Raw genomic sequence first — 144,179 nt, 5'->3', positions numbered from 1 at the left:
AGCAATTTAGGTGGTTGTCATAGGAGTTTGAAGCCTGAAGTGAAGGCCATAAGGCTTGTTTTCATCCATTGTTTTGGTTGTTATTTCACTTTTCATTTTTTGTCATGTCATAAGGTTAGTCAGTTTTAAGTCAAAAATCTATTTTCATGCATGTTGATTCCATTGCCCAATGGATAAGGCTACTTGGTCTATGGTGTTCTTGACACCTCCAAGGAGCTGCCATCCCCAGTTGGAGCCAATGTTAGTGTCAGTCTTGTTAGCCTGTCACCTGGATCAAATGTGCTTTTACTATGCTTGTCGAGACTATCAAAATCAAATTTTTTATGTCACTAGGTTTACACAGCAAAATTTGGTCACTGTTTGGTCAGTCTAGAGATGAGGTCAATTTTTTGGAAATCCACTCATGCTAGTCACCTATCACACTTTTATGGAGGTGTCATAATAAAAGCATGACAGTCATCATCATCATTTCATTTAGTCTCAGGTCATTCATTAGGTCGCTAGGGTTTCCAAGGTCTATCATTTTCATGAATAAAACCAGCAGTGAATAGAGCATGAAAAAAAGCTCTTGGGAATTGATTTGTGAATTTTCACACATTCATCATGTTCTCATGTTCAAAAAGTTCCAAAAGAAGGAGTTCCAGCACTCAGGAAAGTAAAAAGCAGCTCAAGTTTTCAGTGGTAAAGGTAACTCTGTTTTCACAAGTGAAAAATCAGTTTTTAAAGGATGGTGGGTCCCATTTCTTTTTTAAAAAGAGAAATAACTTTCCCTATATAAACTCAAAAGCCCCCAAACTCGTTCATTTACCTCCTATTCACTCTTAAATGTCCAGTTATCTTGTCTAAGAGAGCAAAAAAGTCGGTTTCCTAAGCAAAATTGGAAAAAATCTTCAGACGTTGTGCTTAGGAACAAAGTGTTGCACTTAGAGTAGAGGCACTGCGCTAAGGAGAACTGCGCTATGCTCAGGAACAAAGTGCTACGCTCAGGACAAAGTCCCCAGAAATCACTCAAAACTCTCCTAAGTCTCATTTTTTGACTTGCAAGCTTAATTTTATTGACTTCTAAGCTAGGAGATAGGTAAGTACACCATCACTATCCCTCATTTGCTTTTCCAAATTCATCTCATGTCAATGATTCTTCAAATTAGGGTTTGTAGTGAAATTTTGCATGGGAAATGATAGGGTGAAAATGGCCATTTTTATTTTTGGTTTCTAAAACATGTAAAATGTTTTCCTACACCTACATACATGTTTAATAAACCATTTTAACCATTTAACCCACCTCAAAACAAAGTTTTACCACTCAAAAAGCAAAACCCTAGCTCATTCCTAGAGGTTTTTGGGCATGTTTCATTATAAACCCTGTTTTACCTTCTTGCAAATAGATCACTCTTCCATTGTTTCTTCACTCATTTTCATCAGCTTCCAAAGTTCATATCCACATTTTTCAAACCTCCTCCATCATTTTGTCAAAATCCACCTTCACATCACTTCATTTCCATTCACACCTCACACTTTATTTTTCGCTGCCTGCTGCTAGGATTTTTTGTCATCATGGTGGAAGAATCTTCACCAGAGAGAAAAAGACACCATAATGGAAGGAAGATCCTCATATATGAGCCATCACACTGCAATGCAATCAATTCCTATCCTTTCATCAAACAGTGCTTCGAGGATGTACATTGCCTGGAGTTTTTCAAAAGAGTGAGTGAGGTGGGGTTTCATGAACAATTAACAGATTAGGTTGCAACTCAGTTGAAAGGTGAAACTGCTGTCATCACTAGTGTTGAGTTCATTTTTTCAGAAGCCTCCATCTCACTTGCAACAGGGTTACTGGACAATGGCGAATATTTGTTTAAAGGAATGAACATAGATCTTGAACACTACAAGCCTTTCTTAAAGACACCATACAGAGACACACATGCTCACCTTATGCCTTTTAGATACTTATTGGAGAAATATGCCCCTTTGATGAAGAGTGTCATGAGGTTATTTACATGTGAAGGGAGATTATCCAGATTGTATGCTTATCACATTCGCTTCCTGGTGCATTTCACTTCTCAAAAGCCACTCAACATGTGTAACTACTATCTAGTTGCATTTCCAAAATGTCGGAAAAATAAAATTGAAGGACAAAGAGCACTCCCCAAGCTTGTTTCATCACAGTGTAATCAAAACTATTGTCCTTCACCAGCTTGTAGAGAAAGGTATGGCTTGGGAAGCCTTTTTGGAAACAGCCATTAAATGGCATGAAGCCAATATAGCAGTTCAGTCTCCTAGTGTGCCAACACAGCAAATAGAGGTGGTGTTCTCTAGCAAATCAGTGGAGAAAACTTAGATACCTAAGCCTGAGGTAACTAAAGTGTATAAGAGAGGACATAGGCTGGTGTTTTATTCTTATGGAGAGAAAGGGGCCAAGCCTTCTTCATCGACAAAGCAAGGGCCGACAACAAAAGAGAAAGATACAGTTGAGCATTAGTTCGAGCTGGTTGATTCAGAGGTTGAGGATCAGACTTCAAACATGCGACAGAAAATCAGAGAAAAGGATTATCAAATCAAGGAACTTGCAATCAATATGGAAAGAGAAAAATATGTCATATCATTCCTTGAACAGGAGAATAGTCATCTCAAAGCAAAGGAATTGTTTATGAAAAAATAATAAGCTAAGTTATTGCAGCAAATTGGCAAAGGCAAGGAGATCATAGAATCAAGCGAGCCTTAAGGATCAAAGAGTAAAGGAAAGAGGTAAAGGCCAAGATCAAGGGGCCTAAAGAAGGCATTGCAAGAAGAGCAAGAGCACATTTTGTTGAATGAAGACCTTGACTTAGAGGATAGGATTGCCCTTGAGGTCCATCAAGACAAGGAATATTGGCTCAACAAGGTGAATGAACACTTGAAGAAGCTCCTTGAGAAGGAAAACATGGATAATCAATTTCTCAGACATATGGCGCACCACTACCAAGCTCAAAACATGATTGCCAATGTCAAAGTAAAGCAACTTGAAAACAAGCTCAAGGAAGCCAAAAAAGACCAAAAGGATGAGGGAAAATTGGATATGCTTTCTGAAGCATCTATGAAGGTTTAAAAAACATATTTTTACACCTTCCATCCAATTTTGAGCAAATTCTGAGCACTTCAAGTTTTTTGAGAATTTTTTGTCTAAATTCAAAAAATCAGCTACTCCAGGCGCTGCGCTTTTTCCTCGGGCCTCCATTTGAGGAGATGTCTACATTTTTGGAAATCTCTTGCCATCCTCTAAAAAACCTATTTTCTCATATTTTGCAGAGGTGGCTTAGTTTTGGAGAAAAATTCAAAAAAGTGGCAAAAACTAGCACTCTGAACCCTTTTTTGACAAGCGCTGCGCTTCTGGAGCGACCTTGGGAGAATGGATTTTTGTAGTCCTTCCCATGGTCCAAATTTAGAAATTCAAACCGTTCTGGAAACTAGACTTGAAGGGCTAGTTGGCCGTTCTCTCTGTTTTGTATTTTGACACCTGGAAGACCCCAAAAAATTAGCTCAAAGTCAGCGCTGCGCTTATGCACTTTTCTGTGTTTTAACTTGTAAATTTCACTGTGTAAAATTTCTAGTTTCTAGTTTGACTTAGTCAAATTCAAGATTCTCTATGTCATGGCACCACTTTTGAGGCTAGGTGATGTAGGCATGAAAAAATGTACATCATAGGTTGTTTTTTATGATTGTTAGGCCTCATAAAAGAAGCAAAATCCTAAACAAACTCTCCATGAAGTGTTTGAGTTTCACCTTCTCACTCTCACCTGTTGGTTGAGAGAATATTGGAGTCAGTTCCTCCACCAAGGAATTTGACTCTTGAAGATGGGAAAGTGGTCTAGGAGAGTCTATATGTATCATTTCTCTTTAGGAGAATAGGGCTGAACTTTTTGTGAAGGAAGCTTGCATGTCATCTTTTCAGCTAATACAGAGACAGGTTGCAGCTATTTTCAAGGAACTCTAGCCCAGTGAGTTCATGGTGCTTGTACGTAATTCTATTTGTTTTCTCATGGTTTAAACATCTTTATATATATGATATCTCTTCTTTCTATGGATGCCTTACAGTGAAATATACAGAATTCTTGTTTTTCAAGCTCTGTTATCTAGTTTTCATAGTTATGTTTATGTCTTCCTAAGCTAATGAAATCATGTTTACTTATGCTCATTAGTTTCTTCTACACTTTCTCCTCTATACTACACTGACAATGTTCAAATTACACCATGGCTTCTGATATCTAGCTCCTTCTCATATTTTCTCCTGCACTCCTACACCCTAGACCTATTTGTGGCTCCAAACCCTCGGTTCAGCAAACCCTAAAACTCAAATTTTCACAAACAAACAAACAACTACACATATCTAGCCTAAAATTTATTTGCTTTAAAGTCATATCACTGATAAGATACTTAGAGATATCCCTCTCATGCTTAGTAGGGCTAGCTATTGAGTTTAAGTGGTTTGAGGTTACCCTTCTCGATTTCCTTTCCAACCTAGGAAATTGTAAGGACTAACAGCAGCGACCCAAACTAACCATATAGGTAGCTATGACATGCTTATATTAAAAAAAAAAGGAAAAAAACACTAGAGAAATACAAATTGTTCATAATGACTAGGATGAGTCAAAAGGCTTGACCTCAATTGGCTCTTTGTCATGCCACTAGGAAGTTCGTGGGTCTAGTGATAGGCTCGGATGTTCATCAATATTTTGCATGCGATGGTCCAAAATCTTTATTTAGAGGTAGATCCCATTAAGCATAAAAATTATCTACTCCTTAGCCTCATTTTGATCCAAGAAAACCCATTCCAAAAAAGCTTTCATACGCCAACAAAGATCTTCCATGTGCATGCACTAATTGTGACAACCATGGGTATGACATGTGTCCTAAATCCATGTTATTGCCTCCATTATGGTTCCCCTTCTATAGCAAAAATGCTATCAATGCATCCTCGACATTGTTAATTGTAACCACAATTTAGTTCCCTGGGAATTATCAACAAGTAGAGTGGAATTGCCTAAGAGATTGGTAGAGTGGAGAGCAACTACTGTAGTTATCTTCTAAATTGAGAGGGGTGGAATATCAAGGGCGATGAGAATCTAGGGTAGGCTTAAGGAAACTAAGAGAGGAAACCGTTCACAACCTTGACTCGCAGAATGATACTGAGTGTGGAAAAAAGATAAGAAAATAAGTAAGAGAGCTAAATAGGCTTGGTGGACATGCAGAAGCGACTAGCCAAGTGAAATGCATCAAAAATAGTAATTTGAGGTGAATTATAGACATTAATTCAAGGATCATACTGATTGCATGTGTAAATATAGCTCCATTACCTCCCATCGCATGACGATTGCTAGATTAAAATAGTGGCAACAATATGTAATTATACCCAAGCATGGTGAACTAACTATTATTTAAATGGAACTCAAGAGGGATCCTCTCGGTGAGCTCTTGTGGGGCCTCTGGTGGAGTTTGCACATTATGGGATCAATCTTCACTCAAACTGTTTGACAATAATCATTCACTCATTGGTTGACAACAAAGTTCCTACATATCCCTTCAAATCAAGTATGTTCTATTATTAATCTATAATGATTGCATGTGTTAATATAGTTCCATTACCTCCCATCGCATGACGATTGCTAGATTAAAATGGTGGTAACAATACGTAATTATACCCCAAGCATGGTGAACTAACTATTATTTAAATGGAACTCAAGAGGGATCCTCCCGGTGAGCTCTTGTGGCACCTCTGGAGTTTGGACATTATGGGCTCAATATTCACTCAAATTGTTGGACAATAATCATTCACTCATTGGTTGACAACAAAGTTCCTACATGTCCCTTCAAATCATGTGCTATTATTAATCTATACATCGCAATCCATTTTCAAGAAAAACCAAAAAGTTGGGCTTCTTTATTGGATCTTGGAGACTTCCCTTTTGGTTCAAAGTGTATTTTTGGAGGGGATTTTAACACTACTTTGCATCAGTGGAAGAAAAAGGTTGGAACTTTAGTAAGAGATCAATTTCAAGAAACTATGGAAGACTTCATGCAAGGCCTAAACTTGTTGGATGTCAAATCAACCTCCAACAAGTTTACTTGGAATAACAAGAGATCTTTCCTGGGCCATATAGCTACCAAATTATACCGCTTTATAATTTTTTATTCCTTTTTACAAAAAATATCATGGTACCCTCACACACTCTCTCTTGGAATAGTTCCAACCACCACCCTATTGAACTGTAAATTTTAGTAGATGAGGAGTATGGCCCTATTATGTTTCACCATAATCCACTTTGGCATCGAAAAGAAGGTTTTAGTGACCTAGTAAAACAAGTTTGGAGAGTATGGGTCCCGAGCAGCTTGATTTCAATCTAGGAGAAGAAGATAAGGCACCCCAAGGAAACCTTAAAGCAATGGGTTGATGAGTAGAGGATGGATAGGAAATTTGCTATACAAGCACATCAAACAATAATGGAGTCTCTTAAATATGAAATAGAGGAAGGTCTTATTACATATCATATGTTAACTGAGGAAAAGGATGAATTTGGAGCCTTTCATAAGGCTTTCAATGAAAGAAGATAAAGAAAAATGCATATTAAAATCCAAGAGTTTATGGCTCCAAGCAAAAGATATCAATTCAAGGTTTCTTCATAATGATTCAAGGAAGGAACATGTTATGCAAAAATAACATCAAGGAATTAGTGATTAGCGATAATAAAGTTTTAGGGTTTCAACAAATCAAAAAGGAGGCAATCCACCACTATGTTGAGTTGTACAGTGCCACTGGTCTCGCGAGCCTTGAGGTAGAACAATATATGCTAGAACATGTCCCTAAAATTATTTTTCATGCGAACAAATTAATTCTCACAAAGGAAATTTCAGATGAAGAAATCCAAAAGGTGGTGTTCTCATTTAATTTGAATAAATTACATGGATCAAATGGGTTTTCTACTCACTTTTATCATCAATTGGGAGGTAATAAAATGTCATTTTTTGTAGAATGATTGACTACACATTTAGCATAATTTCATGGGTGGAGGAATCAATACTTCTTTCATATCATTGGTCCCAAAATGAAGTAAATCCATCTTATTTTTCTAGGTTTATACAAATCTTGATGTGTAATGTTTCTTGCAAATTCATTTCAAAGATTTTGGCCTCAAGCTTCAAATTTCTTCTCCCAAAATTAATCTCTGAAAAACAGGGTGGATTTGTGCATAAAAGACAAACATTTTATAATATTATCCTAGTCTGAGAAGCAATTCATTCTAGTCAATACAGAGGAGACTAATGCATGATCATAAAGCTTGATACGGCTAATGCCTTTGATAGGGTTAGATATTAATATTTATTCAAGGTTATGTTAAAAAATTTCCTTGATGATAGGCTTATACATTGGGTTTACCTCTACAATAAATCACCCTTGATATTGCCATAGTGAATGGAAGGTCAATGAAATTCTTTCGTTCTTCTCATGGCCTCCATCAAGGTTATCATTTATCCCCATTTTTATATATCATAATGGCTAACCCTATTAGAAGAAGGTTGGAGTTTGAAAGAAGTCGTGAGCATCTACCTAGTCTCAAGTTTGTTCATGGAATAAAGAATATCAATAATTCTCAATTTGTTGATGATGCCCTCCTTTTAGGAGGGAGTTCTACTATAATTGCACGAAGATTTAAATTGTTCCTTGCTAATTTTTAGGATGCCTCTAGAGCTCCAATAAACTCAATCAAATCATAGATTTAATTATGGAATGCCTACTCTAGCAAGCAAAGACAAATAGGAAGTATTATAGGCTTCCACCCTGTGGAATCTTGGAAACAATTTAAATATTTAGTGATTCCTATTTGCTTGAAATCAAATTCCTTACAAACATTGGATGGTGTCATCGCTTAATTTAAAATGAAATTTGATACCCAAGGATCTCACTAGCTCAACTTAGTTAGATACATTATTTTGATCCAAGTAATTCTCTCCGCTTTCCCTTTGTACAAATTCACTTCCCTCCTTGTCCCACAAAATCTTATCTCTATGATGGCTAAGGAAGTCCACAAGTTTCTTTGGGAAGGGGGGCATTATAGCACAAAAAAAACTTCATTTGATAAAATTGGCAACAATTAAGTATCCAAAAAACCATGGGGGACTTGGTATTGGGGACCTTATTCTTATGAGAAAAGTTAGTATGGAGGTTTATCACTCAGGAAGAAGATTGATGGAAGATAGTATTTAAGAAAAAATGTCTTCAGAAAAAATGAGTTTGATACTTAGAGTCAATTCAAGCCCCTTAAGGTGGTTCAACATTTTGGAAACTACGTGACTTCAACAGCCCCTCTGATAAGATCAAATGTTTTTGGAAACCTGGAAATGGAAGAGATATTAATTTATGCAAGGAAAAAATAATGGATAAGCAACCCTTGGAATGAAATTATGAGTTGTAACCTCTAAGGGAATTCTTTTGTGCTCATGGAAAATCAACATTTAGATTGGGACAATGAAGGAAATTGGATATGAGAGAACCTTGCCATACAAATATTTAAAGAGATTATAAAAATAGGAATTGAGCTCGAGGTTCAAAGTGAGAACATGTTATACAGGTATCCAATACAAATATTTAATGAGAAGGGAGTAGTTCTAATCAAGATTAAAAATGAAAATTAGTATTCTAGATAATATTTAAAATTTGAAAGTATTTAATAAAAAGAGAGTAGTTTTATTCAACTTGAAAAATGAAAATTAATATCGTAGATACTATTAAAATTTATAATATATTTCCCAAGTGAGGGTGTGAATTTAGCAAGTGTTAGAATGAATATGAAGTTGGAAGGGTTTAATGTCTGGTGGCAAGTTCCCCCAACTGGTAGCCTATATGGTCACCTCGCCACCAAGAGCCTTGATCCAAGTAGGGTAAGATTCTCATGGTTTTGTCATCAAGCATGTGAAGGGAGAAGGGCATACACTGACTTCATAGATTTCACACCAGTCATATTAGGGACGCAATCATGACCTTGAGAGGACAAGGACGCAGCTATAATTTCATGAAGAGGGAGGAAGTTGGTAGTGCAAGTAGGAGGAGGAAGTTGAAATCCCTTGCAACCCATAAATCATGGTGGCTAGTCCTCATGCCCAACAACACAAAGATAACAAGTCTAGCTTACAGGCAATATGTAGTACCACACATTCACTCTAGCAATCTATCATTGTGGTTATAGGATCTCTGTGATCATTCACACTTCTCCCCTACAAGGATCTCTTATCCTCAAGTTTGGTCTTTTGCTTCTTATTCATAACAATACATATCAATATTAGCAACATTTTATGCTCTCGTTGTTTTCTCTAGTATGGAACTTCAAGTTTTGTTTTTATGTTCCTCTTCTTGGCCCTATCTTTGTTGCAAGGTATTTCATGCCTACCTCTTTGAAACTCTGACCCACCTTCCTTGTTTTCAATTTGTGTAACCCATTAATCCCCTGTTACGCTTTGTTGAACTCCCGTCCCTCTCACTAGCATGATATCCCTCACTAAGCACTTTCTACCTGAGACAAACCTCCCCTACTTCCCTTTTTGCCATGGTTTGTTACAGACTCATTAATCCAACAACAAGAGGATATCAATCCAAGCTTGTTCCACCTCCTTCTCCTACCTCCACCTCCCCCTCTTTGCATGCCACTTGTGCCCGTACTTCAGCCAAGGATTCCATGGAACATTGTCAGCATATAATCCTAGAAGTTGTGCAAAGGGTTATTGTTGAGTTCGAAGGACAAGTCAAACATGCACATAGATTTGTTCTAGATCACCACGTGGAGAGAGAATTTAGAGAATAGATTCCTGATATTGATAATTCCACCAAAGCAAGGACTTATTCCTGCATGCAGATAATCAACCTAACTGGTGTGTAAAAACTCTCATGGGTAGAGTCTTTATGGATAGAGAAGACAACCGGCAGGAGGTCCTCATTTGCATGTTTGAACCCATTGAGGAGATGGACACTATTGATGGTAAACTCAATCAGTTGTTCAAGCATATTTTGGGCACTACTCTACCACCGTTGGACACTAATAGGGATCCTCCCTCTCCATATTAATCACAAAATCTTGTAGTATGACAACACTCTGTTGTAGCGGCTACAAAGACGCTCCAAAATTTTGCCTATGCTTTGATTTTGGAGACTTCCTTTTTGTTGACAGGAGCTTACCTTTGACCTTTGTCAAGTATTAATGTTTTGATTGAGACTTATCCCTTACATTTGTGCTTTCATTTGCTTGTTTTTTATACTTATCTAATCTTTCTAAGTCACAAGCTAACCTCCTGACTTGGCCTTAAAGCAGTTCTGGGCTTGCCTCCAGAAATTGCGCAATCCATGAGGGCAATCCAACCTTGATGATTAGAGTTATGCAACCCATATTGGCAATTTTTCCTTGAGCTCAGAAACTGCACAGTCACTAAAGGTAGCCCATCACTAAGCCCAGAAACTGCACAATCCATCACTGAGCTCAGATAATGTGCAGTGCATTGAGCCAGAAATTTTCCCAGTTCCCCAGAATTACACAATATTTCCCTACAATGTGCATGGAAAATTTCCCGAAAAACAAAAAAGAAGAAAAGAAAAAAAGTGAAAAAATAAATCCCTAGAAATTAGGGATTCATCATTAGTTTCCTGAAGGTGGCACTGTCCCTATTTTTAGAAATTTCTACCAAGTGTCACTTTTTTGTTGATTTTAGGCATGCACATCATAAACCCTAATTCGCTCAAATATATTAAATAGACGCCTCTAGAGCTCATTTATACATTTAATCTTGGAGCTCTAACATTCCTGAGGAGTTGTGATGCAGGTAAGTTCCCTCTACGGATAGAGACAACCCCTCTAGACCTAGAGTGGGTCTAGTCATAGCAAGACAAAGACAATAGCTAATCCCTTAAATAGTTATTGTTGAAGAGGCCTACCTTATACCAGTGTTCGATGAAGTCTTCATCACGTCGCTTCAGCTGTCGTTTTTTCTCCTTAATGAATGATTCACTTGAAACAACATATGAAAACGACCAAACACATAATAGAGCACAACAACAAACTATCTACTTATAGAGTCAAAGAACCATAGGCTATCAACATACATTTCATACATAATATAGGAAATAACCATTGATTGTATTAATATAAACAACAGTAAAGCTTACAACCACGCCTTGACGTCGAAAGCTTCCTTGAAGGGTCCGATTAGTATGTCTCCATAAGCATTCACTCTCAAAGGTCTCCTAGAAAGGCTGATGGCTCTCTCTCACCAAAAAGACCAAGTATGGAACTAAGGCAATCGCAACAAGGCTTCCTTCTTACAAAACCATTTTACACTATCGATCCACAACATGAAAGGCTATTCTCATACCTCACAAGCTATTGTTATGCTATCAACAATCGAAACTGTAAGCTATCAATCCAACAAGCCAAGAACTAGCTAACTAAGAACCAGCACTCCAAAAACTAGCTGATCATAGTCATGGAGGATGCTTTTATAAGAGGAGAAGCCTCCATAAATGAGGGGATAGGAAGCTTATCATCATGGGATGTTACTCAAAAGGTGGAACCACCATCTCAAATGAGGAAAGGCGAACTTCTTTGACCCAACGACTAGCTCAAGAACCACCCAAAAGCATTTTGTTTGAACTAATTCGCCATATTTGGGTCGTCGCAGGTCAAACACTGAGACTCAGAGACCGTCGTGGGTAAAACACTGAGACCCAAAGACGACGTCGTGATGCGTTAGTCCATTCTAGGCTATCGTTGTAGGCAAGACACTGATGACCTAAGATGATTTTGAAACATGGGTAAAAAGGGGTCAACTTCAGGATTAATGAGCTTAGGCAATCTTCTTGAGTAATATAGAAGATTTGGACACATATTTTGGTATATGACAAAGAGCAGATGTCACTCAGAGACCGACTTTATCCAGTATCAGGGGATGTGGGGTCGGTGACAAAATACTGTGTAACAGGAGCTGAAAGAACCTTAAGTACAGTTGTCATCACTTTTCCAGGTTAGTTTTGTTTTTGTTGTCTTTTGCCGCTTTTTCTGTCGCTTTTTGTCGTTTCGCTTCTATGAGTGTTTTTCGCTTTTTTCTCTTCATTATTTTTGGTGATTTAGCTTGTATTAGCTTGTAGAAGTGTTGTTTCAATTTTCCTTTGCCTTTCATAAGTGTCACATTCATTTTCTTGTTTTTGCACCAACGATTGTTGTTTTGGCGACTCTCCCCACACATTTGCTTTTCCTTATGTTTGTTAAATTTTTGCACTTGATCTACATTAATTCATTTGTATTTAGTCAGATATGCACTCAAACTCGCATCATCACTTAGATCTTCTTGTTTCCCACACTTTCACTAGGCATATCCACATTTTTCCTTGGCCAGTTTTCACAATACCCAGCTGGGCATTGTGTAATTCATAAGCACAAGTTGAGGCTTGGCCTATGGGACTGTGCAGTAAAGGTTGGCCCAATTACACATTGTGCAGTTCTAGGGCTCAGTCTACCTCTTGGCCACTGTGATGGTGCAGTCTCTCCCAGTCACTGCCCAGGCTGAACTATGCATTGTGCGGTCTCAAGCCTCAAGTTGTTGGGACTATGTAATTCACAGTTCCCACTACCAGTCTCCCTCACTTACCCAAGAAAATTGCACAGTTTTTCTCACTAGTGCACCAGTTTTCTTCCTGGTCTTGCTGTGAATATAGATTTATGAAAGGCTAATTGTTTACTTGCCATGAGTGTCTTTTATGTCCAACAGGTACTATAGTTATTGATCCCTTCTCCTCATCAGTCATTGTTACCATGGAACCTAAGGGAACTACTTCAAAGGATACCACTGAGAGAAGTATCAGGGAAGAAGTTGAGAAAACACCACTAAAATTGCCATTATACTCAGACACTCCATTGTATGTAGAAAGGACTCATATATTACATAGCAGAAAGTTAATGAATTTTTTTTAGTAAAGGACTTCGCAGGAGATCTAAAGGGTCTGTAGGTATACATTAATGTCCAGAGATCATGGCTACACAAGGCTGCATGAAGATATGTAGCCTTCCCATGTGCAGATGTCATCAGATGGATTATCTCACATATTGATGTGAATACCATGACTTTGATCAGTACCAATGGACAAAGACTTGCCACTTTTTTAGAAGAAAATTACCAATGTATGTATCATTTGCTTGATCCAGAAGCACACATGGATTCACTCTTCTATGCCACCAATATCTATGTGATTAAGAGAGATGTTTTTACGATCTGGGTGAAGGAGCCATCAAATTTTCAACAGACACCCACCAACACATACAAGACAAGGTCCCTCAAGAGGGCCTATCAGTTTTTGATCATCTTAGCTTGCAAAATCCACGATCAGTAGAACACAAAGACCTTTCTGGAAGGGTGGGAATTCCTTCTGAACCAGATTGTGAACAATGGGAAGCCACTCGATTGGTCATATGTTTGCTCAACAGTTAAGGATCCATGTAGGTAATGCCCTAAATCCTTGCAAGGGCGGGCAAGTGAGATTCTATATGTCTACATATTTTCTGGATGTAATCTATGCACACAACACATTCCCTGGTATGAATTGGGCTTGGCCAATTCGAGAACTTTTCATGCACATCTATTGCAAGCTACTCTTGAATTTCAACCATCGAAGGGTTATGGAGAAGCTAATTTTCCCCTTCCTCATTCCGCTATATAGGATGATCTTTGAGGAAGAACCACCATGCATGTGGCCTGCAACAATGGAGGCAATATCAGAGATCACATATTGGTTTGCCTCGTCGGATGGAACATTCCTTAGAATGTTCGACGAAGAGAAGTCATTGCATGTTTTCCCAAGTTATACCACCAACAAGCTCGTCATGCAAGAAGTGTCGTATCATCTTTCCACAGGGTTATCAGTTTCTTTGCACAAGAAGAAGAAAGAACATTGGCCAAATCTTCCTATGAAAATTGGACTGTACAAGATAAAGATCCTGAAAGTCATGAATACCGAAGGAAAGGTGATAGAGAAGTTTACATACGGTACTCGAGACTTTAATCCATACAATCACTGTGGTATTTACAAGAACCACTATGCAAGAATTCACTTTCAACGGCTTAGCGAGATATTTCATTAGCACGAGGAGGATCCATGGAAGAAATTCTATAATGCCTCAAAGACCCCTAATCCAGTCAGTTTTGTAGGAACTCCATAGATCACTCCACAGAAGGAAGCAACTTCAGAAGCAGTTCCAGTAGAAGGGAGCAACCTCGTGTAGGATAAAGGAAAGAGAAAGGTTGCTCATAGTCTAGGGGGAGAAAGAAGCTACAATATGAGATTGTATCCAATTGTTATGAAAGTGGATTTAGAAATTGAGGCAGTGAGGAAAAAAAGGATGCAGAGAGAAGAACAAAGGAAGAGGGAAGAGTAGTAGAGGAGATTGGATGAAGAAAAGTAGAAGCAAGAACAAGAAGAGAAGCAAAATCAGGAAGAAGAAGAAAGGTAATTCACAATAGCAGAAGAAGAATCATGGAAACAAGATGAAGAGAAAGAAAAGAACTGATGACAAGCAGAGGAGGAGGGTGGACGGATGCAGGATCAGGATCTTGCTCAGCAAATTAAACAAAAGATAGAGATCGATGATACAGAGGCAGAACTGGAGCCGCAGAATAAGGATGTTGACCTGATTCCTAGAACACAACAGGTCACTATTTAGTCTCTGCCATTTCTGGCAGCAAAGTCAGCTCCAAGTGAGGAAGAGGAATTCATTCCTCTTGACAATGATCCGGTTATGGACGTGTACAATATGTCATTCGATGAACTCGAGAAGAATATTGTACAAGCACATAAGAAGCATTTTCCAGATGATATCGCATCTCCTTCTTTAATGAGAGAATGGGTAATTGTGGTCGAGACCAAAAGAGATCTTGAAGCCATTGCCTCGGCCAACTTGGCCTTCATAGGTGCAGCAAAGTCGAACACTCGGTGTGTCATGGATGAGAATAAGAAATTGGCAAGGAACTTGTAGGCTGTTAGGGAATAGGTTGAACATCTCTGTGCAGCAGCTCAAATTGCAGCTTTCACATAGGTCTTTTTAGAGGAAATGAAGGCAGTGATACTTTATGAAGTATCGTCACTGAGAGATACCATGTAGGATCTCTATGGGGAGCTCTTTACCATGCATAAGGTAGTTGTCTGCATGCTTGGCTTGTAGCAGCAGTGTAAAGACTTCGTCAAAACTCTTAGAAATTTGTAAGTTGCAATTGTTGCGGTGTATGAATGGAAAATGTGATATAAAAGGGCACCGCTTGACTTGGGTAAGAAGATGAAGCCACAGGAAGATCTAGAGAAGGCAAGAGTGGGATGTTGATCCAGAACAACAAACAACTCTCCTCATTCATTGGAAACATTCAAGCCTCGTATGCACGGATATACAACAGTCTGGATTCCTTGGTGAAGACCCACAAGATCCCAATAGTTGGCGCACTCACTAAAGCCAAACGAAGGAACTAGGTGATGCAAGTAGATATTGGTGGCCACCTTCCATTTCCACTTGGACCCCCACCATTGTTTTCTTCAGTTTTTCAGCTTCCTTAATTGTAGCACACTTTACTACTTTTAGCAGTTTTTCGTGTCCTGAACTTCCAAAGCCGTTTTGAGGCCCTAAATGACGTTTTTTGGGAAACCTAGGAGCAACGTGGGTCTATGGACCAATTTTTCTCTTCCCAAAGTTATAGTCCTCAGATAGATCTTTCTAACGATCTATTGTGCGCATCAAACGGAGATCATATGCCAAAGTTACGACCCCGATAAGTTGATGTACCAATTTACCCAAACGAGGCCCACAGTTTGGCGTTTTGTATCCTAGGGTTAGGTTTTTGGATGTTTAGGGTTTTCCATTGTTTCTCAACAATAAATGGACCTTCAAGCCTCATTGTAACATAGTTCAGAGGCATGTAGCCGCCACATCTCTTCTCAGAGATAAGCTACCATCGCCCTAGCTAGTTCATTTCCATTTCTGTTTGTAAGCATATTTCAGTATTTTACAATAATTAAATGAAGTATTATTTCCACTACATCTCTGTATTTATGGTTATTTATGTACTTTATTGCATTCATTTTTAAATCTAGATTAGTGGTATCAGAGCGGTCTTCTCTTTCTCTGTCATTGTTTGCATGTCCCCAACGAGGTTAGGATATAAGGAGTTAGGGCTTGAACTAATTGAACCTTTGCAAGACCAGCCTCGTAAATCCCGACGGCCTCCCATGGCAGATGAAAATAAGGGCGAGGGGGCAAGAGATCCTATCAAAATCTTGCTCAAAGAGGCCCTCAAGCGACAAAGGAACGTGATGATGGACAACTTTTCCGATATCCTTCAGCAGCTACCCAAGGGCGATGCATCGGCTTCCAATAGCTACTCTGGAAATGCCACACCCTTTAAGGTACAAGTTAACTTTGAAATCCCCATATTCGAGGGTCAAATAAACACAGATACCATAGATAAATGGTTAAATCTGCTGGAAGGGTATTTTTCTATTCATGATTTTTCCAGTCTGGAAAAGATTATTTTCTCTCTTCTCAAAGCAGCATCCCACATCAAGGACTAGTAGGAAACCTACTGCGAGCAAAAGAATGAAAGTATAGGCCCACTATTTTCAGTCGCACCCACTTGGAATTCCTTCCGGGATGCCATCAAGGAGAAGTACTACCCTGTCAAAAGCTATGACGACAAATACATAAAGTGGACGACGTTGCGGTATGGAAGGGACCAAGATGTGCCGGAGTTCACAAACATTTTTCATACCCTTGGCACACAGTCGGGTATCAAGGATTCTGAGTTGCATTTGGTACTCAAATACCGTGGCTGCCTACATAGGTACATCCAGGACGAGATGGAGTTCCTGAACATCTCCTCGCTCAGTGCGGCATACCGATATGATATCAAGATCGAGTAGAAGTTTAAACAGAATAAGAGAAACTTTGGATCTGGGAATCTGAAGACCAAAGGACAAAGCCCAAGCGGGGTGACCCAAGACAACTCGTCAAAGCTGCAAGAAATGAACAACACAACGAAGTCAAAGAAGGACAGAGGAAAGTGGTGTGAGTTCCACAAGAGCCCCACTCACAACACATGTAAGTATCAAACCAAGCAGTCGCTGGTGGCCAAGTTGAATGCTTCAGAATCAGATGCATGTTCCAACCCTGAGTTAGAACCCCACAAGGGGAATGGCAAAGGGAAGCAAATCATTGACGTGAAACCCAGTCCCACTGTGCCACTGCCAAGAACTAGAAGAATGAGCCCAAAGATCTAGAGGAGGGGGAGCATCTTTTCCACTCACGAATGTGGGCGAAGGGTTCGTTGCTACAATTTATTGTCGATAGTGGCAGCCAAAAGAACCTCATTTCAGCAGAGGTCGTGAAACGGTTGGGCCTACCGACTACACCACACCTGCAACTGTACAGTATCAAGTGGCTTCACCAAGGACGAGATCTCCGAGTCCGCCAGCAGTGTTGCCTTCCCTATAGCATCAAACCCTTTACAAATGAGGTATTGTGTGATGTTTCACCTCTTGATGTTTGTGATGTGCTATTAGGCCAACCATACTTATGGAGGTGACATGTTGTGTATGAGTCAAGGCCTCGCGCTGTTATTATTACTTTGGTTAATTCATTATACAGGATACCGGAGATAGCCCCACCTACCACCACCTCTTTGATCATTGCAAAGAAATGCAGCAAGCTCATCTCCTAGACCTGGAAATTCATTTTCTGTCTAGTTCACTCCCAAAGAAAGGGGAATATCATCACCACATCCATGACCCCTGCTAAGGGCTCCTCCACGCAGTAGTAGCAGCAGAGGGATACGGTCATATTCTCCTCACCCACAAGGGTACTATTGCGTTGTCAGGTCAAGCATTTGGTCGATCTGACTTCCAGAGCACCTCTACCCAATGAGCTGATCTATCTCCACTCCATTCTAGAAAATTCCAAGTACAAGCAGTGACATGATCAACATTGGGTGTTGCACAAGTTTCAAGTGGGCGACAAAGTCTGGTTGCATCTACAGAAAGAACGCCTTACAAGAGCCCATCAGAAGCTCAGACCACTCCGATATGGTCCTTACACTAGTACCAAGGCTGTGGGAAACAATTCTTTGGAGCATAGCATTCCCCCATTCCTTGGCCTGCACCTAGTGTTCAATGTGGACCACCTTCGGCCATACTTTCCACCATTACTAGACACATCCGACATTGCAGAACAGCTGACACCCACAGAGTTATATTCAGATTGCATGGAACAAGCTGCAACTGATCAGATCATGGACACACAGATCAATCACACTTACCAGCAAAAGATCCAAATGTATCAAGTTGTCAAAGCAGGCCAACTCCTTCACCAGGGCAAGTGGTTCACCAGGGACAAAGTTCAACAGAAGTTTCCTCATCTCATGGGGAACTCAACGGAATGGGTACCATTGCTTCCTAAGGGGGAAGGAATGATCCAGGTGGATACTAGTGGCCACCCTCCAATTCCACTTTGACCCCCACCATTGTTTCTTTCAGTTTTTCAGCTTCCTTAATTGTAGCACAGTTTACTACTTTTAGCAGTTTTTCAGGTCCTGAACTTCTGGAGCCATTGTGAGGACCTAAATGATGTTTTTGGGGAAAACTGGGAGCAACATGGGTCCATGGACTGATGTTTCTCTTCCCAAATTTATAGCCCTCGGATAGATCTTTTTAACGAGCTATTGTGCACATCAAAAGAAGATCGTATGCCAAAGTTACGACCTTGGGAAGTTGATGTACCAATTTACCCAAACAGAGCCCACAGTTTCGCGTTTCATCTCCTGGGGTTAGGTTTTTGGATGTTTAGGGTTTTCCATTGTTTCTCAACAATAAATAGGCCTTCTAGCCTCATTGTAACACAGTTCAAAGGCATGTAGATGCCACATCTCTTCTCAGATATAAGCTACCATCGCCCTAGCTAGTTTATTTCCATTTTTGTTTGTAAGCATATTTTAGTATTTTACAGTAATGAAATGAAGTATTATTTCCGTTGCATCTCTATATTTATGGTTATTTTTGTACTTTATTGCGTTCCTATTTAAATCCAGATCACCAGGTCAGAAAGGAGGTAGAGGAATACTTGGAGCAACTGAGACATATTTCCACCAAGGAGGACTTGGAGGTGAATAGACAGAACATGCACAACTACATTGGTGGTCTTGTCCAAGTGCAGACAATGTTGATCATGCTTCGAAGGGAAGTAGAAACTGGTTCGAAAACATTATACCCAGATGCCATGGAGACTAGATTCTCCTTCCAGCCAGACACCACCACGTAGTTTAGGGATATATTCGCATAGTACCGAACTTGGCACGAATACGTGACCGAGAAGCATCAAGTGGAAGTTACTGAGCTATAGTTTCCCGAAAATCAAGCATCACAATGTTTTGTCTTGTTAGGTTGCCAAGTTGTCTCTACCTTATTTTTTCTTATATGGGTATGAGTGTCAAATGTAATATTATTTCTAATTAATTGTAAAGTGGAATTCCAAGTGTCAGTATTGGAATGTGAAGACTCATGATGTAGTGTAATGAGTTGTTTTGTAAAGAAGTTAAAGAGTCGTGAGGGTAGTCCAAAGGTCACAAAGGGGAGTTGAGGACTCACCCCCCTCTTTTTATAAATAGAACATCATAACTCATGTAAAGGCCTTTTGGGAGCCAAACTTTTGGCTAGGCTTAGGCTTAGAAAGAGCTTGGGAGTTTTGTGAGAGCCTTGGCGTCTCCGTAATACACAGGGAGTATACATCTTTGGAGGATCAGGTGTTGTTGACTTCACGTTCCACTATTGGGGCTAGTGGTTTGTCAATGGTGTATGTATGATTGGAACTTTCACTTTTAATAAAAGCTTAGAGTCGGCATGCTTTCATGTATATGTTCTGAATATAGTAGCATTGTTCTTGTTGTATTTACAATGTATGTTATTTAACTACGCTTATTCTTATGAGCTATTTCGTTTACATTTGTATGAATCTTATTGAATGTGTTTTCTTGTATTAATTTGTCATTGTTAACTTGTGGACTATTCCGCATATTATATTGTATGTCATTATGCTTGTGGGTTCCTTTCAAGTTGCGTACTATTATAGGCTTATATGGGGCTCACTTCCTTTTTCCCTTCATGTGTTTGAACCACCATGCATCTCACTTGACTTTCCGTAGGGTCACACACTTATTCTCACCAAAGATACCGTGCATCACTCTATGCATTTTTGCAACCAAGGCATATCATTAACACCCCACTATTGGGACTCCTACTCCAAATGGTGTGAGGTCTAGTTGGGACTTCATATCGAGGAGATCCCCTGAATGTTGATGGGTCTACCACTGTCAACACACTTGAAACTCAGTTTTTGTACTACATTTTGTCCAAATGTGTGTTCTTTCCTACTAGTCTATGTAATTATGTCCATGTAAATCTATTTCTATGTTTTTGGTTTAAGCTTTGAGACCAACATATTAGAAACAATGAGGGTAATCTAAAAATTCTTTGTTTATGTTACTGTATAGTTTCCCCATCAACAAGCCAGTAAATACCATCTATGATGTAATTTTGTGTTTTTTGAAGTAATATAACTCCTTTGATCTTACCAAACAAAAATTAAAAAAATTTAAATTTTAGTTAAAGGTGAAATTCATTTGTAATTAGAATGGCCATGCATGTAAGTTGGGAAGTAAGGATTGTTTTGTTGTGAGTTTTTAATCTTTTCAATAAATTAATTAAAATTTCCATTTTAATGATTATTAAAAAAATTGTGGATAAAGGAAATATTGACTTTATTTTAGTCAATAATAATAAAGGTGTGATTTTGGTTTCTACATATTAGTTTTCTTGATTATTTTTCTAATTAATTTTAAGTTTTCTTAAACTTTCTTATTATATTAGGTTTATTTTGTGGAAATGGTAGGTTTGGGTATGAATTCACATTGATAGTTTGCTTAGGGTTCATTAACAAATGAAGTGGGATGTTTTGATTGCAAATTTTGACATTCTCTAGCACAATCTAAAACACTAGCTTGAATAGGAGCTACAATAATTCTAAGCTCTCTTCGTTCCTTTAAGTCCTTTGTAGGTGCTTGTTGGAGGGAGCATTTTTAGTCTATACATATGAATACATGCATGACCAAGGAAAGGCAGAGATGTTGACCACAAATATTCTAAGATTACCAGATGAGGCATATCATGAGCATGTAAGAACCCTAACAAAGTTAATCCCTCTGTTAAGCTTATCAACTCTGAAGTAGAGGATAGAAAGGTAGTAATGAAGTACGATTGTAGCTTTTCATATAACAACAAGTTGTAATTGGGAAAATAAAACAAAAAGTTCAAGAGAGATGAACCACCATTCCTTCACAAAACATTGATGTGAAGCTCAAGATTTGGATACCTATTATTGGCTTCTCCCATAGCTAAGATACCAAGCACTTCAGGTAAATTGATATTTATTGGCAAACAAAATTTTTTAACATAGTGGGAAAACCTATCATAACTCAGTTGTCAAACCAACAATGGGGACAACCATCACTGGCTGCAATCTGCAAATGTAGGTTGACTCATCATTGTTATTTAAGGAAAACCATGCCACTTGTAATTACCCATCGATGGTCCATGAGGGAGTGGGATTTGAATCCTACCAGATGCCTCTGGGTCTTATGTCATTAACCTATTTTGTTATGTTCGAGGAAGATGAGCTCTTAGCCAATCAGAAGCAGTTTTAGGGCATACTCTAGGCTCAACAAAATCTACAATACTTAGGTCATTGTAAAAATATATATCTTTAAAATTTCTAAACAAAAAAATATGAAACTTTTATCAATATGCTCTAAAATATGAAAATAATTACACCATAAGGCATTCCTTTGGGAAGAACTCCCCTCCCATGCCATTGTGTGTCATTTTTCATTGTCGATTTTTTGTGTCAAATGATTGGAATATCTTCCATTGTTGGATATCATAGGTGGTGGAGAATGTTGCGCTCAACCTCCCGCAACTGCCTCCGGCGAAATGACTACCCATGCAGACCTCATTTAACTTTGCTTTTTCTTGGCTACCCATAATTTCCACCGCATTAACATAGGCTTGGCTACCTGTAATTTCCACTACATTAACCTAGGGCATATATTGTTTTGCATTCAGGTAGATGAAAAATATTGTTTCTTTTTTTTGTTACAGAGCATGGCTTATGTTCCTTTTTGTTTTTATGTTTCAAGTTTTCGATAATTTTACCTCTACCTTATTGTTCACTCTGTTAATTGTATTATTGAGGGACATATTAGGTTTAAACTTGAATATTCGACATTTATTAAAAAGTGTACAAGTATTTTCATAATTTTATCAAAATTAATTCCACTAACTACAGTGTTCTTGGGGTTTTTACAAGTTGTCCAAAAATCTTTACAATACACCCTTCTATTCACGATTTTTATAGGTTAACTTACCTCCAACTCAAATTTGACGGATAATTTAACTATATATTTAGATGTCATTATCAATAGGCCTTGCTTGCCTGACAAATTCTGATATGAGGGTTTTTCTAACTAGATTCATTTAAGAGTTTCGAATATGAGGGTTTATCAAATAACAAGGTTTGAGTTGATTCAACATCAAAACTTGTCACAACCCAAGAAAGTATGGTCAAGTATCAAGTGTTGTTTTTGTTTCATTATAACGCTCCTTTGTTATTATTTTTAGTGTTCAAACCCTTTAGATTGTTCCTTTCTCCTTCCAATAAATGTCTTCATCTAAGAGTTTTAAAGGGTATAAACCCCTTCTCTTGTCCATTGTTGTTATGGTGTTAATTTGTTTCAAAATCCATACATATCAGCTACGAAGGATTTACATTTGTAAAACTCATTTTCCCTAATATATGTGTGGGATTCTAAATGATGTTTTGAATCCCTTTAATTTTTAATAAGGATTTTTTCCTTATATAGATTTAAGGTTTCTCTAAAAGAAAACATCACAAGCTATAAATACATCAGGGTGAACTTATTATCTACTATTATCGTGAACATGAAAAGACTCCAAAAGTGTTAGACTATAATCTATATATGATTCCTCTATTTCAAACTTCATATTTGAGTGATTTCTCAAATCCCTAACTTCCTTATGGTTTCTGTAGCTCAATTTGGGCTATAGCGACTTGAGACCTTAAAGGTAAAATATCACAGTGGATTCTCTTGAATTTGAGGAGATATTATTAAATTCTAGATATGTTTTTCTCAGGGTAAAGAGTCTAGTCATATTCTCTTTATTTATTTTATTTTATTTTTTTAGAATTTACAATTTAGAACGAATATTTTGTTTTCTAATTTATCTTACCTTCAATGGATCTTGATAACCATGACTAGGGAAATTCTTCATTGTAAGTCACAGTTGAGACTCAAGACTAAAATTTCTTGGTTTTCTATTTAAGTATTAAAATGAATGTGTTAACAGGAATTACTCCTTGCTTTCTTACAGATTGAGTTCTCAAACCTCACCACAAGTTTATTCGAAATTACCTCATTACAATATATATTAATTACCTTTACAAGTATAAATTCCATTTTAACTCCTCTCATTCACAGGAGAAATTTTGCTTGTTGGTTGATAACCTTGTTGCAAGAACTTAGGTCACAATGAGCTTATATCACCACACACTATGAAATATTGGTATTGTAACATACCTCGTAATTTAGATAGGAAACTATCCGATAGATTGAGGTTCACTATGACTCTGTTCCGGCATATCCATTGCTTAAGCTCTATTGATATTTATTAATTATAGTGGTGTTCCTTAATTCATTATAGTGACTTATGCCTTCACTTACCATTGTGCAATTTTTGAAAAGAAAGAAGTTTATATTGAATAATATGACTGCATGTAGCTCCTGTAGCATTTAATGATAATGTATGCAACATTGACATAGTGTATAATCCATGTGGGTGCTATAAACAAACAAAGTGTCATTTCACCAAGACATTGGGTATTGGCACATACTATTTCACTTTTATGTCTTTTATCTTGGAAACTCTTATATCACTAATAGATAGTGGATAAGGTTACAATGATGTACGAATTAAAAATACGTAGTCACATGTGGCTATTGATCTTACATATAAGCATTTATTTTATGAGAAATTGTATTTCCTTCCTTGTAGGATTCCCATTGATCTGGAACACTTGTTTTACACTTGTTTTTGCAATGAAATGGTATGAACATACATTATAATTATTGATTGTCTGCTATAATTAACTAGACTGATTCATTAGATATGTTAGCTCACTAATTTTTGTTGCTATACCAAGCCTTTATAAGTGAATTAATATTATGATATTACTAACGATGTGTGGAAAACATGATAAAGACTAAAACCCGCCCACGAAGATTTGATGTCTGAAAATATATTTTGTTTCTTCAAACTCAATGAAGATAGATTGTTGGTGTAGATTGCATAATGAAATTTTGCTTTTATTTGGAGTAGATATTGTCTCAGATAACATAATATTGTTCATATGTTATGCCACTAGTGTTCATCCCAATGACTTTCACGATTTTTGTTCAAAAGAGGATTATCCAGATGACTTTAAAAGGTCATTAAGTATAGTTGTAAGAAGAGTTTTTCCAATCTATCTAGAAAGTGGTGGTTATATTGGTTTTATTATCTCATGCATACTTCTCATAAGAAGTATGACACTTACTTAAGGTAGTTACACTACTCGTACTTAATATATCCATCTGGAATAATGACTTAAATGTAATAAATTTATGCGAGAACCATTTTCACCATCACAATTGTACAAGGCTTTGCCACATGCAAACATAACTCATTTTAGCTTGAGACTAAACACTTCTTAGACTACTACAGTGAGCCATGATTCCATGAGAAGGGGGACCCTCAAACTGATAAAACTACCAATAGACTGAGGAGTGAGTTGGGAATGTCCATTGTTTTACATAGATTATAGAGTGACCTACATTTTTAATGTTGTTCATGCATTGTGAGGCACAAAACTTTGGTAACATTCTCTACTTTTTGTATTTATCATAGAAAGAAATCATGAAAATGTATATATGTTTATTGTTTACGCATATAATTATCTCTTGATACATCTAGATTTCATGCTTTTGAGTTTATCATCAAAAATAAACTCCTTTAATATATATTTGGACATTTGAGCCAGCGAAGAGAAGATTAACTAACCCTTAACTTGATAGCATTCCTTACTTCAATAAAAGCTATGCTAAATCAGATATATAAATCTCCTAGTTAATCTACATCACAACATCATCTAAGAGAAAATTTATTAACTCTTGATTTTGTACTTTGTGTTGGAATTTGTTAAATCTGTCTTAAGGGTTATGTTACAATTTGGTTGGCTACTTTGTCTAGACAAAGTATTAGTGACCATATATGTTCAATCTTGTAAGGCAACCATCAAGTAAGTAGTCCCTCTTATCCCCTAAGAGGAGTAAGGATGTAAACAATCTTTCAGGAATAAGTCTTGAGGTTATGTATTTAATTCTGACTATATATGGTGTGTGATGGTATGACAACGAGTGGGGTTATATGTGAGAATTAAATCACCTGCATATTTCAGGTATGTTAAATGGATTTTTCATAATTTTCAACAATATTATTGCAATGCTTATGATAGTAATTTAGTCTCATTAATTCTTTGTTTTGCAGTTCACTAGTGGTAGATCTGATTGTACATATGTTCACTACTCAATACGTTATAATAGCTTTTCCTAGTCCATGTCTTCAAATATGAAAAGGAACCCATTAAAGTTGTGCTTTTGAAGGGGATACAAAATTTTCACACACTGAAAAAGGTGCATAAAGAAAGCATTCACGCTCATCAAAATGAAATTCACAAGGTAAGCCATCCTGGATTAGAAATGAAATTTCTAAAAGAAAAGTTGTAGCATTTGAATTTTGTTATTACAAAAGTGGCATGTAAAGAAATTATCCCTTCACATCCAATTTTTGTTCACAAGAAAATTCAGTAGCATGTGGACATAATTTTTCCTAAAGTGACGCATGAGGAAATCATTCCTACATGCTCCACTAAGGTTTAGAAGGAAAATTACTAGCTCCTGGACATAAGGTTTCCTCCTAAACATGATAAATGTAAGGAGAAGATAACTCTTTAATAGTTGAAGATGCATATGTCAAACATTCATGCAGAACTTGATAATATAGAGGGAAAGAAACAAGTTGAAGATTATACATCAAGTATGCCAAATGGCTAGAGTGCAACTCAATATGAATTTAAAGAAGCTAGTGTTTTTTATGAACATGAGAGAAGAGGGGAGGTATCTCATAATTTTGTAGCATTAAAGGATCCATTGTCGAGCATTCATATGCTTAGCGATTTGGATGAAAAGAAACATATGAAACATAACCCATCAAATATGGAAGAGGTGTGGTGGAGACCTAGAACTAAATATGCATAATCTAATTTTTCTAGTCAACATGAGCCAAATAGGGGAAAATTCATCAGTTATGCACAGTTGAAGGAGCCATTTCCAATTGTTTGTATCAAATCCAAGCATACAGAAGAAAGGAGACATGGTCAAGAAAATTCACCAACCTTATAATATGCCTTGAAAAGGCATAATGTTGAATGTGTAGAATCTAGTTTCCCTGACAAACATGAGAAGTGCAATGAAAAATCATGGAATTTGGTAAATGACAAGAATCTTATCTCAAGATCCATTCATTTAGATATGAACCATATGCAAGAAGAAAATAGGGCCAACAAGGACTGATCAGGAAGAGTTGATTCTTTAGAAGCAGATGATACTCAGAAGGCTAAAGAATACCAAGTAGCAGAATTATAAATAGAAAAGGACTCTTCAGACAATAGGTCAGTGGAGGATTTTGGAATCCAGATGAGCCACATTAGCTCATTGATTCAAGAAAGCACTCAAAAAGAGACAGACAATATTGATATAGAAACAATATATTCGACATAAACAAGAGAAAGCTGGAATTATAGCCCAAGAGAGATCTATGGGAAGAAAAAATTTCTAGCTGTAAGGTGGACTCAGAGTTCCATGAGTAGTATCATAGTAATTCAACATTGGGAATGTAATAGAAGGAATTCATTTCCTAGAAGGGTGAAATCTGCCAAAACTAGTCATAAAAACCAAGTGCATCCTTCATATAGCAAAAAAATAAGCTTGTAGATTTCCTCATATAAAGTTCATGTCTACATTTGAGGCCTTTACTTGGATGAATCGATGAACAATAATCTACATGTAAATGAATGTTTTGTTTAAAAAAAACACCACAGTTAGCAAAGTAGATAACTACAAGTTGAAAATTGATGTCATGTTTCTTTACCACTTGGATCTCCTTATTTTTTATTTGTAAAGGTCACCATTCCCTTGTTTGTTGTCTTTAAATTATCTCTTAGCAATAGGTAAAAGTGTTCCTCATTACAAAAGCATCCATCATTCATAATAAAGCAAATGAAGCATTGTAATAAATCTATCACAATGTAAATGAATACACTTGATGTGTAAGAGGGTTTCGACATCATCACACTAGTAAGGCATAACATAGTCAATGGAGGTTAAGGATCATCACACTCAGAGTTTAAGTTACAAATAAATATAAGGGCATTAATGTTATGATATCGCCAATGACATGTGGCAGACATGATAAAGACTAAAGCCTGCCCACAAAGATTTGATGTCTGAAAATATATTTTGTTTCTTCAGACCCAGTGAAGATAGATTGTTGGTATAGATTGCATAATGAAATTTTGCTTATATTTGGAGTAGATAATGTCTCAAATAAAACATTCTTGTTCATATGCTATGCCACTAGTGTTCATCCCAATTGTTATAGCCTATTTTGTCTCATCTGATCAATCAACATCCGAACTAGATCAATCAACATCTTATTCCCCCTTTACATCATCATTGCACAAAGCCCTATGCATGAGTCTCTCATTCCACAGAGTTTCTGCACTAAACTGCATCATTTGAGCCAATTTTAGGACCAACGCTCCCTAACCTATTGTTGGACTGCATTCACCTACAGGTTTCTCCACTATGGCCTGCGTTGATCACCTACAGGTTGCTCCCCTTTTCACCTACGTTGGTTCTAGAATTTCATGAAAAAGCGACAGAAACCTAATGCCTCCATTTCCAGAAGTTCTCAGGATCTGTTGTAACCATTTACCTCAGATAAAACTTTTGAATACTATCATATCCTACCTTGGAGTTTCCATCCCTTATCCTTAGAACTCATCCTCCCATCAAGAGTGGATCTCAATCCCAAAATTGGTAAAATAATAAGAACTCCCAACTTACCTCACTCTTCTATATATTTACAGCCTTCCATATGCAAGGGGTTGGATTTTGGAGAGTGATTCTACCCTTACGTTTTTCTTGTGAGAGTTATCTTTTCATGCATTTAGGGTGATTGGAGGTGCACTTTGTGACAAAGGAAGGACAAGTCAACAACTTGTAGGAGTTATTCTACAAGATCAACACCTATTTATGGTTGTAACTCACTCCATTTATATCAATACAAAGAGTTATTTGTTTTCCTATATGTGATGTCGTTATTTCATATATTTCAATACCATGTTGATCTGTTGAATAAAGTAGATAGATGATGCTACATAGATCTCGTAGTTTCTTGTCTTGTGTTGTCTGGTTGTGCAAGTTCTAATTTTAGCAGTTGGAGTTAGGATTGGAGCATTCAATCCAAAGAAGGAGTGAAACATATGACAAATTCCAAGTAGGTTTCATCCCTTCATCTACTTACTTTAAGGAAAACATTGGGTCCTTTTTCTTTCTGTTGTTCTAGGTCAGTCCACCAAACCTAGGGGAGATATTTATGTATGTAGTCATAAATCTTGCATAACAAATTGGCAACCATACTAGGGAATGGTGTATTCCCTTGGTGGTTTCTTTTTCCATTGTGTTTTCTTTACCTCTTTCATATACCTTTGCTTCTTTAACCAACCAAGAACAGTCCTAGGAAGTGATTTCATTGAGTCTTGTTTGCAATTTTTGTGTCAGAATCCTCTGATCCTAGACCAACGCACCCTCTGGTCTACTAATATAATGTTGCAACCCACATGGGCCCTCTCTGTACCTATATTGCAAATAACTAGTGCCTCTTCTGCACCTGCATTGTTCCCTATTTTTGCACAAAATTTGCCTTGTTTTCTCAGTGTTACTTTGATCAGCCTACTTCCAACTGACCTTCCCTGAGTATTTAGTGTCTTATGGTCTCTCTAAAGGCTCCATTTGGTTTGCATTGGTGTGTGGTTTCCTTTGGTAAGCATTGGTTTTGATTTTTATTTGTTCTTATCATTAGGTCGCTTACAAACTTGTTTCGTTTGATCATTGATCACTTGGATGAATTGTTGTTTTAGTCCTCATTTTGAAAAGTGCATTTGAATCAGTGATTAGACTTTACATCTTAGTTTTCCTCATTTTCGAAAATTAAGTGTGGTGAAAAGAAAAAATCTTGCATTGACATTTCGGCCTTTTTACATCTACATTGATTTAGGAACAGTTGCATGAAAAGGGAATTGCATTGTGCATCTTGTTTGTTGCATTTTCTATGTTGCATATTGTTTGTCTCTTCCCTTCCTTAGCTAGATTTTCATTGAAGAGAACGATTCCATTTCCTCATGCTAGATTTGTATTTTAGGGAATTCAGGTGAATTTGTGATGAGTCATAAAACTAAAACTTAATTCAAGATTAACTTAAAATTTACTAAATCAATGTATGGATAATTTTTAACATTAACGCAAACACATAGAGGTCTAGGCTATAGACGTGCTTCGGTGTCGTTAAACTTAGGAGCTATCCTTGATTTCCAACTTTGCATCCCAGGGGTGAAATCTCGTCCCACGTACATGAGTGTATAGGATCATTCTCCATGTACCTTTGGGTATATTGGTGGCGCTCCACGCACGTAAAGTATATGGGAACGTTCTCATCGAATGGCTACACATTAGACAACACTACTATGGACTACACTCCCATGTACGATCGAGTATATTTTGGGAGTCCCCACTAGGTTACTATCCATCCATAGGTAACTGAGTTTGTCGCCTTGTATACCATGATACACCGAACATAGCATTCAAGGAGATTGGTTTCCATATGTTAAGTCCTTGGCTCGCTAAGGTGTATATTGCAGTTCACGGTTACTTGGTAATCCTTTATTCCTATATTACCCTCCTTTTGACTTATTTCTTTTTGTGTTAATAAAATTTACTATCCAACGTGGAACAACAAGATCCCTCACTTTTTCGTTCACATAGAATGCAAAATAAGCCTACTCTTCCACCAAAGTCTACTCCTGACCATCATTATAAGCATAAAAGAATGCAAAATACTGAATCAGGAAACTCGGGAACTACTTCTGGTCCTCCTCCTGAATCTAATCAACCAAAATCATTTGTCTCCTTGAGTACCAAACCCAAGGTTACAACTACTCTTGTCGGTGAAATTGACACAATCGATATTGAATTATCTAAAACTTTGTTTCCTCAGGTTATATAACCTGACCTTCCTGAGTTGAAAACTTTGCTTCCTGAGGTCATCGAACTTGAGGAGCCTCAATCATATTTACCTGTTACTTTAGGTATTCCATCTTCTCTTCCTTTGTCTTAGATAGATCTACCTACCATAGATCTCGACCCTGACGGTGAACTTCTTCCACATGGAATTGTGAGTATCAAGGTGTTGAAGGCCCGAAAATCGAGTCTACAACAAGGGGGATAACCACCTGGTCCGGACCTTGAAAGCAGCTCCTTTTCCGTTTCGAATAGTGGCTCCGATTGGGAGTGATGGGACCAGTTTCCCAATTTATTTATGATGGTACACTAAGGGGATGATGTTTTCTTTTTTAAAGGTTTATGGAGAGAATGCTTTATTCTAAATCTAATCTAACATATGCAATTTTTTTCTAAGGAAAACATCTAATTTTAAACTATCCCGGGAGTAACACTTTGTTTATGTGATCTAAAATAATTTCTAACAGCGATTGGTAATAAAAATCATTTAATCACTACGATAAAAGAGTACATTAAAGATGATTGTTTCATATAATAAATTAGCCGAAACAATTATGATAAACACATCGCATAATAAGTCATTCATACACTTAGCATAAAAAGAATAGTTATCATTGTACAAAAGTGCAAAAATGATAACTGAACATTCAGGCTTTCATATATAAACAACTGGAAATAATATATCACTTGGCACATAAGCAAAAAGTATTAAGAGATAAAAGTACCATTTATAATGGGTCCTTCTCATGAGCTTCAGCAATATAGATTTATCTTCAAATAATTCAATATCCACTAAGAGTACAAAAGTGCATTTCAGTAGTAGACATTAAACTCAGATATAAATAAATCTCGTTCCATTCATTTATCAAAACCTCCTCAGTGGGGGAAAAAGTGCACGTTCTGAAGAATTATTTTTGATAAATTTCTAGACCCCTCTCTAAATGCATGAGAGGGGTTTAAATACTACTCTAATGAAAACTAAAAATAGTTATTACAAAAATAGATGAGGAGGTTCAAAACGACCATCCTCATTTTAGGCAAAATTGAACTAAAATTTAAACTAAAATTGTATCTATGCTGAATCATGTATCTATTCTTTTAAGTTGCAAATGTCCAACATGGGCTTCAGGAGCATCAATTGGACGACTTCAGCCTTCAATTGACCTATGAATATGGAATCGGCAAGTGTTGGCGCTATCTTCTGGGCAGACGTTATGAGGCATTTCAGAGTCATCCACTGGCTATGTGGTTTTACCAGGAACTGCCAATAAGTATCCTAATTTAACTTGCTTATCTGTTTAATTGACTCTGCGATTTGCTTCCACCTAGTTTGAAGTTGTTGTGCCTTTGGGAGGAATCCTGGAGTGGTCTCTAATATTAGATTTACTTTATGCATATTTTCGTTGATGCATTCGATGACGTTGCTTGATACTATTGTTGCCTCCTCCATCGCTTTCTCTGCTTCCTTGAGCTGTGCATCCCATTTTGCAAATAGCATTTCTTTGTGGGATTCATCAATCCTAGGAAATTCTTCTCTTTTTCCCTCCTCTGATTTCTGCCAATTCACAAAGTCAGAAACTTTCTTAAAAACTAAATCATAATCAAGTCGTAAGTCTACGACTTGATTTGTAATGTAGTCGCTTTTTTCACAATGGGAATTCCATTGCGAGATCCTTTGGCAAAGCATTTCTTCCTGTTGTAAGAGCTGGTCATTGAGGGCAAGGGCTTCTGTGACGAATTCTTTAATTTTAGGGTCATCCTTATGCAGTTCTATTGTGGCCTGTAACTATTGTTCTTTATCGGCCAGATTGTTTTGGTAACCTAACTGCATTTGTTGGAAATCCTGTTGTAGCTTTGCCAATTGTATTTCTGATTCTTAGCTGACGTTGGCCTACTGTAGTTGTTGTTCCAAAAATAGGATATTATCCTCATTTTCTTTTAATAACATTTGAACTTCTGACGCTTTATCAATGGTTGCAGAAGCATATGCCCCTGCAATCTGAGAGAGCCTAGTGAGGTTTTCTGTTGGATCAGTGGTCAGGTCTTACGAAAGAACATCTAAAGGTTCAGCCTCTGGAGAAAGTACATTATCTATTTTTCATTTCTTTCTTTGTCTCTTGACAATAGCCTTATCTTGCGGGCTATAAAATACATCTAGAGGAGGGATCTCCTCTATTTTCAGCATAATTTCATATGATGGAGCAACAGGAATATGCTATGTCTCTTGAGTATTAATAACCTCTTCTATTATCATCTTTGTGGTTGTCTCCCCTAGGTTTATTAATGGCTCTGCACTCTGTTCCTCGGTGTTGATTAGCTCATTAAAATTCTCCCACTCCTTCTCTAGGTCTACTACAATTGGACTTGTTGGCTTTGCAAGGGGAGTGGGAGTCTCAACCTGTTTTGAGGAAAAACTTGCTGGTCAAGATTTTCTATAGACTGAACTATATCTTTGATTGACGCTTCAATTTTGTTGTGATCACTTTTTGACTGGTCATCAGATTTTTCAGATGATTCCCTCTCGGACTCTAATTTAGACTTCTCTTCTCCTGAACTTCCACTTATGCTAATACTAGGAGTGGGCTCCCTTATTGGTTCAATGCGCAATTTGTCCAACGGGACATTTGCCAATCTTTGTTCTCTGTAATGGTTAAAATCTTGAAGCTTTGCTTGGTCAAACTGAATTTTTTCCATATGTAGAATCTCTTTGAGAAATCTCTTCTGCCGAAAGACATCGTCGAAGATATCATCTTCTTTAGTAAACACTTTTATTTTGACCATCGTTGTAAATTTCTTGATAGTATCCAAGGGATCATACTGCCTCCCTTGGAACTTTGGTAGCTTCAGACTTAGCATATTATCAGCTCTTTAAAAGCATGTCCCAAAACAAATAATGCAAAGGCCCCGCAGACCACAAGGAATTGAGGCCAGATGGCCTTCTTCTTATCCTTGAGTACTCTACTCATTCCCCCAACACCATAGGTCTGGTAAGCTATCTCTCGGGCCATAAGTTTGTCGGGAACATACAAAGGAAGAACATGAGGCGAGGCAATGCTCCCAAATACCCTAATGTAGGTGAATAACTCCTCCCCAAACCACCTTCCCACAGGGAGAATGTCAATTTCAGCTTCTAGGGAGAATCTTGGGGCATCTGTGTTATATAACATTTTATGAATGGGAAGCATTACTCCATGAAAAATGTTATAGAAATGTGGGACGAAGTTAGATTCCCATAGTTCTTTATGGTAGACCTGAATAGGTAGAGGGTTCTGTACTATCAATTTCCACCCCATGGTGGGAAAATTAGAGACAAAACAAATAGCATCCATGACGTAGGCAGCTAAAAATAAAAGAGGATAAAACCTCTGAGCAAAACTTCTTTTAGTTCGATAATTCAAAATAGTAGAAGCTAAATTATCCGATAAAATTTGGGCCCAATCCATGATGGTGGCATTGGTGGCCGCATCTAATAAGGGCAACCATTCTAATGAAAACTTATTTATATCTAGCTTCCCAAATCGTCTACATAACATTGCAGCAGCAAAACAATAGGGAGAAGCGAGGGAGCCAGTGGCGTACATACCCATTTTGTCCTTCTTTAATGGTTCTTCCTTCACGGACTAGCTCTTTGTGCAATCTACCAAATCCTCGTTCTCTTTGGAAAAATTTTCCACAAACTGTTTGTTAAAATTGGCTTGGGGTTCTGGCAGGTGATACATACGCCTCAAATTACCTGGGATAAATGACCCCATAACCTCGTAGTTCCGTGTCTTGAATTCCCTGTCAGATATATCAGCGTGTAAGGGAGTATCTTCGGCCTCACTATAATACGGTGCAAAAACGAGCATGCAAGCTCTGTTAGTGATGCTTCAGATGACCCACGTCCATCTGCCGTAACTGTAACCTCCATAACTCTCAGGTTTTATTCTTCTAACAGTTGATACATTCCTTCCCAAGTAGATATCCCTGCTTCCCTGGTACAAGTGGTGTCTGTAAATAACATAGTCATCTCTGATTTTTCAAATGCAGGTGCTTTGCCTTTCTTTCCCATTACGTTCTGTGTGTTGTTCTACATTCTGCTCTACATACTACTCCAGAAAATAGTAAGCAGAGAATCAAAGATACAATAAGGATGATGGGGAATAATGAACAACCATAAGGTGATGGGAAAGCTTTTAATTTTTTAAAATCATATCAAAGATATCACCTTACGTGAAATAATCCTTTAAACCAGATCTGATTCGTTTTTAACAAATACCATCAATGGACCGTTAAGTTAACATTAATGCTCATAACTCTTGCATAGAATGACAGAAAGTATTATCATTGAACTTTGAGCCCCTAGATTTGCGATTTGCTTCGCAATATCGCAGATCGCAATATCACAAAACCTATTATCTTTAACAATCATTTGTTTCAACGTGCGGTTGCGAGATGCAATTTGCGAGATTTTTATCGCATTTCACAATATCTGGGCATTTTGTATTAAGTGGTGTTGCGGTCAATGGAATCCACGATATGTGATAAGTTTGTAAGGCTTGTGATCTCGCATTCTCACTTTTTCACATTTCGAAGAGTTTCTTAGTAGAGGATGCCCGTCATTACCCTTTCTGCGATGCGATGCTTATCATTAAAGATTGGGTTTATTAAAGTTTTTCTTAGCACTTCAATACTTTCCGCTTACAAGGGTTTTCCTAGCTTTGTGGTTGTATAGCACTTTTCATAAGGAGGCTTAACAATTATAACATTTTTCATGCGCATGAAGCGTGAAAAGGTAGGAATTCATATTGTTGGGAGTTTTGCTCTGATATCATGTTTTATTGAAAACAAAAAGACAATTTAAGTGCTAAGTTTTGGTTTTTTAGAAGGGTCCCCATTTATTAATGTTATTGCTAACACTAATAAAAGGGGGTTTGTTGACGGTCATAACACAAGGAGATCCCACAAGAAGAGCCTTGTCCTTCTACTCATTTGGAGGGATTTTTCCTTTATCCAACCCATCCTCTTCTTCCTCCTCCACCTCTTGTACAAACTCCTTTGCCTAGTTCTTTTGAGTCACCCATGAATTTCATGCAGTAATATACATTGGGATTATTGACCATGACTGGAACTGATATGGCTTCACAGCTTTTGTCTACCACTATGGTTGAAACCCCGAATTTCGCTTCCACATCTATGTTTTTGACATCACCAAAGGCACATATGTATGGTGGTCTGTCTATCCCACCAGATTTTTAGTTCTTATTGGATACCTTCTCTGGTGCATCTTCCATTTTATGGACATCCCCCATGTCTTCCACTTTGGGAAATCCATCTGGCACTGCTCGTATGGGTGTTGCTAAGCCTTCTCCTTCTCCTTCTCCTACACCGATGATTGAATAGCAAGATGGACCTTATGTTCGTGAGAAAGTTCCTCTTCAATATCCTAACTATCCTCATGTTGGGTACCCTCCACATGGGGGGAATTTTCCTCCATCATCCCCTCCCCCTTGGGCAGGGGGGCAACCTGTTATTGGTATCCCTCAAATTGGTAATCAGCCTTATTTTAGTCCTCCTTGTCCTAGGATGGCTACTAGTGTTTGGTAACCTACTTTTCCCATTCAACCTAGTTCTATGTTCAGTTCATTGTTTGTTTCCCAACCTATGTCATCTTCATCTCAAGTTCCTATTCCTCAATGTGTACCTCAACAAACTTAAATTCATCTAACTCAACCTATACAGGTTTCGATTGCATCTCAACCCATTCCTTCAATATATGGTACCTCTCAGGTCCCACTTACTCAGCGTTTACAAATTCCTTTTCAATCTCAATCACTTGCACAAGATATTCCTCAAATTCCAGTAGGACAGATTTTGCATGGCATGGCACAGCCTCAATTGAACCTTATTTATCATGGGACAATGCAAACTCCCATTAGGCAACAATATAGACCTTATCAGAGTATTCCTTAGGTGTCTTTTCAAGGCTAGAAAATTCATGGTTACCCTAGGGTTGGTCAACAAGGTCACTTGTTTTATGGTTATCAAAATCCTCCTTATTTTGGTACCCAGGTTCCTTATTACCAAAACCCTCCTTATCCAGGAATGCAAGTGCCTATTTCCCAGGTTATTCCTTCATATCCAGGTCATCCTCCATCGAACTTTAATCGGCAGTTGCCTTTTGTGGCCACTCTCAAGTTTCTAGATTTGACTTGTCTCACCAACGACCCCATCACTCATTCGTCTTGGTGTTTGATTATTCCTACCAAATTTCCTTCTAATATCCCTAAATTCAATGGGAATCTAGGAGAATATGCGTCGATGCATGTCATGACGTATCATCTATGGTGTTCATCAAACTCCCTTAACGATGATTCTATTCAACTTCGTCTTTTCCAAAGAGCTCTTACAGGTATCACTGTTAAATGGTATATTGAGTTACCTAGAGCTTCATTCCATGATTTTAGATTCTTATCCACCACCTTCCTCATGCACTTCCATTAACCCATCAGATACGAAACTGGAACAGAATTGTTAACCAACTTCAAACAATCTAATTCCACTCACATTTCAAATCACATTCATGAGTGGATATGTCACCACCGATTGGTCAAAAATTATGTTCCCAATCAATTTTTGGTAGAATGGTTTACCAAATATCTATTTGCACCCATAACATAAGATGTGGCCAAATGTGGATTTGTGACTAAAGAGCAAGTGATTTCTTGTGTGCAATATTTGGATTTGGTTTATACCCAATCCGACATGCTCTATGATAAGATACCAAATGCTCTGAGACCTTCGAATATTGTTCCTCCTCCGCTTGGTAAAGAATCTCATGTTGTTGATGGAATTATTGGTTCTACCAACTTGCAGATGTGCGAGTAAACTATCTAGTATTGCTCCACCTGCATCTTCTCAAAACCCTCAATCATATCCTCTTACTACTTTTGCTTACGAAATAAATGTCATTTCATCTAATAAAGGCAAGTCTCAACAACAACCTAGAAGCAAGAAGAAAGGAAAAGGTAATACAAAGAAAGATCCATTTCTATAGGATAAACAAACAAATCAGTCTCCTAACAAGAAACAAAATCCTCGATATCCTTGCTTGATTTGCAATGAGGAGCACTTTGCACATGATTGTCCTCACTGCATCGAAGTGAATGAATTTCTTAAGTCCTCCACTTCTCCTATAGCGTTGAACGACCAGTTTCCTAATCAAGAGAATCATATGGTTTCCCTGGACCCATCTTCCTCTAACACGGTTTTGATGCTTTTCTCCTCAAAGCCTAGATATGATGTTTTGGTAGCTACTCGGAAAAAGGATTATGGTAATGTGAATCCACTAAATGGTCAAAATACTGATCAACCTACCAATTTGGCACCATCCTTGTTAAATCCCACTCTGGCATCAATTCCTACTAAATTGAATATTAAACCTCCGAAGGGCATTATTCATAAGTCTAATTTCAACCCTCGTGCAAGAGTTGCTTAGAATTATAACGTAGTTGAAGACTTGGCTTAGTCTCCATCGACTATGTCCACTCTTCATGTGTTACAAAATTGGCCTACCCAAAAGAAGGCTTTGCTTTCAATTATCGGATGTGTGGATCCATCAGATTCCAACCTCGTTGTTTTCTCTTATGAAAACTATACCCCTTGGCTTCCAACTTAATTAGCTTTTATAATGCAAGTCATTGTCTTTGGTAAGAATATTCATCATTCTATTGTGGATGAGGGAGCCTTGACTTGCATTATGTCCATGTCTTTCTGGAAGGTGATTGGTTCTCTTCAACTGAGTCAGCCACCTACCACATTGAAAGCCTTTGACGGGAGAACATACAAACCTTGTGGGATTTTGAACTCCCTGCAAGTTTAATTGGGGGGGGGAATTGTGTCCATAGAAGTCGAAGTTATTGACGAACTTCTCAATTATAATCTTCTATTGGGATGTACATGGTTTTATGCCATGGTTGTTTTCGTCTTGACTTACTTTCGTATGATTTCATTTCCTCATAAAGTTGGGATTGTAGCCATAGACCAACTCACCTTTTTCACCTTCGATTCACATGTTACTGGAAGTGTCCCTCTTGTAGGGGAAAATCTACAGTCATATCAGCATGTCGGAGTTGGATTGTTGAAGGATTATTCACTTATGGGAACCTTTTCACTCCCTCCTCCCCTCCTTCCTGACAGCACCTCTTCAGTATCCTATAGCAACATGATATCATCTTCTACTATCCTGTCTCATCCATGGATTGTACTAGATGAAACTGACATCCAATTTTTTGGCGATCGAATGTTGCTAAGTAACATTGAGCTAGGTTACGAAGTCATTTATTCATCTTGTGCATTTTCTTCCTTTGATTCGCTTAATTGGGTAGACATATCATTGGATTATGGTACGTCTTCCAATACTTTCTCACGTGTATTCCCTACTGATGAAAGCATCATGGAGATCATGATGTTGGATGATGTGTCGTGCGATGAATATCACCATCGTTCCTCCTTACTTGATTCCATTGAGGATAGTCTCAGTTATGTGTACTTACCTAAAAAACTTTAGCCTTGTATGCATCTCATTGTTGTTGTTGGTCCCTTTGCGAAATGGGGTATCGACTTTATGACATGTAACCCTCACTTGGCCGGGGGCATGGTTATATTATGGTCATAGTTTATTACTTTACTAAATGGGTTGAGGCGATGCCTACATTTAACAACATTGATGAAACGGTTGCATACTTATTTTTCAAACACATCATCGCACGATTTGGTGTTCCACAAGCAATAGTTACGAATCATGGAAAGCATTTTTGGAATCATATGATCACCGAACTAACTGTTAAGTTGGGACTTTCCTGTGAAATTTCCACTCCCTACTATGCTCAGGCTAATGGATAGGTTGAGGCCATCAACAAAGTTCTTAAGACAATGCTTCAACGCATGATAGGGGTCCACAAATCATGTTGGAACTTGCTCCGTTACATTGATTTGTTGGCATATCGAACCTTAGTCAAGACTGCTACTAGATTTACACCTTTTCAGTTGGTATATGGTCTGGAATCTATCCTCTTAATTGAATGCAAAATTCCATCATTGAAACTAGCTATCGAACTTCTTCATGCCACTTCCATAAAGAAGGAGCATCTTTTACATCTGACTTGTTTAGATGAAACCCAGCACGATGTTGCTATAGCTAATGAAGCTCATAAAAGATGCATCAAGGTGCAGTATGACAAAAGTGTCAAGCCTCATGTCTTCTTGAAAGGATACCTTGTTCTTTTATATGACCAGGAGTCTGATAAGTTAGGTTTAGGAAAGTTTCAACCCATGTGGTTAGGTCCATACATTGTCAAGTGAGTCCTTGCAAAATGGGCCTACGAGTTAGTAGATTTTGATGGAATTCCCTTATGCGGCCTAGAAATGGGTTGTACCTCAAAAAATACTATGCTTGATCTCAAGTGTAGTTTCACTATGTACATATTGTCTATAGGTGTGTTGAGTGTGTTTGCAGTGTGTCTTTTCAGATTTTCATATGGTTTTGGTTGATTACCTTTTACATTTGGTTTGCATATGTTGGTATCTCTTGAAACTTTTATCGATTACGCTGATGGTGCTAGCTCGGAACTTATCTTCCGCAACATGGTATATATTTGCTCCAAATGGCGAGTTAGTGAGTTTGCAAGGGGTTTTTACTGGTCGTTCCACCAATAATATCATTGAGTATAGTGCAATGTTCGGGCTATTGTATGATGCTATTTCACATCGTATCCATCGTTTGGCCATCAGAATTAACTCACAACTCATAAATACAACTTGCTAGTGTTTATTCAATTAGAAGTTCCACCATCTTACGCATGGTTTTAAGAGTTCGCCTTATAGAAAGACATTTCGATTTCTGTTAGGCCCCTATACTACTAGTGTAACCCCTTATTGTTATTAGTACAACCCACTTATTATATTGATGTACCCATGTAGTGCCCATATTGTTACTATTGTGCCACATAGAAGCCAACTATTGTTATTATTGTGCCCTTACATTATTATTGTTATGTCGGCTCTGATTATGTTATGACCCCTTAGACTCCTATATATAGAAAGGAGGTCTTTTCATTTGTATCATCCAAGAATTTTTCATCTATGTAATGTAAAGGAGGTTGCCCCCTCGAAGAGGCTGAATTCTAAGGCGTTGATCTATCTTTTTCTTGAGCTGGTTTCATAACAATTTCATACAATATGAACACATTTATACAAATCTAAACACATTGACAAATGCCCTAGATAATCATGTTTTAGATAGACATTTGCAACGAATGTAATTAATTTTCAATTCACATCACATCATATTGAAAGTACAATAGAAACCCAAAAACACTGAATATATATATATATATATATATATATATATATATATATATCTATATCTATATATATATTGGTTTTACAAAACTTGTGCCTGAGACACATATGGCATACATCGCCCATATAAAAAACTACATGCAAATATCTAAGTAAACAAATCAAAGGTGCTCATGATAGAATGACACTGCACGAGCCATCTTGCGTAGTAGTCAACCAATACAACTAGGCACTCCTATAGTGTATCATTGAAGTCACAGCAGAATCTGGTCAACCACGGTCTCATCAATCACATGTGTCAACCCCTCCATGTGGCGCTCTACCTCTGATAGGACCTCTGCTACATCAGGATCTCATAGTATATCTCATCCTACCACAATGACCTGTGTTGGTTCTACTGCCTCCTCCTGTTGTCGTTCCTCTGCACGACAGAGATATGAAGCACAATAGGTTGAACTAGTCCCATATCTGCATGAAACATCAATAGTTTAGTCTCAGAAACATCAAAAAATAAAATAAAAAATAAAAAATTTATAAAACTTTCAAAACTTAAAAGGTCCAAATTTCTTACCTGAAGCACCCCATTCCTCACCCTCTGGAAGCAAGAGCTCGGGGTCATCATGGAAATCCACGCCTATGTAAGGATAGTCATTGATCATAATAAATTGTATGCACAGCCATCCAAAGAAGGCTGGTGAGAAGTTGATTGTTGACAGCCCTACATGTCGAGGCATATGATCTATCTACCTCCTCATCTATGGCACCCTCGGATCAATAGCCTCGAGTGTAATTTTTTGAGGCTGAAGTAATGGAACCCGCTCTAGTGCAAAGGAAACTAAGATTGCACTGTATCCAAAGTTCTTTAGTTTTCCCTCTTTTTCTTTAAACATTTGTTCTTTCATATTGACCAGAACTCCCTCACTCTAGTCCACTGGATTGGCCATAATCTGTTGTAGAAGATCGAGGGATCATAACTCTCATTATCGAAGGTAAATGTAAAGATGAACAGTCATTTTTGAGAATATATGGTCATATTTTTTCATTATTTTATTCATATTTAATGTTTTGACCTAGTCATGATTCATTTTTACTATGAAACAGGTATGTTTAATCATTTTTGTGTTGTTCTGAGTAGGTCAACAGTTGTTAACGGATTTTCTTGTGCTTTAAACAAGTTATTTTAACCTAAGAGTACAATTTTATCTCTTTTTCGAGCTCTTTAAACCTAAAAAAAAGGAACCCCTTGGAGTCCTCTTTTAGATCTTTTCAAACTCCCAAAACATGAAAGGATTGTCGAGCACTTGTATTTTATAACTCGTAAAATTAAATGAAAAGACATCTACTCAATATAAGTTTAACCCTGTTCCGGACTGAGATAGACTAACTACTAAAAAGGAATACCTTAGTCAAACATGGCTAAGAGGTTCTCTTGGGTATTGTTTTATGCCTTTCCATACCTAAGGGACTATCTATGAAAAGGAACATTTGGAGTTTTCTTTTTTGTCTCTTTTTCAAACTCTCTAAACATGAAAAAGAAGTCGAGTTTTCACCCTCGTTGGACTCGTAAAAAATCAAACAACGATGGACTTGTCAATCATGATGGGACCGAACCACTCCTTCTCTGGGTTCGTTAAATATTCTCAGAGGGATTCATCTGAAGGATGGACTTACAGATCAATCATATGTTATCCTCCTCAAGCTTGTTAAAAAATAAAGAGGTATTGACCAGTATGGTTGGGAAAATTGGGAAAACAAGGTACTCCATTTGTTAATGGTAGTGAGTCGCTCTTGAACACGACACTCTTCCACTTCATCTCCATGGATGTTGGGTTGGGTAATCTACTTGTCTTTTGGTTCATCATACCTTCACAAAACCTCCATTTTGGTTTTGGGTCAATGTTGCCAACTCCATTTTAGTGTCATTGGTGTGTTCAAGAGAATTCATTCAGCTTATATTTGTTGCAATATTCTTAAGCCTTCATTCCATGTTTTCCTTTCCTAATCCAGTTCCATATCAATATCATTATGTCTCAATCATCACACATGTTTTGTGTCATTAATTGGGGATACATCAAGGCCCTCCTATGACGAGTCACTTCCTATTGACATTAGCACATTATCTAGGAAGTTGACTTAGAAACACCCATCGGTTCCTTGGTGCCTGCATACATCAATGGCAAGTTTCCTCACTCCTGGCGACAGGTTTACATCATTGTCCTGCGACTGAAATATGTTGTGGTGTTCGACATCAACTCATTTATTCACACCATACAAATTGTACTTGAGTACCTTGAGATCAATTAACATCATTGGTGGTTTCTCTCGCATCTGTTAGCAACTTACATTATTGGTCGGTAATCATATGGTGTCTACCATGTTCGACTTCAGCTCATTGATTCACATGGTTATAGTCATACATTGGTTGGTTGTGTGAACGACGCAAAAGACCCCAAATCTAGTTTCTGACATCAAGGCTGCGATTTCATGATTATGCAAGATAACTATAGTCATCCAATAATCGGTCCACCATCAGTCGTCAATGGACATGTCTTTTGATCAATGTACATGTTATGTTAGCTTATGTGCTGAGTACGGGTATGACTCCTGTTTCTGGGAAAACTAGTGACTTTTTGAGAGACTAGCCCTCTAGGTTTGGTAGCTACCCTAGAAACAACAGTTTATAGCAATTCAACGATTTCTTCTATGTGTAATGGATAAGAGAAAGATAATGGGACCAACCTAGAACTTCCGCCTAATCCTTTGCTTGATCTCTCTCCCCCTTGACAGAGCTTGCAACTCCTCCTCGTACTTATCCCGCTTAGAGAGTACCTATAGAAACACAGTAACAAAGAACCGTCAAATAATCTTGATCTATTACAACATACACATTACAAAATCAGATATATAATGAACATATAATAGCATTCACAATTGCACAATCATATGGAAGAAAATTGGAAGAACTTTATTAGATAGAAGGGAGAATTACAACCCAGTTGTCTGATCCAGCATCAAGCCCTCTTCAGCTCATGAAATAGCAAGATCACACCAACAATACAATTCTCTTTCCTCAATTACGAACTATCAACACTTCCTTGCAATTCACAACATTCTAGCCTCTGGATCTCTTAGATGAGGGATCCATTTATAGATGTGTGCAAGGGTGTGAGTCATCTATGGGGTTTGATTAGTGTCATTCCACTTGTTACATTTGGTTCCACAAGAGAAGAGATAACTGAAGTTTAGATCTCTTACTCATCCTTAGACGAATTCAGAGAGGCAAGTGGCAGAGGGGAAGTTTCTAGAAGATTCCATGAGCATCCACTTAGCAAATTGTCTCGGACATTTATCCATCCTCGCCCATCGCACCCTATAGAAGGCCTAATTAGTATGCATCGCACCTTAGCAGTGTATCACTCAATATGCATTGCACCTGAGCAGTGTATCACTCAGTATGGTTCATTTTAGGCCATTTCTGGATGGTTTTTCAGGTGGAACTTTTGGGGAATGATGTAATCAGATGAACATGTTCTTTTAGGGCATGAAACAACTCTTTTAGGGGTTGATGAGCCCTAGTTTATCGACATATAAGTTTGGGGCTGATGTGCCCAAATATGTCTATAATAGTTTCCCTCTAAAGCATGAAGTTGTAAATCTTTGATGTCGGGTGAAATGCTTTATCATGAGGATCTGAGGTTTCAAACTAGAAGTTGACCTGCATAAGTTACAATACAATACATCATCATAATATAATTTTCATGATCTAGCTGAGGTAGGCATTCCCATGCTCAGCTTCATAAATTCATTTCATGTACATAGATCAGATAGACATCTGTAGATGCAGACTGTTGATTCTTCAGATGTAGAGTCATCATCCATGGTTAGGATGACCATCTGTGTAGCGTCTTTATACATTTGATGTTTTTATATCCTTGAATATATTGCAGCCCAGATGGATGAAACTAGATCCGGGGTCTTCAAACTCATTCAATCTTCGTCTGATGTACAATTCAATCCATGTGAAGAGATGTTCTAAAGTCAAACATGGAAAGACATCGCCTGATTACTAGCCAATAATGTAAGTTGTTAACAGATGCGAGAGGAATCACTGATAATAATGATGACCCTCAAGGTACTACAGTACAATTCGCGTGGTGTGAATATATGATCTGATGTTGAACACCACGCAAAATCTTTCGGTCGAAGGCCATTAATGTCAACCTGTCGCCGAAAGTGAGAAACTTGCCATTAAGGCATGCAAGCTTCAAAGCACTGAAAGGGGTGTTTCTAAGTCAACTTCTTGGATAATGAGTTGATGTCGACAAGAAGTGACTCATCGTAGGAGGGCCTTGATGTATCCCACATCTACGACACGAAACGAAGCAAATGATTTCTGGAGGTGAAAACGATCTGATGACACAAGGTTCAGGAATGACGATCATGAAAAAATGAAGGTTGGAGGTATTGCAGTGGATGAGACATTAACTGGATTGTGGTTTCTCAACTAAATGACTTCTCTTGAACATGTCGGTGACACTGAGATGTATTGGTAGCATTAACCCCAAAAGATGGATGGTGTGAAAGACCAAGGGTGAGATGACCGGTGAATGGAATGACCCAACCCGACTCAATAATGGCAATGGAGTGAAAGTGTCATGTTCAAGAGCGGCCTGCTACCATAAACTTTTCAAGCCTTCTTCCCTTTTTCCCCAATCATTGCTGACTAGTACCTCTTTATTTTTGTCAAGCTTGAGGAGGATAACATATGCTTGTTCTATAATTTTCCCTTCGGGCAAACCTGTCGCTATGTTTTAATGAGTCTAGCGACAGTGAAACTTGTTCTTGTCTAGAATGGACAAGTTTTTTGCTATTGTTTTAATGAGTTTAATGACAAGGATAACTCGGTCCTTTTCATGTTTAGAGAGTTTGAAAAGGGACGAAAAAGGAAACTTTGTCTTGTCTAGAATGGACAAGTTTGTCGCTATTGTTTTAACGAGTTTAACGACAAGGATAACTCGGTCCTTTTCATGTTTAGAGAGTTTGAAAAGGGACAAAAAGAAAACTCCAGAAGTTCTTTTTCATAGAATAATCCCTTAGGTCCGAAAAAGGATAAAATAATACAAAAGGGATGACTTTTCCGATCACTTTAACAAGCTGAAAAAGACAAGCGCTCGAACTTTTTCGTGAGATAATCCCTCAGGTCCGAAAAAGATTAAAATATATAGGAGGGATGACACTTCCGATCACTTTAACGAGCTAGAAAGGTCAATTTCTCAACAATATTTTCATATTTAACAAGTCTGAAAAGGGTTTAAAGGAGACTCGATTTTGAGGAACAAGTGGTGTCTAGGGTAGCAACTGATTCCGGGTAAGCTTGGAACTTCTCAAAACATGGTGATTTTTGTGAAGAGGTTGGCTAATAAGACCACTCATCGCAACTGTTTGTCAAAAAGGGTAAACAACCAAGTGGAAGCATATGATCGGCCGAAGAGATGGAGGTGATGAGAGGTACACAACCAAGGCTCAAAAGGTTGATAAAATGGCAATCACAGCGGTTATTCACTGAAGGTGGGTTCATTTTTTAATGAGCTTGAACAGTGGGGGGAACGATGCTCGGTGGGTTCATTTTTTGACAAGCTTGAACCATGGGGGAACTATGCTTGGCTTTAGTTTAGTTTTTACTCAAGCTAGAAATGACAAAACTAAAAAGCTAGAAAAGACAAAACTAAAAAGCTAGAAATGACAAAACTAAAAATAAAAATGAAATTGAAAAAGGAAATGAAAAGTTTACATGCCCCCAGCATGATGAAAAGGAGAGTCTCTAGTAGCCATACGGAAACTTATTGAGGTTAGGTAGGACGGTTTTGTCCAGAAGACAAAACACTTCCTTGGCTTCATCCACAAAATAGACAAAGGTGAATGGTGTGTCAGACCAATCACGTAACCTACAGGGAAACTTATCTTTTCAGCTGGGTTCGTCCGTAGAATAGACAAGGGTGCATGCCCCCTAAGCTTCGTTACCTTCACCAGACTACTCATGGAAATCAGGTGGATGGAATGAAGATTCAAGTGATATTTCTGATGTAAAAGGACCATTTAGGGATGATGATTGACTTGGTGCTATTCTTGGACCGGGAAAAGAAAGCTGGTCAATGGTGACAATTTTGCCTTCATGCGGGAAACATATCACTCGAAAGAGTGTTGAAACAATAGCTTCCATGTTATAAACATAGTCACGTCCATGGAGTAGATTGTGAGCTAGTGGTCCTGGGACTGTCATCACATTCAGATGAACAGTTTTCCTTCTCAAAGTGATCGGTAACTTGGGAAGGATGCCTAACGGTCGACTGGTTCCTTTGTTAAAGCCTAACAAATTCTGTGTAACAAGCATAAGCGATGGTGAACCAAGCGCTTTCCAAGCAGTTGAGGAAAGGATACTCACTGATGCCCCTTCATCTATAATAGTGCCAAACACGATCATTTTACAAATTTGTACTATGAACTGGAAAGGTACATAAGAAGGAAGGTGGTATCTTGCTAGTCGGTTCCAATCAAAGGAAGTGACTAGACTACTTGGAGGGGGTACTGAGAAAATGGGAGAATCAACCCCTTGAGCTACGAGAGCTGGAGGGTTTTCCTCTTGTCTAGATGGAACAGGTGGATTGCTCCCAAGTTCATTGGAATCTGAAGTAACAAAAAGAATTTGAACGGTATCATTCTCACTCTCTTTGGGAAGGGTACAATTTTCTGAAGGTAAAACCGGGTCAACTGACACCTCGACCTGTTGACTTCGGTCGGGTATAGACTCATAAGGTTCACTTTCAGAGAGAGTGGTTTCGACCGACGGTTGATTTAAGTTAATCGGTTTTTCAACTAGTAAAGGACTAGGAGAGAGTTTCCTGTAGCCAGATGGAAGTCGCTACAGTGATGCAAGACGGTTATCCAACACTCTTTTGGCTTCATCCAAAAAGGGACAAAGGTGATGGGTATGGTTCCCTTCACATAACCTACATTGAAATCTAACCCTTCTCGTCTGTCCATGAACTTTTCACTAGTTGAAGGTGTGTTATCAACATGATCTCCAAAAGTTGATGACACAGGATGGTGTGAACGGGGAGAACATCCTTTCTAGATCTGAGGAAAACAAGGACAGTCTTGAGAAAAATGGTCACCTATACAAATTACGCATGGAAATTTGGCTTTGGAAAGTTTAATGTGCAGATTCTCACCAGCTAATGCATCCAAAGAAATGGTTGCTTGGTTGCCCCCTTGCTGAATTGGCTTCTTCTTCTTCTCCTTCCCTTTCTTCTTCTTCTCAGCCACCCAGTTACTAGTATCACTATTTTCACCAAGAGAAGAGGAAGAAGAGGAGGGAGAAACAAACAAAGAAGAAGGTGAAGGATCAACTTTAGTATCAATTGGAGGTTGATTCGATTGCAGAGGAATCGCGGCATTTTGAACCACATCGGTTGAGAACAACCATACTGGCAGGCTAATGGTAAGTCCCAGAAGAGACAATCTGGCCATATGAGGAGCACCAATATTTCCCCAAGAAGTAAAAGAACTAAGATTCCCTTCAAAAGGGATTCCTTAATTGGTGGACTCCATATATCTCAACCTAAGATCAACTAAGGAACAAGGATGTTATTCCAAATTCAATTAATTTTAAAGACACTTTGACACAACTTTGCTTTTCAGTTGTTAAGAGTCGAGAAAAAGCTAAAGATAACTCAAGTCTCCTTCGATTTTTAATGAGCCTGAAGTGACAAGTGCTTAGATGGACCTTTTCTTTTAAAGAGTTGAAAAGGAACGAAAGTGACTACTCTGGAAATCTAGACAGAGGGATTACCAAACCAATCGCAAAACTGCAATATACACCTTGGTGATAAATTAAAGAGAAATTACCAAGGACTTATGTACAGTAATCAATCTTCCCGAATGTTGTGTTCAGTGCATTTCAATCAATAACGTGGCAGACTCAGCTTCCTATGGATAAAGGATATAAGCCTAGTGTGGTCTCCCAATATATACGAGATGGTACAAGGAGCACAAGTCCGTGCTAGCACTTGTCGTATCAAGGAGGAGGAATCACCCAACCTTCAATGAAAATGATAGTTACTAGTTTTTATGACGCCGAAACACATATCTAGCCTAGACCTCTAGATGTGTTTCGTTAAGTTCCAAAGCGTTGTTAGGTTCATTGAATTTTATTTTATAGTTGATCTTGTTTAAAGTTTTCCTTTCAATAGTTCACCGCGAGATGATGACTTTGAAATTCCTAAAATGCAATCTACAATGATAAACAATCTTTGTTTATTTTGAGCAATGAAAATCCTAGCTACTAGAGAAAGAAGATTACAATTATTTCAAACAAAGAGCAAAGAGCACAAACTACTGCATTTTCCTAAATCATTTTTCGCACACAAACTAAATGCAAATGCAAATGCATGTATTCATTTTTTTTTTTCCTTAATGTGAAAAATGCCAGAAAGGAAAACTAAATGCAGCAAAGATCTGAAATATTTCTTTCAAAATGGAATTTCGACAATTTCTTCTTCAAAAGAGAAAGGAAGACTAAACGACACTTTTCAATTTTGAATAAAAACAATGCTTTCGACACTTCGAATATCAACAAATCAAACCAAATACATGACGAAAAGTTCAATCAACTATTCAGGGAAGGAAGAATCCATGACACTTCTCTTTTTGACACAAAACTATAGTTACGACATTTTTTGCATCAAAGCGACAAATCGATTTAAAAAAAATTTCGACAAAGGATTGTAAATGATGAACAAATACAAAAAACGTTCACGAATCCTAATCAATGGAGGCTGATCTATGTGATGCAAGCATGCTTCAGTAAGGAGGCACTATTCATAAGCAGTAAAACAACTAAACAAAACTAAAAACAAGGACAAAAACCCCCAATTTCTAGAATGGAAATAGGTTCAGTCAGTCATCGCACCTGGGCTTCACAAAAATAGGGATGCATCACACTTTACACACTCGGGAGGTGCGATGCATACTGGTTTACAGTGACAGACAGTGCGATGGGCCAGGGAGCGCAACTAAAGTGGGTTTTGGCTCAGATGTGCAGCTGTTTTCAGTGAGTTAAGCTGAGCTATGATGGACAGTAAAGAGAAAAGTACAAAGGAATGTCTTGAGAGGTTACTGAGCTACCAAAAGGGCATCTAGAATGCTTGTAAGTCAAATGTTTAATTCATAAACTAAACTAGAGATTGACTAAAGCAGCATTCATCTACTATGCAATTGTAGAGCAAGAGCAGTTCGAAGGCTACCTGGCTAACTTTAGGCTCTATCTATAGTTTATAAACAAACAATAACAACAAACAAACATCTATTCGATCCCTAGCGGAGCCGCCAATTTGTTTTTGGGAAAACTAGTGTCTTTTCGAGCGACTAGCCCTCTAGGTTTGGCAGCTACCCTAGAAACAACAATTTAAAGCAATTCAACGATTTCTTCTATGTGTAATGGATAAGAGAAAGATAATGGGACCAACCTGGAACTTCCGCCTAATCCTTTGCTTGATCTCTCTCCCCCTTGACAGAGCTTGCAACTCCTCCCCGTACTTATCCCGCTTGGAGAGTACCTGTAGAAACACAGTAACAAAGAACTGTCAAAGCATCTTAATCTATTACAACATACACATTACAGAATCAGATATATAATGAACATATAATAGCATTCACAAATGATAACATTCATAATTGCACAATCATATGGAAGAAAACTTGAAGAACTTTATTAGATAGAATGGAGAATTACAACCCAGTTGTCTGATCCAGCATCATCCTCCCAGCATCAAGCCCTCTTCACCTCATGAAATAGCAAGATCACACCAACAATACAATTCTCTTTCCTCAATTACAAACTATCAGCACTTCCTTGCAATTCACAACATTCTAGCCTCCGGATCTCTTAGATGAGGGATCCATTTATAGATGTGTGCAAGGGTGTGAGTCATCTCTGGGGTTTGATTAGTGTCATTCCACTTGTTATATTTGGTTCCACAAGAGAAGATATAATTGAAGTTTATATCTCTTACTCATCCTTGGGCAAATTCAGAGAGGCAAGTGGCAGAGGGGAAGTTTCTAGAAGATTCCATGAGCTTCCACTTAGCAAACTATCTCGAACATTTGTCCATCCTCGCCCATCACACCCTGTAGAAGGCCTAATCAGTATGCATCACACCTCAGCAATGTATCACTCAGTATGCATCGCACCTGGCCAGTGTAGCAGTTAGTATGGTTCATTTTAGGCCATTTCTAGATGGTTTTTCAGGTGGAACTTTTGGGGAATGATGTAATCAGATGACCATGTTCTTTTAGGGCATGAAACAACTCTTTTAGGGGTTGATAAGAACTAGTTTATCGACATATAAGTTTGGGGTTGATGTACCCAAATATGTTTATAACAACTCCCTTAGCAAAAGGATGTCATGATGTAAATGTATTGTAAAAGAAGGCAATCTCATTGGTTGTTATTAATCCCGACTTGTCAAAAGGTAAAGCACTTCAGTCATCAATCCTTATCGTTGACTTTGCGCTTTAAGGGGCACTCTATTATAGGTTATTTTGTCTCATCTGATCAATCAACCTCCAAAATGGATTAATCAACATCCTATTCCCCCTTTACATCATCATTGCACAAATCCCTATGCATGACTCTCTCATTCCCCATAGTTTCTTCCCTAAACTACATCATTTGAGCTAGTTTTAGGACCAACACTCCTTGGCCTCTTGTTGGATTACGTTCACCTACAGGTTTCTCCATTGTGGCCTGCATTGATCACCTACAGGTTGCTCCCCTTTGCACCTACATTGGTTTTAGAAATTCAGGAAAAAGAGAGAGAATCTCGAAGCCTCCATTTCCATAAGCTTCCAAGATCTGTTGTAACCATTTACCTCAAATAAAACTTTCGAATCCTATCCTATCCTACCTTGGAGTTTCCATCCCTTATCCTTAGATCTCATCCTCCCATCAAGAGTGGATCTCAATCCCAATATTGGTAAAAGGATAAGAACTCCCAACTTACCTCACTCCTTTATATATTTATAGCCTTCCATATGCAAGGGGTTGGCTTTTGGAGAGTGATTCTACCCTTATGTTGCTATTGTGAGAGTTATATTTTCATGCATTTAGGGTGATTGGAGGTGAACTTTGTGACAAAGGAAGGACAATTCAACAACTTGGAGGAGTTCTTCTACAAGATCAACACCTATTTATGGTTGTAACTCGCTCCATTTATATCAATACAAATATTTCTTTGTTTTCCTATATGTGATGTCATTATTTCATGTATTTCAATACCATGTTGATTTGTTGAATAAAGTATATAGATGATGCTACATAGATCTCATAGTTTTTTGTGTGTTGTTTGGTTGTGCAAGTTCTAATTTTAGCATCTAGATATAGGATTTGATCATTCAAGCCAAATAAGGAGTGAAACATACAACCAATTCCAAGTAGGTTTCATGCATTCATCTACTTACTTTAAGGAAAACATTGGGTCCTTTGTCTTTCTGTTGTTCTAAGTCAGTGCACCAGACCTAGGGGATATATTTATGTCTGCGGTCATAAATCCTGATAACCCCAATGACTTGCACGATTTTTGTCCAAACTAGGATTTTCCATATGAATTTAAAAGGTCGTTAAGTATAATTGTAAGCAATATCCCATGTAATTATACAACTCTGGTCTAAGAAAAGTTTTATTAATCTATCTAGCAAATGGTGGTTATATTGGTTTTGTTATCTCATGCATACTGCTCATAAGAAGTATGACACTTACTTAAGGTAGTTACACTACTCGTACTTAATGTCTCCATCTGAAATTATGACTTAAATGTAAGAAAGTTTTGTGGGAACCCTTGTCCCCATCACAAATGTACAAGGCTCTACCACATGCAAACATAAGTCATTTTAGCTTGAGAATAAAAACTTCTATGATTGCTACAGTGAGCCATGATTTCATGAGAAGAGGGACCCTCATGGTGATAAAACTACTAATAGACTAAGGAGAGGGTTTAGAATGTCCATTGTTGTACAAAATATATATTGTGACCTACATTTTTAATGTTGTTCGTGCATAGTGAGGCACAAAACTTTGGTAACATTCTCTATTGTTTGTATTTATCATAGAAGGAACTCATGAAAATGTATATATGTTTGGATGTTTACGCAAATAATTATCTCTTGATACATCTATATTTCATGATTTTGAGTTTATCATAAGAAGTAAACTCCTTTAATATTTATTTGGACATTTGAGCTAGAAAAGAGAAGATTGACTAACCCTTAGCCTGATATGCATTCCTTACTTCAAGAAAATCTATGCTAAATTAGATATATAAACCTCTTAGTTAATCTACATCACAACATCTTCTAAGAGAAAATGTATTAAATCTTGATTTTGTACTTTGTGTTGGAATTTGTTAAATCTATCCTAAGGGTTATATTACATATGGTATAAGGGTTATTTTACAATCTGTCTGGGTGCTTTGGCTAAACATAGTATTAGTGACTATCTATGTTCATTCTTGTAAGGAAACCATCAAGTAAGAAGTATCTCTTATCCCTTAAGAGGAGTAAGGGTATAAACAAGCTGTCATGAATAAGGCTCTAGGTTGTGTATTTAATTCTAACTATATATCGCATGTGATGATATGATAATGAGTGGGGTTACTGGTGAGAATTAAATCACCTGTATATTTCAAGTATGTTAAATGGATTTCATAATTTTCAACAATATAACTATAGTGCTTATTGTCGTCGCTTCAAATCGCACTAGCAGCACAAGTGATGCAAGGGAGATAGAAAGCCTCCTAGAGACAACCTCTAGGTTGATTATAGACCAGTGCCTAAGACATATTAAAGAGAGGAGTGCTTAAGAGATAATCTGTGAGGGGTTTTCAACACTCCAATTGTCACGTAAAAAGGTAATAGGATGGGCTTGGTTCAATAAGCCTTCACTGAGGTAGTTTCAAGCCAACACATGGATCCAAATGCTAGGGGTATATTTGGGGCAATCTCAAAGAGAAATGGCCTCTTCTTCTGGTGGCCAACACGAAACAATGAGATAGCTTAAAACTGAAGTTGTAGAAATGCTGGAGAGGAGGAGAGGAAGGAGGGAAGTAGATGCATAGGGTTGTAACAAATAGAATCCTAAGGAGCAATGTTCCAGAAAAAATATGGAATTTGATGTATAGGGCTGTAAACAACACAAAATCCTAAGCAAAGATTTTCCAATAGAAATATGGAAGAGGGAGGAGGTGGAGTGATAGAAACAATGGAGTACTTATTGAGGTTTCATGCCTATGACGTGGGTACCTCTATCACCAAACAGTGTGAGAAAGGTTGTGCTCGTACAAGTATTGTAGGCTAATCTAATAGCACAATTAAATTTATAGTAATTGCAGGTAATGTAGGATATTGAACAACACAAGTAAATCTGTAATACACACAGGCATTGTTCTCTATTTAGCAGCCAGGGTAAATCCATGAACCAAGGAGAAACCAACAATCTCATTACATTATGTCAGAGAAGGAAAAACACAAATGAAATGATATTACCTAGAGGAACATGTTGCACATTAATCATGCTTGGAATCAACAGGGAAATGAAATTTATCTTAAAGAGTCCAAATAACCAGTCCATACATTCAACATGATATCAGTGAAGCCCCCATAAAAACAAATTGAACCAAAATGGCTTCCCAGAATTCAAGCCCTGTGGGTGAGAAATTCTGGAACCAACCAACCTTTGTTAAAGTGTTGTTTCCCCCTTTTTATTAGAAGAGGGGGAGATGGAATTACAATTTACAAAATATCTGATCTAGATCTCTAGTTGTCTATCAAACTAGCTCTCTCGGCCCCTACAAGGCATTGTTTCCAAAAACGATTACAATTGGGATTTGATCCCTTCTTGGAAATAAATAGAAATTAATGAACATAAAAATAAAACGGAAAGAGGAAGGAGAAGGTGTTCCTTTATTATCCCTGTGAAGGTCTCTAGTCAAGCCACATCTTAGCCTTGATGCGCTCCCCCTGTTGCTCGGTTGTTTTTAGTCAATTTTGCCTTTACTGCATGAACGACCAATTCTGTGGAATTGAGAGTGGGTCGCTACAAGTGCCTGTCTTGATGGTCCTTTGTTGTGTAGAGGAGAGAGGCTCCATGCCGATTCATTAGGTTTTCATGAGCCTCCCATATTGGTTTAATGTTTCTGATACTCTATTTAATATCACAATTTCCGACCCATCCACCTTAAGAGCTTTGCACAATCCTTCTGGTGCTCTAATACACCCGGGGTTTCGTTTACGATGTAACAAGCAGTCCTTTGGATGTGGGCCTCTATTGCTGAAATATCATGAAACAGGCGTGCTCCGATTTCCCCTTGGGCCCCCTTTGCATTAGCCCCTTTCTTCTTATTCATATCACTTGACCACGAGCTATGAGCGAGCGCTTAGCCCTCGGGGGCTAAGACTCTCAACTGCTGTCGGGGGGGCCTTTTCCTTTCTAACATGGAACGCCTTTGATAACTCTTTATACCACATCGGATGATATCTCGAACACGAAATCCTTATAAAATATAACCTATGGAACATTACATCCGGGGACCCTTTTTGTTATCACAATCGCAGTGAGGGAGGAGTATCAACGAGGGAAAGAATCTTACACTTTGTGTGATTGTCGATCTACTAGGTGACGTCATCACTACCATGTGTCACTCAGTGAGTGGTGACACATGTCACCTGAAAATGACCCTATAAGACCCTTGAAAACGTTGAAACTGAGTGACACGTGTCCACCCGTATTGCCACGTGGCCCCCTAGAGGAGAGAGAAAATGGCCTGCTCGGCCCTGTTTCGAAGGCATTTCCTTTGTTAAATGATTTTGTCCCTCCCCAATGATTTAACATTGAGGGTCTGAATTATCGGCGATTTGCACTATCAGTGTGTTTCACCCCCCGCAATTCCTTAAGAATGGCCCATCGTGGGACTGCGAGATCTCGAGACTACGGGGTCGCCGATATGCGGGATGCAAGACCTGCGGGACTACGGGGTCGCCAATATGTGGGATGCAGGATGCGGTATGCAGGATTGCAGGGTCACCGATATGCAAGACTTCCCACTGCCGATCGTCGATAAGTCGTACCGCCATGTGGAGGAGAGAGAAGGGGGCTACCTTGGTTTTTCCTCGCATTTCCTTTATAAAGTATTTTCGACCTCTCTCGATGATGTTACACTATATCGCAAATCGCAACACCACGAAGCTTTAAAGTTAGGACCCCACCAATTGTTGATACGTCGATATGATGGTGTGCCGATGATGTGGGATTGCGATATCGGCGATCGTTACCATAACCATTGATAAACAGTAACACTGTGCCTAAGACCCCTATGATAGCCAATTGCGATTGTGATTTTACCCCAGATCTCCGATTTTGATTTTCCTTGCCCCTTTGGTGTTTTCTCTTTTTTTCTAGCTTTCCCAAGAGTAACTTCAACATACTCTAACTTCTGCTCCATTAGTCCATTTTTGGACTTCCATATATCGTTGGAAAGCTCTTTCCGAGCACTAGGAAATGGAGAGGGTATGATTTATCTCTCAGAGAATTTGTGGCAATGGGAATGGCTTCAAACTTCACTACTTTTCTGCACTCTAGACAACTGATAACCTTGTAAAGCAGTGAGTAACAACACTTACTATAGTAATTTAGTCTAGTTGATTCTTTTTTTTGCAATTCATGAGTGGTAGATTTGATTGTACATATGGTTGCTACTCAATAAGTTATAATAGTTTTTACTATTCCATGTCTTTGAATATGCAAAGGAACACATTAAAGTTGTGCTTTCTAAGGGGACACAAAATTTGCACACATTGAAAAAGGTGCATAAAGAAAGCATTCATGCTCATCAAAATGAAATTCACATGGTAAGCCATCATGGATTAGAAATGAAGTTTCTCAAAGAAAAGTTGCAACATTTGAATTGCGTTATCCCAATAGTGGCATGTAAAGAAACTGGCCCTTCACATACAACTGTTATTCACAAGAAAAGTCAGCAGCATATGGACATAAGTTTTCCTAAAGTGACGCATGAGGAAGTCATTCCTACACGCTCCACTGAGGTCCAAAAGGAAAATTACCAGCTCTTGGACATATGGTTTCCCCGAAAACATGATAAATATAAGGAGAAAATAAATCTTTCACGGCTTAAGGAGCATATGCCAAACATTCATGCAGAACTTGATAATATAGAGGGAAAGAAACGAGATGAATATTGTATATCAACTATGCCAGATGGCCATAGTGCAACTCAATATGAATTTAAATAAGTTGGAATTTCTAATGAACATGAGAAAAGAGGGGAGGGATATATGATTTTTCCAACATTAAAGGATCCCTTATTGAGCATTCATATGCTTAGTGATCTGCATGAGAAGAAACATATGAAACATAACCCACCAAATATAAAAGAGGTGTGGAGGAGACCTACAACTGAATATGCATAATCCAATTTTTCTAGTCAACATGAGACAAATAGGGGAAGATTCATCAGATATGCATAGTCAAAGTAGCTAGTGCCAATTGTTTGTATAACGCCACACCCCAAATTTACCTGCTTTTACAAGCTCTATAGGGTAAACATGAGTTGAGTGATGCTATGACATGTTTCGACCTCCAATTTCCAATTATGGAAGTGAGGCCAATAATCCAAAAACTTATTGATACCTCTCAAGAGTACTAGATCACCCAAAAGTCAGTCCACAACCTCTTATGATCATATCATGAGTTGAAACTGCTTTTTCATAAGCATAAAACCCTAACCGCACCCACAACATAGCATGCATGTGGTTATGAGGCTCTAATCACACCCATAAGCATGTCTTTGTGCGGTTATGACCCAAATCTGCCAGTTTTTTGCATTCATTCCTGGGATCTATGCCACCTTTTCAGGCCTTCCTCCATACTTCTAACCAAAACTACCTATAACTTTCCAGAATCATGATTAAGATGATAACAATGCCAAATATTCAAACTTGAACAATATATTTACCTAGACATGCCTTGTACACAATAGAGATTTCGTCAAACATATGGTAAATTTGTAAGCTACAGATCATCAATGAATATTTGATCATAAATGTCTGAACTTCATCTCAGAATCACCAAGAAGGCCTAACTTCCTCTCAAATAGTTGCAACAACACTTGCTATCCCATGCATTCATCAACTTTTTCAAATATTTAACAAATCATGAACAATAGCCATAGATAGAGCACAACATAGAACCATGCTTATAACCAACATGTAACCATAATATTAACCACGCCAAATCATCCATCAAATCCACATAATAACAAGTACAAGTTCTCATAGATCACAATAGGAAAATATCTCTTATTAAGATATGAAAAATCCAAACAAGTCAGGGACTTCCATGTACCACCCAATTATATATTGGGATGAAAAAAATATTTCTTTCATCCAATCACCCCCATGCCATATTCCAAACATAAATGTGGGATCTCATGGGATAAACAAAGACACAATCAACCAGGGACTCTAGAGGTTAAACCACCTCCACCGTAAATTATTGTGATCTCACCTAAACCAGTCTCGAGATCACAAAACCAAACCGAGCTTGGATGCCTCATAATTTCACCATACCTTGAGGAATTTTCCTATCTCCACCCACCTATCGAGGGCTTCTTGGAGAAAACCATCTCCACCGCCAACCCTTGGGAATTTTCCTGAGACCACCTCACCCAGTTCCAAAACCTTCCAGCAATCCAAAGCTCAACCAAGAATGAAACCCATCACATCGTGGCTATCCAAAAAATGACAAGGCCAGGTTGAAACCACTGTCGAACTAGGAAATACCCATGCATAAGACAACAAATGAACCAAATAAACAAATGGATGTACAATGCATTCACACCTCAACTAGGAAATCACACATGGAACCTATTATCTACAAAATCCTCTTGCTGAATTTGTTGATCCAACCTTCTCCTTTCTTTCCTTCGCTTGTCCTTTGCTTGTTCTTCACTTTCATTTCTACAAATCTAAGATAATACCCAAATGCTCCATGAATAATCTAGCGTGCAAGTGTGTATGAGAGTGAGAATGAAAGGAGAGAGCCAAACTGAACTGACACAAGTTTTGAATTGTTTCTCTGATGCCTTTTTATCATTTATGTTTGGTCTCTTCCTCTCCTTTTTCCTTTTCTTTAATTTTCCTTCATTTTCTCTATAATTTCCTTAGCATGAAAATTGTGTCTCTTCACCTTCCTTTCTCCTATTTTCCTTTATTTTCATAAATAAATGTTAATTATTTCCTCTTTTCATTTGCTAATTTCCATAGCCACTATTAAACCACAAGTGATGCCCACTATAGTGTTTTCCCAACACACAGCTTGGAATATGTGTCCCGTGATCTTGGTCTTATTTTCTTTGCCTTTAATATCCTTTATTACATGAATCTTTAACCCAGGGTTGTTACAAACACCTCCCCCTTGGGGGGAGCACCGTCCTCAATGTTCTATGACACCTATGACCAATAATTCGCTGAAAACAAAACATACTACCTATGGATCTTTACAACATAGCTCGATGCATTATTTACAATAATATACACATATATACATATATGCAGATTTTCTTTAACCAACAAATAAATATATAATGCTCGCATCTGCGACAAGGGAATCTAGAGGCTTGCACCTCCGCCCTCAATTCACCTCCTTCCCAGAAATTCCAGAATCCACTACTAAGATCAAAGTCCACCTATAATGTCCATCACTACAATCCTTGTGCTACTTGTTCTCTCAGTGAAAATTTATCGACTCATTGTTCTAGGGAACACTCCCAATGTGCTTCTTATGCCATTTGGCAATGCTAATGACCAAAAAAAATTCATTCCATGGCCTTCCCTTCTCTTCTACACAATCCCTCGGGAAATTTGGTCACCCCCTTCCATGCAATCACTCACCTTCCAAGTTCCCAAATATCCCCATATCTGTTACACAATCCCTTAGGCGATCCATCCCTTGGCAAGGTTTCCTCACATCAAAAGGTCCAAAAACCAAGGCATATCCCTGCCTCAAAACCATCATATCAATCATAAAATGCTAATGGAAATAAATGGACACTATTGGGTACCAGTGTCCCACAATAGCCATGCTCTTGAATGTTTTACCATCACATTATTGCATGTTTCAATTCCTTTTGTTGTTGCTGCTAATTTTTGTATTTAGTTTCAACCACCCAAACAAGGAATTTCCCTACTTTCCTATACCAAGCACCTAATTTCCATTATACTAAAAAGGAATTGAAATAAATTTAAATCCTACCTCATTGATGGCTCATCAATAAGGTACACCTGCAACTCTGTTTACTTCCAGTCACCACAAGTCAAGCTAACTCTTTGATTAAATCATCATGTATAAACATATCACATGTGGTTAGCTCAAAACTCAACCATCATAAATCATAATCATCGATCATACGCATAATTAAAATTGGAACAAAATATTGATACATATATTTCAAATGGCTCTTTTATTCCGCCTTTGTTCTTTGTCCTTTCCATACACACATTGAATCAGTTGTCAATCTCGTCAAGCACCGAGTGCCTTCTCTTCTCTTTGATCACGTACACACACAGGATCAGTTGTCAAACCCGACAAGCACACAGTTCCTCCTCTTCTCTTTGATCATATACACACACTGGGTCGGTTTCCAAACCTGGAAACAAAGGAATCCAAAGACTATATCACCTCCTCCCTCAACATCAACAACAAGGGAATCTAGAGACTAAACTACCTCTACCCTAAATATTTACAACTCAAGATTGGTCTCATACCAAGCTATCCAGGGCTCCAAGAACTAGTAAATTAACCTAGAGCCTTCCAGGGCTCCAGAACATTTGTTCCAACCTGCAACTCCAAGGACTAATATCTCAACCCACAAGCCTCTAGAGTCTTTGTCCCAAACTGCAAGATCCAAGAACTAGTAACTCAACCCAAGCTTTTCCAAGGCTCCAAAGCGTTTGTTTCAACCCACAGCCATAGGGAACCTGATAACCAATCCCCTTCACAACACATACACATACACAGTGTACAACGTAATACATACACCAAAACTTGGTGTACAACACCACACATACACCTACACTTGGTCTACAACACAACACATACACCTACACCTTATGTATAACACCACACATACACGTACAAATAGTACAATATAAAGAATACACATGCCACAATACAACGACTACACAATACACATGACACAATACCACATGTACACAACACAACATGTACGACATGTACACAACACCAGATGTACAACATGTCCATAACAACAGTACTGCACATCTAAAGACCACACCGTCTCTACCAGGAAACGTTTCCTCTAATGTCTTTCCCACGCCTTACTACGTGAAACCACAAACCAAATCCTAGGTTTGTGGCTCTTTCCACTATCCATGCTTGTCCCATCATATCGCAGATCACACTGCTTGAATTCCACTAATGTATCCCTCAGCATTACTTGCCATAGCATAAACATAGGCATAATTATAAGCATATAATATCAAATCATATCCACATGATACTAACCTCATAGATTTGTAAGGGTTACTCTACCCACTTGATTCCTCATAAACCAAGAACCTCTTCATGCCATACACCTACATGGAGAAATCATTCTTCCACAATAATGATCCCTAACAACCCTATCAGACAATGGCATTCATACATACATATAGATATAAACATTAGAAAAATAATGATCGTGACATAATTACCAATGCTCTTTAAGAGAACCCCCTTTATTCGTGAAACACATGCATAACATTGATAACAACAAATCCCAACATAGATGTTGTAGCAGTTACAACCACCCTCCAAAAATTTTCCTATGTTTCGTTTTGGAGCCTCCCTTCTAATCACAACAGCTCATCTTGCACTGATCCAGGTAATTGTGCTTTGATTGAGCCTCATCTGTTGCATCTTAGCTTGTTTTTGCTTACTTTTTTTACTATCTAACCCACAAGCCAATGTCTTGACTTAGTCTTGATCTAGTTTCGGGCTTGCCTTAGAGAACTATGCAATCCTTGAGAGCCACTAGTCGTGCTCTCTGGAATTGCGCAGTCCAAGCTGACAGTGAGCCTTGAGCTCAAGAATTGCGCATCACTAGATGACAATCAGTCTTGATCTAGGAAATTGCGCAACCATGGTTATTTTTCCCAAAAAAACAAAAATTAAAAAAAAAAATGAAAAATTATCCCTAAAAAATAGGGATCTATTTTTAGTAATCTGAAGGAGGCACTTGAGTTATTTCGGAAGTTGTCACCAAGTGTTGCTTTTTCCTTGATTTTTTGCCTTCGCATCATAAACCCTAAATTGACCAAATCTATTTGATCGACATTACCATAGCTCATTTTCGCATTCGATCTTGGAGATTTGGCATTCCTGAGGAGATCAAGGAACCTTCAGTGCGATCGTTGTCGCTTTTCCAGGTGAGTTTTTCTTTTCTAGTTTTTTGCCACTTTTTTGTCGCTTTTTCTTGTTTAGCTTGTGAGAGTGTTTTTTTCACTTGTTTCTTTGAATGATTGTTGGTGTTTTAACTTGTTTTAGCTTGTAGAAGTGTTGTTTCAAGTTATAGATATCCTTTCCCAAGTTTTGCATGAGTTTTCATGTTTTTTCACCAACAATCATCGTAGTGGTGACTCTCTTCACATGCTTTGATTTCCTTCAATTTAATCAATTGTTACACTTGTTTCACATGCATGTAGCTACACTTATTTAGATATTCACTCATCCTGATCTGCTTATTTTTCACACTCCCCATGGGAAAATATGGGTCCCCTTTCCTGAATCTCACACTTCACTACATGCACTGCACAATCTGGGAGCTCAAGGCCTCTGCCTTAGCTTCTGGAATTGCACAGATCCTATCATGGGTTAGCTCCAACTACGCACCACATAGTTTTAGGAGCCAGTCTCCCAGCTTCACCACTAAGACTACACAATGCACAGTCTCTCCCAAGCCCTAGCCCAGATTGCATTGCGCATTACGCAATTCCAGTCATCAAGCTTCCACATTGACTATTGGGACTGTGCAGTTCCCATAGTCAGTCATTCACCCCTGTTAGTCAAAATTGCGTAATCCCTATCATCAGATACCCTGAAAGTTGCTTAATCATGTTGTGAAGTTAGATCTGCAAGAGCTAATTTTTGCTTGTCGTGAGTGTCCTTTCTGTCTCACAGGTACCACACTCATGAAGCACTTTTCTCCAACAGGAATTGTACCATGGCACCAAAGAGAGCTCCTTCAGTATTGCGAAAGCAGTGGAGCAAGCATCAATTAACTTTCCAATATATGTGAACACTCAATTGTTAATAGAAAAGGAGTCAACACTAACATGGCAGCAAGTCCAGCAGAAATAACAGAAGGCAGCAATCCAGTACAAGATTAAGGAAAGAGCAAGTTGCTAACATAATAGAGGGAGAACAAAGTTTCAAAGTGAAAGCAGATTCAATCTTCATGCAAGCATATTTGGCAGCAGAAAAAAGGGAAGCAAGGGACAAAGATAGTAGAGTGGAGGAAGAGAGAAAAGCAGAGCTTGCAGGTAGTACAACTGAGATCGCAGAAAGTAGAATAAGAGCCAAAGGAAGAATAGGAGTTGAGGAAGAAAGAATAGGAAGAGAAGCAAAAACATGAAGAAGAACAAAGACAAGGTGCGATGACAAAGGAAACAACACCCATACAAGTCGAAGAGTTGGAACAGCCAGAAGCAAAGGAGTACATTCATCAAAAAAAGAGTGATAGTGTCAGAAACCAAGAAACATCTAGCTGCCATTGCCCAAGCCATATTTCCCTATGCAGGAGAAACAAGCTCAAATGTTCAGCACCTGAAAGCCAAGAATGAACAACTAGAAAAGAACTTGCAACGTGTCGAGCAAGAGGCAGAATAACTCTGAGCATTAGAGCAGAATGTGGTTTCCGCATTGGGAAAGATGAGGACAACGATACTTGATGAAGTATTGACACTTGGTGATACAAAGTGGAAGCTCTATGATGAATTTGTCACTGTGCATAAAGCAGTGTTCCATGTGCATGGCCTAAAACAACGGATCAAAGAGTTTGTTCAAACTCTCAAGAAAATACATGCTTCCATCGCCCATGTACAAGAGTGAACGATTTGATACAAAGGGGCCCCACTTGACTTAGTGAAGAAGATGAAGCCACGGGAAGAGCCGGAGAAATTCAAAGTCTGGATGTTGATCAAAAACTATTATTAGCTCGCCCCATTCATCAAAAGCATACAGACCTCATATGCATGACTGTACAATAGTTTGGATGTCATGGTGAGAACGCACAGGATCCCATCAATTGGTTCCCTCACCGAGGCTAAACCCAAGAACCAAGTCCGGCTAGAGATCGATGAGCACGTGGAGCAGCTAACACGAGAGGTCACTAGGGAAGACTTGGAGCTGAGCACACATAACATGCAGAAGTACATTGGTGGTCCTATCATGGTCAACACCATGTTGCACATGCTTCATAATGAGTTGGATATAGGTTCCAAGACCATATACTCAGATGTTATGGAGGCAAGAGTCCACTATCAAAAAGACACCATCAAGTAGTTTGGGGACATCATCATGCAGTACCAAGCTTGGCATCAATATGTGACCGAGAAGCAACAAGTGGATGTTGTCGAGTTAGTCTTTCCCCAAACTTCGGATTCATAATTTTTTGTCTTGTTAGGGTGTCTTTAGCCTATTTTGTCTCACATGGGTGCGTGTGGAAAATGTAATATTATTTGTAAATATGTTGTAAGTGAAATTCCAAGTGTCATTAGTGGATTGTGAAGGGTCATCATGTTATGTAAGGAATTATTTGTAAAGAAGTTGAAGAGTCATGAGGAAATTCAAAGAGTCACAAGGGGGAATGTTAAAGGACACCCCACCCTTTGTTATAAATAGAACCTCATAACTCATAGAACAGGCTTTTGGGAGCCAAGATTTTGGCTAGGCTTAGGCTTAGAAAAGTCTTGGGAGTATTGTGAAAAGCCTTGGCTTCTCCATAGCGTAGAGTAAGTATACTTCTTTGGAGGAACATATGTTCTTGACTGTAATGTTCCACTACTAGGGCTAGTGGTCATCAATGGTGTATGTATGGATGGAACTTTCACTTATAATAATAATATCAGAGCCAGCATGCTTTCATGCATATGTTGTTATTGTAGTTGGACTATTCTGGTTGCTTTAGAAATGTATCTTGTTTAAATTACGCATTTGCGTATGAACTACTTTGTATGAAATTGTACGAATCTTGTTGGATGCATGTTTTTGGATTAACCCGTCACTTTAATTTATGGACTATTATGCATTTTAGCTAGTGATGTCATTTCGCTCGTGTGTTCCTTTCAAGCTGTGTAATATTATAAGCTTCTAAGGGGCACACTTACTTTTCCCCTCCATGTGTTAGAACCTTGATGAAATGCACTTGAATCTCTACAAGGTCACACACTTTCTCTCACCCAAAGTCATCATACTTATCTTTGCATGCTACCGTAATCAAGGAATTACACTGCCACCTGTTGTTGGGACTCCTACTCCAAACGGTTTGAGGTCTAGTTGGGAGTTCTTATCGGGGATATCCACTGAATGTTGGCGGGTCTAGCACCGTCAAGATGACAAGTTGAGCCCTTGAATTCTGTTTTGAATCTCTGCATATATTTCATGACTTATGTTGAAATCATAACCCCAACATGTTTCTCTCACTCTGTTGATTTTGAAGCGTTGGCAAGCATTATAGATGACTTGTTCAAATATAAGTTCAATGGTGATAATGGAACACCCTTGTTCAGTCACACAATTTCCTTCATTGGCTTTTGCGACAGGCATGATGTCCCCTCAGATGACATTGCCTATGGGTTGTTCGCTTTCACGTTCAAAGGGCGTGCAAAGCAATGGTGTCACACATTGCCCGCAACCTCTATACACTCTTTTGATCACATGTTCAGAGAATTATGTCGTGCTTTCGTTCTTTATGACCATAAAGCACTTAATCAAAAAAATTTAAAATTTCGAAAATCACCTGACGAATTGTTGAACCTCAAAATTACCCTCTCCTTGATATTTTTTTCTCGCCTTTTTCCCTCACTTTCTCATAAGATTACAGAACCAATCAATGATAAATGCTAGGTTTTGTCTTAAGGAAAGCATTAAATGGGTCACCATATTATATTTTCATGTCTTGCTATTTGAATATATTTTTGCAAATTAGCTACAAAACGCAACCTATTCTGCAGCTAACTGTGGATTCCATAGCTACTCTCATGGTTTGGTAGGTTCCAAGTGTCAAATGAAGAATTAGGCCACATGGGCATTTCTAGAATCATCTCCACATGGATTCTATCCTATTCACTCAGTCCAGATTGACGGAAAAGCAAGCCTAAGGTCATGGTCAAAGATGGATTCAAAGTACATTATCTGAAAGCAATAGGACTCTTGATTTGCTCTTTCGTAGCTAATCAAGAATCTAACAGTTCTATTGCAAATCTAATTCGAATTAGCCACCTGTAGCTAATCGAAAGTTTAAACAGTCCTATTGCAATTCGAATTAGCCACCTGTAGCAAGTTTATCTCATAAACAGTCATGTTAAATTTAATTCAAATTAGCCACTTGTAGCAAGTTTATCTCATAAACAGTTATGTTATTTTCCTTTAAATATTGGTTGCATGGAACCGAGAGGAAGGGAGAAGTTAGAAGGAATTACGTTTTAAGTTTAGGATTTTTGCTAATACTCTATATTCAAACTTCATTTTTTCATAATAAAAATTTCGTGTTGCCAATGATCATTTAAAGTACATCCTTAACTAGCTAGCATTCCAACCACGTTAGTTGCAGAGGGCCCCTGCACTGAAGGAGGTTTTCATTTGTTGTTTTTAGTTCAATTTCCATTACTTTGTTTTTAGCAAATTTGTTTTCTAAATTAGGATGATATTTCATTTCAGTTTTTAATCAATAGCATAATGATAAATCACAACTGTATAGCCTTGTTCTTCTAAGAAATTTCGTGGAGAAAAATGACTCTGTTTCCAAATTGAATTAAGATTGAAGTAATAAGAATACACAGTTGCTTTGTTTTCTTATTGTTTTTTCATTCATTTTCTTAGAACAGAATTGTCAATTAACTGTGTTAATGGATGTTTTCAAAAGCCATTTCAAGATGATGATGATCCTAAACTAAATGGTTAAATGTCTAATTCATATAGTGATCGAATTTATTCAATACATTTTTATTTTCCTAGGAACTTAGGAACTAAGGTATAATTGATTTCTTGCACAGCACTTCAAGAGGGTAATGCTTCACATTTGAATGTTGGAGAAAGTCAAAAATACATTAGTTGTTTACAGTTAGTTTTACATGCTTTTACCTTTTTGCTTTCAGATCCTCACTTAGTTGCATCACTAATATTCCCAATAATCATTTCAAGGAGATTGATTTAATCATATTCCAAAATTGAATGGTTGAATGTTTAATGAATGCAATTACTGAGTTACCTTCTGCATCAATTTCATTCTTGGTTTTAAGAATTAGATCCATGGATTAGGACTAATGATAAGATAAGATAGATGCTCTGTTTTTTATTAGGTTCTAACTAGCCAACAGTTCTTGGTCCATTTTTAGGAAATTAGATTAACTTAGGAACATTTCCTTTCCTTTAAAATTCATTAGATTCACTTAAATTTTCTCATAGTTTCAGGTTGTACATTCCTAGACATCAAAGAACAGAAACCCCCAAAAAACAACATAAAATACAAAACAACGAAGTAAGCAAAAGGTTAACTAAGCACATATAGTGCACCACACTTCATCAACTTACAAACCTCAGTTGATAATTTATGCAAGAAATTTAGGACACTAAATTGACTAAACACGGATCTCTTGAGCACTTTCACGATTGTATTTTTCATTACTATTGTGAATTTCCTGAAGATGAATTTGACTTAAAAATTTTGGAGGAAATATTTCAATATCTTGTTCACATTCTCAAAAATCCACATGAGTTAGAATCTTTTGAACCTCTCCCAGCATACCTCAGTGTTAGAGCTTCTAAATCTAAGACGGGTAAGGTTGTTGTCCCAAGTGACCCTTCACCCCGTTCACATCAAATATCTCTAGCTCCGCAGGTTGAGGTGGGAGAAGTTGAGAATCTACCTATTGATCTGTCACCATCTCCTCCTACCCCACTTGCTTAGTATTTCTACGCAGTTTTGGAGTATAATCCCGATGGTTTTCATGTGAACTTATCTCCTCAGCCTCTATCCTTTGCTTCCTTTGGTCCTCTGGATTTTGTTGTGTTGTGTTCATCTGTCTTGGATCTCGCATGTGATGTTCACAAGGATCACGTTTTGGATGGAGTTAGTGTTGAACATCTAACATGTGTATCATTTTTTATGAGTATGTGTGGGAGTCTGAACAAGAATATGCGGTGAAGGATGACCTCCTATGGTCGCACCTCGTCCACTTTATCCTGACATCTTCCATGATTCTTGTATTTATGTTCCATCTTGTGAAAATTCATTTCCAGATGTTTCTATTTACGATCATTCGCAAAACACATGGGATGCCATTTTTCCATTTGATTGTGGAGAGGAAAAATATATATTCCCTGATCCACCCAATCTCTCATCTTACCTTTCTAAAAACATTGAGGGTGAAAATTCTTGTTTTTTATCATCCCCTCTTTATGATTCGTCAAATCATGAGGATGTCGTTGTTCATCATAAACTTTCTTATCATGGTTGTCATGATCTCTTCATTCATTCATCCGATCACGATTCTAATTCGCCTGCTATTGATCTTTCTAAGCGACCCATCTCTGATGAAATGGAAACTTCTGAATTTGTCGAGGCACTTCAACCCGAGATGATGGTTATGTCAAGTTCTTGTAGCCTTGAGGTTAGTTCAACTTCTGATCAGAAATCTATTGAATTTGTCCAGGATCCTCATCGCTCTGTTGTTTACACTAGAAATCAATCTATTTAAAAAAATTTGCATCCTGCATGGGGATCACACGATCCTATTGCTCAAGCATTGGAGGAGTCATATGTAGCAAGCATTGTTGCGAAACAGAAGTTTTCTTCTTTCTTTATATTTGCTCGTTTTTCAATTTCGAAGTTGTGTACATGCTTGTCTTCCACAAGCAATGTGATAGGAAACCATGATACATCCGCAAAGTGCCTTCCATGTGCTTTCCATCTGTACTTTTATGTGGATGCATTAAAGCTTCAAACATATTGGTTTACATTGTTGTGTCTTTCTTATTGGTTGGTTTGCTTGCATATATTTCTTGTCAATGATGCTCTTGCCTACATGGGCCAACCAATGCATCGATGGTTGCATTGGAAGTATCACTTTACGTGAGTTGGCCTATGCTCTACTAAGGTTAGGAGTAGGATTAGTGTTTGATTTTCTTGCTTGTTTCCTAATTTGCTTACCTTGTTTTTCTTTGTCTTGCTTCTTTCCTTTACTTGTTTTCTTTTGCACCTGTAGGCTAGGTTTCGCATGAAACCGTGTTTGGATTCTTAGATAAGTAGGATTAAATCCAAGAGGAACTTATACAACTATCAAAATTTGGTTATCTATATGTTCCCTCTCTTTATGTGAATCTTGCATTTTTTATAGTCGATGATACCTTGATGGAAAATATGTTCCTTTCAAAGAGGGTCATGGTGAAATTACGATGCTTGCACTCTTAACTAGTACCACCTACTCTAATCAGTTTTCTCTATATGGTTAACCCTTTTCAACTCAGTGAATTAGAGTAAGGAGAGGGGTAAAACCTTAACAAGTATGTCAGAGCTATATATAAATATCCTTCTCTAAAGGGACAAGTGTTAGGTCCCTATACTACTAGTGTAACCCCTTATTGTTATTAGTACAACCCCCTTATTATATTGTTGTGCCCATGTAGTCCCCATATTATTATTATTGTGCCCCATAGAAGCCCACTATTGTTACCATTGTGCCCTTACATTACTATTTCTATGTCAACTCTGATTATATTATGACCCTTTAGACTCCTATATATAGAAAGGAGGTCTTGTCATTTGTATCATCTAAGAATTGTTCATTTGTGTAATGTAAAGGAGGTTACCCCCTCGAAGAGGCTTATTTCTAAGGCATTCATCTATCTTTTCTATCTTTTTGGGAGCTGGTTTCATAACATTTGGTATCAGAGCTTTGGATTCTAGGGTTTCGCTGCTCCAAATAGGTCATCGTGGAATTTTCGCTATAACGTTTTCGCTACGAAGTTTTAGAAGCTAAAAAAAATCCTATTTGAGAAGAGATTGGTTTGAACCTTGGATCCAAATTTCAAATCTTGTCGTGATCTATTTGCGGAGATATGATCTAAGGAAGTTAGGGTTTTTGCAAGCTCCAGAATTTCATCTCAAATAGGTCATCATGAAATTTTCGCTATAATATTTTTCTGCAAAGGTTCAGACTCTGAAATTAAAACCCATTTGAGCCGAAATCTTGTTGAAGCTTGGGACCAAATCTCATTTCTTTTCTCGCTATATTTTCAAAGATATAATCTGAGGAAGTTAGGGTTTTTGCAGACTCCCAAATTATATTCTAAACAAGTGACCCTGGGAAAATCGTCATAACTTTCTCTCTAAGAAACAATTTTAAATTTCGTAAGAAGTTACAGAAAGAGGACAGACTGTAGTTTTCTATGTATATTTTTCAGATCTGAAGGTCGAAACAGTGACACGTCGTGCTAGTGCTCTCTACTGAAACATTATATAAGAAGGTCATCTTAAGAGATTGGGCATAACTCTTTCTTGGAGAATCAAATTCTGATCAGACTTGTGGGGTTAGAAAGAGGACTCAAAGGGCTACTGCAGGATGCAATTTCAGAACTTGGAGATCTGAAATTACCGAGTTACAGTCGTTTCAAGATCAAGTTCCTAAAATCAAGAAAAGGCGATATGAGGAAGTTTGATGGCAAGGATCCGGTAAATTGGATACTATAGATGGAGCAATATTTTGATCTACATGAGGTTCAACTGTTACAAAAGGTACATATTGCATCTTTATATTTAGAACCAAATCAATTTTTATGGTATAAAGGGCTTTGTTCTCGTAAAGCACTTGTCACTTGGTCAATTTTCACGGAAGAAATGATAGCACATTATGAGGATACAAAGAGTAACACCTTCTTTAGCCAATTGATAAATCTCGAACAAAAGGGTTTAATGGAAGAACACATTGAGGACTTTCAAAAATTGAATATAAGGGTAAATGATATTCCAGAGAAGCAAAGGATTTATTTCTTCATAGGGACTTTAAAGGATAACATTCAACATGAGGTTCGTCTTTGGGAACCTGATTCATTGGAGAAGGCATTCAAGTTGGCAAGAAAAATTGAAAGTGAAATTATGGAAACAAGGAATCCTATAGTTATGGAAGTGTTTTTTCTCCTAGCATTCCACAACCTACAAGGTTTACACGACAACAATTGGAAGAAAAAAGAGAAAAAGGGCTTTGTTACAATTGTGATATAAAATACACTGAAGGTCATAAGTGTGCTGAGAAGAAATTATTTTACATAGATTGTGGAGAGGAGGAAGGAAAGGATCAAGAAACATCAAAAGAATTGGATATACACCAGGAACCAACCCCAGAGAAAGAAGAAATGAATCTGACCATATCTTGTAAAGCATTGGCAAGAATTACCACTCCTCAAACTCGCAAGATAGAAGGACATATCAAGAAGAAAAAGGTTCAAGAAGTGAAAGATCACATCGAGAAAGAAGAAATGAATCCAACCATATCTTGTAATGCATTGGCTGGAATTACCACTCCTCAAACTATCAAGATAGAAGGACATATCAAGAAGAAAAATGTTCAAGAAGTGAAAGATCACATCGAGCATCAAGAAATGAATCCAACCATATATTGTAATGTATTGGAAGAAATTATGACTCCTCAAACTCTCAAGATAGAAGGACATATCAAAAAGAAAAATATTCAAGCAGTGAAATATCACATCGAGCATCAACAAGAAGTTCTCCAACTCTTAAAGCATAACGCACTTTGGTGTAGAATCAAATCAAACAACAAGCAAATCAACATTGCAGTGAAAGAATTTTTGATGTAGGTGATTGGGTATTTTTACGGCTACATCTCAAGCAAGCTATTTATGAGAAGGAAATGTTGGCAATACTACATGCTCTTAAGAAATGGCGACCTTACCTAATGGGAAGACACTTCAAGGTAAAAATGGATCATGATAGTCTTAAATACTTTTTAGAACAAAGATTATCTTTAAAAGAACAAAAAAAATGGGTCACAAATAGGTTGGGTTATGACTTTGAAATCATCTACAAAAAAGGGAATCAAAATGTTGTTGCAGATGCACTCTCAAGAAAGGATGAGAATGTGGAAGCGTTGTTTTGTGCTATTTCTATTATCCAACCAAATTGGATAAATGAAGCAAGGGATGAATGGAAGAAGGACGAAGAAGTGTGGCCACTCATTCAAAAGTTGTAGAAGATCCCAGTTCAAACAATATTGCCAGAACTTGACGAGGAAGGAAAAATCATATTAGAGCCTGGAGCAGTCACAGAAACAAGAACCCAACAACTACGAAATCGATCAATTTCAGAGTATCTCATCAAGTGGAAGAACTTACCCGCTGAAGATTCCACATGGGAGGACAAGAATTTTATACAGAAACATCAAGCACTACTCAAGCGTTGAGGACAACACTTTTTGAAGGAGAGGGGCATGTTAGGTCCCTATACTATTAGTGTAACCCCTTATTGTTATTAGTGCAACCCCCTTATTATATTGTTGTGCCCATGTAGTCCCCATGTTGTTATTATTGTTCCCCATAGAAGCCCACTATTATTATTATTGTTATTATTGTCCCCTTGGACTCCTATATAGAAAGGAGGTCTTGTCATTTGTATCATCTAAGAATTGTTCATTTGTGTAATGTAAAGGAGGTTGCCACCTCGAAGAGGCTTATTTCTAAGGCGTTCATCTATATTTTCTATCTTTTTGGGAGTTGGTTTCATAACAACAACCTCTTTTTCTCTCAATAAGTCGGGATCCCTCTTCCACCTCATGAAATAAATAAGTGTATATGCACAGTTCTTTGAAAAAAGAAAAAAGGAAAAAAATGAAATAAAGGGAAAACGAAGAGAAAGGCTTCCTACACAGAGAATTGAAGTAAGTAACTCCACCTGGGTACTGTCCAGGCTCACTAGCAGTGGAACAATGGTTGTGTTCCTGAAGTGCCTCTATCGGGGTATTGTCCAAGCCTGCTTGCATGGGAGCAACACTAGAGATGAAACTAAAACTCTAACAATCTATGTTACTTGCGCATTTATATACCCCTCATTTCTAATCGAAACAAATCAATTTGAATTGGGTTGGTATGTGTGTTGCCGATAAAGAGAATGGTAGGGACTACATCTTTAACTCAAGCTAGTGAAGAAGCTATGATGATCGAAGAACTGAACAATACTTCTGGAAGAGTTAGACTCACTTTGCACGAGACAAGGTCCATACAAAGAGTTGGAGTTCTACCAGTGTGTTTCCAATGTTGTAACGGATACAACCACCCTCCAAAATTTTACCTATGCTTCGTTTTGGAGCCTCCCTTCTAATCACATCAGCTCATATTGCACTGGTCTAGATACTTGTGCTTTGATTGAGCCTCATCCTTTGCATCTTGGTTTGTTTTTAGTTACTTGGTTTACTATCTAAGCCACAAGCCGATATCTTGACTTGGTCTTGATTTAGTTCTAGTCTTGCCTTAGAGAACTGTACAATCCTTGAGGGCAACTAGCCTTGCTCCTGGGAATTGCGCAGTCCAAGTTGGCAGTGAGCCATGAGCTCAAGAATTATGCAACACTAGATGGTAGTCAACCTTGAGCTAGGAAATTTTGCAAAGCATGAGAGGCAACCCAGAGCCATTTAGCCTAGAAATTGCGTAGAAGCCTTTATGCTCAAAAATTACTTAGTGGATGAACTAGAGAGTTGCCCAGTTCCTCCCAGAACTGCACAATCTCTCCAAGAAATGCATGGCAGTTTTTTCCAAAAAATAAAAAATAAAAAAGCATCCCTAAAAAATGGGGATCTATTTTTAGCAATCCAAAGGAGGCACTTGAGTTATTTTGGAAGTTGCTACCAAATGTCGCTTTTTCCTTGATTTTTGGTCTTAACGTCATAAGCCCTAAATTAGCCAAATCTATTTGATCAATGCTACCAAAGCTCATTTTCACATTCAATCTTGGAGCTTTGGTATTCCCGAGGATACCAAGGAACCTTCAGTGTGATCATCGTCACTTTTCCAGGTGAGTTTTGCTTTTCTAGTCTTTTGCTTCTTTTTCTATCACTTTTTTTTGTTTAGCTTGTGAGAGTGTTGTTTCACTTGTTTCTTTGAACGAATTTTGGCGTTTTAACTTGTTTTAGATTATATAAGTGTTGTTTCAAGTTATAGATTGACTTTCTCAAGTGTCGCATGAGTTTTCTCGTTTTTGCACCAACGGTCACCGTTGTGGTGACTCTCTTCACATGCTTCATTTTCCTTCAGTTTAATCAATTGTTTCACTTGTTTCACGTGCATGCATCTACACTTAGTCATATCTACACTAAGCCTCACATCATCCTTCAAATATGCTTATTTTTCACACTCCCCATTGGAATATCTAGGTCTCGTTGCCTGGATCTCACACTTCACTACATGAGCTACGCAATCTAGGAGCTCAAGACCTCTGCCTTAGCTTCTAGAATTTGTACAGATCCTGTCCTGGGCTAGATCCAACTATGCATTGCGCCGTTTCAGGAGCCAGTCTCCTAGCTTGGCCACTAAGACTGCGCAATGCACAGTGTCTCCCAAGCCCTAGCCCAGAATGAACTGTGCATTGCCTAGTTCCAGTCATCAAGCTTCCACACTGACTGTTGGGACTGTGTAGAGCGAAGTTCCCACAATAAGTCAGTGTTATAGACATATTTGGGCACTGCAACCCCAAACTCATATGTCCATAAAATAAGGGCTCCTTAAGTCCCCAAAATTGTTGCTTCACACCCTAAAGGATCATGGTCAACTGATTACATCATTTCCCAGAAGTTCCACCTAAAAAACTACTCAGAACTGGCCAAAATTGGACCATACAGACTGCTCCATGGGCAAGGTGTGATGCATACTGACTACCTAACTAGCCAGGTGCAATGCATACTCAAATGGCCTTCTGTGGGGTGCGATGAGCGAGAATAGACAAATGGCAGAGACAATTTTCAAGGTGGATGATCACGGAATCTTCTAGAAACTTCTTCTGTGACACTTGCCTCTCTGAATTCTCCCAAGGACGAGTAAGAGATCATGAAATCTCCAAGTGGAACCAAGAACTATCAGTGGAATGACACTAATAAAAAACCCAAAGCTGACTCATACCCTTGCAAGACATCTATAAATGTATCCCTCATCTAAGAGATCTAGAGGCTGGAATTTTGTATTTTGTAAGGAAGTGTTGTTGGTTTGTTGAGAAGAGACATTGCATTGTTGGGTGATTTGCTTGTTCATGAGGTGAAGAGGGCTTCTACAACTGGGAGGATGAATCAAACAGCTGGGTTGTAATCCTCTCTTACATTACTATTAATAAAGTTCTTTGAGTTTTCCTCCATATGATCTTGTATTTGTGAATCTTATTGTTTATGAATGCAATTGTATGGTCAATGTGTTTCTGATTCCGCATTGTTTATGATGTTTTAGATAGAGATTCTTTGATAGTTTGTTGTTACTTTGACTCTACAGGTACTCTTTGAAGCGGGACAAGTAGGAGAGGAGTGGCAAATTCTATCAAGGAAAGGAGAAATCAAGCTAGGATCAAAGCAGAAGATCTAGGTTGGTCCTCTTTTCTTCTCTTCCATCTATCACACTTAAAGGAACTCTTGAAAAGCTTTCATTGTTTGTTTCTAAGATAGCTACCCGTCTTAGTGGGACTAGCAATTCGAATCAACACTAGTTTTCCATAAAACAAAATGGCGACTCCGCTAGGGACCGAATAGTTTGTTTTGTTTGTTTATTGTTTGCTTTATAAACTACAGATGAAGCTTGAAGTTAGCTAGCTAGCCTTCGAAACGCCTTTGCTATGCAATTTCGAAGTAGATAAACGTTGCTTCAGTCAATCTTTGGGTTGGTTTATGAACTGAACATCTGACTTACAAAGCATCCTAAGTGCCCTTGTGGTAGCTTAGAACCTCATCAGATCCTACCCTTATGCTTTGTGTTTACTGTCCATCATTACTCAGCCTAAATCACTGAACTTAGCTGCAAGTTTTGAGAAAAAACCAAGCTCAGTTTCGCTCCCTGGCCCATCGCACTATCTGTAACTGTGCAACCTAGATGCATCGCACCTCTCGTGTGTTGCAGGTGAGATGCATCCTTATTTCCCTGTGTTGCAGGTGCGATGATTGAGTAAACTATGTTTTCTTCTCTGAAATTTGGTTTTTTTCTCTTTGTTTTCAGCTTTATTCAGTAGTTTTGTTGTTCATGATCAGTACCTTCTTGTTGTAACCACCTTCCTTCACATTATTTCAGCCTCCATCAATTAGGAATTGTAAATGTTTTTTGTGTATTTGTCGACCACTTTCAATCCTCCTTTGTCGAAAGTAGCCTAATCGAACTGTCATTTTTTATGCAAGTGTCGTAATTGTCATTCTGAATCAAAAGAAGAGTGTCGTAAAGTCTTCCTCTTCTAGATAGTTGATTGTACTTTTGTCATTGTACTTGATTTTGAAATTATTAGTATTTCAAGTGTCAAAAACAGTTTTAAATTCGAAATCGAAAAGTGTCGTCTTAGTCTTCCTTTCGTTTTGAAAAGAGAAAATTGTTAGTATTGTCGCTTTGAAAGAAAATAGTTCAAATCTATACTTAGCTTTCTTTTTGTCATTCACACATTAAGGAAGTGGAAAACAAATACATGCATGTGCATCTGCATTTTGACTGCTTGCGAAATTTGATTTAGGAAAGTGCATTTAGTGTGTGCTCTATGCTCTCTGCTGAAAGAAAAATTGTTATCTTCTTTCCTTTGTAGCTAGGATTTTCATTGCTAAAAGAACATAAACAACTATTTATCATTTTAGATTGCATATTTAGGAATTTCACATCTACATCACGTGGTGAACCTTGAAAGACAAACTTCTAAGCAAGATCAACTCTAAAATAAACCTCAATGAACATAAAAATGCTTTGGAATCTAACGCAACACATCTAGAAGTCTAGGCTAGAGACGTGTTCCGACGTTGTAAAACCTGGTAACTATCATTTTCATCGAAGGTTGGGTGATTCCTCCTCTTTGATACGACAACTGCCAGTATGGACTTGTGCTCCCCATACTGTCGAGTATATATTGGGAGACCACAATAGGTCGATATCCTTTATCATTAGGAAGTCGTGTCTACCGCCCTATCAATCGTAATGCATTGAGCACAACATTTGGGAAGATTGACTACCATACATAAGTCCTTGGTAATTTCTCTATCATTTATCACCAAGGTGTATTTTCCAGTTTTACGATCGATTTGGTAAACCCTCTGTCTAGACTTCCAGAGTAGTCACTTTCGTTCCTTTTCGACTCATTAAAAGAAAAGGTCCATCTGAGCACTTTTCACTTCAGGCTCATTAAAGATCGAAGGCGACTAGAGTCACCTTTAGCTTTTTCTCGACTCTTAAAAATTGAAAAAGAAAGTTGCGTCCAAGTGTCTTTAAAATTTATTTTAAACGAAATAACATCCTTGTTCCTAGGTTGATCTGAGGTTGAGATAATGGAGTCTACCAATCAAGGAATTCCCCTTGGAGGGAATCCTAGTCCTTTCTCCTCTGGGGGAGATATTGGTTCTCCATATATGGCTACATTGTCCCTTCCAGGAATCAAAATCAGCCTGCCGGTATGGCTTTTCTCGACCTTTGTCGTTCAAAACACCGGAATTCCTCAACAATCTAATCAGCAACCAGATGATGCTGAAGTTACCCCTTCACCTTCTACTTCGTTTGTTTCTCCTTCCCCTTCTTCCTCTTCGCTTGGTGAAACTAGTGACACTAAAAACCAAGTAGCTGAGAAGAAAAAGAAAGGGAAGGAGAAGAAGAAGAAGCCAGGGAACACCAAAGCATCGTCTGGCGAAAATTCGCACACTAAAGTTTCTAAACCAAAAACTCCATGCACAATTTGCAAGGAGAACCATTACCATCGAGATTGCCCTTGCATCCCGCGAATCTTGAGAGAATGGTCTCCCCGGTTGCACAATTCAGTGTCATCAACCCCTGACAGTCAGGTTGACAGCGCACCATCAACTAGTGAAAACGAAGTCAATCGATAGAAAGGAAAAGCTAGAGTTCCATGTAGGTTATGTGAGGGTAATCATACTCTTCACCATTGTCCTTTTCTAGATGAAGCCAAAAGCATTTTGGATAACCGTCCTGCTTCACCACAGCAGCTTCCACCCGGATACAAGAAACTCTTACCAAGTCCTTCGCTAGTTGAAAACCCGATTGACATAACTCAATTTTCGATCGAATCACCTATCATTGAAAGTGAACCTTCTAAGTCCATACCGGATCAAAGTCAATTGGTCGAGATGGCAGTCGACCCAGTCTTGCCTTCAGAAAATCCACCTTCAGATGATATAGTTTCCAAAGAGGATGAGAATGACACCGTTCAAATTCTTTTTGTCGATATAGAGTCTAATGAACTTGGGGGCAATCCGCCCATTCCTTCACAACAGGAAGAGACCCCCCCAGTTCATGAAACTTATCCGGACATTTATCTGGTACCTCCTCTGAGCAGTCTAGTCGTTTTCTTTGATTGGAATCAACTAGCGAAACCTCGCCTTCCATCTAATGTACCATTCTGAATCATAGTACAAGTTTACAAAATGATCGTGTCTGGCACAATCATAGATGAAGGGGCTTCGGTGAGTATCCTTTCCTCAACTGCTTGGAAAGCGCTTGGTTCGCCATCGCTTTTTCCTAAAAAACAAAATTTGTCAGGCTTCAACAAAGGAACCAGTCGACCATTAGGGATCCTTCCAAAGTTACCAATAACTTTGAGAAAGAAAATCATTTATGTGAACGTGATGGTAGTCCAAGGTCCACTAGATTACAATCTACTCCTTGGACGTGATTATATATATGGCATGGAAGCCATTGTTTCCACATTCTTCCGAGTGATGTGTTTTCCACATGAAGGCAGACTAGTGCAACTTGTCGACCAACTTTCATTTCTTGGTTCAAACACAACTATAAATCAACCATCATCCCTAAATGGCCTCTTCGCATCAACAATGTCTCTTCCATCTTCATCCCATCCACCTAATTACCGCGAGTAGTTCGGTGAGTGTGATGAAGATTAGGGGGCATGCACCTTAGTCTACTTCGGCAGGCGAACCCAGAGGAAAAGAGAGATTTTTTTGAAAGGTCATAATACTTGGACCGAATAACATTCCCGTATAGGTTATGTGATCAGTCTGACGCAATTATTTCCTTTGTATGATTGTGAATAGAATCTCACAGCATTCATCTTCGTACGTTATGTGATTGGAGCTCACAACAATCACCTTCGTCCATTTCGATGGGCAAAGCATAGGAAGAGTTTTTTGTCGGTCGACCGAAACGATCTTGCCTAACCACAGGAACTTCCATTTGGTAACCTAGAAACTCTCCTTTTACTAAAAGACTTAGGGGCATGCAAAAATTTGCATGCAAGTGAAAAGTGATCTAGCTCATTAAAAAATAAATCTACCAAGAGACATTATCAAAAGACTAGTGAGAGCAATGTTCCCGCAAGGTTCAAGCTCGTTAAAAAATCAACCCGCACTGAGCACATGTTAGCACAAGGTTCAAGCTCATTAAAAAATAAACCCGCCTCTGGTAAATAACCTTTTATGATCGCTTTGCTATCTGCCCTTTTGAACTTTGGTTGTGTTCCTTCCATCACCTCCATTTCATACGGCTGACCATACGCTTCCACTTGATTGTTTACCCTTTTGAGGAACATCTGCGATGAGTGATTCTGATTGCCACCCTCTTCACACTCCCATGTTTTGAGAAGTTCCAAACTTACTTGGAACTAGCTACTACCCAAAAATATCACTCGTTCCTAAAAAACGAGCCTCTTTTAAACTCTTTTTAGACTCATTAAATATAAAAATATTGTCGAGCTATTAGCCTTCCCAGCTCGTTAAAGTAAGGGGGATGCTATCCCTCTCATATATTTTAATCTTTTGGACTTGAGGGATTATTAAACAAAAAGATCGAGTGCTTGTCTTTGTCGGCTTGTTAAAACTATCGAAAATTCGTCCCTTTCGTATTATTTTACACTTTTTCGGACTTAAGGGATTATGCCACGAAAAATGATTGTTGGAGTCTCCTTTTTGTCTCTTTTCAGACTCTCTAAACAAGAAAAGGGCTGAGTTATCTTTGTCGTTAAACTCGTTAAAACAATAGCGACAAACTTTTCCACCCAGACAAGAACGAGTCTCACAAGGCTCGCTAAACACAAAGTGACAGGTTTGCCTGAAGGGAAAATTATAGACCAAGCATATGTTATCCTCCTCAAGCTTGTCAAAAATAAAGAGGTACTGGTCAGCAATGACTGGGGAAAAATGGGAAGAAAACTTGAAGAACTCTATTGGTAGCAAGTCACTTTTGAACATGACACTTTCACTCCATCACCGTGATTGAGTTGGGTTGGGTTTCCGTTCACCGTCACCATTGGTCCGTCGTGCCATCCATGGGGTTAACGCTACCAGTCCATATCAGTGTCACCAATATGTTCAAGAGAATTCATTCAGAGAATTCACCATCCAGCAAACGCCTCATCCACTACATTACATCCACGCTTCATTTTTCATGACCGCCATTCCTGAACCTCATATCATCAGATCATTTTCACCTCCACAAAAATCATTTGCTCTGTTTCACGTCGTAGATGTGGGATACATCAAGGCCCTCCTACGACAGGTCACTTCTTGTCGACATCAGCTCATTATCGAAGAAGTTGATTTAGAAACAACCTTTTCAGTACTTTGAAGCTTGCATGCCTTAATGGCGAGTTTCTCACTTCCAGCGATAGGTTTACATCAATGACCTTCGACCGAAAGACTTTGTGTGGTGTTCGACATCAACTCATATATTCACACCACGTGAATTGTACTGTAGTACCTTGAGGGTCATCATCATTATCGGTGATTCCTCTCGCGTCTGTTAACAGCTTACATCATTGGCTGGTAATCAGGCGATGTCTTTCCATGTTCGACTTCAGAACATCTTTTCACATGGATCGACTTGTACATCAGGCGAAGATTGCACGAGTTTTGAAGACCCTGGATCTAGTTTCATCCATCCAGGCTGTGATATATTCAGGAAAATAAAGACATCAATTGCACATGGAAGCTGCACAGATAGTCATCTAGCTAGGGAAGATGACTCTTCATGCAAAGAATCACAAATCTGCAACAGCAGACGATTGTCTGTCCTATGTACATTAAAATGAATTTATAAATTTGAGCATGGGAATGCCCGCCTCAGCTAAATCATGAAAATAATATGATGATGATGTATTGTATTGTATCTTATATAGGTGACCTTCCAGTTTGAATACCTCAGATCTTCATGAATAAAGCATGTCACCCAACATCAAAAGATTTACGACCTCATGCTTTAGGGGGAAACTGTTATAGACATATTTGGGCACTACAACCCCAAACTCATATGTCCATAAACTAAGGGCTCCTTAAGTTCCTAAAAGTGTTGCTTCACACCCTAAAGGATCATGGTCCATTGATTACATCATTTCCCAGAAGTTCCACCTAAAAAACTACTCAGAACTGGCCAAAACTGGACCATACAGACTGCTCCATGGGCAAGGTGCGATTCATACTGACTGCCTAACTGGCCAGGTACGATGCATATTGACTGCCTAACTGGCCAAGTGCGATGCATACTCAAATGGCCTTCTGTGGGGTGCGATGAGCGAGAATAGACAAATGGAAGAGACAGTTTGCAAGGTGGATGATCATGGAATCTTCCAGAAACTTCTCTTGTGACACTTGCCTCTCTGAATTCGCCTAGGGATGAGTAAGAGATCATGAAATCTCCAAGTGGAACCAAGAACTATAATCGGAATGACACTAATCAAAAACCCAGAGCTGACTCACACCCTTGCAAGACATCTATAAATGGATCCCTCATCTGAGAGATCTAGAGGCTGGAATTTTGTATTTTGTAGGGAAGTGTTGTTGGTTTGTTGAGAAGAGACATTGCATTGTTGGGTGATTTGCATGTTCATGAGGTGAAGAGGGCTTCTACCACTGGGAGGATGATGTTGGATCAGACAGTTGGGTTGTAATCCTCTCTTACATTACTATTAATAAAGTTCTTTGAGTTTTCCTCCATATGATCTTGTATTTGTGAATCTTATTGTTTATGAATGCAATTGTATGATCAATGTGTTTCTGATTCCGCATTGTTTATGATGTTTTAGATAGAGATGATTTGATAGTTTGTTGTTACTTTGACTCTATAGGTACTCTTTGAAGCGGGACAAGTAGAAGAGGAGTGGCAAATTCTATCAAGGAAAGGAGAAATCAAGCAAGGATCAAAGCGGAAGATCCAGGTTGGTCCTCTTTTCTTCTCTTCCATCTATCACACTTAAAGGAACTCTTGAAAAGCTTTCATTGTTTGTTTCTAAGATAGCTACCCGTCTTAGTGGGACTAGTAGTTCAAATCGACACTAGTTTTCCCTGAAATAGTCAGCCACCCCTGTCAATCAAAATTATGCAATCCCTCTCATTGGATGCCCTGGTTTTTGCTTGATCATGTTGTGAAGTTAGATATGCAAGAGATAATGTTTACTTTCCATGAGTGTCCTTTCTGTCTCACAGGTACCACACTCGTGAAGCACTTTTCTCTAGCAGGAATTGTACCATGGCACCAAAGAGAGTTGCTTCAAGAGAGACCAATGAAAGCAATACTGGGGAAGCATTTTGAGCAAGCGCCATTTAACTTGATAATATATATGAACACTCAATTGTTCATAGAAAAGGAGTCAACACTAGCATGGCAACAAGTCCAGCAGAAGGCAGCAATCCAGTACAAGATCAGGGAAAGAGCAAGTTGCTGACATAATAGAGGGAGAAAAAAACTACATAGTGAAAGTGGATTCAATCTTCATGCAAGAAGCTTTGGCAGCTGAAGTAAAGGGAAGCATGGGACACAGACATTAGAGAAGAGGAAGAGAGAAAAGAAGAGGTTACACGTAGCAAAACTAAGATCGTAGAAAGTAGAACAAGAACCGAAGGAAGAACGGGAGTTGAGGAAGAAAGAATAGGAAGAGAAGTAGAAATAGGAAAAAGAACAAAGTTAAGGCATGATGATGGAGGAAATAACACCCATACAGGTTGAAGAGCTGGAATAGCTACAAGAAGAGGAGGACGTTCATCAAGGAAAGGGTGATAGTATCGGACACCAGGAAACATCCAACTACCAATTCCCAAGCCAACTTGGCATATGCAGGAGCAGCAAGCTAAAATGTTCAGCACCTGACAGTCAAAAATGAACAACTGGAAAAGAATTGGTAGGCTTCCAGGCAAGAGGAAAAACAAGTCTTAGCATCATAGAAAAATGTGGTTTTTGCATTGGGAAAGATGAGGATAGTGATACAATGCAGTACAAAGGGGCCTCGCTTGACTTAGCGAAGAAGATGAAGCCACAGGCAGAGCTGGAGAAAGTGAAATTTTGGATGTTGATCCAAATCTATGAGTAGTTTGCCCCATTCATCCACATCATACCAGCCTCATATGCATGATTGTACAATATTTTGGATGTCATGGTGATAATGTATAGGATCCCATCATTCAATTCCCTCACCAAGGCTAAACCCAAGAACCAAGTACAGCCAGAGATCGATGAGTACATGGAGCAGTTAGGACAAGAGATCACCAAGGAAGACTTGGAGCTGAGCGCACATAACATGCAGAAGTACATTGGTGGTCGTTTCATGGTCAACACCATGTTGCACACAATTCAGAATGAGTTGGATATAGATTCCAAAACCATCTACTTGGATGTTATGGAGGCAAGAGTCCGCTATCAGAAAGACACCATCAAGAAGTTTGGGGACATCATCATGCAGTACTAAGCTTAGCATCAATATTTGAACGACAAGCACCAAGTGGAGGTTGTTGAGTTGGTCTTTCCCCAAACTTCGGAGTCATAGTGTTTTGTCTTGTTAGGTTGTCTCTAGACTATTTTGTCTCATATGGGTACATTTGGAAATGTCATATTATTTGTAAATATGTTGTAAGTGAAATTCCAAGTGTCATTAGTGGAATATGAAGGGTCATCATGTTACGTAATGATTATTTGTAAAGAAGTTGAAGAGTCATGAGGAAATTCAAAGAGTCACAAGGGAAAATGTTAAGGGTCACCCCACCCTTTTTTATAAATAGAACCTCATAACTCATAGAACAGGCTTTTGGGAACCAAACTTTTGGCTAGGCTTAGGCTTAGAAAAGGATTGGGAGTATTGTGACGAGCCTTGGCTTCTCCATAACATAGAGAAAGTATAATTCTTTGGAGCAGCAGGTGTTATTGACTGCAATGTTCCACTATTGGGGCTATTGGTCGTCAATGGTGTATGTATGGATGGAACTTTCACTTATAATTCAGAGCCAGCATGCTTTCATGCATATGTTGTTATTGTAGTTGGACTATTATGGTTTCTTTAGCAACATATGTTGTTTAAATTATGCATTTTATTATGAACTACTTTGTATGTAATTGTACGAATCTTGTTGGATTAACCCGTCACTTTAGTTTGTGGATTATTCCGCATTTTAGCTAGTGATGTCATTTCACTCATGTGTTCCTTTCAAGTTGCATATTATTACAGGCTTCTAAGGGGCACACTTCTTTTTCCCCTCCATGTGTTAGAACCTTCATGCATCGCACTTGACTCTCCGTAGGGTCACACACTTTCTCTCACCCAAAGTCATCATACTTATCTTTGGGCGCTACCACGGTCAAGGAATTACACTACCACCCACTGTTGGGACTCCTACTCCAAATGGTTTGAGTTCTAGTTGGGAATTATTATCGGGGAGATCCCATGAATTTTGGCGGGTCTATCACCTTCAACATTTCTAGTGCTAGAAGGAGGGCCAAATAACAAGTTGAGCCCTTGAAGTCTATTTGGAATCTCTGCACATATTTCATGACTTCTATTGAAATCATAACCCCAACATGTTTCTCTCACGTTGTTGATTTTGAAGCGCTGGCAAGCATTATATATGACTTTTCGAAATATAAGTTCAATAGTGATAATAGAACACCCTTGTTCAGGCACAAAGTTGCCTTCTTTGGCTTTTGTGACAGGCATGATGTCCCTTCGGATGACATTTCTCGTGGGTTGTTCACTTTCACATTCAAAGGGTACGCAAAGAAATGGTGTCACACGTTGCACACAACCTCTATACACTCTTTTGATCACATGTTCAAAGAATTATGTCATGCTTTTGGTATGATCGTAAATCACTTAATCAGAAGAAAGAAAAGAAAAAAAGGAAGTGGGGACTAAATCTTTAACTCAAGCTAGTGAAGAACCTATGATGATCAAAGAACTGAACAATACTTCCGGAAGAGATACACTCACTTTGCATGAGACAATGTCCATACAGAGAGTTGGATTTCTACCAGTGTGTCGCCAATGTTGTAGCGGCTACAACCACCCTCCAAAATTTTGCCTATGCTTCATTTTGGAGCCTCCCTTCTAATCACAAAAACTCATCTTGCACTGATCCAGGTGCTTGTGCTTTCATTGAGACTCATCCTTTGCACCTTCGCTTGTGTTTGCTTACTTGATTTATTTTCTTACCCACTAGCCAATATCTTGACTTGGTCTTGATCCAGTTTCGGGCTTGCCTTAGAGAACTATGCAATCCTTGAGGGCAACTAACCTTGCTCCCGGGAATTGCATAGTCCAACCTGACAGTGAGCCTTGAACTCAAGAATTGTGCAACACTAGATGGCAGTTACCCTTGAGCTGTGAAATTGTGCAGAGCATGAGAGGCAGCCTAGAGCCACTCAACCCAGAAATTGCGCAGAAGCTTTTATACTCAGAAGTTGCTCAGTGCATGAACCAAAGAGTCCCTGGTTCCCCCAGAACTACGCAATCTCTCCCAACAATGCATGATAGTTTTTCCCGAAAAAGAAAAAAGAAAAATGTAAAAAAGAATCCCTAAAAAATAGGGATCTATTTTTAGCAATCCGAAGGAGGCACATGAGTTATTTTGGAAGTTGTCGCCAAGTGTCTCTTTTCCCTTGATTTTTTGCCTTCGTGTCATAAACCCTAAATTGACCAAATCTATTTGATCGATGTTGCCCGCTCTCATTTTCACATTCGATTTTGGAGCGTTGGCATTCGTTAGGAGATCAAGGAACCTTCGGTGTGCTTTTCATTACTTTTCTGGGTGAGTTTTGCTTTTCTAGTATTTTGTTGTTTTTTCTATCGCTTTTTGTTGTTTAGCTTGTGAGAGTGTCGTTTCACTTGTTTCAAGTTATAAGTTTCCTTTCCCAAGTGTCGAATGAGTTTTCCCATTTTTGCACCAACGGTCACCGTTGTGGTGACTCTCTTCACATGCTTCGTTTTTCTTTAGTTTAATCAATTGTTATACTTGTTTCACTTGAATGCATCTACACTTAGTCAGATCTTCTTGTTTTTCACACTCCCCATGGGCAGATATGGTTCCCCTTACCCGGATCTCACACTTCACTGCATGCACTATGCAATCTAGGATCACAAGGCCTCTGCCTTGGCTTCTAGAATTGCTTAGATCCTGTGTTGGACTGGCTCCAACTGTACATTGCGTAATTCTATGAGCCAGTCTCCCAACTTGACTACTGATACTAAGCAATGTGTAGTCTCTCCCAAGCCTTGGCCCAAACTGAAGTATGCATTGCACAGTTCCAGTCATCAAGCCTCCACACTGACCACTAGTATTGTGCAGTGCGCAGATCCCACAGTAAATCAGTCACCCCTATCAATCAAAATTGTGCAGTCCCTCTCATCAAATGCCCTGATTATTTCTTGATCATGTTGTGAAGTTAGATCTGCAAGAGCTAATGTTTGCTTGCCATGAGTGTCCTTTCTGTCTCACATGTACCACACTTGTGAAGCACTTTTCTCCAACAGGAATTGTACAAATTTCCTTCAAGAGAGACCACTAAAAGTATTATTTGGGAAGAAGTTGAGAGCCAGTCTCCCAGCTTGGCCACTGATACCACGCAATGCGTAATCTCTCCTAGGCCTTGGCCCAAACTGAACTGTCCATTGCACAGTTCCAGTCATCAAGCTTCCACACTGACTACTGGTACTACGTAGTGTGCAGATCCCACAGCTAATCAGTCACCCCTGTCAGTCAAAATTACACAATCCCTCTCATCAGATGCCTTGATTATTTCTTGATCATGTTTTGAAGTTAGATCTAGAAGAGCTAATGTTTTCTTGCCATGAGTGTCCTTTCTGTCTCACATGTACCACACTCGTGAAGTACTTTTCTCCAGCAGGAATTGTACCATGGCACCAAAGAAAGAAGAGAGTTCCTTCAAGAGAGACCACTAAAAATAGTACTGGGGAAGCAGTTGATCAAGTGCCAGTTAACTTGCCAATATATGCAGACACTCAATTGTTCATAAAAAAAAAGGATTCAACATTAACATGGCAGCAAGTCCATCAGAAATAGTAGAAGGCAGCAATCCAATACAAGATCAGGGAAAGAGCAAGTTGCTAACATAATAGAGGGAGAACAAAGTTAGAGAGTGAAAGCGGATTCAATCTTCATACAGGAATCTTTGGCAGCAGAAGCAAAGGGAAGCAGGGGACACAGACAGTAGAGAGGAGGAAGAGAGAAAAGTAGAGCTTGCAGGTAGCATAATTGAGATCGCAGAAAGCATAACAAGAGTTGAAGGAAGAATGGGAGTTGAGGAAGAAAGAATAAGAAGAGAAGCATAAATGGGAAGAAGAACAAAGGCAAGGTGCGATGACAGAGGAAACAATGCCCATACAAGTCAAAGAATTGGAAAAACGAGAAGCAGAGGAGGACATTCATCAAGAAAAGGGTTATAGGGTTATAGTGTCAGAAACTAGGAAACATCCAATCGCCATTTCCCAAGCCAGCTTTCCCTATGCAAGAGCAACAAGCTCAAATGTTCAGCACCTGACAGCCAAGAATGAACAACTAGAAAAGAACTTGCAGGGTGCCAGGAAATAGGCAAAACAACTATAAGAATTAGAGCAGAATGTGGTTTCCACATTGGGAAAGATGAGGATAGTGATACTTGTTGAAGTATAAACACTTGGTGATGCCATGAGGAAGCTCTATGATGGATTTGTCACGTGCATAAAGAAGTTGTCCATGTGCATGGCCTACAACTACTGAGCAAAGAGTTTGTTCAAACTCTCAAGAACATGCATGTTGTCATCACCCATGTACAAGAGAGGACAATGTGGTATAAGGGGGCCCCGCTTGACTTAGCGAAGAAGATGAAGCCACAGGTAAAGCTGGAGAAAGCGAAATTTCGGATGTTGATCCAAAACTATGAGTAGCTTGCCACATTTATCTGCATCATACAGGCCTCATATGCATGATTTTAAAATAGTTTGGATGTCATGGTGATAATGCACAGGATCCCATCAATTGGTTCCCTCATCGAGCCTAAAGCCAAGAACCAAGTCTGGCTAGAGATCGATGAGTACATGGAGTAGCTAAGACATAAGGTCACTAGGGAAGACTTGAAGCTGAGTGCACATAACATGCAGAAGTACATTGGTGGTCATGTCATGGTCAACACCATGTTGCACATGGTTCAAAACGAGTTGGATACAGATTCCAAGACCATCTACCTGGATGTTATGGAGGCAAGAGTTCGCTATTAGAAAGTCACCATCAAGCAGTTTGGGGACATCATCATGCAGTACCAAGCTTGGCATCAATATGTGACCAAGAAGCACCAAGTGGAGGTTGTCGAGTTGGTCTTTCCCCAAACTTCAGAGTCATAATGTTTTGTCTTGTTAGGTTGTCTCTAGCCTATTTTGTCTCACATGGGTACACGTGGAAAAAGTAATATTATTTGTAAATATGTTGTAAGTGAAATTCCAAGTGTCATTAGTTTAATATGAAGGGTCCTCGTGTTATGTAATGAATTATTTGTAAATAAGTTGAAGAGTCATGAGGAAAGTCAAAGAGTCACAAGGGGGAATGTCAAGGGTCACCCCACCCTTTTTTATAAATAGAACCTCATAACTCATAGAATAGTCTTTTGGGAGCCAAACTTTTGGCTAGGATTAGGCTTAGAAAAGGTTTGGGAGTATTGTGATGAGCCTTGGCTTCTCCATAACATAGAGAAAGTATACATCTTTGGAGGAGCAGGTGTTCTTGACTATAATGTTCCACTAATGGGGCTAGTGGTCGTCAATGGTGTATGTATGGATGGAACTTTCACTTATAATAATAATATCAGAGCCGGCATGTGTTAGCCCCCTAATTTGCTCTCTTTTGACCATTTTTCCCTTCCTAAATTATAACCATTTACCTTGTTTTACTTCTCTTATACACCCTCATCTTGCACTAGTCCAAGAACGATGACATATTTCGTATGAACTTTATATTTCATATTTTTAACTTAACTTAGCATTAATTAATTATTTATTACATGATTTCTTACTTATAATCACTCTTGTAACTTATCAATATCTCCAATATTTGTTTGGTAGTCAAGTTCTTACCGTGACCATTGATCCTAGTGCAGGACTGGATCTTGCACCGGTGCCAGCACAGCGAATCCTTGCAGCAGATCCGGACCTCCTTGATCACCACCTCATTTTGCGCCGCTTCAGCCACGACAGCAGGTCAGATCTGAAAGCAGTCGAGCTTCAACCACGACAATAGGTTAGATCTGAAGAAAGTCAAGCTCCAGCCACGACAGCAAGGCAGTCCAAAGGCAGTCAAGATCAAACTTATGAAGAACGAACAACTGGAGATTGGCTATGGCCAGTTTTGTTGAACTGCCTAATTTTGAAGGCCGAGAAGCTAAACTCTGCATATCGGTTATGTAATTGGTTAAACGATCTTTTTGGCCTACGGCCAAAGATCTATATAATGAAGAATGTAAATAGGATGAGATAGTTTTTAATATAATTTTGTATAGAACAGAGAGATAACTAGGGAGGCGGTAACAGGCTTGTATTTTGTTATCGCCCAAATCTGGGCTGGACTATATATTCACACATGTATTTTCCTCTATGAATTAATAAGAAGGTAGCTCCACCTCATGTTTCATAAATCGTATTTCTATGTTTGAAAGTTGATGAACTGATAAAATACTGAGCAACATTTCTATTTGAAAGGGAAATGCATTGGTTGGCTAGGGCCCAGCCAACCCAGCACGTTTACCCTATTTTTCGTTTCTTGTAATTTATGTTTATATTGTCAAGTGTGATTTAATTTATAGCACATTTATTCCTGTTGATTGGAAGCAGATCCGTAGCGTGAATTAGTTAAATTCCCTTTTCCTGCACCTGATTTCGGATTGGTTTTCCCGCTTGGTCCAAGCAAGAGAAATAACCCTGCACCAGTGCACGTTGGTGTGCTATGCATTTTCCTGCAGTTCTGTTTGATTCGGTTTTCCCCGCCTGGTCCAAGAAGGAGAAATAAACCTGCACCAGTGCATGTTGGTGTGCTATTCATTTTCTGTAGTTTCGTTTGATTGGCTTTCCCCGCCTGGTCCAAGCAGGAGAAATGAACCTGCACCAGTGCATGTTGGTGTGATGCAGCAAGCCTTTTTAGTTTACTTCCAGCAGTTTTCTTGCTTTCATTAATACTTTATGACAGGATAAATTATATGGATTGTTTCTTTATTTCTGCACTCTATTAAAATCAGAAACATTCATTTTTATGTGTGTAATTTGATAACACTTGCAGTAACTAAGCACTTATTTCAAGAATTAAATGCCAAGTGAAAGAAGCTCTGATCTGGTGCGAGAAAAAGTTTCTTGCCATGGGATCTGAGTGCTCTGAACCTAAAAAGTTCAAGCCCTTGCACGAATTAAAATGCTTTTAGTAAATACACCATTTATACCCTCTGCATAAATCTATGTTCCTGCACTAGTGCAAGTAGACTACAATAGTGTAGGACAGATTAGTGCAAGAAGGAAATCTCTAAATAAGCAGGTTTGAAGGGCCCATCTGTTGAGACTGCTAAAGTGTCTCTGCTAAAGAAAACACACACTTAGTAGTTAATCAATAGTTAGCTAGAGTGATTGCCCCTTTATTTCTTAATCTCTTTTGCAAATGCATTTTTCCTTGTTCCAGTCTTAGATTATTTTGATGGTTCAGGTTGCCATTTTCTCTCTTTAGTTTGATTCTGCAATCTTTCCTTTAAAGAAAGTAGGGATTAACATTAGAAATATTCATACCATCTCTAGCATTTCCTGTGCTTCGTCTCTAAGTTTACGAATCCCCCGGGTTGAAAATTTAGGTGTTGAGGAGTGTGCTTAAGTGTAATTCCTACACCCAACATTTTAGCGTCGTTGCCTGGGAGGCGATTTGATTTGGTAAGAATTTTCTGATTATACAATAGCGGTAATTTTTCCTTTATTTTTTCATAGGAAAAACTTCTTTGAAGGAATTTTATTGGTGTCGATTAATTTCTGAAAACATTCTTTATTAGAAGTTGTTAGTTATTTTTCTTTCTTTTTTGAAATGAATGCCTAGAAAAGGTAGGGGTTCAAAGCCCACTAAGGGCCGAAAGAATTCTGAAAACAATTCTCATATTGGGTCTCCTTCTATGAGCAGGAAGCCCAATCCAATTCAAACCCATCACGCAGGAACAGTCCACCTGGATTATGGTGACAACAGCTCAGGTGTGGTTCAGTCTGTTGGAAGCAAAAGGGAAATGATGGCAGACCATGAAGATCATTTGGAAGGGACTGGTGAAAACCAGGTAGGTGGGGAACAATCCACTTTTTTGTTTCCAATTGTGGACCCCAATATTGTGGCACAAATGAAAAATATTCCACCATCAGCTCTCCCTCATTTCCATGGTAAAGTTCATGAAGATCTTGACTCTTTTTTATTCGAGTTTGATATTTTGTGTAGAAGTTATGATTATTCAACTGATGCTCAGAAGCTAAGATTATTTCCTGTTACTCTCAAGGACTCAACTTTACGTTGGTTTATGGGGTTAGGAGGAAACACTATAGCCTCTTGGGATCATATGAAGAGATTGTTTTTATCTAAATATCAAGAATATTGAAAAACTCAGGACATGTAGAATGAGATTTTTGCAATCATACAAGATGATGATGAAACTCTTGAAGATTACCTAGAAAGATTTCTGTATATTTTACAAAGGTCGAAACTTAAGCTTGATTCCAGTACTATTAGAACCTTTTTCTTAAGAGGACTTACTGATAATGCTAGAAATAATTTAAATCTATTAGGACAAGGTGATATTTCTCGGCAAACTTTCGAACAAATTTGTGAATTATGCGGGAAATTTTCAAGAAATCAGTATAGATCTGGTAGAGGAACTCGAAATAGAAATAGAAAAATGGAATCTACTGATGCTATGATTATTGGATTATAAAATAAAATGGAAAACATGAAAATTGATATAATGAATATTGTTACCAAACAGTTGGACTCTTTAAAGTTTCAGCAAAAACTCATGAAGGAACAAGAGTCATTAAGTATTTTTTGTCCTAAATGTAGAAAAAAGCATCCTGCTAAAGAATGTCCTCTTAATTTGAAAGAAACTAATAAGTGTGCTATTTGTGCAAAATACCATATCACAGAAAAATGTCCCTCTATACCAGGACTTAACACTGTATTTACAGGGGGACAGCCTGAAGCTGAATACTTGTATGCTATGGGAGCAAAAAGAAACTGGCCTTAGGTAGGTGCGGGTACGGCTCATGAATTTTCTCCACACTATTTTGGTTATAATTCACATGCATATTCTTATCCTAACACTAATTAGCAGTGGCAATATGGAAACCAATATCAGCATGGACAACCTTCTCAACCATGGCAACAAGGTTGGAGAGGGCCAACTCATTCTCCATATTCCTACCAACCACCCATGCAATCATATCCATCTACACATACACCTTATCCAATGCCTCAACCTCTGAGTTAGTCTACTCCACAATTACCTTTACCTCCACCTTTTCGACCTCCTCAGTTGCCTGCTCAACCTATGCCCAATCCTAACAATAATAAAGTAGTGAAAATTATTTATGTAACAAACCCACCTTTATTCGAGTACCATTCTATTCCAGTTGGGGTTCATGATATTTAATTAATATCGAGAAGAACTGTAACATCAGAAAATCAGAAGCAACCTAGAGTGATTGTTGAAGAGAAAGAAGAAGAGGAAACTCTTAATCATTCTCCGAAAGTTGTCACTAAGCAGCCCTTACCCTCTAAATCCTTGCCATCTTCTTCCAACCAGCCTCCCTTCCTAGAGAGGCTAGTAATGGAAAGAAGTGAGCCTATTTCTGAGACTAGCTTGGCATCAGAGCTTTAGAATCTTTTCATTAAGATACCTCTACTCCAAGCCATCAAAGAGATCCCTATTTGTACCAAGATCATTAAGGAACTCTATCTCAAGAAACCCGGGAGGAAGAGATTGGAACCCCAAACCATTCAATTTGTTGGTAGGGCAGTAGAGTTAATGACGGGATGTGTGTCTATAGAAAAATATACTGATCCCGGAAACCCTGTCTTAGTTCAGATTAGTAATGTCCTTGTCTCTATTGTTCTTGTAGACCTGGGAGCAGCCATTAATGTCATGATTAAACAAATCATGGATCAACTTCGGTTATCTCATCTTCTCCCTACTCCCATTATGCTTGAATTAGCAGATAGATCTAAAATTAAGCCAGAAGGAATATTGGATGATGTGATCATCTCATTAGATTCTTTTGAATATCCTGTTGATTTCATTGTGCTTCAGCCAAAGAACCCAGTAAGAGGACATCCCTTGATCTTGGGTCGACCATGGCTTGCTACAGCTGATGCATATATTGGATGCCGCTCCAGTGATATGTATATTTCGCGTGGAGATTCTAGGAAGAAAGTTACCTTATACCCCCTACCAGATCCATTCAGGACCTTCGAGATACTTTATGGTTGGATCAGAGCAGTGATGAGGAGACTCAGCCCATTTCCTTTATCCATCAGCATACTGGGTCTTCACAAGAAGATGAGATTCAAGATTTCCTGAATAATCTAGACACTATGCCTAATTTTGAGCTATTGAGCCAGATTTTCAGCCTAGATTTTCAAGATAACCATGATTCTCATTCTTCTATACCGTTGCATTTGACCACCCCCTTGAGTACTCCTGAGCCTGATACTACTCTTGTTGAGATTAGCCCCGGTAAATCCTTGTATATTAGTTCAGATTTGGACTCATCTCAGCGAGAGCAGCTTGTGAATTTGTTGCAAAACCATCTTAGTGCCTTTGCATGGGGCTATGAAGATATGAAGGGTATTCCCCCTAAAACTTGTACACATCATATCTATATTCAGGAAGGAGCCCGACCTATTCGACAACCCCAAAGGCGAATGAATCCAGCTCTAAGAGATATTGTGAAGGAAGAAGTACAGAAACTCTTGGATGTTGGTTTTATCTATCCTATTTCCGACAGTCAGTGGGTCTCTCCATTAGTGCTAGTACCTAAGAAAGATGGAAGATGGCGTATTTGTATTGATTATCGAGAATTAAACAAAGCCACTCTCAAAGATTACTTCCCTCTCCCTTTCATTGACCAGGTGCTTGATACCCTTGCAGGAAAGAAATATTTTTCCTTTTTGGATGGCTTCAGTGGTTATAACCAAATATAGATTGCACTCGAAGATCAAGATAAAACTACTTTTACATGTCCATGGGGTACATTTGCTTATAGAGTGCTCCCCTTTGGTTTATGTAATGCCCCGACTACCTTTCAAAGGGCAGTCCTGGCCATTTTTGCTGATCTAGAATTTGTAGAAATTTATATGGATGACTTTTTTGTGTTTGGTGATTCTTTTCAGGAAGCTCTCGGAAATCTGGAAAAAGTACTTCTTCGTTGTCAGGAAGCCCATCTCGCCTTGAGTGACAAGAAATGTAGATTAATGTGCAAAGTGGGAGTGGTACTTGGCCATTTGATTTCTAGTAAAGGTATCCAGGTTGATCCAGCAAAGATCAAAATCATTCTGCATCTTCCTACACCCAAAAATCAAAGGGAAGTAAGAGGTTTTTTAGGACATATTGGTTACTATAGGAGATTCATTGAAAATTTTTCTAAGATAGCTGCTTCTATTTTCCAACTTCTAGCTAAGGATAGTGAATTTTCTTGGACCACAGCCTACCAACAGTGTTTTGAAACATTGAAGGAAAGGTTAGTACATGCACCAGTTTTAAGAGGTCCCAACTGGTCTTTGCCTTTTCATATTTCCTCTTATGCTTCAAAATTGGCTATTGGCGCAGCTTTAGGACAAGAGTAAAATAAACAATTCTATACTATTTATTATATTAGTAATAATTTGTCTTGCGCTAAATTAAATTATACAGTCACAGAGAAAGAGTTTTTAGCTGTAATTTTTGCAATTAATAAGTTCAGGCACTATATTACAGGATATAAAGTATTTGTACATACTGATCATTCCGCGATTAAATATTTGATGAATAAACCATTAACTAGCGGTAAAGTGACTAGGTGGTTACTGTTGTTGCAAGAATTTAATATTACTATTATTGATCAACCAGGAAAATCTAATGTTGTAGCAGATTTTCTTTCTAGATTAGATAATCCTGGTGAAGCAACTCCTGTTAATGATGATTTTCCGGATGAACATATTTTTGCTATGTCAACAGATTCCCCGTGGTTTGCTAACATTGCTAATTACTTGGTTACTAGGAAAACACCACCCCACTTGTCTGCTCGTGAAAAACGGAGTATTGTTCAGAAAAGTGTTGCATATTCCTAGATTCAAGGAGATCTCTTTTACACTGGTCCAAATTTGATTATCCGTAGGTGTGTAAGAGAGGAGGAAGTGTTTGATATATTGAAATCTACACATGATGAACCTTGTGGAGGCCACTTCGCTGATAAGTGGACTGCATATAAAGTATTACGTGCTGGTTACTTTTGGCATTCATTGTTTAAGGATGCCAAATAGTATGTCAAGCATTGTGATAACTATCAGTGAATGGGCCAGCGTAATCAAACCAATGAAATGCTTTTATGCCCCCAAGTTATGATTGAGCCATTTGAAAAATGGGCTATTGATTTTATAGGGCCAATAAATCCAACATCATTAAGTAAAAATCATATCTTGGTTTGTACAGATTTTGTTACAAAATGGGTAGAAGCTAAAGTTGTTTCTTTTGCTACAAAAAAAGTTGTTGTTGATTTTATTTTTACTGAAATATTTACTAGATTTGGTGTGCCTAGAGAAATTGTTTCTGACAATGGTCTACAATTTATTTCTAATCTAGTACAAGGTGTGATGGAGCAATATAAGATCCGACACAGGAAATCCACACCGTATCACCCGCAAGCAAATGGCCAGGTGGAATCCACGAACAAAGTGATCGAGTCCATTCTTACAAAGACAGTCAATATGCATCAGAAGGACTGGGCTGAAAGATTACCAGAGGCCTTGTGGGCATACGGAAACACTTGGAGAATTAGCACGAGACATAGACCATATGAGCTGGTATATGGCAAACAGGTTCTGTTACCAATTGAATTCCAGATCAAAACTTTCAGAACTGCAGTTTAGTTAGGACTAGATCTCTCTGAGGCACAACAATAGCGTCTTCTCCAATTAAATGAGTTAGATGAATTTCGTAGGGATGTTGTTCAGCAAAACATACTAATTCAGCAGCAACGTAAAAGGTGGCATGACAAGTCTATTCAGAAAAAGCAATTCCAACTAGGTGATTGGGTGCTCCTTTATGATTCTAGATTTAAAATCTTTAAAGGGAAATTCCATACACATTGGATGGGACCTTATGAAGTGATCTGAGTATTTGAGAATGGAGCAATAGAAGTTAAAACTATTGATGGACAAAATTCAGTATTCTTGGAAAATGGACACTGGTTAAAGAAGTATTTTCAGCCACTTACCAAGAAAGATTTTACACAACAAGTCCAACAGCAATTTGGGATGGTAGGGAAGATAAAAAATTTCTAATAAAAATAAAATATTGCTTGATCTTTAGATATGCTAGCGACCACCAAGTAAAAGCAGGTTCAGCAGAACCAACCTTTATACAGTTGGGGTAATTAGCATGGATATTTTTACTCAAGTAACGCTTAATTTTCGCTGTAGTTATTTTTTTCTTACACCAATGCAGGCAGACCTTCCAGAAAATTTTCTGCCTTTCTTCATATTCTACTTTCATAATATCCCCTCATTTTTCTTCTTTGACCCCAGAATGATTAACCTTCCCACATTCTTCTAAAATTTACCCTGTCCGCTTCGAAGAAATCCCACTTTACCCTTGAAATTTTTTTCCTATCCCACTTATGTTTATTCCCTCTTTTGGTACTATTCCTAGAGTCCCTGTAACAAAATTCCTTCCCATTCTGAAAATTCCCTTCTTCCCACTTCTTTATTCCCTCATGAATTTATTGTAGGATCTCACACACAAAGAGCAAAAGGATATGCTCTGAAGCATAAAGAAACGGTGAAGCGAATTTTCAGTATAAGTTGAGGAAGGCATGTGGAAATCCAGCCTATATTATTTAAATTCTCTATTTTTAGATATTATGCTTGCACTAGTGCAAGCATGATCGTATATGATAAAGCAAGCAGAACGGTACCGGTAGAATAGTATAATTTAAGCAGTGCAAGCAAATCAGTGCAAGCATGCACCCTGTCAGCAACATAGTACAAGTTATTCTTTTATAGCATAAGGCATAGGAAAGTGGTTATCATGAAAATTTATATGAAGTCATTTCACTTAGACGACGAGTACTTATGCTATCATACTAACTAGGAGAAAATTATTTAAAGTACAGGGTGGTTTTTTAAGTTAGAAATCATGATCTTTTTTTAATGAATGCTAAGTTCTTTTTTTGAATTATGAAGGAATACGGAAATATTTTAACTATTGCTTGGACATAATTATTCCTCTCCGCCATAATCCTAAACGTCCTTCACTCATAATTATTACCTCACCTAGCCATTAAAACACCGCCGTAAGTACCAATCCGACCTGACCTCAAAGATGCCATCCACCTACAGTGAATGAACCGGTGATACGATGGAAAGGATGGTGGACAATTGGATCGTTATTTATAAGGACCAATTTCCCTGGTATTGCATGTAAAATTTCAGAACTCGACTGTTCATAGCCGTTAAGCAGCGATTCCACCTGTTCAGAACGAACCCTCGTATCTCAACAAAATAGAGTAGACTGTCGAGTATCACAATAGTCTTGCACTATTGCGAGACTCGAGTTTTCTTTCGTTCTTGCAGAAGTTTGACGGGCATGATAAAGAAGTGGCTTTACATTTTTCAAGGAGTTTTAGAAACGAACGAGTGAAAATTGGGCCTCTCAAATTTAAAGTTACAGAATAATTCATAGCAGCAGTGACAAGCTTGGAGAACACTGGTGAACAATGGTTCAAGAATCAGAAGCTAGAAAGGAAGCGCTGGCAGTGTTTCATCGTTGATAAGAAGATAGAGGTAGACTGGAAGGTAGGAGTTTTGCGCAGTGCCCTGTTGGGATAGTGGAAAGAGCTCCTTTTCATCTTATAAAAGTTTGTGACTTGCGAGGGAAGATACACCCACACCCCGGTATACCATTTTATAATGCTGCAACATTTTGAAGTTCGCCGACACGTCTAGTGGAGGATGAATTTCCCTTATTTTCTGCTTAAGAGCTTGGAGAAAATGGCTAAAAGTGTGCAGGACGGAAGGGCAGACTAGGCCGACACAAGGCTATATCACCACGGCCTAATAAAAATTTTGGTCCTGAAACAGCTAGAAGTGAAAGGTATGACATGGGAGTTGCTTTTAAAATAGTTGCATAAAGGGATAGCCGCTGGAAAGGAGACAGAGGACCCCGCCAGCATAAGCAAGGGCCCGAATAAAAATGAAAGGGGAAGTCCTTCTTGCACCAGTGCAAAAAGGAAACGATCTGAAAAAGCAGAAAAGGCCTCAGCTAGCACACCAGTTGAAGAGACCCCTTCTACGCCCGAAAATGACAACCTATCAGTCCTTGCAGATGCAGCAAAATTTGCAGAGGTCAAAGACGATGCTCTGTTGGCCGATTTCATCAAAAAGCCCCAAAAAAAGAATAAAGTTTCTGATGCAAGAAAAGAACCATAGTCCCCACAGGGAGTGGAATCCCCTCCTGCACCAGTATAAGAAGAAGCACCAGTGCGAGAAGAAGAACCAGAAAAAGAAGCAGAAAATGAAGAAGCAGAAGAAGAGACAAAAGAAGAACCAGAAGAATAAGAAGAAAGAGGAGAAGAATCTGAAGAAGAAGAAGCAAGAGGAGAAGAATCCAAATAAGAAGAGGTGGAATCTGAAGAAGAAAAGGCAGAATCCGAAAAAGAAGACGCAAAACCCATAGAAAAGGAAGCAGAAAACGAAGAAGCGGAAGAAGAAGAACCAGAGGAGGAAGAATCAGAAGAAGAAGAATCGGAAGAAGAAGAATCGGAAGAAGAAGAACCAGAGGAGGAAGAACAAGAAGAAGAGGGACCAAAGGGAGAAGAGTTTCCTGATGCAACCATGGTAGATATGGAGGTCTCCGAGGAAGACACAGCTCCTACCAAAACCGAAAAGGAAAAATATTTGGTAACTCTTGTTGCTCAGGTAGTTGAGTTAGAGCTTCAAGTGTAGAATTTAGAGCAACTTGTAGCCAAAGCGTAGGAGGATAAAGAACAGAGCAGAGGAGAATTGACGGTAGAGATCCAGAAAAGGAAAAGAGAAGTTAAAGTCTAGAAGTACCGAGCTGCGCAATGTTTCAGGCGACTTAAAAAGGTGACAAAGAAATTAAAGACCATCAGAAAGAAGAAGTCTAAAATATTGCAGGCTGATGACAGTATGCCAGAGCAGGATTGAGCTGGAACTCTCAAAGTTTTGAAGTTTTTTGCAGAGGTAAAGAGTTGTGTGAGGACACAACCGTTGTTTTACCTCTCTTATACACCCTCATCTTGCACTAGTCCAAGAAAGATGACATATTTCATATGAACTTTATATTTCATATTTTTAACTTAACTTATCATTAATTAATTATTTATTACATGATTTCTTGCTTATAATCACTCTTGTAACTTATATATATCTCCAATGTTTGTTTGGTAGTCAAGTGCTTACCGTGACCGCTGATCCTAGTACAAGATCAGATCTTGCACTGGTTCCAGCACAGCGAACCCTTGCAGTAGATCTGGACCTCCTTGATCACCGCCTCATTTTGTGCTGCTTCAACCACGACATCAAGTTAGATCTGAAGACATTCGAGCTTCAACCACGATAGCAAGTTAGATCTGAAGGCAGTCAAGCTCTAGCCATGACAGCAAGGCAATCCAAAGGCTGTCAAGATCAAACTTATGAAGAATGAACAGCTGGAGATTGGCTACGGCCAGTTTTGTTGAACTGCCTAATTTTGAAGGCCGAGAAGCTAAATTCTGCATATCGGTTATGTAATTTGTTAAACGATCTTTTTGGCCTGTGGCCAAAGATCTATATAATGAAGAATGTAAATAGGATGAGATAGTTTTTTATAGAAGTTTGTATAGAACAGAGATATAACCAGGGAGGCGGTAACAGGCTTGTATTTTTTTATCGCCCAAATCTGGGCTGGACTATGTATTCACGCATGTATTTGCCTCTATGAATTAATAAGAAGGGAGCTCCGCCTCATGTTTCATAAATCATATTTCTGTGTTTGAAAGCTGATGAATTGATAAAATACTGAGCAACGTTTCTATTTGAAAGGGAAATGCATTGGTTGGCTAGGGCCCAACCAACCCAGCACGTTTACCCTATTTTCCGTTTCTTGTAATTTATGTTTATGCTTTCAAGTGTGATTTAATTTATAGCACATGTATTCTTGTTGAGTGAAAGTGGATCCGCAGCGTGAAGTAGTTAAATTTCATTTTCCTGCACCTAATTTCGAATTGGTTTTCCCGCCTAGTCCAAGCAGGAGAAATAACCCCGCACCATTGCACATTGGTGTGGTATTCATTTTCCTGCAATTCTATTTGATTTGGTTTTCCCCGCCTGGTCCAAGCAGGATAAATAAACCTGCACTAGTGCACGTTGGTGTGTTATTCATTTTCTGCAGTTTCGTTTGATTGGCTTTCCCCGCCTGGTCCAAGCAGGAGAAATGAACCTGCACCAATGCACGTTGGTGTGATGCAACAAGCCTTTTTAGTTTACTTCTAACAGTTTTCTTGCTTTCATTAATACTTTACGGTAGGATAACTTATATGGATTGTTTCTTTATTTATGCACTCTGTTAAAATCAAAAATATTCATTTTTATGTGTGCAATTTGATAACACTTGCAGTAACTAAGCACTTATTTCAAGAATTAAATGCCAAGTGCAAGAAGCTCTAATCTGGTGCAAGAAAAAGTTTCTTGCCACGGGATCTGAGTGCTCTGAACCTAAAAAATTTCAAGCCCTTGCACGAAGTAAAACGCTTTTAGTAAAGACACCATTTATACCCTCTGCATAAATCTTTGTTCCTGCACTAGTGCAAGCAGACTGCAATAGTGCAGGACAGATTAGTGCAAGAAGGAAATCTCTAAATAAGCAGGTTTGAAGGGCCCATCTATTGAGACTACTAAAGTGTCTCTGCTAAAAAAAACACACACTCAGTAGTTAATCAATAGTTAGCTAGAGTTATTGCCCCTTTATTTCTTAATCTCTTTTGCAAATGCATTTTTCCTTGTTCCGGTCTTAGATTATTTTGATGGTTCAAGTTGCCTTTTTCTCGCTTTAGTTTGATTATGCAATATTTCCTTTAAAGAAAGTAAGGATTGACATTAGAAATATTCATACCATCTCTGGGATTGCCTGTGCTTCGTCTCTAAGTTTACGAATCCCTTGGGTTGACAATTTAAGTGTTGAGGAGTTTGCTTAAGTGTAATTCCTACACCCAACAACATGCTTTCATGCATATGTTGTTATTGTAATTGGACTATTCTGGTTTCTTTAGCAATATATGTTCTTTAACTTACGCATTTGCTTATGAACTACTTTGTATGCAATTTTATGAATCTTGTTGGATGTGTGTTGTTGGATTAACCCGTCACTTTAGTTTGTGGACTGTTATGCATTTTAGCTAGTGATGTCATTCCGCTCGTGTATTCCTTTTAAGTTGCGTATTATTATGGGCTTCTAAGGGACACACTTATTTTTCCCCTCCATGTGTTAGAACCTTCATGCATCACACTTGACTCTCCACAAGGTCACACACTTACTCTCACCCAAAGTCATCATACTTATCTCTAGGCGCTACCGTGTCAAGGAATTACACTAACATCCACTGCAGGGACTCCTACTACAAATGTTTTGAGGTCTAGTTGGGACTTCTTATCGGGGAGATCCCCTGAATTTTGGCGGGTCTAGCACCATCAACAATAGCCAAGGCATTTTATGCCTCAAATCCATTCACTTTAACTTTCTTTATTACCTTTCTCATTATTGTCCTACCACCATCCATTTACCCTAATGGACCCAACCAATCCAACAGGTTGTCATATTCTTTCCTTCAACTGCTCTTATACATGCATCGAGCTTCATCCAAGTCTTACCTTACCCATTGGATTTCATTCAGCTCTCCCCAAGCTCCATTAACTCTCCTCTTCCCCCAACCAATTCCCAAGGCCCTCAAACCATAAAAGGCAAGAACGAGAAGCAAACAAGAAGAAAACCATGAAAAAACAATAAAAATATGATACCATAAACAAAGTGGCATTGCAATGCACCAAATGTAATCAAAATTGCAAATCAATCACAAACAAATCCTAAAATACTAAAAGCACAAAACTAGCAACATACACCATGACTCAACCACATGGTTCCGAATGCTTCCAAGGGAAATCTCAACTCGAGCCTACTTCAATATTTCATGGCAGCCTCTTTTGCCATGCAATTCCCTAGATCATACTGCCATAAACACATAATTGTCAGTGCATAAATGAAATAACAATATACCAGTTACCTTACCTTGTTGTACCTAGCACATTTCCCTACAAATCAACACCTGCACATATCATACCCTAAGGGGCTCCAATTCCCTTTAAGAATCCAACCATAACTAAAAACCATTTGTTATGCCTACATCTGATCAACCATCTACCATGTAGCTTACTTGGATCCAAAGTGATTCCATGCACTTTACTTACTCTATTGCTCGGTCTCTGAGCATGAGCTCCTTCCACTGCAAGATGCATTGAGGCTCTGCCTAAAACTCTCCCCTGGTTCCACTTCCACCTCAGTGATGGATACCTGGTGACCTACCTACCTATTATTAATTGTTTTATAGATTCAGGGAATCCTCTAACCTACATCCCCATCTGCCCATGTGTCCATCACATTGGAGATCTAAGGCCTAACACACATACACTACGCACTTTGATACAAAGGGAAATCCTTTTTGTGATGATCTCCGTCACAGGTTCAACACCGCAATGGTTTTGCATCTTCTAACATCAAACTCATCCCAAATCAACTCCTCATATCTAATGTCTCTGACACACTTAACACCTTCCCACTAGGTGTATGCTTTTCCCTTGAGACTGAAGGTAGCTATTTTGGCTTTCTTGAACTCTTGTGGCAAGTACTACTTCTCACTCTTCATATAAGGATGTTCATGTAAACGTTGATTATGTCTCTTAGAACCAGAGCTAGAATGAAATTCATAAGAACTAACCCTCTTGTCATGTGTATCCAAATATTCGTCACCTCTAACTGAATCATCTATGTCCAACCTATGTCTTCTAAGAGACCTACTTCCATAAGCCCCATTAGTATCTTCTTCTTGTCCATAACTGATCCCCATCTATCCATGTCTCGGCAAATATGAAAAGCTCTAAAGGATGATTTCATTAACTCTTTCTTGCTTTTCTTGAACTATGGCAAGCCTTTCCTGTGTCTCAATCAACTTGTCATTGTTTTCCTTGTAACTTCCAATCTCTGCCCTTAGACTCCTTAGTGTATCGGCCAAATTAGGGGAATGCTCTTCCCTTTTCTACTCAACAAACCTTTCCCATTCCACTAAATTCACATTAGGCTTGTGAGGGGAGTCATGTGAACTGTAGTCCACTACTCTACTCTTCACCTTTAATATTCTATTGTCTTGCAATATACCATGTTAGATAAACTAAATGGAAGACATAATCAAAATCATACCTCAGTGTATCTCAGGGAGGCCATCCCATCTACACATTTCAGTCTAGATTAGTATGACACAATATCACAAGTGTTTTGATTCATACATGAATATCATAACCATAACCATTTGCAATGGCCAATCCATATTAACATGATGCATATAATATCAAGATCTTAGGTGCAATGACCATAATCATCACGCATATTACCACAATGCATATAACAACAAGTTAACAATCATGCATGACTAACCAACGCACGTGCATATGACCACACTGATTAACTAGTATATACCATGCTTGTAACCACAACAACAATAGAATTATAGGCATGCATATAACCAAAATACATATAAGAACCATTAACCATCCTAATTGCATGCCAGACATATAAACCTGTATGAAGATCTGCTTTTACCCTGAGGTCTAGCACTGCAATCTCGCCCTGATACCACTTTATAACACCCCACCCCACATTTATCCATTTTTACAAGCTCTTCAAGGTAAATATGATTTGAGTGCTACTATGATATGTCCCGAGCTCCAAGTTTTAGTTATGGAAGTGGGGCCTACAATCCAAAAACTTATTGATACCTCTTAGGAGCACTAGATCACCTAGAAGTCAATCCACAACATCTGATTATCAGATACTGAGTTGGGACAATTTTTCAACAAGCCTAACATCCCAACCACACCCACAACAAAGCATGCATGTGGTTATGAGGCTCCAGCCGCACCCATAAGCCTGTCTCCATGTTGCTATGACCCAAACCTTCTAGTTTTTTGCATGCGATTCAAGGATTTGTGCCACCTTTTCAGGCTAGCCTCCATACCATTGCTAAAAACTTCTTGTAACTTTTCATAATCATGATTAAGATGATAACAATGTTAAACATTCAAACTTGAACAAGATCTTGACCTAGACATGCCTTGTACACAATAGACATTTCTTCAAACATATGGTAAACTTGTAAGCTACATGTCATGAATGCATATTTGATCATAAACCTCTGAACTTCATTTTAGAATCACCAGGAAGGTTTAATTCCCTCTTAAGTAGCTACAACAACACTTGTTAGACCATGCATTCATGAATCATCGACCTTTCAAATACGTAAGAAAGCATGAATAAGATCCATATCTAGAGCACATCATAAAACCATGCTTATAACCAACATATAACCAGAATATTAACCACGACAGATCAGCCATCAAATCCGCATAATAATAATTACAAGTGCTCATAGATCACTATAGGAAAATAACTCTTATTAACATATGCAAAATCCAAACAATTCAAGGACTTCCATATACCACCTGACCATAGATTGGGTTGAACCAAATATTTCTTTCATCCAATCACCCTCGTGCCATATTCCAAACATGAATGTGGGATCTCATGGGATAAACCAAGACATAATCAACCAGGGAATCTAGAGGTTAAACCACCTCCACCTTAAAACTATTGTGATCTCACCTAAACCAATCTCGAGATCACAAAACCAAACTGAGCTTGGATGCCTCATAATTTCTTCACCATACCTTGAGGAATTTTCCTATATCCACCCACATATCGAGGGCTTCCCAGAGAAAACCATCTCCACTGCCAACCATTGGGAATTTTCCTAAGACCACCTCACCCGGTTCCAAAAACTTCCAACAATTCAAAGCTCAACCAAGAATGAAACCCATCACATCGTGGCTATCCAAAAAATGACAAGGAAAGGTTGAAACCACTATCAAACCAGGGAAAACCCATGCCAATGACAACAAATGAACCAAATAAACAAATGCATGTACCATGCATTCACACCTCAGCTAGGAAATCACACATGCAGCATGTTACCTGCAAAATCCTCTTGTTGAAGTTGTTGATCGAACCTTCTCCTTGATTTCCTTCGATAATCATTTTTTGTCCTTCACTTTCCTTTCTCCAAATCCAATGCTTCAATAAACTCTAAGTGTGCAATAGTGTATGAGAGTGAGAATGAAAGGAGAGAACCAAACTAAACTGATAAAAGTTGTGAATTGTTTCTTTGATGCCTTTTTATCATTTATGTCTAGTCTCTTCCTCCCCTTTTTCCTTTTTCTTTCATTTTCCTTCATTTCCTCTATAATTTCCTTAGCATGTGAATATGTGTCTCTTCACCTTCCTTTTCTCCTATTTTCTTTTATTTTCATAAATAAATTTCAATTATTTCCTCTTTTCCTTTGCCAATTTCCAGAGGCATTATTAAACCACAAGTGATGCCCACTATAGTGTTTGCCCAACATTTAGCTTGGAATACATGTCCCATGACCTTGGTCATATTTTCTTTTCCTTTAATATCCTTTATTACATGAAACTTTAAGCGGGGTTGTTAGAGTTTGTATCAAAGCCAAGCATACATAAGAAAGGAGACATGGTGAAGAAAAGTTGCCAATGTTACAACATTCTCAGAAAAGGCATAATGTTGAATGTGAGAAATCCAGTTTCCCTCATAGACATGAGAAGTGCAGTGAAAAATCATTGAATTTGGAAAATGTCAAGAAGCCTATCTCAAGTGCCATTCATTTAGATCTGAAGCATATGGAAGAAGAAAGGCTAGCAAAAATGGACTTATGAGGAAGAGATTATTCTTTTGAAGCAGATGATACTCGGAAGGATAAATAGGACCAATTAGAAGAACTAGAAACATAAGAGGACTCTTTAGGCAATAGGTCAGTAGAGGATTTTGGCATCCAGATGAGCCACATTAGCACGTTGATTCAATCAACAGACAACAGTCATATAGAAACAATGTATTCGACGGGAACATGAGAAAGTCGGAATTATAGCATGAGAGGAGCTATGGGAAGAAAAAATTTCCAGCTATAAGGCAGAGTTAGAGTTACATGAGTAGTATTAGAGGAATTCAACACTGGGAATGTGATAGAAGAAAGTCATTTCCTGGAAGAGTGAAATCTTCCCAACCTAGTCATAAAAACCAAGTGCATCCTTCATGTAGAAAAAAAATAAGCTTGCAAGTTTCCTCATATAGAGGTCATGTTTATATTTGAGGCCTTTACTTAGATGAATCTATGAACAATAAGCTACGTGTAAATCGGTGATGTGTTTAAAACAAACACCACATTTAGCAAAGTAGATAACTACAAGTTGAAAAATTGATGTCATGTTTCTTTACCACTTAGATCTCCTATTTGTAAAGGTCGCCACTCCCTTGTTTGTTGTCTTTAAATTGTATCTTCGCAATAGGTAAAAGTGTGCCTCATTATGCAAGCATCCATCATTCATAATCAAGCAAATGAAGCATTGTAATCAAGTTATCACAAATTAAATGAATGAACTTGATGTGTAAGAAGGTATTGACATCATCACACTAGCAACGTATAACATACAACACAATCAAAGGAGGTTTAAGGATCATCACACTAAAAGTTTGAGTTACAAAGAAAGATATGATTGTTGAAGTTTGACTTAAAGATTTGGATCAATTTTAACAAAAATTCAAACAATAAATTAGTAAAGGTCTCATAACCTAAACCATGTCTTAAAATTAAATTATTATTATTAGTCTTTTAAATATTAATTTTACTATTTGTCTCATGAATACATGTTGTGATCTTGATTTTAGGCAGATGGTATGACAGTGAAAAATATTGTACATTTTTTTTATTCTTAAATTTTTTTTTAATAAACTATATTTATTTTTTTCCCATAGGAATAAACCCTTGAAATTTTGTCTTGATGTTTTTAAGATTTAAGTTGTGTTTGTATATTACTATAAAAAACTTTCATGAACTCAACTATGTAGATTAATTTGAGAATAACAGAAGTTTACATTTACACAAACGTTTAGATATCTAAATTTTTTAATTCTTTATTTGAATTTTCATGTTATAAAGGAAAGACATAGGTCTCAATTATAAAATGTCACTCAGTAGCAACACCATTAAGATTTCACTTTCACTCAAATTGCAACATATCACATTTGTCTTCATTTGTGCTCTTCTTCCATATGTTATCCACTTATGGTGTTTCCTTTGTAACATCTAGTGAGCTAACCATTACAACATTCATGATTGTTAACAGATAATCCAGCTCAACAAATCCCTATTGTGACATGTTCATAGCACTTACATTGCAACAAATCTATGTTATTTGTTATGCTCTTGACCTACGAGAAGATACCAGAATACCAAGTATGTGAAGAAATATACCCAGAACACAGAACAATAAGAAATAACAGCATGTATTTTATTATTCAGAAAGGAAAGCAATGTTCATTTGCCTCTTCGAGGGGGCAACCTCCAATAGAGTGGGGCTCAATTACAAAATAAGACACGACGCTCCTCAAGGGGAGTCTCTATCCTTTATATAGGATTCATACATGCAATACCATGGATCATTACCATGGTTCTTATTAATACCATCTATCTAATACCATGGCTCATTTGCAACTAACTGTGGTCCCTTCTTTAAATGCGGGTCAACTACTTACAATTATTAATATGGGCTTTATTGACTCTTTAACTAACTATAACTATGAATCGACCCTATTACATAAATAAGGGGGTTAGGGTTGAACCCTAACATGCCCTCCCCCATAAAAATAGCCTTGTCCTCAAGGCTAAAGCTATGGAAACTGTTGAAGAATAGTGGTTGGTTCCCAGGTCACATCTTCTGGAGAGGTGTCTTTCCACTTGACGAGGACTTCCTTGATCATGCGGTCGTGCAAGTGTCGTTCTCGCATGTCAAGAACCTATTCAGGTTGGAGCCAGATTGAACCTTCTTCATCTAATTCCGGTAGACTGGTTTGAATTCGGTTCCCAACCACTTTCTTGAGGCATGAGACATGGAAGATGGGATGGATTTTTGCAGTGGGTGGCAAGGCTAGATTGTAGGCTACTTTTCCTATGTGCTGAAGTATTTGATACGTTCCGTAGAATTTTGGAGATAATTTCTGACAACCCTTGTCTTTGAGTGATGTTTTCTTATATGGTTGCAGCCTCAAGAATACCTGATCCCCTTCTTGAAATTTTCGCTCTGAACGATGTTGGTCTGCCTATTGCTTCATGTGATTTTGAGCTTGATGGAGATTCTCTTTGAGGTGGGCTAGCATGGTTGCATGGTTCTATAGGAGTTGATCCACTGCTTGTACCTTTGAGCATCCATGGATATAAGAAGTAGCTGAAGGAGGGAGTTGACCGTAAATTGCTTCATATGGAGTCATTTTGGTGGTGGCATGATAGTTAGTATTATACCACCATTCGACTAAAGGTAACCACTATACCCATAGATGTTGCTTTTCTGAAGTGAAACACTTGAGGTAGGTCTCTAGACATTTGTTGACTGCTTCAGTTTGACCATCAGTTTGGGGATGATAGGAAGTACTGAGTTGTAGTTGGGTACCTTGTAGCTTGAAGAGTTCCTGCCAAAAGTTATTGGTGAAGATCGAGTCATGATCAGACACAATGGAAGTGGGCATGCCATGCAATTTGAAGATCTGGTCCATGAAAGATTGATCCACCAAAGCTGGTGTAAAAGGGTGGGGTAGGGCGCAAAAATGAGCATACTTAGAAAGTCTATCCACAACCACCATGATGACTGACTTGTTGCCTGACTTCGGAAGACCCATAATGAAATCCATAGAAACCTCCGTTCAAATTAAGGCAGGGATGGGAAATGGTTGTAATGTGCCTGGGGATTTGACTGTTTCTCCTTTGTGGCACTGACACACATCACACTCAACCACACAGTAAGAATGTCCTTTTTCATGCTTGTCTAAAAGAATGAATGTCGAGTGCGAGCATAAGTCTTTTGAAAGCCTGAATGGCCTGCAATGGGAGATGAGTGCAACTCTGCCAAAATGTGACTTTTAAGGGTGGATGTTGGTGATATCACTACTTTGTCCTTGTAGCGAAGAATCTCATCCTGCCAAGAGTAGCCCGCTATGGAATTTGGATCCGCCTGCAATTTATTAATGAGTTGGGAGAGCAAAGGATGTGAAAACCATTCCTTGTGAGCCTCTTCAATCCACTCTGGAATGGGAAGAGAGATTGCTAGCAAGGTGCTTTCCTCCTCAAATTGGCGTGATAAAGCATCTGCTACGACATTTTCTCGCCCTTTCTTGTAAATTATCTCATAATCATATCCCAACATTTTGGCTAGCCATTTATTTTGTTGTGGCAAGGATAGGCATTGCTCCAAAAAATATTTAAGGCTTTGATGGTCTGTGCAGATTTGGAAACGCCGCCCCAATAAGTATGGTCGCCAAGTATCCACTGCATGTAAGATGGCCATCATCTCCTTCTCATAGGTAGATTGTCCCAGATTTGTCCCACTTAGTTATTGGCTAGTGAAGGCCAAGGGTCGACCTTCCTGCATTAAGACAGCCCCAATACCCGTACCTGAAGCATCACATTCAATCACAAAATATTTGGTGAAGTGATGTAGTGCTAATACGGGAGTGGAACACATGGCATTTTTTAGAGCTATAAATGCCTGTTGCGCTTCATCATTCTAGAGGAATGAATTTTTCTTGAGAAGGTGAGTGAGGGGTCTAGCAATGTGACCATAATTTCGGACAAATTTGCGATAGTAGCCATTGAGACCCAAAAATCCTCTCAAGCTCTTCAAGGTTTTTGGTTGAGGCCAATCCTGCATTGCCTGGATCTTTTTGGGATCCACCCTGACACCTTCACGCCCCACAATGTGGCCCAAATACTCAACTTCTTCCATGCCGAAAGAGCACGTGGACAATTTGACAAATAATTTATGCTTCCAGAGTAGTTGCAAGAGCATATCTATATGCTGAAGATGTTTTTCCCAGGTGAGGCTGTAGATGAGGATGTCATCAAAGAAAACAAGGACAAATTTTCTGAGATATGGTTTGAGCAGGTGATTCATGAGGCTCTGAAAAGTGGATGGGGCATTACAAAGACCAAATGGCATGACCAGGAATTCATAATGGCCTTCATGAGTTCGGAAAGCAGTATTTGGAATGTCTACTTCTTTCATGCAAATTTGGTGATAGCCCGAGCGAAGGTCAAGCTTAGTAAAGAATTGAGCCCCATTTAGTTCATCAAGCAAATCATCAACAATCGGGATGGGAAATTTATCTTTGACCGTCAGCTTGTTGAGGGCCCTGAAGTTTGGATGCATATGCCATTCCCCATATTTCTTGAGCACCATGACCAAAGGCGATGAATAAGGACTAATGTTAGGACGAATGACACCGGCTTCCAGGATTTCCTTGATGATTTTTTCAATTTCATTCTTTTGGGCGAAAGGATATCTATATGGACACACATTTGGTGGTTGTGCCCCTAGGACCAAAGTAATGCTATGATCATGTTCCCCTCTCGAGGGTGGAAGCTCATGAGGCTTGTCAAAGACCTGCAGATGGTTGTTTAAGACCTATTGCATCTCAGGATGAATATGAAGAGAAGTGGGTTGGAAGGCCTGGATGGCATTAAATTTGGCTATAACTCCATTGTGGCCCATTTTTAATAATTTTTCCATCCTATGCCAGCTGATCATAGGAGCACCTGCCTGGAGTCAGAGGAGGGTCTGTGTGTGGTTATTCTGCTTGAAGCTCATATATAACTCCTAGAAATCCATTGTGATTGGGCCGAGTGTGCGGAGCCATTCAGCACCCAAGACAATGTCACACCCACCCATGTTGATGGCAAACATGTGGGTCTTGTTAGCTCTGCTATACAACGAGGATTCTCTATGGTCAGAGACAGGCTTGGTCTGCTTGGTGGTGCACAAAAGGATAAAAAATGGATCCAAGACACTCCCAAAGTCTGCAAATCTGCTTAAAAATCATGCCAATGGATCCATTCATGCTGTTGAAATCTCCAATTTTTGTCAAAGGTCATCCACCGATAGAAATAGTTGCAAGAGGAGAGCCCTTGGAAGAGCAGAAATACTCTATCGGGAGGCCCAAAACACTTTAAAATCATGCAAATGCATTTCCGCAGGCTTAAACTGGGCATTGCACAGCAGCCATTAGATCTGGCCGATCAACGGTCTAGATCTAATCGGCGGATCCAATCGGCAGATCGCATCGGCGAAGGAAAATTGGCGCAGACATTATGCATTGAGCAATTGCGATCAGTGATGCAATGTGGACCATCGATCGCGCGCGCGAATCGACGGCCCACATCGCATCACTATATCACTATCAGCCGAGACCAAAGGGGCAAGGCCTTTATATATATGTGTGTGATGCAATAAGACCCAGACCCGATGGGTTTCATATGCAAAATGTATAATCTTTCACGTCCGCCAAAGCCCATTTTCAATGTATTTTTGTGTTTTTTTTGTTGTATAAACGAAATACAAAGGAACCTTGGGGCAGTGCGATATGCGACAGTGACCTGAAGGGCGGACCCGATATGACTCACTGCTCCTGTGTATAAAATTTCAAGTTCGCTTTCCGCCTCCGATAGTATATTTGCCTATAACTTAGTCTTTCTGCCTTTTGCGCTTCCCGATAGTGTACTCCTTCATCCGCCGTTCATTCATTCTACCCAACGATAATCGCTCCTCCCACGCCCATAAGTTGCCCGTGCGTTAACCAGTGGGGAAAGTGGTTTTTTGGCTATCCCATCCGCCACGCGTCGCCCTCCTATAGTGATCGCTCGGCTGTGTACGTTTACCGCTCGACCCCGATAGCGATGCGGGGAATACCGCTTACCGCCCGTACGCCCCTCCCAGCTGGTTAACCTCCGCATATCTTTCCCACCCGATGACCGTCAGATCCGCCACGTCTAGATCCAATGGCTCACGACCACCCCGCTCCCACTTCTTCCCGACAACTCCTGCAAATCAATCTCCACCGTCCATCCATGTGATCTGACGGCTCATAATCACTCCACCCCACTTCCTCCCAATTTCTCCCGCTGATAGATCTCCGCCGTCCATCCATGTGATCCAATAGCTAACATTTATTCCCTGCCCTCCATTCATTCCCCATGCATATTTCGTGTCTTTGGCTTGTCCCATGCATCTGAAGGAAGAAGGCGGCCAATATTCGGCACTCTGCACAGTTAATCTTCAACTACCTCATTCAAGAGACAGCATGGTCGAGGAAGGAAAGTACAAACCTCGAGCAGTTAAAGGCATTTATTAGTTATGGAGCTTCTTTCAGTCAACACTCCACCTATTCGAGAAGGACAGCAGAGTATCTCAAAAGGCCAATTTTGTTCATTAAAACATGCAGATTGTAGCAGAGACTCCATCAGAGAGTTAAAGCGGTTGGTGGTCCATTATGACCCCTCCATGCATTGAGCAGCAGAATATCTTTGTAATGAAACTCTATATATACCCAGAACACAGATGTAATCAGGGTTGGTGGTTGTTGTTTTGATGTAAGGTTCAACTTCTGGAGACTGTAACTACTGTGACACTTGCAGCGTCTGGTCTTCATTTTCAGCTAATACAAGCTTCTTTTGTTGTTAATTGCTCACTTTCCATTTCTACTATGTTCTAGGATGTGCCTGTTATGCATTTTTCATGTTCTCTTGATGTTTAGCATTATAGGGGCTGTCATCCCACCTCTGTGTTAGAATCTGGTATGTATCATTGAATGTGTTATGCAGGTTTCTGTGTACTTAGTGCCAGAGAGATGTCATCATGTCTGTGCATTAGGAAACAGATTTGCAAACCTCTTTATTGATTGCAGTCGGCCATCACATGGTCTTGTGCATCTGCTGGTGTGGTCATTATTCTCCATGTTCACCTAATCCTCAAACTGTGAGTAATTAGTGGTCTAAAGCCTTGTAGTCTGGGGGTGTTCACCCATGTCTAGAGTTAAGCATAGTAGAAGTGGTTATCTGGCTTGAATATGCATCATTCCTTCCATTCATCCACCCATTTCCAACATTTTTGTTGAGTTTGTAATGTTCCCGAGCATCTCTGAGATACAACCTAGGAGAGTTTCTTGGGGTGATAACATTAATTGGCGCCGTTGCCGGGGAGAGGAGATTGAAGCTCAGCTTCCCTGGGAGACAACACAGTTCCAAGCTTTGATGATAGACAAGGTTTGGACACATATTCTAGTTGTAATCATCTATCTGGTGACTCCACTGGAGGAAGACCAACCTTTGGCGACTCCACAGTATAGTCCTGGCTCAGTTTGTGAGGCATACTCAAAGAAATCCTCAGAAATCACCAGCTGAACCAGTGCCTGACCCTGAGAATATTGTCAAGTTGAAGAAAACATCACAGAAAGGAGCATCAGGATCAGGTAAGCCTAAGAAAACTTATGCATCTCTGAAAGATAAGGTTATAGCTGACAATATACAGTTTGAAGATTTAGAGCTCAGCATTGTTAGTGAAGAAATTCTTTTAGAGACTAATAGAGCTCCTTATCCATCTACTTCCCCTTTGAATCTCAGTCCAAAGAAAGTTTCCCATAAAGTCCAGAACATCCCTTTGTCTCTGTCATCCATTTCATTGTTTCATGCTGCTCAACCTGCCAGTTTCCTTCCACATACCCCAGTCATGGCAAGACAGCAAGCACCTACGAAGATAGAAAGAATTGTAGCTGCCAATTATGGACCTCTGGTCTTGCCCGTTCCTTTGAACGCTATGCCTGCAGGAGAATATCAGAAGTATATGCCCAAGTTCACTGGCACGGAGGGAGTAATAGCTAAAGAACACCTTAAGGCTTTCTATAGTTATGCTGATAACTTAGATATAAGTGAAAATGATGTTTGGATGAGAGTTTTTGTACAGAGCCTTGATGGAGAGGCTAGGAAGTGGTTCAGAGAATTTCCCCCTAGATCTATTGCTGATATTGAAGCCTTAGATGAAGCATTTTTGAAGCATTGAGGAGATAAAAAGGACTTGTTATATTATCATACTGAGTTTGGTAGCCTAAAGAGGGAAAATGGGGAATCATTGCCTGATTTTAATAAAAGATTTAACCGTATGTATAGTAAGATAATAGCTGAGGTAAAGCCTACCCCCACCTCTGCCAAACTCACTTATGCCAATGCTTTTGACTCTGATTTCTGCCTGTTGTTGAGAGAAAGAAGATGTGCCACTCTAGCTAACATGCAGGATGCAGCACTAGAGGTGGAATCTAATATTATGGCTGCAGAAAAACTAAAGAGTCATGTTGATAGAAGGAGGCAGAGAGGTGAGGTTGCTTCTTCCTTTGCTTCATCCTTAGAACCCAAATTAGACAAAATGACTAAGATGATAGAGTCATTGGCTGCTGAAATATCTAAGCTGAAGGTTGAACAGAATTCAGGAAAGACAAGGCAGCAGAACACATTTTCTCCAAGAAATCCAAATCCATTCAAAAGAGAAAATGAACAGTTACAAATCATTCAGAGGGGTAAAGAACCAATTGAAGATCAGAAAGTTAAAGCTCCTTTTCAAAATGTAGTCATGGAGAAGGAAAAATTTGAAGATGAAGATGAATTCCATTGTATAGAAGATAAAGGCAGTGTTCCCTTTTTTACTTTGGCTACATACGAAGAATCTTTGTTGCATGAACAAGATAGTCAAAGGTGGGACAGAGAGGTTATTATACAAACTGAGGCACAGCAAAAATACAATCTGAGGTCAAAAGCAAACAATGTCAAGGAGAATCCTGCCCAAAGAGCTGTTGTCCAAACAGAGTCACAGAATACTAGACAGAAAGGGCCAGCAGCTAATCCAATCATCCTCAAAGCTCCAGCTCAAGAGGTAAGAGGTTCTGATAAGTCACCTTCCCCTTTCAGCTTTGAAGCAGAAGTCCAGAAGTTAAAAATATATGTGCCTCTGTTAGAACTTGTAAAGAGTGAAGTGTTTAGAAAGCCTATCCTTGAAGCTCTTGAGCTGAAAGACAAACAAACCTCCACTGACTCTGTCAATTTGCAAGATGATAAACCTACAGTTGTGCTTAGCCCAATGACTGAACCTGCTGATGATAATTCTCCATCCTTTTATGTCTCCTTGACTATTCATGACAAAATCCTCCACAATTTCCTGCTAGACACAGGGGCTAGCCACAATCTGATGCCAAAAGCTGTCATGGAAGAGTTAGGCCTTGATATCACCAGACCCTATCATGATTTATTCTCATTTGATTCAAGGAAAGTAAAGTGTCTAGGATTGATCAAAGATTTAGCCATTACCCTAACCCAGCTGCCCATGAAGAGCATGGTGATGGACATTGTGGTAGCAGATGTCCCTCCCAAATTTGGCATGTTGTTGTCAAGAGGATGGATTAAGAGACTAGGTGGGACATTGCAGAATGATTTATCTTATGCCACTGTCCCAATTTTTGGAGGAGGAAGCAGGAGATTATACAAAGAAGCACAGCTGGCACACATCATCAATGAGGAGAAGAATCCTTCTAATCATCTTATTTATGCTGTGGATACTGATTTTGGAGCACATGTCCTCCAAATTGAAGCGTCTCAGAAGGCCTCGTTGTAGCTCAAGAAACCAATTGTTCAGGCTGAGGAGGAGTAGATTGATGATGATGATGAAGTGAATAGGTTTCTTCAAGTCATTGATGAGTTCTCTAAAATGCAAATTTACCAAGAGAATGAAGCCTTGGAAGAAAGCCCCCAATCCCGGCTTAGAAATAAAATTGGCAAAGATAGTATTGTCCAGCTTCCCAGCAATCATATACCTAAGGGTCTAATTCCTCTAGAAAGACTGTTTGACCAGATTGATGTGCCCTATAAAGCTGTCCAAAATGAAGATCAGTCTACAGTCTGTAAGCATGATATAGGGAGTCCCGGTCAGCCTAGATATGTAAATTTGTCCACTCATCTGTCTGTTGACAAATGTTCTGAATACTGTAATTCAATGAGGCAGTTTGCTGATGTCTTTGCCTGGGAATATAGTGACCTGAAAACGAATGATAAGAAAATCATCCCGCACAAAATTCCTTTGCAGAAAGACACCATCCCTTTCAAACAGAAGTTGAGGCCAATAAACCCTCTACCCCTTCCTCTGATTGAACAAGAACAAAGTGAGGAAGAAGACATGACAAAAAGGATCACTGACTTGGCAGAGGTACATCAAATCAGAGAACAGTTGGTTGAAAAGGCTATAGCACATCAGAAGAAGATCAAGGAAGCTTATGACAAGAAGGCAAAATCAGATAATTTTCAGGTTGGAGACTTAGTTCTGAAGTGGGATGCATTGAAGGAAAACAAAGGCAATCAAGGGAAGTTTGATGCTTTCTAGACAGGGCCTTTTATCACTTCTCAAATTCAAGGGAACGACACCTTCATCCTAAAAAGTATGGGAGGAGAGGCAGTTTTTGATGGCCCAGTTAATGGGCGTTTTCTGAAAATTTATGTTGTTTAAGGTCTTTTGGCCTTAAAGTTGTAAATATTTTGTTCTATCAGTTTAGTGTAAGCAAAGTAGACTCCATGCCCAATGGAACACTAGGAAATTTTGCTAATTTGTTTTTCACAGGAAAGGCATTGATCTGCAAGTTCTTGAGACCTCACAGGGAGGATCTCATCCCCAGAAGGAGCCAGTGTTAGCTCTGCTATACAACGAGGATTCTCTATGGTCAGAGACAGGCTTGGTCTGCTTGGTGGTGCACAAAAGGATAAAAAATGGATCCAAGACACTCCCAAAGTTTGCAAATCTGCTTAAAAATCATGCCAATGGATCCATTCATGCTGTTGAAATCTCTAATTTTTGTCAAAGGTCATCCACCAATAGAAATAGTTGCAAGAGGAGAGCCCTTGAAAGAGCGGAAATACTCTATCAGGAGGCCCAAAACACTTTAAAATCATGCAAATTCATTTCCGCAAGCTTAAACTGGGCATTGCACAGCAGCCGTTAGATCTGGCCGATCAACGGTCCGAATCTAATCGGTGGATTGCATCAGCAGATTGCATCGGCGGAGGCAAATCGGCGCAGACAGTATGCATTGAGCGATTGCGATCAGCGATGCAATGTGGACCGTCGATCGCGCGCGCGGATCGACGGCCCACATCGCATCGCTATATCACTATCGGCGGAGACCAAAGGGGCAGGGCCTTTATGTATATGTGCGCGATGCGATAAGACCTGGACCCGATGGGTTTCATATGCAAAATGTATAATCTTTCACGTCCGCCAAAGCCCATTTTCAATGTATTTTTGTGTGTTTTCGTTGTATAAACAAAATACAAAGGAACCTTGGGGCAGTGCGATATGCGACAGCGACCTGAAGGGCGGACCCGATATGACTCACTGCTCCCGTGTATAAAATTTCAAGTCCGCTTTCCGCCTCCAATAGTGTATTTGCCTATAACTTAGTCTTTCTGCCTTTTGCGCTTCCCGATAGTGTATTCCTTCATCCGCCGTTCATTCATTCTATCCAACGATAATCGCTCCTCCCGCGCCCATAATTTTCCCGCGCGTTAACCAGCGGGGAAAGTGGTTTTTTGGTTGTCCCATCCGCCACGTGTCGCCCTCCTATTGTGATCGCTCAGATGTGTACGTTTAACGCCCAACCCCGATAGCGGTGCGGGGAATACTGCTTACCGCCCGTACACCCCTCCCCACTGGTTAACCTCCGCATATATTTCCCGCCGGATGACCGTCAAATCCGTCGCGTCCAAATCCAACAGCTCACGACTGCCCCGCTCCCACTTCTTCCCGATAGTTCCTGCAAATCAATCTCTGACGTCCATCCATGTGATCCGACAGCTCATAATCACTCCGCCCCACTTCCTCCCAATGTCTCTCACCGATAGATCTTCGTCGTCTATCCATGTGATCCAACGGCTAACATTTATTCCCTGCCCTCCATTCATTCCCCATGCATTTTTCATGTCTTTGGCTTGTCCCGTGCATCTGAAGGAAGAAGGCGGCCAATATTCGGCACTCTGCATAGTTAATCTTCAACTACCTCATTCAAGAGACAGCATGGCCGAGGAAGGAAAGTACAAACCTTGAGCAGTTAAAGGAATTTATCATTTATGGAGCTTCTTTCATTCAACACTCCACCTATTCAAGAAGGACAGCAGAGTATCTCAAAAGGCCAATTTTGTTCATTAAAACACGCAGATTGTAGCAGAGACTCCATCAAAGAGTTAAAGCGGTTGGTGGTCCATTATGACCCCTCCACGCATTGAGCATCAGAATATCTTTGTAATGAAACTCTATATATACCTAGAACACAGATGTAATAAAGGTTGATGGTTGTTGTTTTGATGTAAGGTTCAACTTCTGGAGACTGTAACTACTGTGACACTTGCAGTGTCTAGTCTTCATTTTCAGCTAATACAAGCTTCTTTTGTTGTTAATTGCTCACTTTCCATTTCTACTATGTTCTAGGTTGTGCCTGTTATGCATTTTTCATGTGCTCTTGATGTTTAGCATTAGAGGGGTTGTCATCCCACCTCTATGTTAGAATTTGGTATGTATCATTGAATGTGTTATGCAGGTTTCTGTTTACTTAGTGCCAGAGAGTTGTCATCCTGTCTATGCATTAGGAAACAGATTTGCAGACCTCTTTACTAGTTGCAGCCGGCCATCACATGGTCTTGTGCATTTGCTGGTGTGGTCAGTATTCTCCATGTTCACCTAATCCTAAAACTGTGAGTAATTGGTGGTCTAAAGCCTTGTAGTCTGGGGGTGTTCACCCATGTCTGGAGTTAAGCATAGTAGAAGTGGTTATCTGGCTTGAATATGCATCATTCCTTCCGTTCATCCACCCATTTCCAACATTTTTGTTGAGTTTGTAATGTTCCCGAGCATCTCCGAGATACAACCTAGGAGAGTTTCTTGGGGTGATAACAGGTCTTTAGGTGATAATCCCCCATTTGAAGTTTGACATTTTCACAGCATCCTTCACATTTCATTATCCCCCCATCAGCAATCTAGACCTAGAAATTAGAGACTGCTTTGACAAAACAATGCACTGCTTCAGCGACTCTTTGATGGATAAAGTTATGCGTACTGCCACTATCAATCAAGACTACTATAGGGCGATGCTTAATAAAACCTCTGATTTTGAGAGTTTGGGGAGAATAAATTCATGCCAAAGCATGAAGCAAGATAACTGGTTCTTTAGGTGTAGCTAGGAGCTCATTGTCCGGTTGGTTGTCCTCGTCTTCCTCCTCTGGTCCCTCCAATGGTGGGGCTTCTTCAAATGATCTGTGATCAGTAGCATCAATTTGAAAGAATTTGGGTTCCTTGCATTTATGCTCCGGGGAGTATTTCTCATCACAGTAGTAACACAATCCTTGCTTTCTTCTTTCCGCCATTTTCGCTGGTGACACCTTTTGAACCTTAAGTGTTTGGGTAGTGCTCAAAGCCTAGGTGGGGCATCCCTTGGCTATGAAATTTGGACGAGTCAACTGGGCCGCTAATGTGCGTTCTACTTCACGAGCTATCTTGCAAGCTGCCAGCCATGAGACTGGGTGTTGTAGTCGGATGTGGGCTTGTATGGCATCTTTGAGACCACTAATAAAACATTCCAAGTAGAATTCATCTGCTAGACCTCCTGTGTGGAAGGCTAATGCTTCAAAGGCTTTAATATATTCTTGCATTGTGCATGTCTGTCGGAGCTTAGTAAGACGACCCAAAAAGTTAGATTCATGGTCAAAGCGATCAGAAAGGGCTTTTGAGAATATCTACCAAGTCAGTGGCATTGCATAGCAGCGTTGATGCCACTGCCACCATTGCCATCTTTCTTGGTCCAAGTACAGGCTTCCCACACTTAGCTTAGTCGCATCATCTTTGATGTGATTCAATGTGAAATATTGCTCCATTTGTGCTATCCATATGGCCAGATGAGAGCCATCAAATTTATACATGTCCAGCTTGGGTGGTCGAAGCTGGGACTGTTGGTGGTTTCCATAGAAGTGAAGAGAATGGCTAGACTCACCCTCAAGGTTTTCATTAAAAGTATATGCCTCTGATTGTTCCCCCGACTTGCCCTTTGTGATTGTGTGATTTAAGGTCTGGATCTGCTTCGTTAATGCCTCCAACTTTTGTTCAAGGGTGTCGATCTTCTCATTGGCCATAGCTTGAGCTCTTGTTTGTACCATGCACCGATCCCCTACACTTGTCGTTACTGTGAAAAAAAAAATTGGGACCACCCGAAATTTTGATGCTGACAAGTGAATGGTACCACCTTGCTTAGCCCGTTGACCTGATTCTTATGGGCTAAGTCTCCTATAAGCGTCATGGGAGGGTCTCAAACTCTGAATGTCAGATCTGATAGATCTTATTGGTGGATCTGATAGATCTGAATGGCGGAACTGATTGTTGCGGCTACGACAGAACCCAACCTGCTAGATCTGATCTGGAAAAGATGATGCGTGATCTAGAGAGAGACAAGGGAACTATGGTCTCAAGGAGTGTCAGGTGCTACAGATCGCAATATACATAAGGGTCTGACAGTAGTACTCGACCCAATCTTTCAGGGCACTAACCAAGGAGGATCAACCGTACCCTTAGTCGTACAACCCGACTACCCTATCGTATGCGCGAGTAATCTCCCCGAGTGTTGTTCTCGGTGTACTGTAGCAGCAAGACGACCGACGGTTTATCTATGGCGAGGTTTCAAGAGAGCCTAGGGGGCTTCCAATATACCCAAAGGGTACTTGGAAGACAATTCGTGCGCAGTTCTGTCTAATGCGCTACTACTCGAAGGGGTACCCACAGGGGTTACAAGCGAGTCCAACAAGCGTGACCACCTCTTGTATTTCCTGCATGCATGCCTCCCCAAATCCGCATGTTTATGTGCTCAATGACAGATCCCGTAGTTTAAAGACGCTGGAACACGTCTCTAGCCAAAAAAAAATACTAAAAATGGAGATCCCACCGGCCCTGGAAAGTGCTCTGATACCACTTGTTATGCTCTTGACCTACAAGAAGATACCAAAATACCAAGTATGCGAAGAAATATACCCAGAACACAGAACAATAAGAAATAACAGCATGTATTTTATTATTCAAAAATGAAAGCAATGTTCACTTGCCTCTTCGAGGGGGCAACCTCCAATAGAGCTGGCCTCAATTGCAAAATAAGACACGACTCTCCTCAAGGGGAGTCTCTATCCTTTATATAGGATTCATACATGCAATACCATGGGTCAGTACCATGGTTCTTATTAATACCATCTATTTAATACCATGGCCCTTTTGCAACTAACTGTGGTCCCTTCTTTAAATGCAGGTCCACCACTTACAATTATTAATATGGGCTTTATTGACTCTTTAACTAACTATAACTATGACTCGAACCTATTACATAAATAAGGGGGTTAGGGTTGGACCCTAACATTGTTTAACATCGGATTTCAAGACCTTTTTGAATAATACTAAAATTTCTCTCACTCAAATTGTAACTTATCACACCTATCTTCATCTATGCTCTTTCTCCATATGCTATTAACTTCAGATGTTTCCTTAGCAACATCTAGCGCTATTGCTATTAAAGAAAAATAAACCAACAAGAGCCATGTGGTGCCATGTCACTACTTATTTGTATACATGAATTATGTGCATATAGTTTTTAGATTATTTGGTTAAAATGATATGTGTGAAGATGAAATTATTTGAAAAAAAAAAAAAAAAAATTAAAAAAAGGACTTCATTGAAAATTTATATATTTAAAATTTCAATTACATTTTTATTTCACTTAAAATGATTTTTTTGAAAACTTTATTAGATTTTTATGGCATGCACATTCAGCATTCCATATCTTAAGAATCCTAGTTTTGTTGACGATTTGCTTTCCCATGGTAGATTAAAGATTAACAACAATATAATTTATTTTACTTAAGTAAAGATTATATATATATATATATATATATATATATATATATATATAATCTTTACCTACGTAAAATAAATTATATATATATATATATATATATATATATATATATATATATATTATGAATTTTAAAATTAAAATTCAAAAAAAATATTTTAAATATTGTTTTCTTTATTAATCTTTAAAAATAATATTTTAAATATTGTTTTCTTTATTAATCTTTAAAAATAATATTGAAAATATTTATGTTGTTTTCAACAATTATATATATATATAACTTTGGAATAAAAAATATATCAATAAATTAAAAATTATATTAATGGATAATTGAAATAATGTATTAATTCATAAAATAAAATAAGATGAAATTAATTTTTTTTAATAAATTACTCTCTTAAATTTAATCATGTTTATAATGTTTTTTTTAAATATGATTATAAAAAATATTGTAAAAATAACATTAATATAAGAATTAACTTTTTAACTTTTTAATATTATGAAAAATATACATATGATGAAAAACATTATATGACACTGTCATTTTGTGTAAAGAGAACTAGTGGAAGTCAGAGCAACATGAAAAGGAATCTTGGCAGTAGTTGCCACCGGTTGAGGAAAGATGATGAGTGCTCATTCACTTCATCAATGATGTCCAAATTTGATGCCCTAATTTGTTATCGCAGTGAACAATCATGGTAACTGTGTTGTAAGTTGCAAAAAACAGATCAAGACATATTTTGTTGTGCCTTTCTAGGCCCACACTTCCCTTTCCAAAGTCTCCTTCCTGTATCAAGTGCTAAGTTCTTATCCTTTCTCCTTTACTTTGGTTACCAATCAATATCAGAAACTGGAAGAGAATGGTTTAGTATATTGATACAAGCCAAAGAAGAGGGTAAATTCCAAATTTAGTTGGTGAAAGAACCCTTAATTACATTGCCATAAAACTTTGCAGTCATTTCTAGCTTCATCTTAAAGTTCCACAATTATCATGTGTACAAGAGGAAAAAGACCAATGCTTTCTTAATCACTTGTAGAAAGATTCCTGAAAATTATAGTAATATAAATTTTCAGTTGAATAAATACATACAAAATAAAATAAAAAATGTAGCCATTGACCCATGTGAAAAAGGCGATCACTTGTTGCTTCTTAGGCTAAAAATTCAATGTATGCTCAAAGTTTTGTTTTAGAAAGATGTGTTGGTTGAAATCCATCGAAACTACCACAATTTTAAACATCATAAATGTGAAGAGCATTCTTTATATACAAGAAAGAGAGAAACGATCTTCTAATTTTGACTCAATAAGCTAAGATTAAACATTGAAGAATCCATTATATTCAGAATCTTAAACTAAATGGAATCCATATTAGAGAGACTAAACTAATGCAAAAAATCAAGGAAATGAAGAAAGTTAAATAAAAAATAAGTAATGACCAAGTTATGATTCCAGGGTATAGAGAGAGACTAATCTAATGCAGAAAATCAAGAAAGGGAAGAAATTAAATTAAAAAATAATTAATGACCAAGTCCCGATTCCAAAGCCTACATTTCTATTTCCCAAGAGAAACAATCACCTTTAAAACAACAAATCAAATGAAAATATAATTAATCGCAATCTAGGCTCATAATGCCAAGTTTTAATATATATATATATAACAAACCCACATAAAACACCGGCCATTTACCTCTAATAGCCTAACCAAAAGCTTCAAATACAAACTTAGATGGAATAAAGTTTCGCCTAAGTTAGTAAGGTCAAGAAGATAGCTTAAATAAACATTGAAACCCAATAAAACACCCCAAGTCTACCTTTGATCAAAGGCTTAATCTATAACAATTGTATAAAAGAACAAATATATGTCACCGAAATGGCACGTAACAACAAAAAATAATATCCCAAATTCAAAAAATATATACATATATTATAGAAACGATCTTCATCATGAAGCAAGTTTAGGTTTAAACGTCTAAATCAGGTGAACAAAAAGTTAGGTTTACAAATCCTAAAGTCGAGGAAATTCAAATGTTGCCCAAAGAGAAATCCAAAGAAAGTCCACGGCCTTTAAAAGAGACACAAAAGAAAAATATTCCAGAAGTTCCGATCGCTAATGATAAAAATTAAAGGCTAGCAAACGCAAACATCTCGCAAAACAAAGAACAAAATAGGTTATTTGCAGGGGAAATAGAAGTTACCGCTTATGGAGAAAACATGCAATGGATCTGAACTAGAGCCGCAGACACAGTTCGACGTGGTTCATAACTTCGTTTAGGACTTGAAAATGAAAAGATGAGGCATTCAAATCATAACTTTAAAGCTAATAATTAATTTCTTGGGATGGCATCCGCATATTGTTAATTATAAACGGCAAAAGTAAAATAAAATAAAATCAAATCAAAAAATCAAAATCAAAATCTCCAGTCATAGAATCTTGAAGTTGGTTTGAAATAAAAATATATATCCACAATTAAGTCCAAAAATTTGAATAAAAAACTTTTACTCTAACATTAAAATTAAAATTGGATATTTATGTGATAACTTATGGTAAGCCATTGCCATATTTGGATGACTTTTCAAGGTAAATAATTATCCAGACAACATTTCAAGGCAAAGTGGACGGATGGGCAATCCATAGACAAATAGCTCTTCATTAATACCTTCACGACCTCATAAAAAGACCACTTGTCACGAGCTCTATTTTCTTTATTTGTATTCTACGAGGCATCCTTTATCGAGAAAAATGGGGGGTAAACCTTGATATTTTCTCTTAGTACTAAGAAGAGGCATTTGGAGTAAGGTCATGGGGTCTTGCATGTCGTCCTTTGGGCATCAAGGTCTTCAAACTATAGGAGAGAAATAGTGGAAGAGGAAAATTGATGTTGCAATAGTCGAGGCTTTGGCAATGGAGGTCGAGAAGGACCACCAACTTGCAAGCGTGGAAGGAAAATTGTGTGCCAATGGTGCTAGTAACCTTACCGACATTTATACCCAGTAAGGAAAGAAAGGAATCAGTCAAGATTCCATGATCACATGGGAGATAAGCAGAAAGTTATATTTTCTTATTAGGCACCTACAACTTTGTATTGAATTCACAATTAACTTAATACACATTACACTGCAGAAGCCAAAACATATTGTTGGTTAATTGAATGAAACATAAAACATATCATTGCTCTCAATCCTCTTATAGCCCACTGTTAAGATAACCGGATGAAGCTCCAACAACTTGATAAATTGGTAAAACCCCGAATTGAAACTCACAAACAACCTTAGATTATCATTTACAACAGAAAACATCAAGGAACAATGCCAAACTACACAAAAGAGTCTATATGCCCTTCACCCTATGAAAGCTAAGCATTGTATTGAAAAACTACTCATATCCCTTTCTTTAGATGTTATCAGATAGCAAGTACTGGATATATATGTGTAATACTCAACAACCAACCGAAGGAAGAAGATGTCCTCCAATCTCTTACTCCCACAACATGAAGCTACATAAAACACAGACCATCCGCAGGGTCCAAGATGACTTTCACCACCACCATCTTCAACTTGGATCCACTCGATCACCTCAATGTCTAGAATGAAGACATCATCATAGAAGGTTTCAACACCCATATGACTTGGGTCCTTGAATCGACCTCCCCTCCATAGACAACGATGTATTTTCCTATGGCAACATAAGCAAATATGTTATGAGGGGTGGGATTGATTTCTCCCTTAATCTCAATCTCTTCCCACATATTTGTGCATAGGTTGAAGTAGTATATGTTTGGAAGCTCGTGCTTGTCGTCATACTGAAGATAACCCACACCTTGTTGTCCACCACAGCCACGAGGGCTTCACTTATTGAACCTCTGACATATCACATGCATTCATGGCATACTAAACAATACCCTTAATTTGACTACATACTGGAAAATACTTCTAAAAGTCACATTATTTAACCCCCTACCAATATTAACCCAATATACCTTCCCAATTAAAAAAACCATACTTTCACTAGATATTGTAGGTATCCATTTTTTCATCGACACTTTTTTATACCCTTTTGTATTTTTTCATTAACTTTGAGCTCCATCTTTTATACCCACCAATATACAAACCCTTTACCCCCTATTATATACTCAATATATTATATCATTTTTTCCTCAATATATATATCCCCCAATACGAATGCACCTGGTATGGTATTTCTCCCCCAGTGAAGCCCCCATGGCTAAAACAAGCTCGATCCTCCCCTAGGCACCAGTTTTCTCTCCAGAGGTGGGGCAGGGATCACCTTCCATTTCCCTTCCTCAACATTGAACACCCATATATCATTTATGTGGCCCTTCTCCCCACACCTGCAGAACACATAAACTTGTTTATTATTTTTTTTCATTGCATGCTAGCTCCTGTGGGGTGGTTCGTCTACTTCAAAGATGAGGTTCCACTAGAAGGATTTTGTATCAAAAGAGTAGAAGTGGTTGAGCTCCTTGTGGTGTTGATCTCAACCATTGAAGAGATAAATGCCAAAACCAATATGGATTGTTGGACATACAAGCATTCCAAGCATCTTCAGACCACCACAGGTCTCTCGTACACATTTCTTAGGGATTTGGAGCCCTAATGCGATAGTGCCTGCCGACGTAAGCCATCCTGCCAAAAATTCAACCTATAGTTAACTTTGGAGGCCCAAAAAAATTTGCAAAAATTGTTATGTATGGTCAAGAATAATACCATACAAGCGATCCTATATGTCACACTGTGACATAATTATGCTAAAGGTGTTAATTAAGGGGAAGGTTAATCTCGATACTTTCGTCATCTGCCAATAGCCTATAATAATAATCCACTTATCTATTGCTATTATTGCATCTAGTTTCATGACATGTGACATCTACAGACCAGATGGCCATGCATATGTTTTGGATATGCCTTCCATAGACCCTTCCTTAATAATGATGCAACAAAATTACAAATACAACGTCGTAGCAAATGACAATGACATCATAGCCGACCCTTCCTGGTCGACGTTGTTTTTCGTGGAGAAGGGCTTACACACTAGAACAAAATTGACGCTCTATAGAAAACTACTCAAGAGATCAAGCCCATACGGTAGAACAATATTTCCTTCCGCACCATTTGGCTGAAGCTATTCCATTCTCCTTTGATAAAATCTCAACATCCTTGGAGAAGCACAATATATCCCAAGGATCTCACACAGTTATTGCTATAGAGCAAACTTTAACTATATTATTATTTAAACAAATGCTACATAGTAGCTATTCCCTGCCGCTTAGTTTAAGTATAGGTAAATTAAAGTGAAAAACAATAAAAGAGTTATGTGATATTGGTCATGCACATATATATTTAATTAAGATATATCTATTAATTTATATATGATTAATAAAAAATATAAGACTTTTGTTTGAAAAGAAAAAAATTATTTTAATTAAGAAGATAATAATATATTAAAATTTCATTTAAATGTCAATCTAAAGTAAATTATATTTATCTAAAATAAACATAATTGAGTTTAAAAACTAATCTAAACTAAATTATGTTAATAATAATAAAAAGATGGTAGATTTTGAACAATTACTTAAAATACCCTCAAAACCAAATATCACAGTAGTCACTAGTCACTTGTGGGCAAAGGCTATGATAATACTTTATATACAATATTCAATATTGCTTAAAAAGATAAATAGACATGTTGATGGTGTTGGACCCGCCAACATTCAGGGGATCTCCCCAGTATGAAGTCACAACTAGACCTCACACCGTTTGGTGTAGGAGTCCCATTTGGTACGATGGCCTAGTGCCATTATCTTAAATATATGCCTTATCTCTTACTTGTTAGCACGTGAGAGTGGTTTACTTTGTCTTTGAACAACAAGGTTCGCGTGCCTGATGAGTGCTTAGTGCTGCTTGTGTCAAAATTCTTTCACTGCAGGGGGAGATGGTGGAAGTCAGTCTCAGGTTGAAAGGGAATAGTCCTAGCTCTGCTAGAGACACACAACACATTAGGACATGTGTAGCTTCCGGAGGAGTAGTCCACACAGATGCGGCAGTCACAAACACAAGGTGAACAAATAGCACATACAACACCCAACAGAATAGTCCACACGAGTGTGACGAGCATTATAACAAGTTTACAATAATAAATCTATTGAGTGTCTGGCGGGATAGCCCACACGACCGAGACAATGATAGAAACTGATACAACACATTTCCAACAGCATATGTACTAAAATAACCAAAATAGTTCAACAGTCTTAATACAAGTTAAAGCAACATGCATTACAAGCATCCAAAGAATAGTCTTACAAACGAATACAATACATGTGTGAAAATGTGTTGGTCTGTTAACATGATTCTGAATTAAGCGAAAGTTCCAAGACAAATTCATACACCATTACATCATTAACCCCGATAGCGGGGCATTGGAGCCACTGCTCGCTCCTCAAAGAAATGATTACAGACTCTTAAGGTGGGAAGAGTCAAGGTGAAAAGTCTTTTGCATGTACAAATGAGGGGTATTTATAGCCAAGGGGTAAAATTGGCCCTTGTGACTGTTCGACTTCCCTCATGACTATTTGACTTACATAACTCTTCAAATTTACATGTGGGTCTCTCAGACTTCCACGTTACATTACATTGATTACAACAATGTGGCCCGCAATAGTGGTGTGGCTAAGATGACTCACGACATGACTCGACACGATAGAGCTAGTGTGTTGATGCTGCTAGTGGTGTGCATGTCGAGCTATAGTGTTGTTGAGTGATGGATGTGCTCTTGGTGTATCATAGCTTCACCTCCGCATTGCAAGGTGTGCAAACTCTTCGATGGCCTTCGTGTTCGCTTTATGTTACATGTGCATGTCACTCCTTCACTTGTACTTTGGCATGCTTCATGTGTTCGCCCGTTTGCAAACAAGTCTCCTTGCATGCGTTCCTTGATCATCATGTTTGTCGTCGCATCATATCTCATCCATGTACCTATATCTACAATCACTCATGACGAGACGACATCAAATCTAAAAATCTCCTAGTCTACCATGATGCATTGTCATTCACTTTCGGATGCAGGTGACTGGGAGAGAGGAAAAGGCTCTGAAACTGCGCAAGGCAGATTTCAAGCCTGGATGCGGGCTCCAGGCACTGTTCATGAAAATTGCGCAGAGGTCACTGAGAGGCTGAGATGGGAAATATGGATCAACAGTGACTTTCCGCAGGATCTGGCTCGATTGGAGAGCAAATCTGTGCAGTTTTTTTAGGGAGACAGTGCAAACAGCAGGGGGAGACTAGCAACAAAAACTGCGCAAATTTTCTAGGGAGCTAGTAGCGGGCTACAGGAGGCTGCTGGAAAAAACTGCGCAGAGCTCAGAGGCTAGCTTGGTGGACATCGTTGCGCGGTTTCTGAGCTAAGCGGGATGTTGGGTAGATGGGAGACTGCTCATGAAAACTGCGCAATTTTCTGGGTGAGCAACAAACCGGCTAACTGGCTGGAAAAATTGCACAATTTTTTAGGGCAGTGCAGTGACAGACACAGGGTGTTTGTCCAACATGTCTGCGCAATTTCTTTAGTCAGCGGAATCATGCATGATTGGCAGCTTCTCTACAATTTTTTGGTGTGAGGCTTGGGGTCATTGCCCGGTCAAACTCTCTGGTTGACTAGCTAGAGGCTCGGTTGATGTGCTTGCCGGCAGTGCAGTTTGGGATGACTTGTTGAGCAACTTCTGCGATGTTCTGGGTAACAGTCAGTCGGGTCGATTCGAGGATTGCCCAGTGTATACTACTTGGGAGGTAGCCTCAAGCTTTGTGAAATTGTGGGCAATAATACATGATCACGAAGAGCTAAAACTACGCAATGCAGCTCAACAAATGTCCAACTATTGGAGGGTGGTCTAGTCGACAGGGTTTCGACAAAATTACTAAGTGTGTAAACGAGTGACTTCGTACATGTATGACCTTGCGAACACACACTCAACATGACTTGACGACCAGACACATCGAACCATCATGACAACATTCACTCAGTGTGGCAAACCAATGGGTGCAAGCGACAAGCACGACACTTGTGATAGACATTCAGATGACTGTGATGATGCTTGCGCGACAGTACTTACAACATCATGTGTGAGTGCGATAGATGTTTACATAGCGAACACAACCTAAACACAACCTTCAACATCACCAGAACAAGGTCGCAAGCGTGACATAGTAATCAACATGTCGAAGACGATAGTTAGTTGAACAAGTGAAAAGGAAGCAAGACATGTAGAAGAAACACATACAATGACCTTTCATGTTTATGCACATGCATGTTACTGAGGACGAGATGATATGACATTGACAAGTCGTCCTACAAACTCAACTAAGAGGTGTACTTCAAGGTGTTCTTCACTTACCCTTAAGATGAGCATGCATCTGACGGAGTTTGCACGCAGTCCTGATATTTTCCATTACTTGGTTCCTTGGTCCTTCTCCATAACTCCTTGGAAGCGATTTCAACATGTCACCTTTTCCTATAGTCACTGAGAGGTAGATCTATGCGATTTCAGCAGACAGCCACTGTTGTCGGAATGACGCCCTGGGAGGCCTGTCTGCGCAGTTTATGCATGTAAGGCAGATAGGGTAGCTTGGACAACATTGCGCAATTTTGAGGCACATGATATTGTTGCGGGATGGGGTTCCTGGGAGGACACCTCTGCGCAATTTCTGAGTGCAGTGTAGTTGGACTCCTTTGTGCATTTTTGGAGAGCAGTGTTGGCTAGTGTCTCTATGCACTGCAAGGTTTCAACAGGCAAGGGAGGCTGGTGTCTCTACAGGCCGCAGGGTTTCAGCAAACAAGGGAGGAAGCTTGATGGTTGTAGAAGCAAAGCACACAGTTCCAAGAAGCTAGATGAGGCTAGGTTGCTCGGGAAAATGGCTAAGTGTGAGATCAGTGAAACATATGTAAACATTGATAGGGCTTGATTGTGATCACACACAAACACTTAGTGACACAACGTAGACCATCTAGAATGCATAAGACATACTTTGCTTGATGTAACAACCTTCGTGACAAGAGTGTGTGAATTGAATATGAAACGTGTCTATGTGATGAAAACCACTCATACACACACAATTCCCTTGAAACATGACAACATTCCCTTTGCATGACAAACAACAACCCCTATGCTCAATGATGACACATGCTACATAAAGATGAGAACATGGGCAACTCTTAGGATCAAGGAGGGGAGCTTGAAATCATCAGCTTACCAACAAGTGACCATGGATGATCAATCACAGGATCTAAGGTAGGCTTCGAAATTTTCATGTAAGCCAAAATTTTGGAGGGTAGTTGTAGCCGCTACAACAAGACATTATCCACATAATCAAATAAATAAATATAATAAATTTCATTCTAAAAATACACTCAATTTTACATAAATACATTTTTTACATAATTATTAAAATAATAATTATTATATTAATACAATTTTCACATGATTATTAAAATAATAATAACTATACTCCTATATTTTACAAATAATTATTAAAATAATAATAATTATAAATTTGTAAAAAAATAATTAAAAAATTTAACGAGGTTTAGCCCTCTACCAAGCATTACTCAATGTAATAAATCAAAACATTTATTTGCCATCTGAGAACTTTATGTTTACTTATGTCCATGTCTTTATGTCATTCAATGTCAACGGTCTTGCATTACCGCTGATTCACTAGTAAAGCAAAACATGTAGTCAAAAGCATGGAATATATATGTGTGTGTCAATAAAAGAGCCATAACGAGTGATTTCGTGGCGTGTAACACCCCAATATGTGGTTGGTCGTAGCGTTAATATTTTATTTCAGGCAGTACGTGTGAATCGTTTGGAATATTGTATATCGATAAAGAAACTACTATACATTTTTGGTCGTCACAAAACTTGTCTTGACGATGAACCACACTGGTGGGTTCGAAACGCGTCAACATAGATTTTCTGAATGTGATTTACCCCGAAATTTCTTCTTATAATTGTTATGGATCACAGAAACCTCAATTCAACTATCATCATATTCATATCATATTCACATTGTAATATTTTTATTTATTAATTTCATTAAATATTTCACCATTTTTCATCTCTCTTCACTATTTTTTCTAATTATTATTACTTTAAAAAAATCATCTTAAATTCTTAATAACATTCCACTTTTTAAATTCTTACTAACATCTCACTTTTAATGTTCTTTATCTTTATTGCGTTGAGATGTTGTAGTGTCAATAAATGAGTGTAAACATAATTGTTGGCTCAATATAAGAACTATGTTGTAGTGGTTGTAAATGAGTGCTTAATATGAGAGATAATATAGTATTTGTAAAATAAAGTATTAGATCAAATGATACTTTTGATAAATGCAAAAAAAAAAATGTTAAAAATTTATTTGCACATTTCTATTTTATTTTAATAAATAGAAAATATATTTTCTTATAATTTTATTTTTGCTTTTAAACTCATCAATAACTTATCATAAAAAGAAAAATATAAAACTGATTAAGTAAATTGTAAAATAAACATAAATATACATATATATTACTCTAATTATATAAAATAAAACCATGCACATATGTGTAACACAATGCATGTTCTTTTCTTTGAAAAAAAAAATAAAAAATTACAACTTTGTTTACAAGAGGGAAGCTATTATACAAATTTAAATAGTTTGTAAAAAAAATTATTATTTTTTAAATATATTGTTTATTCTATTAGGATGGAATAAAACCTTAATTTGAACCCAATCCCTACTTTTAAGCAGCTCAATGAGACCCATACATGGAAAACAATCAAACGTTAGATAACATCATAAACTTAATTAGTGGGCTCAGGAATTCTAAAGAGTCATCATATCTTTCCTCACCACTTTGCTAGACACCATTATTGCTTCCATTAGCCATGCTCATTCATATAGGACTAGGATGAGAAATACTAATTTGCAAGCATATGTAAAGAAGAGGTGAAAGATATACATGTTATTAAGGAAGTGATTTTCCAATTATTTATTGACCCTAGAACTAACCAACCTCTTTTTTTCTTTTCTTTTTTTTGTCATGTGGTTCACGGACACCCGCGGTCACTGGGTGGCTGCTACGTCCACGGAAATATCTGAGCTTGATCAAGGGTATCAAGCCCTAAGGCCAATAGCTAGGCATGTCCCCAAGGGCTTCGAGGAGAATTGACCCTGTGACCTCCCGAATGGTGAGGCACTTATTTGACCAGTTGAGCTAACCCTTGGGGCAACTAACCAACCCCTTGTTTCAATAAATAAATGTTTTTACATGAATTTTTGGTTTGGGTTGGATCATTATATCATCTGTCATATATCTTGATGTTTCTAGAGTGAAAAATAGAGAAAAGATCATCAACTATTGGTGTTAGAGGATGAAAGAGTGTGCCAAGTTCTCGAAATGTTTGTATCAATTCATTATTCTAATATTTCTTTTCATCAGATTGTCTCGACCATTGTCTTGTCCATGTATTGTGTCAAGCTTACGTCCTCTCTCAGTTCTATGATTTACAATTAATGGTAAGGGGCTATTAAGCTCAACCCAAAATATGCATCCAAGATCAAAGGGATCAGTCCAACATCACAAATAGTACCTTCTCTAAAACCTATCAATAGTTAAGTTTTTGAACCTCGTTCATAGGCGAACACCTTTTTACCTCCCATGCTTTTTATATTTATATTTTCTCTTTCAATTTGATATGTTTGGGTTGTAAATTTTCAAGTCAATAACAAAAAACAAAAGGTAAGCTTAGCTTAAATGTTTCTCGAAACTTGGTGAGTGTGAGGTAATTTCTTAAAATTAATGTCAAGCTAGGGTGAAATTCTGATTTTTTGTTTTGTTTAAACATATATGAGTAAAGTTTCTATTAAAATTTGTGCCTTGACGCAGCCAATATAGGGGAAATTTGGTACAATGTTTCTTATTACAGAGGATCCTCCCATGAGAGACTGACAAGAGCACTAAAATACTAAATTGAAAATTGACTGCTACAAAAGGTTAACATACATAAACATACAAAATTGGCCAAGTAAAAAACAAATTTACAATAAGAGATCATCATAGAAAAGGAGAGAGAACTTCTATCGAAGGCCTATTAAGATCGAACTGTAATTTGTTAATGGGAAAGATAGATGTTGTACATGTGGAATTTGGTTTTAATTTGTCTTAATCAGTCACTTCAGGTCTTTCGACTACCCACACAATGCATCACTTTCATCGCCTTGGTAAGAAATTTTATCTTTAAGGGACTGCTCTCCTCCATAAGAGAGATGGAGATCATCATTTGTTGGTGAATTTTCTAGTTGATATCAAAATACTCTAGTTGTAAACCTTCAATTTGTTGGGAGAACCTTATACAGTAATTGTTGCCCCATATAACCTAGAATTTATATTCATGGTTTGGTTACAGGAGAGTAGATTCCAAGTGTCAGAGAGGACAAGGCTCAGGGGAGATGAAATTACAATGGGAAGGTTGTTGGGTGAAGAAAAAGAAATAATGACAAACTAGGGTCAGGGGACAACACCATGAGGACAAGGGCAGAGTGGCTATTCCCAACCGAGAGGAACATAAGGATTACACTTGTCTGCAAGGTCAGGGGTATACAATACACAAAAGAGAAGCCAAGCACCACATAGAGCTAATTTAAAAGAGAAATCAACACACAAGGAAGAGAGGTACCCAAGTTCAAAAGGGCCCAAAAGAGGAAATTAAGTTAGAAAAGAAGATCACCCTCGAGCATGTGCAAAGACACAAATTAGGTTGACACAAACTGAAAATAATAAACAGAGACTTGACGAACAAATAATAAGACATGATTATTTCTTAAAGTTAATTTGTTGCAAATTTAAGACATGATTAGCTCTTAAAGTTAATTTGTTTCTTAATTTGCAACTATCGACATAGATTAAACTCTCCCCTTTTCCAATTGAGTGTGTAATAAAATTGATTTGTATGCGTACATGCACTCCCAAACCTGAGCAGAGCCACCAATTAGACTACCTTGAACCGAAAATGGATGAAATGAGACTTCTTGCATAGTAAATGAGACCTTAAGATGCCAAGAAATTACTGCGCTGCCCGATACACAAATATTCACATTACATAAATTCTCCCCTCTTCCAATTAAGTAAGAGACAAAGTAATTCTCTTCCAAGAAGCATTGATTATTGTCAATAGTTTCTGGGAAGCTAGCCCAACTTAGGCGAACATTCTATGGGAACCTTTGCAAGATAATTAACTCCAACTCCCATGAAACAAGTGATCTATAGTAGAGAGGGGCAATGTAAGCCATGAATTTAATTCCAATATAGGAGATCCGACATTCTGCACAAATCTTATCACCATTAAATTGCATAATAACCCACAACAATGAATCCATTAATGCTTCGGGTGTAAGGTCAGATCAAGTATGGTTGTGCCATTCAAACTCGGGGCTCAAATCATGTAAGAGTGATTCGGATTTAAACAGGAACGCAATAAAATACAGAGATAACCATAAAGACAAATATGCAGCGGAAATAATACTTCATTTCATTACTGTAAAATACTGAAATATGCTTACAAATAGAAATGGAAATAACCCAGCTAGGGCAATGGTAGCTTATCTCTGAGAAGAGATGTGTCGGCTACATGCCTCTGAACTATTCTCCAAAAACTGTTTTACAATGAGGCTCGAGGGCCTATTTATTGCTGAGAAACAATGGAAAACCATTCACATTCCAAAACCTAACCCTAGAAGATGAAACGCCAAATTGTGGGCCCCGTTTTTGGGTAAGTTGGTACATCAACTTCCCGGGGTCGCGAATTGGTCGTACTATCTCCGTTTGACGCGCATGATAGCCCGTTGGAAAGATCTCTCTGAGGACTACGACGGAAAAGACAATTTTTAGATAGAAAAATCGTTGGCGGTGGATTTCCCAAAAAACGTCGTTTAGGGCCTCAAAACGGCTCCGGAAGTTTAGGACCCAAAAAACTGCTAAAAATAGTAAATTGTGCTATAATTAAGGAAACAGAAAAACTGAAAGAGACAGTTGTGGGGGTCCAAATGGGATAGGTGGGTGGCCACCAACATCCACCTGGATCAAAGAGAATTGAGAGGAATTCCCATGAATGATCATCTTTCTCTTTGAAACCCACGACATCATGTTTGATTTGCCACTTTTTTTTTAACCTGTATTCTGATGTTACGATCAAGACTTGGTTGGGGGGGGGGGGTTAGGCATAGGGGCTCTTTGTAGATTCATTAAGACAAAAGGGGGAGGGGGAGGACTCATGGGATGTTTCTCCATACTGTAGAGTTGTTTGTTTCATTATGGTCTACTTTTAGGAGGCAAGCAAGGTTAACTTCTCTATCAACTTCCACATTTTACGATTTGAGGATGTGACAAGAAGGACTTAAAGTGAAAGTGACCCAAAGCACCAATAATTCTTTGAAATAAAAGTTTGAGGTAATTTTCTTCCAAAAATGAGCCTTTGTATAAATGTTGGATCGTAAGCAAAGAGTCCCTCAAAATCACAATCTTAGAGATTTCCACATGTTTGGCCAAGTTTAGTCCAAGCAAAAGGCCATACGTTTTAGCTTGGTTATTCGTTCTTCTTCCAAGCCCCTAGGAGTACTTAATAACTAGATTCCCTTCAAGGTTATAGATAACCCCTTCCCCTCCTACCACCCCTAAGTGAACTTTTAATCTTACTTCAATGTTTGATACTTAAAGACACAGTGATGAATGTAAGTGAAATTTTCTTGTACATGTAATTTTTTTTGTTCTTGGAAAGAAAAACTAGAATGATACTCCTTCATTATAAGCTTGTTGAAAAGTGTGCAACAAGAAATGCTTGTTGAGAGTGCAACAAGACGATGGAGCTTAGTGAAAAGAGTCGCCTTCACTAAGTGGGCCCGCAGGCTATTTTTGGCGCAAGTCTATTTTTAGACTATGTCTATTTTTAGACATATGGATCATGTCTATGGATGATTGATCAAGTTGGGAAAAATAGATGGACTTCTATTTTTGATGAAAGTGTGAGTGATCACAGTGTGAGTGATTACAGTGTGAGTGATCACAGTGTGAGTGATCAAAGTCAAAAATAGAAAAGTCAAATATTATTATCTCACAATAATATTTGGACTATAAACTTAATCTTATTCTCTTGGAGCACTTTAGTTTGAGCTACGGAAGTGGCACATGCAGCTGTCAGAAGGAAATTCGTTTTTCTTATGAGTCAGTTGAGTTGTTACATGCATGACTTCAGTTAGAACTCAAGTGAGTTGAGTTTAGTGGACTGGAGGTACAGTTGATGGAGTTGTGTTCAGTTTAGCTTTGTTAAACTGGTTGTATTTAGTCTAACTGATCAATAGACTAAATATGAGTTGGGTGAATTAGTTATTAATTAATTCACAAGTTATTAACTCATAATGCAACTATAGAATACATCAGTTAACTCAGTTGCATGTCAGTGCATGTTCAGTTCAGCAGGGACAGGTGTCAGAGGATCAGATTGCTATCAGTTGTGACTATAGCTGTGCATGATGATTTGCAAAATCAAAGGATTGAGTATGCCAATGAGTTTGCTCACGTATCTTCATGATATTATAGCTGTTGCTCACGTCCAACATAGTGTGGGTGACTATTTTGCAGTGTAAAATCGAGTTTGGGAAGCTATTCTCATCAGTTCTCGAGCAGGTTTGAGCAGTGGAGGCAGGCAAGCAGCGGGAGAGATTTGGAGATCAAATCTGAGCTGTATTGTGTGTAACAGGTGGAGATACTTGTGAGAAGTATTATGCTTTGTATTGTTACATGATTCAATCAATATAATATACAGATAGTGTGGGGTTTTTAGCGAGATGCTTTCCCCGGGATACATACTGTGTTTATGAGTTTGATTGATGCTTCTATGTGTGCCTGTGGATGTTTCTGCTTCTGTAATTTGATGATCAACGTAGAGGAGATTATGTATTATACATGTTCCGCTTAAATTGTATGATCAGGATAATCTCTGTTGAATATGTGTCATATTATTCAAAATTTCTACAAAGCTAAATATTTTTAATAGTTTTATCATAATGATATAGAAAATAATTTTTGAGATTGTTAAAGAAAGTACAACTTGTATCAATAAAATTTTAATATTCCTAATCTAGCTTTGAAAAGAGATTGAAATGGGTGTAGTGATTTTAGACATAAAAAAGTGTTCCTAGGTTATTTTGAATCACTTGGTGATGTCAAAAAACTCATTGTGTTATTTACACCATGCTTATAGCAAGTCTATGTGTGTCAACATCAATTGTAATGTTCCAACCATTCCACATGTCACTCTATATAAAAAATTAAATTAAAAATAAAAAATAAAAAAATAAAAAATTCCTATATTGTCTCTCACCCATATAATCTCTTATCAACTTGGGAGTAATATCTCGTATATGACTACAAATTGTTGAGGTGATGACCCTCTTGTGCACTTAAAAAAAATTAAAAACAGTACCTTTTCTAAAACCTATCATTAGTCAAGTTCTTGAACCTCGTTCATAGGCGAACACCATTTTACCTCCAATATGGGCTTGTGCTTTTTATATTTATATTTGCTCTTTCAATTTGATATGTTTGGGTTGCATATTTTCAGGTCAATAAAGAAAAACAAAAGGTCAGCTTAGCTTAAATGTTTCTCAAAACTTGGTGAGTGTGAGGCAATTTCTTAAAATTAGTGTCAAGCTAGAGCGAACTTTTGATCTTGCTTCAATCTTTCATATTTAAAGAAACAATGATGAATGTAAGTGAATTTTTCTTATAAATGTAAAGTTTTTTGTTGTTGCAAAAAAAAACTTAGAATGCTACCCCCCATTATAAGCTGAATATTTTTTTAAAGAAACATATATTTATATTAAGTCAACTAGAATACGGGCCAACACCCTTCCAATCAGTGCTAGATCTTCTTCATCAAAATTCTAAAATTGCACAAAAAGAAGCTTGTTCCTACCTTGTTGTTTTCTAACTATAGTTATGACAACACTTATTTTATAGTGTCTCCAAAAGACTCCACTATATTCTATGAACTTGCAAAACATAAAAAAACTAGTGTTTAACTAACTACTACCGCCTTTATTAGCCTTGGAGCTTCCAGCGTGTCCTACCTACTCTACTTCCACCTGTTGAAGAGGATTCACATCCATTGACTAAACCAAGATCTCCTCATAATATTGCTCTGGTTGCGCTCTTGGAAGAGAATTTTTAGGGATCCCAAATACTTCCTTGAGGACTCCCAAGGTTGCCATTTCCACTTTAGGATCTATGTTATCCACCTTTAGTGCCAAATTGTCCACCTTTGTATCCAAGTTAACCACTGTAACCTACATAAATTCCACATCCACCTGCATCGCCTCCATCTGTTGAGTTATTAATGCAAAATGTGATCTGGCCTCTACGGCCACTTTTTCTCCCTAACTAGTGATAAGAGTCGAGAGGTAAGCCATAATTGAAGCCATTTGCTCCTTCATATTCACTTCCTGATCATTTATGCCTAATTCACCATGTTGCATAACATTCCAACCCTGATACTCTCTAACGACAAATCAATAACCAACAATCGCCATTTATAGCTATTGGCTCGAGCTCTTCCCCCTCTGATGAAATCCTGCTCGCATTCAAGTTCGTTGTCCTGCTCCTATAAACTTCTAACATGAATAACCATCACTATATCTTCCTTACCGCTACCAATCTCATGCGAATTTAATAGTTCCTCGACTTGCAATTCACAGACATGCTCCTCTGTAATGTAGAGTATAAATTCGGTTGAGTGGCAACACCATCTGTCCACAGGCATGGCAAAACTTGCCTCGATCTCTCAAATGGTAGATCCACCAACATCATTAAGCTTATGTGAGGACCACCCATCAAGCCTCTTCATGGTAGTGCGATTAGAATTGTCATTAAGAGGCCTGACAATATTTGTTTCCAGTGTAATCATATTCCTTGTGAAATTTAATTGGGACATTGTATCCCAAAACACATTTAATTTCCTGATCAAGGAATATAGCATATATTTGGATCTCCTTGGTCCTTGAACTTTGATTCATGGTATGTGTACTATGGTTGAAACATTGTGATTCATGATAAGCTCTCTTTGTTCTAAAGTTTCACCTTGATTAGCCAATGAATCCATTATTTGATTATGTTGCCTCTTGATGTGGAAAAACTCAAAACTTTAAAATTTCTGAATTTGCATTCGAATTCTAAGAATCATTAGAGGGAGATCATTTTCTGATATCTCTCTAGACTTGTAGAATTTTTGTATTACGATCATGAAATCCCCATAGACTACCAATGAGTAATTTGTTTTGCAATTGCCACATCCAAACCTTGCCAAAGAGCAAGAAACTCTGCTTGATTATTGGTTGCTCTTCCTAATCCCAGGGAAAAATTTGACTCTATTTCTTCTTCGGGGCCAAGGATTTCCCTCCCACTCCTGCCTCCCCTATTATAAGTTGAATGTTTTTAACAATTTTATTATATATAGAAAATCATTTTTGAAATTGTTAAAGAAAGTACAACATGTATCAATAAAATTTTAATATTTCTGATCTCGCTTTGAAAAGAGATTGAAATGGATGTATTGATTTTAGACATTAAAAATTATTCCTAGGTTACTTTCAATCACTTGGATGATGCCTAAGAACTCATTATGTTATTTCTGCCATGCTTATATCAAGTTTGTGTATGCCAACATCAATTGTAATCTTCGAACCATTCCATATCTCACTCTATATCAAAAAAGAAATCTCATATTGTCTCTAACCCAAATAATATTTTATTAACTTGGGAGTAATATCTCATATATGACTACAAATTTTTGAGGTGATGACCCTCTTGTGCACTTTAAACTATGGATCTCACATGAACCAATAGTTCCTAACCTTTAATTAAATTGCAACAAAATTGCCTTGATGCATAATAACAACCCTTCATTTCCTTATGTTACAATAATTCTTCATATATTATAAACACCCATTGTTGATAATTTAGTGATTAACATGTATTTCACAACCTTTGGCATCACATCCTCCCATCACATGTCCACTCATGTTTTCATGCGATTTTTCATAATAAATATTACCAAGCATACCCGTTGAAACACAATTTCAATTATACAAAGTTGTTTTTATATAGTCATGGCACACCATCATTATGTGAGAAGCAAAGTTTAGACTATACTTGAATATTATTCATTTCAATGTTTTTATTAGATAATTTTATTTTTCTAGCAACCATGTTTCCTACTTTCTTTTCACAAATATGCGTGACTAATTACAATTGTGACTAGCCACACTTGGACAAATGGTTGAGTGTCATCATATTTATTTATTCTACCATGTCATACAAATGTATGCAATATTCTTCATTATTGATATATTAGTGCTACCTTGTTCAACAAATGAATGTAATATTTTTCATCATTGACATATTTTCAATACCTATCTTTTAATTAGCCATTTAAATGGGTCATCATCTTTTACATCGTGTAAGCATGTTGAAATAAAAATTCCTTAAATATTTAATCACAAGAGAAATGTTCATCATTAAACTATATCAACCATTTTTTTTGAAAAACTTTTTCCATTTCTTTTTACTACTTATATTATTATTGAATTATTAAATTGTTGGAATATATAAATTTAAAAAAAGACAAAGAGAAAATGAATAACAAGAAAGTTGTAAGGAAAAAAAACACACCATTCTTTTACGATATATGCACTTTGCATTTTGTTCAACGTTCTTTTCTCCCAATTTGGAAGTATGCTAGTAAATGCTAACATCTGTCATTTATATAAACTCAAAATATTCTCAATATTACTTTTCATTTTTCTCTTTTATAAAAATTAAAACAAAAGACATGTTTTTACTTTAAAAAAAACAGAAAATGTATAATTAATTTAACTATCGTGTCACACTTTTATATTTTTAATCTGCTCCAACACACTATTATATTTATAATTAAAAAATACCATTAACTTAACTTAAAAAATACTACATATAATATTTTTTAACTTACAAAAAATAATTCACAAAATGTATAGCTAATTTAAACTTTCCCCTCATACCATTATGCTTCTAACGTACTCCAACATCTTTTATATTTTATATTTACTGAAATGATAAACCAAAACAATACTAGTAATATTTTTTTTTTAATTAGGTTAATTCTATTAAAGTAAGAAAACTATTATACATAGAGGCCGAAGCCTGTACTTAGCCATGCCAGAAGAGAGGCATCAACCAACAAAAATGCTAGAATTGAACTGCTCAGAAGGGAAACCAGTTCTAAACCCAAGGTTTTCAAAAAATATAGTTTTATTGGCCACGCAGGGGAAACCAGCGAAATAACAAGTTTTGCATCATTGTATCTGAAAAAATTGAAAAAGAAAACCCAGCTGAAGAGCTTAAAATTGTAGTGTTCCCCCAAAAAACACCCATTAAAAGACAGAAATTGAAAAACAAGTCCCAGTGCACCTGAGACACGTGGCGGCTGAGTGGCAGGCATGTGGCACGTTGAAGGTCTACAAGGTGGCAGTTCAGGCGGCGAGCAGAAGTCATCGAGGTGGCAGTTAGGGATGTGGTGGCGATGGACGCTGCTCCTCCACAATGAAACATCTGTAATCTTCATGGTGCCACTTGCCAATGGTTGAGCTTCCGTGTCACCCCCCTGCGTCTCCGATTGCTCTTCCTTGATGATGCAACAGTATTCATCGATGACCCAATGCTTCTGCTGAGTCGGTTCCATTTCCTTCCCTGCGCGTCTGGTTGGCAGTTCTGAGCTTCATTCCCTCGCACCCTGAAGACTAGACTGAGCCAATTCCGTTTTGGCCTTGGGTCGACTGCTCCCAGCAGTGGTGCTGCCTCCCACCGCAATACTAGAG

The 144,179-nt window shown here is 38.3% G+C and overlaps 1 pseudogene; it reads right to left on the bottom strand.

The window, feature by feature from the left end:
• Window positions 1-41,350: 41,350 nt before the first annotated feature.
• LOC149261812 (phenyl-N-(sulfonatooxy)methanimidothioate sulfolyase-like) lies at window positions 41,351-127,734 on the bottom strand (annotated as a pseudogene).
• Between the last annotated feature and the right edge of the window lie 16,445 nt (window positions 127,735-144,179).

The sequence above is a fragment of the Pinus tabuliformis genome, chromosome 6 (genome assembly GCF_031772625.1).
Source record: "Pinus tabuliformis cultivar Carrire ecotype Pingquan chromosome 6, CPIR1, whole genome shotgun sequence".
Classification (NCBI taxonomy): Eukaryota; Viridiplantae; Streptophyta; class Pinopsida; order Pinales; family Pinaceae; genus Pinus; species Pinus tabuliformis.
The sequence above is the reverse complement of the archived record's forward strand: the minus strand, read 5'-3'. Positions and strand labels throughout refer to the sequence as shown.